The 144,179-nt window shown below is 44.9% G+C and overlaps 2 protein-coding genes across 3 annotated transcripts; both read right to left on the bottom strand.

The window, feature by feature from the left end:
* Nucleotides 1–6,802: 6,802 nt before the first annotated feature.
* Nucleotides 6,803–93,911, bottom strand: nlgn3a (neuroligin 3a). 2 transcript variants are annotated; one of them, XM_084009478.1, is made up of 7 exons: nt 93,359–93,911; nt 92,215–92,274; nt 83,897–83,956; nt 76,171–76,320; nt 45,350–45,535; nt 16,961–17,750; nt 6,803–7,739 (listed from the first exon to the last, which is right to left on the bottom strand). In XM_084009478.1, exons 1-7 carry the CDS (start codon nt 93,828–93,830, stop codon nt 6,905–6,907), a joined length of 2,553 nt encoding a protein of 850 aa, XP_083865604.1. In that variant the 5' UTR covers nt 93,831–93,911; the 3' UTR covers nt 6,803–6,904. The 2 variants fall into 2 exon arrangements, with proteins under 2 accessions (XP_083865604.1, XP_083865605.1); XM_084009479.1 differs by lacking the exons at nt 83,897–83,956; nt 92,215–92,274 and having other exon boundaries at nt 93,359–93,910.
* Nucleotides 93,912–132,188: 38,277 nt separating this feature from the next.
* On the bottom strand, nt 132,189–133,707 carry LOC311013748 (uncharacterized protein; the record flags this gene model as incomplete). Its single annotated transcript, XM_084009924.1, has 2 exons — nt 132,189–132,433; nt 132,990–133,707. The coding sequence occupies 2 exons, from the start codon at nt 133,705–133,707 to the stop codon at nt 132,189–132,191; spliced, it is 963 nt and encodes a 320-aa protein (XP_083866050.1).
* Nucleotides 133,708–144,179: the final 10,472 nt, after the last annotated feature.

The raw sequence follows: 144,179 nt of genomic DNA on the forward strand, positions 1-144,179 counted from the left end.
GATTCGTTTTTTTTTTAATTACTATGTAATCATCTCTTCAATTTGTCATAAAAAAGAAGAAGAATTCACTTCACAGGACTAACATTTAGGCATCACTGACGAATAAATGTCTGCCTCTTGGGGCAAAAAAAAATGGGCTTAACTTCAAAGGATGTTTCCAGTAGTTTTCACAGAAAAAAAAAAAACAGTGCAGATTTTTTTTAAAGCAGTAAGCCCAGATATTGAAGAGCAACTCACAGTGGATTTCATCTGAAAGATCTGTGGAAAAGCCTCATAGCCTGGATTAGCACTTAGGATCAAATTGGTGCCACTGAAAGTCATTGTAATGTGATCGAAGCGATAAGATACTTATTTGGGAAAGTCCTCTGGGAGTCCTGTGTAGTCTGCTGGAGCAGCAAAGGCCGGGCGAGTTCAGACACCAAAGGTCCACTGATGCAACCTTCCCCTGCCACCAGTAACCCACATCTGAGGAAAAGGCATTAGTGGACTGCCATCTGATGGTGAACTCCAGCTGATGCAACGGAGAGATAGCGGCCTGGGCATGCGAGGAAAAGACTTTGCAAAAAAAATAATCTGATGTTGGATAATGCTGTGAATAATGAGGGTAGTTAGTAGAAGGGATGAAACTGTTGAGAAGTTGTCGATCTAGCCCATGAAGCTAATGTTAGCCATCAAACAGCGTCGCCTGGGAAACAGGACAGATCCCAATGTAGAGGTTTAAAACGTACTTGTTGCCTGCCGTTGTTACCTCTCTCTCTGAGAGCGTGCAGGCTCTCCTCTCAGCAGCCTCAGTGGTATCTCCGGGCCATCCATCTTACAGAGGGCAGATCATTACGTAGTCGACAGGCAGCTTTAGGCCGGGGGCAGGTGGGACTGCTTGTACCAGATGAACTATGGGCTGCTGCTGTTCTTTACTGGACCTCCATAAAAAGCAAACGAGCCCCTTTTACTGTTGAATAGTACATTACACTTGAGCTTGTTCCATTCTTGCAATGCTGCTACAGTTTGTTGCACCCCAAAGCTGCATTAAAGGACCATGTTTTTTTTTTTTTCCATTATTTTTTTACCAACAAATCCCATCCAAAGACCAAAACAATGCAGCAATGAATTTATGCTGCTAACAAGAGCCGCCACAGCTTGTACTTCACTGTATGACTCTGTGCCACAGATCTCCATCACCATCCCAAACCCATTAAAAACGTATAAAACAGCCACGCTGGTGGGCTATACTCTAGTTTATTTTGACACTATTTTTTTGGACAGTGGCTGCATGTTGGGCAGACGTCAATGAGCACGCTGGTGGATGTGGCTCCTTGCTTTGCCAGTTTGACGAGCCGTGAGGAAAGGAACTCCGCCGCCTGTGTCCGTTGTAATTAAAGAATATGTCAGCAAATGCACCAGTCGGGCTCTTTTCTCTGTCGTTTTAATGGTTTTTGGACAGCAACGAGTTCAATGGCACAGAGGCATACATTACATCTGGCTGTGAAGCCAGTGCTTGTTAGAGGGACAAATTCCTCGTTGGTTTAGATCCGTTGATCAAATATGCCGACCTTATCCATTAAATGCAAAAGCTGTGCTATTTATTGTTTTTAGAAGGAACCCAAGTACAACACTTACAGAGATGCTCTCTGGGATCGCTCCTTTCATTTTATAGGATGAAAAATATACAAAAACAGTATTATCAGCACCAAAACTTTCCGGTCTCACATCCCGTGGAAACAAATGCCATGTTCTATATTCATGAGAACCCACAATGAGATACAGAAAGAATAGATATTTTATTTTGATTACTCCAGTATGCGAGATTATAAATACATTCTATGGACATAAACATAGAAGTAACAGGGCATCTTTAGTAATCTGTACAATGACACCGAGATAACAGAGATTTATCATGATGCGTCCGTTGTTTTTTCTTGTATCGGTCCGAGTGAAAAATGCGTTACAGTATCGGAGTTTGATGCCGAAAACTCCGGTGCATGATGGCTGTTGTTAGGAAAACCTGGAAATATGCCAGTGATTTGTCTATGCTCAGTAGGTACAAAGTAAAATTGTGTAGAGTGTGTTTCTCACATGGAAATAACAGCTAATTGATATTTCGACAGAAAGCAGAGTGATTTCCCTTTGGAGAAAAACAGGCTATTTACATTTAAACTGGAAGAGTTTTGGTTCTACTCCGCTTCCCAATAAGTAATCTCAATTAAGCGTCTAAGTCAGCAGAGAATCAGAGTAACTCGACAAAATTAGGACCTTAAATGATGGGAAATGAGCAAGGATTCCAGATTATGGCACTTACAGAGCAGAGGGAAGAGGAGACAGGCAGGCAGTGTTCATGTGAGTCGGAGGTACAGCTGCTCAGAATGCATTTCGCGTGAGGAGAGATAAAAGAAAACGCCGTGAAAGAGGAAGGAGAGAGCAAAGACGAATGAGACACAGGAAGAGAGAGAAAGATAAAGGGTGAGGGTTAGAGGAAATATAGGTAACAACACGTCTAACGTGGTAGAAATAAAATTCTCAATTTCTGCACTCACTCACTAACACACACACACACACACACACACACACACACACACACACACACACACACACACACACACACACACACACACACACACACACACACACACACACACACACACACACACACACACACACACACACACAGCTCTCTCCCAGCGGGTGGCACTGTGTAATTTGGCACATCCATTTCCTCTGCTGGGTTTGTCTTCCATCAAGGCGGGAGGCAGTCACAAAACCCCCATCGGGGTATTCCAGCCCAATCCTTGAATGATGTCACTTTCTAAAGACGCTCACTGAAGTGCAAACAAATCTCAACTGTAGAAAGAAGCGCCTCGCTCACAACCGTCCCATTTCTCTACTCTCGTCATCGGCGGTTTCGCTCTAATTCCGTCCAGCCTTCAGGTGTCCGATCGCTGAAGGGGTTTGACCCCATTTTTCTCCCGACGCACCACCGCTGCACTTTCCACGGTCTTCCCCTTCTCGTCCGGCACTTAAAGCGGCTCTTCACGGGGGCCATGTATCCCAAACCGCGTCCCCACGGCCACCAGGTCTACCCCTGCCAGTATACTCGGTGACATCTGCTCCGCTTTAACAGCATATGGGAAAATTACATGGCAAAAAAACAAGTTGCCCTCCCATGACATTTCTTTGCTTTGATACTTCACTCTCAATTTCTCCACTCAATTTTAGCCCGGCGCCACCGCATGCGTGTGTGTGTTGAAGCCAATGGAAACTGACCTCCCGCCACTGCAGACGGATCAGACGAAGGGACCACTTTGATGCCTATCCTGTCTTAAAGGTTTGGGTCACCCAAATAGCAAGAGAAACAAACAAACAAGGGAAAAAAACATACTTTGACCACAAAAATATTGGGAGGTTTCAACCACATCTCATCTTTATCTTATAAATAAAGTGATGCAAACAGCATTAAAATATTTATTTAAGCCAAAACAACGTCCTTCCACATAACACTGACATTCTATACTACCTTTGAGGTTGATATTGTGAACTTTCACTCCGCTCTGTTTTTCTCTCTACCATCTCCTGAGGGAAATAAGTAGCTTTTAGCCGTTAAATGCTCCACTATGTGGCACCAGGTGGTTGCTATTTTTTGTTTGTCTGCTGTTTGGTTTTGGCAGGTGGTGTACAGTGGATTAGAGGCTTTGTTGTTTGTTTTTGTTTTTTTGCAGCATCTTGAAATAAAACTAGAAGAGCAGTGAAAATAACCGAAAGGTTAAAGTTAAGTTTTGGGCCATTAAACTAAAACAATGAGCTAAAAGATGCTAAAATGCTCCGTAGAACAAACTATGTGCAGGTAAGAAACACACGAGTCATTTGAACCATCGTTTGTTAAAAAATATTGAATTCTACAGCAACACTGCCTGAATAATCCACAGACCTCGCTGTGAACTGTTTTTATTGGAAATAAAAGTTGTAAAAAAAAAACAGGAATGAGGAATGTGTTTTAGAAAAGATAGCCTCCTTTTTTTGTGGAATTACATGGCACATATTTTTTCAGAAATGTCCTATTTTAATGCTGTGAGCACCACAAACAAATAAACTCAACGAAATAAAACCACCACTTTCTGCACATATATATAAATATACACACACACATACCTCTGATATTATTGCTACCAACTCTATTTGCATAGCCTCCTCCTTACATAAGCACAAGCACAGAGACATTATTAAATGTTTCTGTAGAAGCGAGATATAGCTCCAGGTAGAAACCCACCGCCTGTTTCTCTCTCTGTGGCTCGGTGGAAGATGGTGGCTGATTAGGAGGTGAAGCCCCATATAAAGCAGGATGAGCAAAAACAAGATGATTCATGTAGATCAGTCTCCAAGCAATTTCCCTCACGTAACCCCTTCTCTCTTCCTGCTGCTGGCAGGATCGGTGATGAGCTGACCAGACTGTGCTTCTCGCTCTGCTGCATCTCCGATCATTAAATACCACAGGAAGTTGGAATGGAATACTTCATAAAAAAAATGTGGAGGTCTCTGCGTGTCAACTATCTAAGAATTGCAACACTGATCCAGGACGGCCGGTCAGGTCGCGTCGCCGCGCTTCGCTGTAGGACAGGAGACGACCTGCGTTACGCCGAGACACTTAATGAAAATTGTCAGTTTTACTCGCAGAATCAATAACTCCGGTCTTCTCCCCGAGAATAACACATAATAGGATGCAATATGAGTACATCAAGGCAATCTTTTCACAATCTCCCATTGCTGCAGCACTACTTTGCATGAATTACAGCGAAATCTGGAGTTATGCACGCAGATAGGCCCCAAGCTGTTAGCCTGTTTTTCTCAAAGGTTTCAGCGAGAGACAAGGAGAGAGGGAGGGGGAGGAGGGGGGAGAGAGGAAGAGGGAGGTAGAGAGGAAGTCCTGGGGGGAGACTTGCACTTGCTGCAAGAATGTTTCTTTTTTAACTCATTCAAAATGGAAATAATAAAAAGTCATAAAAGCGGGGAAAAGAACTTTGATCAAGAGAGAAAAAAAAGTTTTGTGAAACTTTATATTCTTCATTTTTTACAGTTTTAATTTGGCACATGGCACAATCAGCATGTATGCATCTGGTATACATAAATAAATATTAAATATTTTATACATAAATATACATATAGAGCTCTTACAAAGACACCTAGAGAAGTCTTGACTTAGGATGTTTTCAAATGACGACAACAATACATAGAAATTATTTGCGTTAGTGCTTTGCACTGTGAACAGTGTTTGAATTGTTTTTGTAAGTGGGAGCCCTATACATATATGTATGTATGCCCATATTTATATATATATTCAAAGAAATACAGGTGTGCACTGATGGAGGTTTATTCAGTGCAAACAGGCCACTGTCTGCTTTTGAAGAGGAACTCTTACAAAGTCAATGGAATCATGTCAGTTAGTTCAGTTGAATCTTTAGCTATTTTTTTTTCTCTTACACGTAAAATAATAGATTTATTTTTGTAATCTTTAAGCAAAATTAGACATATATAACTTTGAAAAATAACAAAAGTGCTATTTTCGCAAAGACAGACACCCAGAGACGCAGCAGAAACACTACTGGTGGTGAACCGAAATCAACGACATGAGAAAGTACTCCCCCCCCGCCCCGCCCCTCCCCCGAAAACAAACCCACATTATACAACCTACAAACAAAAAAACAGGTGCACGGACACACACACACACACACACACACACACACACACACACACACACACACACTCTCTCTCTCTCTCACACACACACACACACACGCTCGCCACACTTGCATTTGCAAGTTTCCGACAATGTGTCTCTTCCTTTATCTCGGCCTCTTAACCGCGTTCGCACGCGAGAAACGAGAAATCATTTCCACATGCACACAAACACACCGGTGCTCTAAGCAGCATGTGTACGTGCACACTTTGTGGAGATATCAGATAGCTTAACAGATAAATTGGCTGTAAAAGATGCACTTTTTTTTTTCTTCTTAACAAAACAATCACAGTAACATAGTATTAATCTCTGCCTGCCTTCTCATCTCCCGGCGAGAGCTGTCCCAGACAAATAATTTCTATACGAGATAAAAAAAAAAAAAAAGAAGATAACACCATTTGTGTTGCTGTTGTGTTGGTACGCAACCCAAAGAAAAATAAAAATGAGTCGCCCCAAAATGGGTTTAAAATCTCTACATCTGCATTTCCTCTCGTTTCCCATCCTGGATTCAGTCTCTCATCTTTTGAGTCACGTCGGTTTGTAACACACTCCACTCGGAATAGTCTCAGGGAATAGAAATAAAGAAAAAAAAAAAAAAAAAAAAAGAACAAGCTTTTGTAAGGCATCGAAACGTAAAACAAAACAAAGAAGCAATTAAAAACATTTTGCGAAATATCGACGTAGAGGCCATTGTTCGAGATGTGTCTCCCGCAGGAGGAAGGGATGGGAAATAAAAAGCACTTTTCTTTGTTTTTGTTATGAATTCAAGATACGTGTTGATATCTCCTTAAGTCTGCTTAAAAAGGCTTTTAAAATGATTATTTTAGAAAAAAAACACTGCAGAAAGACCCCCTCCCCCGATCAAGAGAAGGGAAGCAGTTTGATTTTGGCAGCTCTGCACAACTTGACATCCATAGAGAGCTCTCAGCAACTCTCCTCGTAGTAAAAGTCTAGTTAAATCTCTTCACGTTTTAATCCGACTCATGCCCTTGCCCTCCCCTCCCCGTCGCAGCCCTCCCCCTCCCTGTGATATTTATAAAACACAATCCTCTCCCCCCACGTCCCCCTCCCCTCCGTCCGTTCATCTTGCTTCTCCTCCTTCACTACCACCACCGTCGCCTCCTCCTCCTCCTCCTCCTCCTCCTCCCGCGCCTGCACCGGCTGCCTCTGGCCTCCTTAAAGCTATACGCGGGTGGTTGAGTGGGAGTGCGGCAGGCCGGTGGAGTTGAAGCCGGTCGTGAAGGTGTTGTAGGGGTGCAGGTTGGGCATGCCCACCAGGGAGTTGGGGATCATGGTGATGGTGTTGGGGGTCATGAGCGGGATGTCGTCCGGGGAGCGCCGCAGAGTGAGCGTGTAGTCGGGCAGGGAGGCCAAGCGCAGTGCCCCCTCGTTGCTGTTCCCCGCCTCGCACTCGTGGTGCGTCTGGTTCATCTGCAGCGACATGATCTCCTCCTCGGGGGCGTGGTGGCCAATGTCGTTGGAGGTGGTCTGGCGTTGTGGGCTGGGCTGCCCGTGGCCGGAGTCCTGCCGCCGCTTGTCCTTGCGATAGTAGAGGGCCGCGAACGCCAGCACGTTGAGGAACAGCAGCGAGGCGCCCACGGCGATGGTGACGCTGAGCTCCGTGGAGTAATCCCGCGGGTTCTCCACCACCAGGGGCCCCGTCTCCTCGTCGTCGTTCCACGAGTCTTTCTCGTTGCTGTTGTAGGCCGGGGACATCGGAGGCCGCTTGGTGTTGGGCCTCTTGATGGACAAGGTGTTCTGGGTGGTCTCCGGCGGCGGCACTTTGGTGGTGGTGGAGGTGTAGTGGAACATGTCGTGGAGGTTGTACAGGTGGGGCACTAGGTGTTTCCAGAAGGCCACTTTGGTGGCGCGGTAGTGGTCGCGGACGCGCGGCTTCAGGCCGATGTGCAGGTACAGCTGGTCCTGGGGGTTGTACTTGGACCAGGCCACCTCCTCGAAGCGGTTCGCCTTGGTGTGGATGAACTTGGTGTCCTGGGGAACCGGCTTGTTGGGATCCCTGCAGAAAGAGAAGGAGACAGATGTGACAGAGTGTTAAATGAGATTCTGACAGTGCGTTTAATTATTCATGTGCCCGCGTTCATGTGGGAATATGGCGCACATAAAAAAAAAGATACTAAAAACAAAACATAACAGTATCCATCACAGCTTATATTTTTGGTGTGAGAGGGGTTCAGCCACCACTGGAGAATTTATTGATCTTGCTCGGTGAAAGTACAAACCCACAACAGCAACTAATGCAGTTAATAATTGATCAAGGTGCGTATGGTTGGGTATCTATTACACTTTCTGTAGCCGCATCAACCGACACTGATTCCTCCAATCAATCTCTTTCCCCAATCCACTAACATTTTCATTTGCAACTCAACATCTGCCTTCAACACGACCCCGTGCCTCTCCGCGTTCAGCCGCCTCTCTGCGGACGTAACGTCTGTCTGTCTCTCCCCCCCTCCCCAATCCTCTCACCCCAGATGTTGTTTCTAAATTCAGTTCTGATGCAGCCCACCCACAAAAACCAGGGCAAAGGCTTTTAAAGTAAACACATATGAATAAGTCAGCAGGCTTTAGGGCTCGCATCAGGAGGCATCTTGTTGTTGATAATCCAACGCTGGTGGAGCCCCTCTGCTAATTGCTCAGGGAAGGCAGCGCAGTGTGCATTGGCATCCAGTGTACTGATGTAAAGTGGACCATATTAATCAAGACACTAAGAGGGAACTGCAGAGGCGTGTGTGTGTGTGTGTGTGTGTGTGTGTGTGTGTGTGTGTGTGTGTGAGTGTGTGTGTGTGTGTGTGTGTGCTTGGCTATAAGGGCGTATGTGTGTGTGTGAGACTTAAAGCGAGAGACAAAAGGGATGTGTGTGAGTGTGAGACAGAGAGCGGGAGACAGCTTCTGGATGCAGTACCTGGTTGGATCTACAGAGGTCACTGTTTCACTTGTCAGGCCTTTGACACTTACACCGGATGGCCAGCCATTTCAATTACAGTGAAGCTATTGATTTATCGAACAAATTAACATATAGCAATCTCCCGCCATCACACGACTGCGTGTTGCCGTACCGTTTCAGGAACGCGGCGCGCTGCTAGAGCTTTTGTCCTGATGAAATTACTTTCCTTTAAAAAGAACCTGAGGAATGGCCTTGGATAACACAACAAATCATGTCGGAGCCGGAGAAGTTAAAACTGCGTGTTGTCGCACGGAGGCGAGGGTCCGCGCGACATTTTCTATAAATGTCATGAAAATGTCCCTTCGTGCGGCCTGATTGCGACGTCCGTGGCAGGCAAAGTTCAAATCTAGTGCGGGATTTAGGGGGATATGGCACCTACAGTGTTTTTTTGGCCCGGGCTGAAAAACCTCCAAACGCGGCCAAGAGAATTAAAAGCCATGCCAGAAGAATTCACCCTCCATCCTCTCTCTCTCTCTCTCTCCTGTTCGTTTCTCTGCTGTCAATTTTTCTTTTTCAGGTCAGTGCTTCTGGGAGAGGTGAGCGAGAGGGAGGGAGAGAGAGAAAGAGAGAGAGAGAGAGAGAGAGAGAGAGAGAGAGAGAGAGAGAGAGAGAGAGAGAGAGAGAGAGAAGGGGGGGGGGGAGGTAAAGCAAATTGAGATGGCTGGAGCTGCATCCCCAGACCTAGGCCGGTGTCAGCACAGCAGCCCGTAAATAACCTCTTTTATTAGGCCCGTAATGATCCCCAATGAATATTGACAGCCAGGCTATGATGACTTTGTAGCTGAATATCAGTAATTAAGTTTCAAAGGAGTGGGCGATGGAGGTAAGGTCATATTGATCGCCCCGTGTGCAACATGCCAGAGAGCAGGACGTCAATGGAGCAGCCTGAGACGTGGCTGTCTGCAGCCTGCGTGCTGCATGAATTCCCACAGCAGTCTTGTGCATGCTCTCTCTCTCACTCTCTCTCTCTCTCACACACACATACACATGCAAGCTAATTGTCTCCCCCCCCTCTCTCTTTCTCACACACACATACATACACGCACATGACAACAATGATGGAGGTCTGAGCAATCCGAGTTAATGGGATTCCGGGCATTTCCACAACAAACACTCCCTTTTTAGGAGGTTCAATTGGCTGAATTGTTACGGCAAATATTGAAAAGGTACTAGGATACATCTCACGAAACAATCGGTGTGTGTGTGTGTGTGTGTGTGTGTGTGTGTGTGTGTGTCTGTGTGTGTGTGTGTGTGTGTGTGTGTGTGTGTGTGTGCAGGGAGCAGGGGAGCGGTGGTGTGGAGGAGTTAGAAAAAGCTCTTTGGTGGCTGGCTGGTTCAGTGCAAGTGAAGATGAATAATTTAGGGAACACAAAGAAATCAATGTGGCATCTTTAGTTAATTTGATTTGCCGCATTAGAGAACAACTGGCTGCCTTATCTAATTACACACACATATGCTTGGGTAATTGTTGCAAAGTCAATAGTAAACAGTCTGCATTCCTTTGAACAATTCCTACCACCGCTGCCCAACTTTGGGCCGCGTGCCGGCTTTGAAGTCCTGCCCCCCGAGGTGTGTGGAGTCCGAGGGAGTGATCTGAGCTGGGTCTCTGCCTCCCAGTGTGGTGAGGGCTACTGGGTTCCCCTGCTCCATGTGTACGGAGCCTTACTGAGCACTGTGAGATGCACTGTAGTCAGATCCACCTTATAACGTTTCTCAAGTGACTTCCTGTGTGTTTTTCACCTGAACATAGTCCTATAGTTCTATAAGTGAACTTGATGATCTGAAAAATGTACACTTGTATGCATACAAGAGCAAAATAAACATATATAATTCAACACAGAACAACAGCAGGCCTTCCATTCGACACACAAAACATGATAAGCTTCACAAGACATTGCCGCGTTCACCCTTTGCAGATAGTGAATAAACAAAGGAGGGTTGCATTTGTTCGACCTAAACTGTGCAAATTGAGGGTCATAATCTGGAAAGTGAGCTCCACGAGTGTGTGAACAGAGGCGTTTTTTGTTTGGTGCTCTTATGACTTTAAAAGAAGGTAACGACTGTGACATCAGCTGGTCGCGGCCGAACACTCAGAGAGACAGACAGGAGCAAATAGAATTAAATCGGCTGGAAAAGAGAAGCTTGACGATGAGACGTCTGCTGATCTCGATGGGGCCAAAGACTTTCAGAAGTCGCCGCGCCATGAAACATTCTTTTGTGATAAAAAAAAATAATAAAATAAAAAATGAAAACCCTTATTGAACATTTATCTTAAGCTGCGAGCCGAAATGAAGAGGTGTGTCAAGGGCATAATTACAAAATAAAAGGCTGCATTTGCTTCGCCTGTTCATTTGATGTCTCTGAATAGCCTTAAATTAACAGCTAACACTCCAACCTGGTGGTCATTCGAGTAAGTGAGATAAAAAAAATAATAAAAACAAACGTTGTCAAAAAGCTTCCCAAGCTCGCCGTATGTGTTCAGCTCAATGGCAAACGCCTCGTTGTGACTTGTATGAACAGCTCTGGCGTGATGTGATGTTTGTGGTCCTGTTGGGCTCTCAGAGCTCCCCTGCATTAGCTGATAGCCTGCCTCCTGTCAGGCCTCCCACTTAATCCGGATGGTCATTGGAGCTATGGCTGGACTCCCAGGCAGAGGAGAGGGATTATTACACCCATAAAAGCAGGCGTTTTAATGGCCTTTCAGATTTCCTCTGATGTGTTCATATGGCTGCGGTACTATAAACCATCGCCTTCATCTCCTCCTCAGGCCCCCCCTCCCCCCCCCTTCCTCCTCTTCTTCTGATGACCTGCTGACCCCCGCTAACCTTGGCCTGCCATGCGTGTTTAAGTGCTCCCATGTGTTTGTATCAGTGATTGACTGGGAGTTTGTGTGTGTGTGTGTGTGCGTGCTTAATCTTCTGACTGTCAACTTGTGTACCTGTGTGTGTGTGAGTGTGTGTGTGTGTGTGTGTGTGTGTGTGTGTGTGTGTGTGGTTGCCTTTGTGACGCATCGTGGTGTGATGACCTGTGGGGCCACACGAACGCAAGCACCTGAACACAAGACACGTCACATTTCACAAAACAGAACACGCTGTAAGGTGATGACGACGAGGCTCTCCAGGCTGATATATATATAAATATATCTATATATATATTTATTTTTAAAGGCCTTCTGTGTTAAACCACCATCCTGTACGACGCTGCAGCACCTGGATGACAGACTCGCCTGCCAGCTCTACCTACACATGTGGCAGAATGGGGGCCCGAGCTCATTACTTATTCCGAGCCCTATCTGCACGTACCGATGTAAAAGGTAGATAAGGGGGAAGAATGAATATCATCTTCTTTCTTTTTTCATTTCCCATGTACCTCCTTCCCCTTTTCATCCTGATGTAATTTGAAGCGCTTGAATGATCATAGACCTAGCCATCACCAAATCTGAAAAGACACGTTTAGGTGCCCTAAGGCAGAAGACAAGAATCTATTTTCACTACACTCAGGGTCTCTGGATCCGAGTGCAGCTTCTCGCTATAAAACAAAGAACATGCATTAATTCAGTGGCGCCCATGCCCATTTTGCTAAGCTGCTAAAATATGCAATGTCGAGGCCTATTTTTTTCTTTTTTTACTCATTGTTGTGTAACAAATTCTTCCCCCTGCAGTTGTTTATCAACTTACCAACCAGGTAACACAAAGTAAGCAGCTAATTTTGATTTTCAACCAGAAAGTTCCCCCCAACTCCTCTCCCTGTGCATTCCGTGTAATTTTTTAATAAATACGCTCGGTGTTATTCCCTTTGTGGACTTTGTCTGGCTCGGCGTAGGGGGGCAACTTCGGCGCTGAGCGGGCAAATTATCAGGCTGTGCTCTTTTACCCTTCATGTGGTTGCACGCTGGGGCAGAGGCCTGAGTGATGCGTGGTTCATATTTAATGGCAGCCTCCGGTCCAGCAGGCTAAGTGATGCAGGGGCGAGGCGCTGTGACTTTGGGGCGTGCAGAAGTGTTGGAGGACACGGCCCTCGGACCGCTCCTTAGCGTGGACGCTATCGATTCGTTTGATTGCATGAGTGGCAGCAAACAAAACAGCTCCCGCCCCGATACCCTCCCCTGCAGCGCCCTTTCTCCCCGTCTTAACCAATTAGCAGCTTTTCCCACCACTATCGTCGAAATCGCAAGGTTTTTTTAGAATTTAACACAAGTTTAGTGTTTATCCCCATTTTAATCTGACAACCACTTACACATGCTGATCTACTTACCCCCCCTCCCCCCCCTCATTACATTCAGCACACAGCAACGACAGCGATCAATGGCAACCAGGCCCCTTAACAAGCCACACCACTTCCTTACCTTCTCTAATGCAAATCAGGATATTGGCTACAAATCTCCTATCAAGTGAGTGCCAATTTAATGGAGTAGCTATGTGGCGGTTTGGGGCTGTGCTGTCCCACAATGCCGAGCATTCACAGCCTCCCGCCACAGGTTGAGTTGGTATTAACAAAAGGAAGCTGGAGGGAGCGGAGGGGGGGGGACAATCTGGAGAGAGGACGAGGAGGGGCATCGGGGATGAGTGATGTAACTACTTGACAGCTGGGGTAAAAAAAAATAAAAAAAAGGCTGAAGGAGTGCGTGAATGAGGTCAGATGGGAGAAACATGTATATGCATTGTTAACCCTACGGAGGAGGGTTTCTGATTGACAAGCGGGAGGAGGGAAAAAATCAACGAGCACGGTTGTTTAACTGCACTACTGACACACAGCAGTTACTTCAATCTAGATTTGTTTGGTCGGCAGCCGTCGTCACTGAAGGCAAAGCAATCAGTGCTGCATATTTAACTCATTTCGCGAAAGTAAAACATGAGTAGACTTTCCATTTTTTTTAATGAGAGAGAGAGAGAGAGGTGGATGCAGCAGAATGAGAGGACTTTATTCCACGGCGCTCTGCTCTTTAACTACCTAGCAAGGCCCTGCACAGCATGAGGCTCAGCTCACACACAGCACAGAGGAAGTGAACAGCAGCCAGCCGCCAAGAAACACAAGAAGGACCAACATATTTATAGCACTAATGATATATAATGATTGATCTTTTCCCCCGGAGCCTTTCATCACGTCTTTTCTGAGGTGTTTTGCCGACAGGTTTTTTTTTTTTTTTGTGTATAATCGCGCTGCAGAAAGTGTGCAAGTGCACAACATGTGGACTTGTTGCGAAACTTTCAGAGAAACTGTTCAGAAAGAAATTGCTGTGGAAATAAAGCGAGAGCAATTTTTTTTTGCCTGTCAATAGTAAAACAAATGTTACAGCCAGAAAAAATAACTCTGAGCTGAGTAAATCCCCGGCTTCAAAAACATCCCGAACTCTCAGGGAAAAAAAATAAAAAATAACGGTCCGCATAGTGTAAACACACACACACACACACACACACTAAGAAGATTTGACAGTGTGCACTCTCTGTATGCTTTTATGCTTCACTGTCACCGATGGAGGAGGGAGAAAGAGAGAAAAAAAAGCGCATGGGCAGGGATTTGCCCTGTAAAGATGACACATGAGTGCCAGGGACAGGAAGAGCTTTGGGGGCGAACGCTGCTATGATACACACTGTTGACATGCAGCCCAAGTGTCTCAACATCATGTCACACATGTTTCTACAGCCGATTTAGAGACGGGGGCAGGAAGTGCAATCTGGGTCAGTTCATTAAGAACATCTGGAAGGGGAGCGAGAGCTGCTTTACCGACACGGGGAAGATGGTTGTTGGACGGTCCATGAAGGCAAATTCAACTGTGTCGTAATTAAAAAAAAAAGGACGTCCTCTTGAGCCAGATCGGGTTGGATGGTGTTGGAGATCTTTATCCCCCTAGTGGGGTCTAAATGAGGAGGATGCAATTCAGAATCTAGAAGAAATATCTCACATCCTCAACACCCCTCCCTGAGGGGTTGATGGTTGAGTCCTTCACTTGGGCTGATGGTGAAATTACCCTTTGGAGCAGCACGGCTGAGTTTTCTATTATCCTGGCATCTAATCCCAGGCTTTTTACCATCTGAGTGCCTAATTGTGGTGCGCATGTAATCCCTCAGTCTGGTGTGACGCCAAGGCGACACGCCACAGGATCGCTACGACCCGTAACGTGGCGAGCACGGATCCAGAACCGGTTCACTTTCCCCACCGCTCCTCTGGACTCCATCAGCGACACGGCAATCTACACGAAATTACCACGAGGTCAGGAGTAAAAATGCAATTTGTTTTTTTCGACTTTCGCTCGGCCGGGTTGAAGGCCAGGTCGGGGGTTACGGCGGCTTCCTGCCCAGGGCGTTGTGTTGGGTGGCTGTGAGTAAGATGGGCAGGCTGTCTGTCACTACCCATTAGAATTAATTTCACTGACGTCGCAAGATCCAAGTTCAGAGCGATTCAGCACACAAGCACCTCGCATTGTTACCTGGAGGCGTACGATGTTTCTCACTCAAATTAAACACGCTCGCTATTATTTTAACAGCACATAATATGCTTGAAAAGGACAAGTAAGAAACTCCATCTGCGTCTGCAAATTGCAGCCTTGTATGCGTTGACATAAGACGGTTGCCTGGCAGGCAGAGGAGACAGCTGTTTAGTCCAGGCATCACTGATGGACCTCAGTGCTTTCCTTGAGGAGCCGACATCAGTCCATCTGCAGCAGTCTGCCATTAGCAGTTCAAGGATCCAGCAGAGCCGGCGGCACGGGGCTCAGCCTATCAGACAGATGTAAATGCCACCTGATTGGACAGCTGGATGATATACAGAGAGATAAAAAAAAAAAAAAAAACAGAACAAGATTTCAGACTGCTTCCCATTCAGGATGGGATCAATACCTCTCTGGTAACGGGGATTGTCAACTTAAATTTCCGTTGTTGGAAATGATTACTAGTAGTCATACAAAAAGCCTAGGCTTTGTGATGGGTGGGGGGGATCTGAGCATTGTGGGGAGCGGGACTCACCCAGGGCACGGGTGATCGACTGGGTCCACGCTGAGGGAATCGATACCACCGAGGGCAAGAGTTTGATATGTCTCCCTGATAAGTCTCTGTGTCTTTTGGGCCTCAGTGTAATAGAGCATAGATAGTATTTCCAGCCAAACACACACACACACACACACACACACACACACACACACACACACACACACACACACACACACACACACACACACACACACACACACACACACACACACACACACACACACACAAACACAGGAGTATACAGAAAGGCATGCAGCCATGCACACATACTCAACCCAAACAGGCAGCCAAGCACAAATAGCACAGCACACATTCTGCGGGAACATTTAATCTTCCTCGGATTCAATATGTCTCAGGTTTTCAGACTAGGACCCAGGAAGTCTACACCAAAAAAATCTAAAAAAAAATATGTGTTGAAAAATGCCTTCTCTGTCCTAGACTATCCATTGTATCATTGTAGAGCTTCCTTTCCCCCACAGCGTCTTTTCTGCAGCACAGACGACCTTCTATGAACCGAGATAGGATTTCTCTCTGCAGCTTCCTATTTATTACACGTTTTTAATTGTGTGATCACTGGTTTTTGCAAATATACCTAAGTGCTGTTGTCATTTAAAAACAAACTAATCATTTGTGTCTATATGTTTTGTTGCTACCATTACTAGCCTCTAGTCGTCTGATCTAAAGTGGGATGAGAGATGAGCACTGAGGTCGGGCCCTAAATTGGCACCGATTGGTTCCTGATTGCTCAGATTCATAACGCTGCAACGGTCCAGCAGCAGCCAGTCGGCCTATGGCTATCATATTTGAACGTCACTCGCTCATTGCACATTTTCAATTAGCCGGCCTGTTAAATGACTTTTTCCTGACATACAGCCGTCCCCTAATGATGATGTTCTTTTGCGTCGCGCAGACTCCATCATGGTTGTGTTTACATTATGGGCTGTATGGCAGCCAGATTAAAGAGTGGGCTAAAACGAGTGGAGGAGTGGACTGGCTGCCGCTCCTCCTGGTTGGAGTTAGCAACCGATTTCAGTGCCAAGAAGAATGCAATCAGTGGACCTCAAGTCAAGGTCACGCTCATTATCCGGTGACAACACAAGCATTAACTACAGATGTCTTTAAATAAAACTTGAGCTAGAATGATTAAAATAAAGCAACTCCCTGCTCTTAAATGGAAGCATCCTTGCATCTGATGTGTCATAAACAAATGTCAAGGTTTCAAGGTTTTGATATTGATACGCATATTGGTATCAATACCAGTTGAGATAACGAATGAAACGAACGACTCACCCAGTCTTGGCAAAGTTGGTCCAGTAGGTCATGACCACAGCACTGAGCATGACATCATTCTTTGAGAAGTTACAGGGGAAAAGATCGGTGGGGCCGATCATAGGAATCCCAAAAACATAGGGCACCTCGTCGCCGTGGGCGGCGTCTGACCAGGCCGGCTTCATCAGGCTCTGGCAGTGGTGGTAAAAGGCGTAGAAGTAGGTGGGCGAGCCGTAGCGGGCGTGGAGATCCGCCGTCACCACCGACGGCTCCACCCACTGGTGGTCGGTGAACAGAGCCACCAGCGTTTTGCGCCTGGTCTCCGGGTTGTCCCTGTCCGCCCAGTCCGTGTACATGAACTTAATGGTCTCCCTCAGCGTGTCCTTGCCTTCCGGGTAGCCGTACAGACTGTCCACAAAGTCCGACACGGAGAAGTCGAAGTCGTTCCCGGACACGCCGTCCTCCGAGTCCACCACGTTCTCCACGAAGCGCAGCCCCTCGCCCTGGTTGACCCCCAGCATGATGTCGTAGTTGAGGAACTCGCCCTGCTCCATCAGGATCTCGGGGTCGTCGGGGATGACGTCCCCGTCGATCACGGGTCCGAAGGCCACGTGGTACCTCGCCGGCTGTATGTCCTGCTCCACCAGCTCCCTGGAGCTCTTCTTCCTCAGACAGTCCACCATGTCCAAGGTGTCCAGGACGTTGCAGCCCACCTTCTCCGACAGCAGGCGCGTGTACTTGACCGGCTGGTAGTTGACGGCCCAGCTGGAGAGGGCCGAGCCGCTCTGGATGATGGCTCTGTGGAACAGACCTGCACGGGGACACAAGGAGAGACAGGGTGGACGGTTAGAGTGTCACTATTCCGGGGGATAATTCAGTTATGTGCTATACTACATGATTGTTAATTTTGTTGCTGTCATGATCAAAAGGGGTCTGTCAGCTACACAGTTGATAAGAATAACAAAGGCCAGACAAGAACGAGTCCTTGTTGCTCACAGAACAATAATGGAATCATGGCTGTGATAATCAATGTGCAGATGGCCTGGTCTCTCAGACAGCCATCAGACAGAGGGGGGAATCAGTGCTCTGTCTGTCATCTTCTCTGCTTCCATCCATCTCTATATGCTCCATTGATAATAATCTCTGTATGTTTCGGCAAAAGCAGCCAACGGGGTACGTTCTGTTGCAAATAAAGATGGACTACAAGAAGTCCTCTCCTCGTATGAAATGTAAAAAACGCAGTTAGAGTCAGATTTAAGTGTTCTTGAATTTATAAACCGTGCACACACGCCATCCCCCCCCCCCCCCCCCCCCCCCCCCCCCTTTAAAGGTATCTTGAATTGGATGAACCTCAAACATCGCAATTATAGACACAGCTGCTCCTTTTTGCAGTCATTACACACACACACACACACACACACACACACACACACACACACACACACACACACACACACACACACACACACACACACACACACACACACACACACACACACACACACACACACAGTACCTCTGCACCGGTTATGCCTTGCGCAAGTTCAAAGTCATCTTTTTTTTTTTACCTGAAAGATCACTAAATTCAACAGTTTGTGGGTGGATTGCTATAAATATAACTCCTACTCCCTACATCTGCAGGAGGAACGGAGCTGCACACGTTCACCCGGCAACACAATGCAACACGGGTGGCACACAATGAAAGGAAGCCGAACAGAAAAACCACACTTTTCCGGCTCCTGAAACGCAGAAATAGGCAACATGTTGCAGTAAGAGTCGTGGATCATGTGAATCTACGCCTAGGGTTTCGGTGATTTTGTGAGTGGGTGGGCTTTAAAGGGGGGGGTTCAGAGACGAAGGCGAACTAATCTACTGTCTCATGGGGTGCTCTGATAAATTAAATTACATTTTAGTCGCAGTGCAGTATGAAGGAAATCTACAATGACTTTTTCACCACAAGGAACAGAGCACCAAACAACAAACATCATTTCCTCAGAAATAATTGAATTGCTTCCCCCTTTGAAATATTCCTCCTTCCTCCTCGCAGGCATTAGAGTGAAGGTGACATGACATCCTCTCCATCTCGGGGAGGTCTCCCTCACATCGTCGCCGATGCCTCGCAGTCTCTGTCTTGACAGTGCCACTCATCCGTTCCTCCTGATAGGGTTTCCTTTTTTTTTCTTTTTTCCCTGAAATCACGAGTGCTGATTTATCAATCTGGGAGAAAATCAGAGACCACTTCACCACGCCGCTTTATTGCTTGTGGCGGTTTCACTGCCGGAGTCACGGAACACCAGTGAACTCTAGATATTGAAAGCCACAGCAGATAAAAATGAAATGACATGCATTAAAAAACAAAAAAAAGTCATGAGACGATTCCACATTCAAGACACAAAGAGTAGCAGAGACATATCCGGACTAAGTTTGTGATATTTCAGCGTCAGTGTGGGTGGCTGTGTTGAAGTCTTTGTGTTTATGAGGTAAACAGCAGACTTAAGTGCCAGATATATCACTTTGGTAGTCTTAATCAGAGGCGGCGGGGGGCTTATTTCTTCTAGGAGAAGATGAAGCGTTTATTTACAGAGCTATTTACATTTATTTGTTCGCAAGTAGTAAGTAGAATTAATGCGTCTGGGTGAGTGAACTGTGAAATGTTTCCGTGGTGAGTGTATATTTACTAGTTTAAGCAACAACTTGTGTATTTGAACAATGAGTTTGGGATCCGAGTGCAGCAGCTGTCGGCAGCCAAGATTTAACAACAACGTCTGAAGAGAAGCCTTTTGATTCAACCAACGGTGGGAGACGGCGGTTGTTTTTCCTGCTCCGGCGTCGTTCTACGTGGATGAGCCCATCAGCTCTCAGTGGCCTCGCCAGGACGCCGTCCTTCAAGCTGTCCTGTGGATGTGCGTCTCCGCAGGACAGTCCGCCTGCGCCGTGTCCCAGGGAGCGGAAGCAGATGTCGAGGGTTTCACCCACTTGAAAGCATTAGAGGGGCAGCCACAAGATGAAAGATGGCCGCTCGGAGGCAGAGAGGGAGGGGGGGGGGGGGGGGGGGGTGCTTAATCCTGCAATCCCTCCCCTCTCCTCCTCCTCTCCCCTCCCCGGCGCTCTTTAGTGGTATTGCCTCTCTTCACATCTCAACTCCAGATTGCGCTTTGCAAACAGAGCCAGTCATGGTGCAGGGAGTCTGTCCTGAATCCCAACGCTGACAGACAGGCCCCAGCCACTTTCTAAATGTCTTTGATGAAAAATAAAAAAATAAAAAAGTTGCTGAAGGAAAGCCAGCAGAGCAGCTCCTGCCATTTTTTGGACGGACACTTATATCAAATCCGTTTTGCCGCGATTGAGGAGAGCGGCTTTGAAAGCGGCCCCGGCTTTTGGTTCCTGCGTCTACCTGAACCCACAGATGGCCAACCGCTGGTGGGTGGGGGGGGGCAGGTTGACGTCACCAGATTTATCTCCCGCTTTGGTTGATGAAAGCGAGGAAGAGTGACCGGGGCTTTACCATTGTTTGTGGAGAAAAACATAAATCCAGAGCACACGAGCTGTCACTGGACCGATAAATATGCATTAGAGCCGTGTGTGATGAGCCCCGCTGTGGTAGGAAGCTCACTGGGGAAGGTCAGGGAGAGAGAGAGAGAGGAGGGGAGAGCGGAGCACGGGGCTCGATCGCCCACTGAGGGAATCCGCTAATTATCCACACTGGGAGGCGTCGGCGTGCGTCTGCGTGCGTGCACGTGTATTTATGCAGACTTTGATTGATCAGACCCCGGGATGATGAATCGACCGACAGACATCATCGTGATGGGGGTTAACCATTCGCGACACTGTTTTCTCTCCGATATCCACTCGCATCCCGAAAAAATGAAGTGGGAAAGGGCATGACGCGACACCAATCAACATGTCTGTCACATTCATATCTCGCATGTTTTTAAAAAAAGCAACAGATAGCCCTATTATTATCCGCCTGTGTTTGACACGCGAGAATCCGACACCCCCGAACTGTGAGCAGATCCATCAAACCATAGTGTTGCTGGCAGATTGAGGTCACGCTGAATTATGACTGGAGCTCCGAGGTAATCACTCATTGGGTCGCCGCTAAAACGCCGCCGCGTCGCTCGGCGGCTGCAGAGGCGGCCGCCGAGCGACCTCGACCGCGCTGCCCTCTCGCCAGACACCCGTTAAATGGGCATGCGGTTCAGGCCCCCGGATTGGCTGAGTTGCCTGCGGAGATAATTCACCGCTGACTGAGGGGGGGTGGGGGGGGGAAGAAGCTTGACCTTGGAGAACGAACGCCCACTGCTATAGGTTAGAGAGCCACAGTCCACATAACCCACGGGCTCAAACAAACACACACAAGTGGAGGGCCGTGTTGTGACAACGGCAATATGGCTGAAATGCTAATATTAACAAGCCAATGTCGCACTGCCGGAGAGAGAGAGAGAGAGAGAGCAACATGACGTGGCTGGATCATTGCTAATGTCTTACGTGGCAACTACAGGCATGTGTGAGTATTCAGTCGCCGTTAATGGACAAGGATGTTCTGTTGGCGATGATGCCCCTAAGCACCACAAATGACTGTACTTTATAATCTGGAACAGCTGGCAAAAACCACTGAGGCATCAGTGGTGAGTTTTATCAGTCTGGCCCGCCGGAAATAAACGCCACTGTAAAATTCTTCCCACTAAAAAAAAAAAAACATGTTCAACCTCAACAGCATCATCATGCATATTACAGCGAGAGAGGAAAACTACTTAAAGACATCAGATGACCTTGAAAGTTTGGATTGGCTCATTTTATAGGTCAGTGATTCATTTTCTTAACAGCATTCAGAATGACTCTCCGAGCTAATAAGGGAGGAAATATGTAAAGCATTAAAAATGGTATCGAACTTCTTTTCATACACATAAAAGCCATTGTGAGGGAGGAATAACGTGGCCACGGGGACATGTCTCTCCTACCAGATCTCGTAGATGCTTTTTTACCTCGCCTTTCAATCCTTCCTCTGCTCTGTTTTTCTCCGGTTCTCTCCAACACTCCCTCTCCCCCGTCTCCTTTTCTGAGGGACCACGCTGAGTCCCTCCCTGCTGATTATTAGACATAAGCCTGCGTTCAGCAGAGCCTGAATCCTCTGAGCCATCTTACCTCCGCCATCACTTCACTGTTAGCAAATCTCCACAGACCCGTGGACTACGCAGAGCTCCCCGTGTTGCAAACATTTCTCCCCGTCTACAGACAAACTAGGCTAGCGCTCAGTTGGACACACTCAATAAATGTGGCTCTGTCTCCGTTTGCTGCATTTCACTCTTCTAGACTCTTCTTCTCGTTCTCGGTGCTGCCTCCATTTCCCCCTTTCCTGAATCCTTATTGTTTTGCCAAATGATACAGATATACCCGTATGAAATACGTAAAGCCAGCTGGGGGATGAACACTTAAACATGTTGCCTTATTATACATCCTTGGCCACTCGCAGTCTCATAACACAGGGTTAAAGCTGCTGTCTCCATGGCTACAGCCTACAGTACCACAGGCTGCATCCACTTAAACACAAGTGCCTCTGGTGTGATCATGCATTAGTCCATGGATAATTTCACATTGGTCTGGCAGCCCCGAAACAACACCTACATTGTTTTTCTGTTTCATTAAAATTTACGCCCCAACGTCGAACTCGTCGACTTCAAAAAACGAAACGAAAGAGCTGATGGAATCAGGAAAAGGGCAACGCGCTGCTTTCTGAGACAGCAGTGTCTTTGAATACACTTCCTGGATTCCCTCGGGCTGCAGGGATATACTGTGAGTTAAAGCACAAAAGTATCTCGACTGTGTGTGTGTGTGTGTGTGTGAGAGAGGGAGCTTTAATCCAAGCAAGGCTGTTATTTGCTGTACTTGTTTGCCTAAACATTAAAAATGAAACATGACATAAAAACGTCCCAAATACGACTCACTACTTATGATTCATCGCCCGCACGATTCGCTTTTCCTGCTCTTTTACGGCTGCAACTATTCTCTTTTACCTGGCTTCACATCGTTTCCTCTAAACCAGATTTACCCTGGACTGATTTCACAACGAGCGATCCAAAAGGATAGCTGCCAAGGAAAAGGCATCTTCCTCCCAGAAACGGACTGTTTTGTTTTGCATGGATCGGAACACAAAAAGCGAACTGTTGCCTAATTCCTACAAAAACTTGAGTCCGTCTTACACCCCGGGAGGTGTTGCAGCAAACAACACAGTGAAGAGCAGTGGGCTTTGAAACAGAAGGACTGCCCAGCTCATGTTTCATCATGTCCATATAGAAACAGTGTCTGAGGGGCCGGTGTTTTCATCCATCAATGTGAGACATGCTTCATGCCAGCCCTATATAATGTCGTTTGAAGCTGTTGGTCTTCTGCTCCAGCCTCTGTAGAGACTGCCTGCTTGCCTGCAGGCTGTGGCTTAGGCCAGATAAAGAGTTTGATCCATGGGGGTGGATGGAGGGAAGAGGGAGGGAACGGGAACGCACAACAGAGGAGAGACAGAAGAGGAGGATAAAAGACCCCAAAAAAAGAGGATGGGATGAGGGAGGGAGACAGAGAAGAGATGCTTGTATAAGTATAGGAGAGGAGAGGAAATGGGAAATAGCAGGAGGCTAAGGGGAAGGAGAGGGGAGGGGAGGAGAAGAGCAGAGAAAAGGAGAGCAGAAGGGAGGAGAAGGAAGGAGAAAAGAGGAGAGGAGCAGAGCAGAGAGCAGAGGAGAGGGGAGGGGAGGAGAAGAGAAGAGAAAAGGAGAGCAGAATAGAGGAGAAAAGAGGAGAGGAGAGGAGAGGAGAGGAGAGGGGAGGAGAAGAGCAGAGAAAAGGAGAGCAGAAGGGAGGAGAAGGAAGGAGAAAAGAGGAGAGGAGCAGAGCAGAGAGCAGAGGAGAGGGGAGGGGAGGAGAAGAGCAGAGTAAAGGAGAGCAGAATAGAGGAGAAGGGAGGAGAAAGGAGGAGAGGAGCAGAGCAGAGAGCAGAGGAGAGGGGAGGAGAAGAGCAGAGAAAAGGAGAGCAGAATAGAGGAGAAGGGAGGAGAGGAGAGGAGCAGAGCAGAGAGCAGAGGAGAGGAGGAGAACAATGACCCCATTGACAGGCTGTACCCAGGTTTCCAGGATCGATGTGCATCTGAGCCCGGCGAGTGTGATATCTCCTACTAATCACGACGTGACATCCACTGGTCAATACCACACACTCCAGGCGTCAGCGTCACGTGCACGCCGGCCTCCCTCCGCCTGCACGCAGAGCGCCACGGGGCCACTGCTCCTCCTTGAACTCATCAATCCGGCTGCTAATCACCGGCATGCACACCACACCTGGGTCGAACAGCATTCGTAGACTGATTCCCAAAATGTATCGGAGGCTACAAATTGGCGTGGGCGGGACGTTTTTCGGATTAGTGTTGTCGCCCGCTGCAAAGCAGATTACATTTCAAATACTTCTCTGTGATTGTTTAAACTTTTTGCTGCTGTTGTGTTCTCCAAAACGGCAAATTTGATCTACTCTTAGTAGGATAACCATGCTTATTTATTTGAAAATCCCATGTGATCCACTTATGGTGCCCACAGACAGAGGCGCAAGCATAAATAGGCATAAACCCACTCACTTACTAGTGTCTAAAACGCCGTCTTATGACACTTAAATGAAGGTTATAGCAGCTTTTCCTGTAAGTACTTTGCTGTTAAATGTGTGTTTGATGGAAAATAAGTAAGCTTTCCCTTCCTCGCTGACATCTGGTGCCTAACGAAGTCATGCAGTACGTTCAGTATATTTTTCCTACAACTCATGCCAAATCTATGAATAGAGCCATTATAATCAAGCAAAGATTCGTGTCCAAGATTAAAGAAAAGTATCAATAAAGGAAGGAGGAGATCACTCAATTTTCTATCATTAATGACGCGCTGAAATCACAAGAACGAAAAAAATGCCTTTTAATGCATCTGCTGTTCCTTCCGCTGTATTTTTGGGGGATGTTATCTGTGCATTCTCATGACTACGACACAAATTGATTTCCGTCCTCCTCTCCCTTCGTGGCCTCCCTGCCAAACCAAGAGAAACAGAGAGACTGCACGGTGATTTTTATTTTATTTTTTTCTCTCCATTTGCACTCATGCATGTGTCACTAATGCTGCAGCCTCTGAAAAGCAGAGAATGCTATCTCCGTGTCCTTCCACTGCTACAGCTCTCTTTGTGCCGTGGCATGCGGAGCAGCATTCACCGAGCTCACATTGCTGCAGTGCCTAGATCGGCCCGATAGCTGCGCACGCACAACAACACGCGCTGTCAGCCAGCCTTGACTGGGCGTTGATGTGGAAATAGGGAGAATAATGAGTTATTACAGGGTTATCTGTGTGTATCTCCATGTCATGACTGTTTAAGCGGCTCTGCTAATCTCATTAGATGGGACAAGTTGTTAAAGATGTTTTTCTGATTTCCCCTCTCTTCTCCTGCTGCGTCCACAAATAGATTTCAGATCAGCGTGTTGAGAGGAAGTGCCTTTAGCTCGCAGAGAAAAGGCTTTTCTTAGGAGAATTGTGGCTGCTGTGTAGTAACAGTGCAAACATCTGACTCCTGTTGTTTCTAAATATATGCACCGTGTTCAACACCCCGTCTGCATTCTACGGCAACCCCAAAGCTTGGTTCACTTTGGAACATGCAGCAAGCGGGGACAGAAGAAGACAAAGAGTGCTCACCACTCCCATGAAGCGGGGCCTCCATAAGTACAAATCAGATGTGAAATATGTCTAGCACGGTCAGGTCAAAGATATAAGTCACACACAAATATGACAATTCAGCCATGAAATGTGGAAGGATGGGAAGCGTCTATTCTTAGCGACATCTTGCCTGTTCCAGCCAGATGGGATGGCTGGAACTCATTTTCGTGGCCAAGCAAAGCCAAGGAGAGGGTGCAGTTGCATTTGCGATATCGCAAAGGGGGTGTACGCCCCCCCTGGGGGGGGAATCAGAGGGATTCAGAGCAAGGGAGGAAAAAAGAGTGACAGAGAGTGATAGAGAGAGGGAGGGGAGAGTCTGGGTCTAAGTGCCTAAGTCTTGCAGAAACAGATTAGTTGTGTGCTGTAGGGGTACAGGAGGTGAAAGTGAGATGGATACGCACAATCCAGCCAAAAGCAGGAGGTGGGTGGAGGCTTACTGCTTACCCCGGCCCTTTTCACAGCCTTCCAATACAGAAGATCACTGGCTTACAAGCCTTTGAGTCTGGTTCAGAAAAAGGATATGTCCCGATTACGTCTGATTGTAGCTCCCATACAAACAAACAAACAATTAACGACGTGCATGGTGTCGGTGCACACGCGGAGCATGAACACGTTGGCTTAGCTGCAGATGTGCCTCCTCTAGACGGCAGACGTTTCCACGGGGAAGTCCGATCGCACTGCAGAAATACATACAGGCAACATGCAATAGTAGATGTGCTCCACGATACGTTGATGGTGGTGAATTTAATATCATCACGAGTGGCTGCAGCTGATATCAAGGGAGACGAATGAACAATAGAACCTGATTTTAAAAATACAGGATGCAAAAATATACTTTTAAATGTATATATTCTTTATTTTTAAAGGGAGACCTTATGATTCATGATCATCTTATTTTTTTAAAAAATCACAAAAAAGGATCTTCACTATAAAAAGATCTGTGACCCAATAAAAACATGTTTCTTAACAAAATATAAAGACATACCAGCATGTCATTTTAACAGTTTTAAGCAGATTTTTAATGATTATCAGGATAATATCGTGATTCGTAATTATTTTGAGGATAATGGTGACCTCAGCCATGCCTGCTCTCTACTATACAAACCCACGCAGCCATCCGTGCACACAAACACCTGTGCAGACAGGCATGCACATGCTCATATAATTCAGGAAGCTCATTAGGCACCACACACAGCGCGCCTAGTCGGCAGCAACATTTTTTTTTCTCTGACCGAGAACATCAGAAACTCTTTTAATCTAAACCACCATTAATGAAGCAGAACCAAAGGAGACATTAGAAGGGAAAAAAAATACTCTGGATGTGCTGTAATCCCTGCGCCCCAACTCGAAATAATAGTGCCCTTCCTATTAGAGACAGTCCCCCCTGTTACCAATGCCTTTTAGGGTCAGTGGTCACACCAGCAGCAGCGTCTGAGCTGATTAACTATTGTGCAAAGCATGAACGTGCCGGGCCGGGCGCGGGCTCCGACAGTGTAAACATATTCTTCTAGCTGTGCCGATGACACTCTGTGTGTTCCTCTCTCGCGGCGCTCGACACCACTGTTCTCCGCTCAGCCCATTGTGCCAGCAGCCCCTGCAGCCAGGAGCCACAGAAGCTCCGTCTAATTCAAGGCGGCACACCGTGCAAGCGGCGCACCGAAAATAGGACGGATACGCGTCGCCCCTCGCCCTCATTTCTCGGGCCCCGCATTAAAGATTGAGAGCGAGACTCGGGGCCCGGGATGGGATGGGACGGGGCTCTCCGAATGCGATCCCGGGCACCTGACGGGAATTTTTTCGCTGCTGTGTTTTGTTGAGTGTGTGTGTGTGTGTGTACTGTGTGCTGAGAGAAACACAGCTGAGGGATAGCAGCACTGTCACAACAGCCCATCCCTGGAGAGCACTATGTGTGCCTTCCCTGCCTCATGCTTCATACTGTAAACTCCCGTTGAGTCAATTACTGTGACTGACTCTTTAGCCACTTACTATAACTGGACATTGAGACAATTGGGTTATGACATGTCCTGCTGTTTGTCCATCCACGATGAACAAATCAGGTCATCCGGAAATCTCAAAAACAATTAAGAGCCGCTCGTGCATCTGAAATCAGCATCCGGACACCGAGCATCGATCGGCTGCAACAACGGATCTAAATGAATCCATTCAAATTGTTTGGATTTCGATTAGGAAATGCACCGGCTTGCTGAGGTGTTGACTTTAGCAATAGACTTAAAAAATGTGTTGACCTAAGTGTTCATCGGTCCGAGATCATTCATTTCCGTCTCCTCTGAACAAGACTCGCACATTCATCAGAAAAACACATCTCAGCGAGACACGCAGACAGACATATGGAAGAACTAAGCTGTCGACATCCATTCTCATTGTGTCACAGATGGAGAGAGAGAGGAGTGGATGGGAAAAAAGAGGGGGAGGTCATGGAAGGATAAGAGAGGAGGGGAAAGTTAGGGAAAAAAAGCGAGAAGACTCAAAATTCCTCAGTGGGTGCTTTTGTCCCTGGAGAGTATTCAAAGTAGGCAAAGTCTCTCTGCATAAGAAAATGGCACCGCTAACTGTGACTTTGCATTCATTGTGAGGGAGACACACAGGCATTTCAATGCATTGGGTGACTCATGCAAGCATTTCATCTGCAATCTGGGCTGTTCTCGAGCTCAGTACAAAGGCTCTGAAATGATTTCAGAGTGTAATTCCGTTGACTTAAAATTCTTAACACCGAGGACGTGTCTATACGTGTTAGAAACCACAGATTCATCACTGGAACTGATGCATTTCCCCCCCCCCCCCCCCCCCCTCCAGAAGTAGATTTGTCATATTTATTCAACAACAATTTGATTTCTATGTAATCCAAGATAATGATGAAAAACAAAAATTGTATTCTATTTATTTACCAAAAGGGCTTTTGGCAGTTTTATTCTTTATCACAGTTTAAGTTGATGCAGTGAAGAAACAACCACATTCTGACCTCGTCCGCGGCGCTGAAAGCTTCGTTGGCTTTCGGAACGGTTTGCTCAAAGCATTTTCATTTAACTGTATTTTGTGCAGCGCTGTCACCCTTCTATAGGGTCATATTGGCTTATGATGCTCTGCAACTGTGAGTAAATATAAGCCTGTGTATTAGATCTGGGGCCTGAGATGAAATCTAATTTCTGCGAGCTCAGAGAGAGAGATTGCTTGCTGATACGGATCCACATATCCAAGGCCACATCTGGCAGACCCTATCAAATATACATGGACCTCAGGAAATCACGATATGACTGCACTCCCATTATTTCCTCAAGTTCACAACACGTTCGTGTTCCTCGTAAGGGCGTCCCATTCCATGACATTTACTTTGATATTTACCAACTGTGTGCAGCTAAATGTGCCGCAGCATCCATCTTCGGTATCAGCCAACGTCTTTGGGGGCGCCGTCCGATCTCACGAGGATACCATTTAAGAAATGAACATTGTAATGAAGGCAATAAAGCACGGAGATGACTTGGGCTAATATTGAGAAGTGACAGTTAATTTCAGTCATTGGAGAAGCCAGCTGATAACAGATTGATGGTGTCACAAACTGTAATGGACTAGTAATTAATATCTATTGCACAGACTCATTTGGGACACTAATGTATCATATTGAATTCCAGATTACACCAAAAAAAAAAAAACCCCCCCAAAAAACCCAGAGTGACAGAAAACATCTCAATGTCTGGCGCTGTGTCAACCTCATTTCAGACCAGCCGGCCTAATAACAAGGACTATATACATTCTCACAGCACCACTCCAGCCATTTTCAATTTCTGGCAGGCCAGAATGCAGTGTATTTTTACCTACGGGCCTCGCTGTCAAGCTCTGAAAAGGCCAAATGGGTAGTGGTGGACAGTTTCTTCACCACCTCAATATCCAAAATTATGTTGGCTGCTTACATCGGAGTGATGGCGCATGGGAAGGAAACGCAGAGTGACAGGCCGAGGTCCCCGGCGCAAGGGCAGAGAGCTGTGAGCGCCACCATGGTGAGGGCCAGTGTGTCCCCGGCCCCCCGGTAACCCCATTTAATTAATTATTTGTGTGTCTCTACAGAGCACACTGCCGATGTTTGCTTTGAGTCTTTGTGCATTCACACCCGTCTGCATTCTGCCGAACTCTCCACGCCGCTCGTGGAGCGCTGCGACTTCCTCGCCGAGCTCAGAAAGGCATTCAATAGTTGCCTTTCCGCCTCAGCGGTCACACTTCAGATTATCAGACTTTTACATTCAAACCAGGCTGTAGGCATGGAGCATGGAGGGGAGGAGGGGATCACAAGAAACATGTATCACATCGTGTGAGAGAGCACACGCGTTCCTTTCTAATGTTTTTTGTCCTCTTTTTCCATGGCAACATGCCTCTCACTCCAATCTGTCGGTTTCCATATCTCCCTCTTTATTCTCTTTTCACTGTTGTGTCTCTTGCTGCCAGCGCCAGTAGGCACACAGCTGTAGCCACATGAACTCCCCTGGGGTGGCAGGGTATGTGGACTTACATGTACACATGGACTCTGTGTGTGTGTGTGTGTGTGTGTGTGTGTGTGTGTGTGTGTGTGTGTGTGTGTGTGTGTGTGTGTGTGTGTGTGTGTGTGTGTGTGTGTGTGTGCACGTGTGCAGAGCTGGGCCAGTTCAGAATGTGTATAGCAGTGTTTGTGCAACATGTTTGTGCAGTATCGATGGGAGTCTGCAAACATGAGTTGTGTGTTTGTGTTTGTGTGTGTTTGTGTGTGTGTGTGACGGAGTGTGCTCGTCTATCAGTTTGGCTGCATGCTGGCACGCTCCACTTTCTCAATGTCAAGCTAACACATATTCAACAGCAACTAACGTCACAACACTTGACACATATCTCACCCACAGACATTCTTCCCCAGAACACATTCAGAGTGGCATCAGTAAGCCTATTGCCATTACTATAGAATGTGTCACTGTCAGCTTCCATCACCGCACACGGGAATGACACGCAGGTCTGGACTGTAGCACACGGAGGAGAACATGTGGGGAATAATAATCGACATATCAAACAGCTTCCACTCACTTTGAGTTTTAAAGGTAAAGTAATACTCTTTATTTCATGATTAATTGCATTCATTTATATTAATGTGGATTTAAACAATGTAGTACTTCTGGTAATATAGGAAATGTGGGCCTGACATGAGTCTGAAAATGTATCGCATGGGATTTTTTCATAGGAGGACACTTTGACATGAAACAGGAGGGAAAACACAGGTGTAAATAATAAAATTAATGGGGACTAAATTGCACTTAGCAGCTTCGCTTTCAGGGTCTGTTTTGTCATGACGGCTCGTTGTTTTACGACTTAATGGGACACTTAAATAGAACTGAGCCGTCCTTAATGTTATTAGAAACATCTGGGATTTTCCAACTATGACAAGGCAAAATGTCCACCGTGAGAGAGAGAGAAAAAAAAAAAGAGTATTGTAGGTTGTTTATTTTCATTTAACGAGGATGTAGAAGGGAGATGTTTTCACATTTTATTCCCGTTGTAATGAAATGGTACGCAGCTATATGATTACAGCGTGAACACTATGTCTCCATTATTTTATATCTCCCCCAATGTAATAAAAAACATGATATAAAACCAACTGAATGATATACTGTACAGTCAACTGGAACTGTAGCTGCATCATGCTGCCTTTACCGTATTGGCCTATATATAGGACTTTATTTACTTCAGTCATTCGTTCTCTGTCTCCCTCTCTCATAAGACCAGCAGTAGTCAGGAGGGAACACATCTGAATAAACTCCATAAGCTGCTTTTTTCAGAGTGCTGAAAACGATTATTACACACATAATTAAGGTCCACTAAGTTGCTTTTTTTTTCTGGAGCTTTCAACCAAATTACAGGGTCTTCATTCACCCATGGACGAGGATTCTATGGAGAACATTTGAAGTAACCTTCTCGGGGTCCACTTTAAAAACAATTTAGCATTAAATTATTTATATACAATTTCGACACATAACTGTTGACACACACACACACACACACACACACACACACACACACACACACACACACACACACACACACACACACACACACACACACACACACACACACACACACTTTAATAGGTTTGACATTTGAATGCTGCTCAGTTGGCACGTCTATTCATTGCAATATTCCATCTGAAATTCCCCACATACTTTTTACCTGATGAAATATTGCACTTCAATCAACAAAGAATCTCGTTGTCCCTTTTTCCATTTCTGTGCAAAAGTGCATTTTGCATTGACTTGAAAATGGAACCAGTGTGCACAAACGGCTTTTAAGCTCCAGGAAAACTAGTAAGGGGCCCTTGAGTTGGTTGGTTCTGTCTTTTTTATTTCCATATTTGTGGCATTTCATTTAAACATCTATTTTAATGTATTTAATTGGTATATTCAAATGTGAAAATACATTTAAAATAGTGTGTGGACCATATGGATACAATCCAATATAACAGTTAATGTCAGTTTATTCTGTCGTATTGATATTTAATATGATGTAGTACATAAACAGTATGTCTGTTTTTGACAACCGTAGCGAATTTAATATTTGACAAGCCAAGAAACTTCATCACATTGATAAAAAAAAAAAAAAAAATCCAATTTGACAGAAAGCATTACTGCCGATTGATTTGCAACATTAAAACATTTAACACACAGCTCAGCCCACCTCGTCTCATTCAGAGTGCTTCTCATCAACAAACAGTCAAAAGGGGGCTTCGTCTCATTATCGCGCTCGTCTTATATCTGGCTAATATGCTATTATTATTCACAGGTAGGAATATTCCGTGTGCTCTATTCCCCCGAGCACACTTCCACATGACAGCAGAATCTACAGTTGCTGTCATTGAGTGTAAATAGCTGGGAGGGTATTAGTTCTACCTCGCATCGTCTCCCCCCCCCCCATGTCGCCGTGCACTTTGTTTGCCTGCGTTTCTGCATGTGGAATGTTAGCAACTGGCCCGTGTTTATTCAACGAGGCACCTCGATGGCAACATGTTTCCCTCTTTGAATTTTAATCAAACACGGGCCACCCTCTTTCAGCCAGGGATGCGTTCTGGTGGCGGCATGGGGGGGGGGAGGCAGAGTTTTTGTTGGCTCTGATCTGTAGCTGTTCCCATGAACACCATCAGATATTCACAGTGCCATCTCTGATGTCGCAGCTCTCCCTCCTCCTCGCCAGCTTCATCGGTTTTGACACGGAGAAATAGACTGGTGCTTTTGGGTTACTGACAAATTACAGCAGCACAATATATACAGTGTTTGAATAATTTAACAATGTGCCGCTCGGTGGGGGAGGAGAGAAGAAAACCTACACACCAAACTAGCCCCTGCTGTCTTCAGGGTTTTGCAGCAGGAAGCATCGTCTGTCTGTCTGTCTGTCTCTTTCCTGCCTTCCTCTGGGATTTTGTAATCTTGTATCTTTTGTTATCTCTGAGTGTTCTGATACCAAAGATGCTGGTGGCTCCCCCCCCTCCCCCATGTGAATCCCAGGAGCTCCAGGTGAGAGGTCAAGGTGTGCTTGATAGGTAGCGTACCCACAGAGGGAAGGTTTGTTCCACACAGCGCTTTAATAGAGGCCAGAGGGAGAGGAGGAGCAGTGGAAGCTGGTCGGGGCTGTAGCCGAGTGGCGCTGTTTCCCATCAAATCTCCCTCCCCTCTCCTAATGAGCATTCTATTAGCAGCTAGGGGACGGATTTAGGCAGTTAGGCATACGGAGAAGGCTGGCTAACAATGCAAGTGGTTAGCTAAACAGCTGTTCCCTCTCTCCGCTGCCACCTCCCATCCCCAACTAATGAAGCCCTCACCGATGAGCAGGAGTCCCGGGACATGCCTGAGAACACCCAGACAGGGAGTCTCAGTCACGCCGAGGCCCCGCCGCAAGAAAAAAAAATGTATGTGTTGAGGATAGCTTCACCGACAGGACAAGCGAGGCTCCAATTAGATAGTGGCTCTGAGGGGAACCCTAAGAATAGCACGTTGGGCGAGCAAAGACATTTTTATGAGCACTCTGCAAGGCTCCGTGCTCGGAGAGCGAGCGTCTCCTTTACGTTGTTTTTTTTTCTCCCCCCAGAGTGGAAGGCAGCAGAAGCCACGGTGCCTTTCATAATGGATAATAAACAGATCACTGTGATGATTTTTGTGAAATGTTGCAGTGCTACATTTCATTATCCTCCACAGTGCGAGTGGTGTTCGCGGCGGTGGGCATCGATCAAGATTAGTGGCATGCCATATGGGTATGTCAACAACTGAAATACTGCGGAGGACGCGCGCTCTCCAAACAGCCTTCACTTAAACAAGGAGAAATGTTTCAAGAGCGATGCCGATTTTTCATGAAAAAAAACCACAACTTGATAAAGCATCATGTTCGGCGAGCATTCGTCTCGGTTAAACGGCGAGTCTGTCAAAGACGTGATTGTCTGACGGTTGCCCAGGTCACCTTCAAATGATACATGTTTCCTTTGCAGGTATTTTCATTTCGCCTTTTTCAAGCAGTCACTTTAGCCATCAAAGCTGCTGCTGAATCCGAGTCTACACTTCTATGATTTCAGCAATTAGCCTTAAGTGTGGAAATAGGCAATGTTTGGAGTCCTCGTTTTCTTTTTTGTTGTTGTTCATTCTTCACACAGCTACTGTGTCACTGTGCTGAATTATAAACCGCTCATCAAGAATATCTGTGGAGGAAAAGCTCTGCTTTTAGTGTTTGCTTTAATCTGCATTTGTTAGCTCATGGATATCGTGAGAGTCTCAATGGGAGTTCTGTTTCACACCTACATTCCTGCTCGTACCTTTCATCTGACAGATAGAAGCCTCACCGCTTCCTGATTCACGTCGTGGCTGCACTTTTTGTCAGCAGACACTTCCTCAGCACTTCCTGCAGCTGCTTCACAATAAAAGCCTTCAGGCGGCATAATCAATTTTGTAGCAAACACTGCGTTTCTTGTTGCTTTATTGTATGCCTGCCAATCTGTTTCTATGCAATCATATGGGGCCATTACAGCATCATCAACATGTATTTTGATTGTGTATGTTTTTGTTTGTTGAGAAATGAAACAAAAATGGTAAAAAAAAACTAAAGGAATGTTGCATTTCTTAGAAGGGAATTACCCTGTAAATCAACATCTGCTTATAAACTCAACTCACGAAACTCTAACTGCCTAAAATATCGTTCTCTATCTTCCCTATAATTAGCTCCAAATTACATAATTCTTTCGAGGAAACTGCTTTGGAAATGACGGACCCGATGACTTAAGTGTTGCTGTTTTATCTGCCGACATGAAGGTCGTGATGCAGTTTCACAACTCTCTCCACACTGCAAGAACTCTGGCGGAGACATAATGAATTATTTAGATATTATACATAATTAGAATACGCTTATGAAATCATGTGTGTATCATGTATACATTTGACTGTATAATGAACCCCACCAGGACATGGAAATCCCTAAATTTCAGTGTTGCATTGTGCAATTAGACAAAATCATTGGACATTTTCTCATCCTGCAGTTACGTTTTAATATAGTTAATGCTGTAGCCGCTTGGCATTGTTTTGTGGGGAGAAGATTTCTATCTGACTAGGAAAAGCACACCGATCTGTAAAAGGAACCCCAGAGCTGCACACATTCATTACTTTTCTTGTTTATAATCCAACGCCTCTCTATGTCAGACAGCTTCCCACCCAAACCTTTCGAGTTAGTTCGTTTGGAAATGGTGTGAAAGATTCGCTGGCACACACGGTCGGATGATGTGTTGTGTAAGCTAGTTTGCTGAAAGCATAAAAAAAAAAAAAGAAGACTTTAACACTTGAGATGATGCTTAATCTGTAAAATGTAATATTTTCAATTTGTCAAACTGCATTTGTGTGTTTTCATTCTTCGGTCTGCAGCAGCGAGTCGCCTCTTTGTCCAGTTATGCACCAAATAACAGTAACTCAATGTAGAGTTCCTTATCCGGGAGAAAGAAAATTGTCTTCAAGTAGTGAAATAGCACTTTTGCAATATTGTTCTCTGACAGTTGCTTTGGCATTAGAGAGTAGTTCTCTTTTAGCACTGAAAGGGATCTATAGTGTATGTTACCTCTCTAAGCTAAAAATCTATTACAGCCTTGCGGGCCTGAAAGCTAAAGATTTAGTCTTTTTGTCAGGTTACACAATGTCGGCCCTTTATAGTAGAGGTTTCTGCTCGTCAGCATGTTTGCCGAAGTTCCACTCATTGGGGATTTCGTTGTGCTCAGACTATGCAAATTCCACAGCTAAGGCTAATGCATTTGCATTGCCCAGAATTGAGCGTCTTGGAAGGCAGGCTGCACACACACACACACACACACACACACACACACACACACACACACACACACACACACACACACACACACACACACACACAGACGACGGTTAAAGTGTGCACTTAGAGCACATTATGCCCGTGATCGGGATCCAGATGACATACATGAGTTCCGTTCTCTATATCACATTGTTATAGGCTCTCACCGAGCATATCACACCAGCTTAGTCTATAACAAAGTAATTGGATTGATGTTTCTCCTATGCGACACTTCTTATCACACATTGCAAAAAAAACAAACAATTTTCCTTCCAAATCATTCCTGTCTGTAAGCACACAGGCTATAGCAGGCAGACTGTGTAAACACAATGATATATTCCTGGATGCCTGTAATCATGCAGTGTTTTTTCCCCTCTCTGTGCAGATGAAGAGGTTATGCCAGAATTAAGTGAGCACAAACTCATACTTTTTCTATTTTAAAAATAAAAAAAAAACATCGTCCCGAAACATTTTTGAAACACCTGGCGACCTACCGTTCCCTTCCCGCCGCAGAAGACGTATATAGATCACATGTTATGCAAACTCTGGGAAAAACTGATGAAGAATGAGACGTGTGTGTGTGCAGCTCCACCACCTTGTGTTATTTATGCTGAAGCATTGAGCTTCTCTCTCCCAGCAGGGATAAAACAGATGTACAGAAACTGAGCGACTGATCCGGCTCGCCGCAGAGGTGAGCTGTCAGCAGCAACAAACAAACAGTGTGCTCGTGGTCATCGCTGAAGGGCAAAGTTCAGCTAATTACACCGTAGTGGTTCGTCTGGCAGACAAACAGGGAAACAACAATCTTAACAACACATCTAGCCGGCCGCGACGCCTGGTGCAGAATCCCTAATGAAAAAAATACATCCACACGTACAAAACTAAAATAAAAATGTGCAGCGAAGAAGATGGTGCAAAAGAAAAGGTGGCTAGACGTGAAGTAATGTGAAAATAGCGAGTGGTGGCAGAAATTGGGCCCATATGTGTGGAACAACGGGGAATATAGGGAGGGTGAGAGAGAGAGGGAGATGGAGAAGGTGTGAGAGGAGGAGGGAGGTCAGTGGAGAGGAGGGAGGAGGAGGGAGGAGGGGGGGAGGGGGATGAACCCCCAGTGCTCAGCTGTCAGTGCTTCCTCTGCAGGTGGGGCAGGAGGAGTGCCAAGTCCCTCTCTCCCACTCAAACAGACACCCATGCATCACTCTATAATGGATGCTTTACACTGGTGCCAGGGAGAGAAAGACTGAGGCAGAGAGAGAGAGAGAGGGGGAGAGGGGGGGAGACATAGTGAGAAGACGAAAGAGAGACACGGGGGAGGACGGGTAGTAGAGAAAAAAGAAAGGAACTGCTATGGGGAACAGGGAAGAAGGCGCCGAAGAAAACGCCTCCGAGAGTAAGCGGCGGAGTCGGGAACGTATCGACAGTCAGACAGACAGACAGGCAGACAGACAGGCAGACGGAAACCTCCATCAAGTCATTAGACCAATCAAGGGAGGAAACAGACGAGACAGTCTGGGAGCAATATGATGTAGCTATTGGTTTAATTGATCTAAAAGCTAACAGGATCAAACAACGCCACCCAGCCAGTAGCTGCAGCCACTGCCCCCCCCCCCCCCCCCCCCGAACATTCCATTGTCACTGTCCATTAGGAGGCGTATGAATGCACCCCCGACAATGATTTATCAAGAATGATTCATAGGCGGCATCTACCTGAACTAATGACTTGCCAGCGTCTTCACTGGGGGATTGCGGGTCATCAACAGATGACATATTCTGCAGCCGCCTCGTTCATCAGCCGCGATTAGATTCCAAAAGCAATCTCGCCGATACATCACCAGATGGGTCTCACTGTATTGTCTTGGACAATATTGCTGAGGCGGCCCGTGCGTGCCACATGTCGCTCAAGCCGGGGCGAAGGGGGCCCATTCCTATACGGTTACGGATCTACAGATATATACGCAACGCTGCGAGATATCACCTCGGCTGATGGAGACGCGGATTTACGAAGGTACTCAATTATCCCCCCCCCCCCCTCTGCTTCTTTCTCTGACCCGGCGCTCAGCTCTTTAACACCTATAACTCCATGCTTTATAGGCTCAACTACCTGCTGCAAGCAGAGACAGACTGATGGCTGGACTACCTGAATGAACTGCCGTCACCGTTTTCAGGCCATTTGTCAATTCTTCATTCCTCTGCTCTCTTCGGGCTAGGGATAGGTAAAGCTGCCTCACTCTGATGGACAGCCCAACTGGATATTATTTTCTGGAGTGTTACCGCAAACTGGCTATCTGACCTCAGTGGAGTCAGCCCCCCCCCCCCCGTAACACCCCTCCCACCTCACATTACTGCGCAGGACCTCCTTTTTTTTTCTCCTTCTCCCTTCTGCTCAATACAACTTTGGCTCCATTTTCTCTTCGCAACGGTGAGTAGTGATGAGAAAAAAAAACCCTATTTGCCGCCTGAATTAGGCCGTTTACACTTTCTTTCGGGTCCAAATGAGGGTAATACCTTTTAGTTGGTGAGTAATTCCCCCATCTTTAATACAAGGCAATCTTTCTCATCTATACAGAGTGAAAGACGCCGCCGTTCAAAGAGGCCACATAGGCCAGCTGTTAAAAGCAGGTTGATTCCTCCGCCCCGATGGCGGCCGCACAACAAAGACAAAATAGTCAGCGTAAATAAATACAAGAATCACTGCTCCGCAGAGACGGCATCCCCCTGGTTTAATTATCGCTCTTGTCAATCGAGGTGGAAGAATACGGCACCTGACAAGAGCGCGTCCCCATTCTCTCATCTCGCGTCGGCCCTTTTCACACCCTGAGATGCACAGACACCCTTCAGCAAGCAGCCAAATCAACCCTCGAGATGGAGGCATTCTGTTGCCCCAAACACCCAGGTAACTTTACAGTGTCGAGTCGTTGAATGCCTTTGACATCTCAGAAATAGGGTCTATTCAACTTCGACAATTGTCCCTGTTTTTTGTTTTTTTTTCTCAAGCGCGATGCATTTGCACAACAATGGCAGCTGAATCGTGTATAAATAACATCCCAGGGATGTGGTTATGCAGCTATCTTTTCCCTGTGACTCCAATTCACATTCCGGCGCTTGCGAGGTGCCTTTTATTTGATGCTTAAACTCCACGGTAGATGGATGGCTGCTACAGGATGCCTGAGCCTACAGAAATGGAGTCAGACCTCCAGATCTGTACGGTGAGGGCTCGGCAAAGGGGCATTATGGAGCATGTGGTGGGGTGGAGGGGGGGGGTGTGTGGAGCCCTGTGAGCCATTCCACAAGCTGAACCTCCCATGGGTCTCATTTCAAAGAGGAAACCCACACGTGTTATTTTCAAAAGGTCACTGCCAGATGTAACATTACAGTTAAAGCAGTGATGTAGAGTAACACTGAGGCACTCTTCATCTATATGGCCTGTTGGCTCCCCCCTCCCCTCCCCCACCCTGTAAGATAGGGTAATTTGGAGCCGCATTTTACATTAGCCTTAGATTACCTGTCGATATCTCAGGACGCAGCAATGAATGAGTACACAAGTTCTCAAAGCTCAGCACATCCTCACAATTCCCAGCAGCCCCACTACGCCGGCGTTGTAGCCGTTCCCTCCGAGGACAACCGGCAGCCTGCATGTACGTGGTAAGTGATTGTCAGAGCAGAGGTTAGGTGCTTATGGCAATGCGGGCTTTGGATTCCGACGCGGCAGCACTGTATCAGCGAGATGGACAGAGGCCGATTGATTGGAGGTCCAATAAACATCGGGGACACTCTTATTTACTTCCTCCGTAGCTTCACGAGGTAAATACATGCCAGAAAGAGTGCAGAAGTCATTTTCACTTATTTATAGGAAAAAATAAATTAACTTAAAAAAGGGGCCCGGACATCCACGTCTTCTGGGTGTTGTCTTATTGTTACGGTTACTTACAATCCTCCAGATATCAAGCGATGCAAATATAATTATTTAAATTGTTAATATTAATGCACTCCTCTATGTCAGATGTAGTGTATAAAAAGTGCAACACATGATTTAGGGCTGCAACAAACATTTATTTTAATCTTTGATCCATTTGCGAGATGTAAAAATTAATAATTTTATCTAAAAAAAAAAACCAGACAATTTCCCGAAGCCCAGGTTGACATATTAACCGTTTTGTCCGACCAACAGACAATATATTAGATTTATCATCGAAGCCCTCCAGATAAGATAACATTCATATTTGTTGCTCTGGAAGCGGATCATATTTTGACATTTCCAAATTGCTTCAATGATTTATCGATGATCAATTCCAGTTAATTTTCTGTCAACCGGCTAATCAATTAAAGGACTAATCGTGTCATCTCTACACACGTCAGCACTGCGACTACTGTACATGCTCAACATCATAGCTGCTGTCAACATGCATTGAAATGATGTTTGTATAAAACACTATGTCTATTTATGAAACTATGGAGGAAAGGGAAAATAAAAATAGACGGAAGTAAATGAAAATGTCAAATTAAATACACTTTTACCTTCTCCAGGAATGGAGGTATGACGCACGGAAGAGAGAGAGAGAGAGACAGAGACAGAGAGAGAGAGAGAGAGAGACAGAGAGAGAGAGAACAGAATTAAGCCCCGCAGCCCGCCTTCAGTCGTCGCCTCCTGAATCAGCTCCATCAGACTTAGCTGCATCTGAATACTGTTTGTCTGGCATTTTTACACAAATGTGTAAAGCCAGTCAATGTGAGAGTGAAGCACCTTTAGGATTACTGAATCAATTCATATGATTAGCGTGAGAGAAAAAAAAAAAGCTTTTATTTTGAAAACATGATTTTATTTGGGGGTCCAGTCCATGTCCATGTCATGAAATATTCACATTTCACTTTTTTTATTTACCTCTACTCTGTTTTGTTTGTCCTACAGAGGAAAGTTGTATGATTTGGGTTTTAAATTAAATAACAGAACTCAGTGATGAACTGGTGAGGAATAACCTTTTTTTTTAAGATTTATTAAATTTGGTCAATTAACTGCAAAGACACGATCAAAGATCAAAGATCGACTAATCCTTTAACAGCTCTGTTTTATGATTTAACCAACTAATCCTCTAATGAGTGCCGTTCTAAATTCCCGGGGTGCCGCGGGTCATTTCAGTTTAGGCTTTTAAAGCTTTTCTTCTCCGGCCATTTTGCCTTCAGATTCGCCGTCTACACATCCAGCACTCGGCCATACTTGATCATAAAAGACACGGCAGCTTGTCCCTCGCTAGTAATCACAACATCACACTCAAGTCACTCTGACAGAAGCTTTAGTCTCTCGCCCAATCAGTTGAAGGCAACTGTACAGTAATAACCCTACGACATCAAAGACACCTACATCCACGACTGTGTGAATCGTCGGAAATAAAAAAACACAGCAAGTAGTTCACGGCCATCAATAAAGTTAATATTTCAGATTTTATTTGAGAAAAATGTCCTGCCACCCCATTTAATTTTTTCCAATCTCTCTCATCCTCGATTTCTACACATGGCACGGCGCCTTCCCTCGCTTAATCACCGTCGACGCGATCCTTCACTCTAAATGGAATCACAAACTTGTTACCCTTAGCTGAAAACAGAGTACCTGTCACGCTGCCCTCTTAATGCCCCTGGTTCAAGGGGTTTCAGTGTTTGCTAGGTGGTGGTCTTGCATTAAAAAGCCTCGGTGCTCATTGCACCGCCGTAATAAAAGCCAAGCATTTAACATGAACATTTACGGTCCTCAATAACCCAGAAGTCTTAATAAAAATGAAAGCTGACATTGGCATGAGGGATCCTCCACACTAGCTGTCTTTAATGTCCAAGACGTTCCATTAAAAGGGGAGCACTTCCTCAGAAGCGGAGCTTTTATCCTGATTGCTTACAGGAAGAGAAGAAGAAAAAAAAAGAAAACCAAACGACCTTCAGCGGCTCCACAACTAGCCCTTCCCTTGTGTGTGTGCTCGGCGACATGCCGGCATGCACATATGTATCTGGACGGCCGGGAAACGCACACACTTGACATGAGCGTATAGATAAACAGTATGTTTTGTGTCTGTCGCCGAGGCAGAAACAGATACGCATCGACTGCACTAAGAGATTTATATGTACAAATATAGGATGGAGTCATTGGTATTCTCTTCGTGTGCCGATAAGGAGAAGAAAAAAAAAATCTGCATGTTCAATTAGTGCCTGCGCGATGCCAGATAGATAATACATGGAACTGGCTAATGTCCTTGCTTCTGAACTTCTTCAGCTGTTTTCTGTTTGAAGCTCGCAGAAAGAAAAAAGATGTGGACTGAGATTCCCCCCCTCTGTGATGAACACAACTGTTGAGCTACATTTAATAAGCTGGTCAAAAACACTCTCCTGCCGAGAGGGACTGTGCTTTTAATGACCATTCTGCTTCCAAAGTCTCAGATGTGCGGCTAGATTGCTCGCCACGCAGCAGACAAGGCGGCCATCTTATTAATAGCAACACACCACACATGCGGCAGACTAGGGAGCAGAAATCCAGAGAGAGAGAGAGAGAGAGGGGAGGAAGACACATGGAGAGAAAGTGCGTGTGTGTCCCGACTCCCTTGCATGCTTTTGCTGTCTGCGAATGCAGGGAGACAGATGGGTGCAGCGAGGAGGAGATTAGATGGAGGAGGCAGGGCGGACGGACTGGAGGTCTAAAAAATCCAGCCCTCACGAGAGCGCGTCCAGGCCAGCCTCCACTCAGGCCAGCAGGAGGAGGGGGGGGGGTGATGGATGTACACTGTGACCGGAGCCCTCGGCACGCCCACATGAAGACGCCACCAAGGCCAGACCAGAGGAGCAGGCAATCAAAGAGAGAGGCCGGAGGGCTCGGATGATATAGGAGGATCCAGCTTATTAAATAGGCTTCAGGAGGAGCACGGAGCATCTGAAGTAAGTTGTCACTCTGCCACCAACAGGCATAAAAGGGAGTCTCTCCTCCATGGAAAGTCTATGCACTGTAGGCAGTAATGACAGACTGTGTACAGTAAGAGCAGGAATACTGTCATTAAATACGCCGACACGCCGGGGAGCTCCGGGAACAGTGTGTCATCGCTGATTTACTTTTCCCTCTTTTACCTGGGCCTCGTTATCCCGCGTCTGAGCAGCAGGTGAAGGGAAATGTTTGTGTGTGAATCCCACGCTGCGTTATCGTGCCCGACCGCGCGCCGCTGCTGAATTCAAACACGCCGCCGCCTCTATTTCCAGGCGGTGTGGAGAGTGACATTTTTTATTTATTTTATTTTTTATTTTTTTTATTCACGAGCGAGTCGAAATGAAAAAGCGGAATCAGGAGATGAACAATCTTGTTTTTCACCGACTTAATTTCCATTCAGACGGGCAGAGCAGGAAACTCAATGTAAGAATGCTCCTCCTGGATCCGCTAACATGGAGAGGAAATGATTACACAAATCCATTACTAGGGGCCACCTGAAACCAGGTGGGCTCATGCCACAGTGTATAATTCATCTGATTATAGATTTTGACATCAATGTTCACCGGCATGCAGATCCAGACACTTTGATTTCCTTTTCCTTGTTTATGGCGTTGTCTTGGCAACAAGAATATCCAGGAGGAGGAGGAGGAGGAGGAGGAGGAGGAGGAGTGAAGTACAGCAGAGGTTGTGGAAGCAGGTGCAAAAAGACTTTTCCTCCCTTGAATTTCCTGTCACATCCTACAGCCCACTCCAGTCCTAAACTTTATATAATTACAACAATCTGCGCTCCAAGAGACTGTGTGAAATCTGATTGCCATTGGTAACATTCGCAGCAAGAGTCCTGGCATGATAGAAGGCTTCCTGTTTCAATTTCCTAGGATCCCTCAAGTTTTAGTGGCTTTTTTTTTCTTCATATATCCCATCAGCGGGGCATACATTTCCATTCAGGGGAAAAAACAGACCCGGTAATATCCAATTTACTGTGAGGCAGAGGAGATGGTTTCACTGGCAGTATAATAACATGCCACATGGAGCGTAACATTATGGAGTATGAATAAAAAAAAAAAGGCATTTATGGTAAAAATTCAATCCAAAAGCAGTCATCATTCATCGGAGGAAATCAAGGCAATTAGTAACACTTTAATGCAAATTGGAGAACGCAAGACACATCGCAAATCCCCGGCACTTTAATCGGTTCCCAAAGAAGAGCAGCTCAAATGACCTCTTTCAAAATTCCTGTTGGCCTACTAATCAAAAAAATCTGGAAAGTGAGACTCTGCCTAGTGACAAGAAACATAAATGTGTGTGTTAGTGTGTGGCGGTTGGAAGTGAATGTCACTTAATAGCTTTCCTGACCACAGTGGTGCCTTAGACCGGTGCTGTATCTCACGCAAGAGTGATTTCTTTAATGTAATTCACTCGCATGTAATGTACAGTAAAAACCCCCCCGTGTTACTTTCCCAACCGTTCATGACCAACGCAGCATGTTTGCGGCTTGTTAACATGTTCACAAGCAGGCAGCCTTGAGCATAATGTAAAGATATATATATATAAACAAGCACCACATCAACAATGTAGAGAACACACACATTGCTTTACACACCAGCACCTCAGCATCCTAATAGCCTGTCATGCCAAAGTACACATTCAATTAAATGCACAAACAAACAGCTTTTTAAACGGATGCCCTGATACAAGACTGACTGTGATGATGCCGTCGTGCGGTTGGAAGCCCAAAAAAGCACCAGCTCATTCAGATAAAGCCAAACCTGCAGGAATTTACCCCTAAGCAGGGCAGGCTCCATCCTTATTCAATGACTCCTTAGGAGGAGCACGAGGGATGTTTATCACGTGTCCAGGGTTCGGCGCGCTTGCCGCATCCACTATTAAAGACACGGCCAACGTGAGCAGTAAATCATCATGAAGTAGCACTAAGGTAGCCAGCAGATAAACACCATTGTTTACAAGAGGACAGTGTGTGTGTGTGTGTGTGTGTCATTTAGCATGTGAGTAAAAAGCTCCCCCCAGTACACCGTGTCCCTGCTTTATCTTGCTTCCAAAGACACATTATACCTACATGTTTATTCCGACATGGAGAAGGGATACTTGTGAGGCAGCGGAGTACATCAAGACCCGCACATGTGATTTGAAATCTGCCGTGCGGTTTCAATCTCCCCGACGGTAATGAACATCACAATCATTTAAATGCAAACACCTGCTTCTTAAAGCATTCGTTATGCCGCGCCGTACAGTAGAATACATTACTCAATAACTCTCGAGCTGCATCGCCGGTTTCTAATACCAAGCAGCTTACACACCAGCAGGCATGAGCTTCCACAGCTGTATCACCCCTCCTCCCCCTCCCCTTCGCCTCTGCTCTACTGTACCTTCGGAGTGGTGGGAGAGGGTGAGCAGGCTGACGCAGGAAGCCCCGATGCCAGAACCGAACACAGTGATGCGGTTGGAGTCTCCGCCGAAGAAGCCGATGTTCTCGCTGATCCATCTTAAAGCCTGGATCTGGTCCAGGAGCCCGTAGTTCCCTTTTGCAGCCTGGTCACCAGTGCTGAGGAAGCCTGCAACACACACACGCAGATATTAAGAGATTAAAAAGTCTCCCGGTGACAGCTAATTAAATAAATCACATTGTTATACATACTGAAATTTTGCACTTCGGGGAAAAAAAAAAGTGGGTAGTATGCAACTTGCACAGGCAATATGCCACGGATATTTATGTTCCACGTGTAGCATGAGAGGTTATCTGCAGTGAGTAACACTCAACAATCAAACCGGGTCGCAGCAGCGCTGCAATCATGACTTATTGGACGACACGGCTGTTGGTAAAATAGAAGCGCGTGTGACCACATGTCATCTGCACCTTATGGGAAATCAATGGCACGTCTGCCCGGGTGAGCACCCATCATCGGATATATTGAGCAGCCCTGATGAAAACCGTAGGAATGTATGAAAACCACGGGTGGAGGAGAGAGAGAGGGAGGGGGAAACGTGCTAATAAGATTGACGATCGTTTTGATGCTGCACAACTCTCCATATGGACTGCAACCTCACCCTCACGTCCTATCGGCGTCGCCGCCTTCCTCTGACATGTTTCCATTCACACTGAAGTCCCACACACTTTCAGCCCAAACGTTCACAACGGGGCGCTTGCCGCTCACATTCTCCTCCGTGTCTGTGTAATCTACTATACCCCGCCGCGAGTCGGACATCGAGTCTCTCCTGGGTACGTCGGAGCTCATGTTCAACACGCCACCCTCTTCCCAGCTGCTCTCCAGGGCCTAAGCCCCGCTGAATGATGGGTAATCGAGAGTCGTGGGAGAAGATCAAAGGCAAGCAATCCTGGAAAGTCCCCACGGTGGACTCGGTGTCCATAAAACCCCTGAACATGCATGCGAGGTGACAGCTAGGAGACTTGCATGAAAACCAAGACCCCTCCCCCCCCACCCTCTCACTCTTTAGAGGCAACACTTCACAAGCAATAAATGTGTTGGTGGTGAATGCTCACAAGCCTCCAGTGACGGTCCTTCATTGTTTCTAACATCTATTTCATGGTCTATGCCTCCATATAATGATGAGCTCTCTGTGTTTAAGTCCCTAGGGGGCCAAGAGGAAAATAAATTATAAATAAATCCAGATTTTTTTTGGGAGGGCAGCACATTGATGCTCACTTTAGATAAGCCTGATTAGAAAGCAGCGGCTCTGGGCTCATGTATGTACATATAAAAGAAAAAAATAGGATTCGTGTCAGCCAATCCCGATTTTCTTTCTATGTGTAAATCAAGAGACCACAGAGGGCACAGCCTCCTGGCCCACCCCGACGGCGAACCCCCGCCTCGCCCCTGAGTGCCTGTTGGCAGTGACCTGGAGGGTGGGCAGGGGAAAGGCCAGGCCTGATCATCGATAGCAGAGAGGCGGTGGCACAGGAAGCAAAGCAGGAGACAAATGGATCAACAGATGGTCTCCTTCAGACGCATCCCTGAGGATGACAGATCAGCAGGGCGCATGCAGAGAGAGAGAGAGAGAGAGAGAGAGAGAGAGAGAGAGAGGAACAGAGACGCAGTCAGAGAGAGAGAGAGAGAGACAGAGGAGAAGGAGGACTTCAATTGAAGAGCTTTTCCTTTTTCGTTTCCTCTTGCCGCTCCTCCTCCTCCTCCTCCTCCTCCTCCTCCTCGAGCTTCGTCACAACTAAAGGACAACAGCTTTTACAAATCTCTCCTGGGTGCCATGGGGGAGAGAGAGAGAGAAAGAGAGAGAGAGTGAGAGAGAGAGAGAGGGAGAGAGAGAGAGAGAGAGACGTGACTCTCCCAGAATAACCCTCATTTGCGAAATTGTGCACACTTCACCAAGTGTGTGTCAGATGGGTTAAGAAATGTCAGGAGAGCAGCGTGTAAAAATGGGATTCTGTTCACCTAATTGAAAATATATAGCAAACAGTATCCATTTGGCATTGTAATACGAGGCATTACTAAATGACAAAAAAATGGAAATCCTTAGAGTTGGTCCCCCCAGCTGGCAGCATACAACGCTCCAGCCTTCTTTCTTTTTTTATTTTATTTTTTCAGATTTTTTGTTTTTGTTTTAGCAGTGTTGATTTCTCTGGTTACTGGTCATTAAAAAGAAGAGGTGGAATCCAATATCTTAGACAACAAGACGTGCTGCAGGCGCCATTTTAAAATACATCTCGCATAGCTGCTGGTTATGTTTTAATTGGAAAGGTGACAGAAAGTATTTTCTTTGGAAAGCAATTAAGATAGCAAAGTAATTGTTTTTTTATGCATGGCTATTTCTATTTTTTTTTAACATTTATAGCAGACCGCTGACTTTATCGCGTGCTCCGGAGGTGTTTTGGTCTTTTTCAGTCGCCTGCATGACCCTGCGGACTTTTTGTCAACTTTACTGGACTAAAGTACAGGAACCGACTATTTAAATAATGTCACAGAATGCACCACGCATGCCCTTCGTCTATCGTTGGAGCTATCTACATTTCCGAACATCCTCACTCGCCGGCGGTTGTAGATCGTACAGATCTAGCCGAGGATCCCCCCCGTCTCATCAGCACTGTGTGGGCTTCGGCTGCACATGAACCCTGATGCGTGGTGCACTTTTCCGTTCACGGCTCCCTCCTACACAGGACCTTGGGATCGTGCTGCAACTCGGAGCTCCTGAACCGCTTGGTCAGGCTGGTTATGTGCTTGACTGCGCCACTCAACCCGACACTCCACTGAGATTTTTTAATGACACACTAGGTGCCGCTTTACAATAAGCATTTAATTAGGAACTGCAATCAAGTTATGTTCATCTTTGTTAGTGGCCTGAATTTCAAATCGATATGCAAATTCTCTTTTAAGTGACCCGACCAATTAACACAAGCGGTATAAACAATTACAGCGTCTCAGTCACGTTGGTTCGACCAACATAAAACAATCATTAAATAGGAAATAGTTCTAGTTGATCCGATACTTTGGAAGTAAAGTGCATGCAAACCCATTTGTGCTAATTTTCACTTTCTCTGTGACATTATGAATCCTGCCTGTTGCGAGTTCTGCAACAAACTTCACATTAAATGTTGGGATGTTTTGTTTCAATTTAGCCTCGACTGCCGAGGCGAAGCCCGAGCCTCACACCTTCAGGCTGATCACCGATGTCGCATTACAACGTCTTTTTTCTCTTAACGAAATAAGACATTGTTTCGTGTATCAGGGTAAAACATTTCATTTAGCGGAAGGGAAACAGGCATATTAAGAAAACAGAGAATAAAGGCCCTGAGGTTGAACTACGCCGGAGAAAAGAAGAAGTCTCACAACTGATCTTTGTTAAAGTGACGTATCTCAAATCCAAAGTGCATTTAAGAAGTAAAAACAATGAGTTGCAAAAAGTCACTGCAAAGAATAACATGGAAACTCTTCTTTAAGCAAGACACGTACAAATGGAATCCATCCGACCTGTCTAAACACGTCAGCCGGATTTGACGTGAAATTTGCATTAGAGTTCCTTATTCATCGCAAACAAAAGTTAGGAGTTAATCACAGGGATTCTGTGCTCGTTCTCCACACGTTCCAACTGTAATTTGCCCTGACTGACTACATGATGTGTTTTTGTATCGTGTCTCAGAGCCTCCGCTCTTCCATGACAGTGATGCGGCCGCACTTCCCGCTGTATGAAGACCCGCTATGTTCTCCTCGTGGCAGCCGCCGAGTCAGAGATTCAGTCTTGATCTCAGTCGGAGTGGCAGCAGGGGGGGGGGGGACCGCGGTCCAGGTCGAGTCCAGGTCGGGTCACACCTGTCACCTTGCATCGTCCTTGCCAGACCACGAAATATTGTTGTGGATGCAGAGCGGAGACCATAATATCACCACCACACATTTTCACACACCACCCAAAATCATTGCATCATCTTTATGCCAACAAAACAGTTTCTTTCGCAAAAAAAAAAAAAAAAAAAGACAGCGAGGGCTGAGCGTGATACCACATAATGCATTTTGCGGCTTGATTGTATTTTATCAATAAGCGAGCACCACTATCTCGGTCTAAACCGAGCGTCTCCGTTTCCTCCCTGAGCTGCGGCAGTGATTTCCTTTAGCCGTGCCTCTCAGCATTGATATTGCTCTATTGATTATGATTTAAATGTCTGTTTCCCATACGGTGGGCTATAACTCAAGAGTGTAGCGGAAAGAGGTGATGATAATGATCGCTCCGACCCCAGACATCTCTCTTAGCCTGGTCTCCCAGATAATGGAATGTGTGTAAAGTAATGGCGGAGGGTGAGACGAGGGCGATGAAGGGGTGAGGGGGAGGGCAGAAGCTTGTTATTGAGCTGAGGAGTAAGCTTACATAGGGACAGATGGAGGGGACGGATAGGGAGGAGTAGAGGAAAAGAGGAGGAGGAGGATGGGAATAACAGCGGTGACGTAACTGAGGGAAAGTTTTTTGGCTTTCATTCATTCTCGTTTTTTTTTTTTCACTTTGCCTTCTCCCTGTTTCTTTCTCCCTCACATCCTCTCCCTCTTTGGGGGTGCCTATTAACAAGGCCGTCTGTGTCCAAACTCTCCTTTGGTACTCCCTCCTCCCCTCCCCGTCTCCGTCTTTCGTTTCTCCCCCCCCTTTCTCCCTTCTCTGGGGAAATAAAGGCCCACACAGTCGCAGCCTTGACAGCCTCCCCTAAGAATCCCCCACTACAAAAGAGCTCCAACTTCCCCCCAGCCAGGCCCGGGCTGAATGGGAGCCTCTGGGGGTGTGGATGAGAAGCAGAGGAGGGAAGGGGGCCACCCTCCACACAGCCACATAAAGGGCCTGTGTGTCATGCTCACGATGAGCGAGGGACATACCCGGCGATCAGGGAGTCATTCCCACAAGATTTTTCATCCTTTTTTTGGGGGGGATTTCAAGACACCGGCAAAGCTTGGAAGGGGGGTGCAGGTGATTGCCACTTGGATCAGTGTACAGCGCCTGTTTACAGCTCGCTGCCCAATAGCATGGCTGGAACAGAGTCTGATCTGAGGGCAAGAGAGCGAGAGAGATAGAGAAACAGACAGAGAGAGAGACAGAGAGAGAAGGGCAGGCAAGCACAAGAAAGCCTCTTTATGGTAGCCTGAACACTGGAGGCCATTTACCCGAAACCGCATCCTCGTTTCCGGTGGAAGAGGAAAATAAACATAGAATGAAAGAAAACATACAACGTATTCTTTTTGTTATTGTCATCTCTACATATTTCCAACAGTGTGATAGAGAAATCAAACTATAAGATTTGAATTTATGTATGAGCCCCCTGATTCCTGTCGGCCTAACCACGAATCAATAATTCAAGAAAATATCAGACCGCCTTGAATGGCGACAAAGACCTCCGATGTGTCAGGGTCCTGGCCCCTCGACACCGGGGCGACTTCAAACTGAATGGTAGCACGCTCGCCACATTGCAGGTCTCAAAGAGGAACGGATATTCAATAGATGAGGCGTGCGAAGCATGAACACTGTGGCGTGCATCTGAAAGGCGGTCGTATAGTCTGACGCGTGATGCCGAGGACCGAGCATCATGCTGGCGTGCTGCTGTATACAGACCGAGCCACTCACATGGAAAATGTGGTGCGTGTGCAGCAAAAAAAAAAAAACAACAATAAAAATGACAGGAGGGGAAATCTGCAGTGCAAAAAAAACAAAAAAGAAAAACACCAAAGCTCATCTGACACATCGCCGAGCTGAGCCCCTAAACCCCAGATCTCTTCCAGACAGACAGCGGCCTGTTAAAGCAGACAGGGATGAGAAACAGATACTGTAAGTGGTGCACATGGCAGCTGTTGGTCGTCCTTGCATGTGACTCCGGGGTTGCCTTAATCTGATTGTGTGATGTGTCCCGGTGGTCAGGCGACACCATTCAAGGGCTCTGGTGAACAGCAGCCCTGGCAGCAACTACAAATGAGCAGTTTGCATATGTATGACCCCTGGCACCTGAACGCCACTCAATCAATCACACATGGGCTATAGCGGCTGTCGGCTTTCAGGGTTTTTTTTATTTTTTTTTATCTCCTCTTTGCTTTCCTCCCACCCTCCCTTTCACCACCTTTTCCCTTTGCTCCAGCTCCCTGTCATGTTTCCTGTCTGCTTCCGCTCCCTCTCTCTGCCTCCATCTTTTTTTTTCTTCCCCCATTCCCCCTCCACTACTTATCACCTTCTCTCTTCTCCATATCTCTCAACATCCTTCGTCTCAGTGAATAGCGCAGACAGTGGATTCTCAAAGACAGCGAAATGCTTTTACACCGAGGGGAAGCTTTGCATCTCACAGCTGGTGCGGAGGCGGGCCTCGCTCGCTCCCACGGAGGGAGAGGGAGACGCCGCCGCGGCAGAGTCACAACTGCGAGGTTAAGCGGCGCTTTGGTTCCACTCGGAGGAACACGCATCGTGGGGAGATATCTCATAAACACCAATTTGCCGTCATTTAAGACCGATATTTAAAGATATATACGCTTGATGGTATAAACCCTCCATCTTTTTTTTTCCAAGGGAGTATGCAAGGTGTTCTTGTCTCCCTTCTTTCTTTTCGCCCGTGGCTACACAAGTTCAAAGGCATGGTGGGAAACATGACAGCGAGCTGAGGTGATGTAATTTGAGGGGGTGGTGGGAAAGTTTAGCACCATCCGGCTCGGGGAAGAACGGAGCCGGTTCGTGTGGTGATGCGGCGTGATCGGAGGAGATCAGAGGCCAGCGTATCAACGCACATCAGTGGAGCGGAGGAGGCCAGAAAGGTCATCTTTAAAGCCCAACTCCACCGTGACCCATCCTTGACTAGAACTTTTGACGTAAACATAGGCATCTTTTTTTATTCCCGCTACTGTAAATCCCGTCTTCTCGTTTTGGCTCTTTCCTAAAAACGCTGCCAACATCAGTTGTAAATCAACGACGGCAATTTAAATGAACATCTGTTTTCCTGAGGTTCAGCACAGTGGCGTGTACCGCATGAGTGATGTTTTATTTGTCTTCGGAAGGGTATATAATATTTTTGGCTACAAAAATTGCCGCGGCTGCCAGTGGGGTTGTGTTCTGATTTAGAACTGTCTACTCATTTAAGAAGCAAGGACTTTTTTTTGGAGACGTGCTCTTTGTTTCTGCTTATCATATACTGACGAAGGTTTTCTCCGGTGACGCATATGTGAACGTTTGTCAACGTGTGTTTTTAAAGGTCTGGCCATATTCTATAGTTTTCCCTTTTGTCATGACAAGACCAAAAATCAAGCTGAAGTATTGTCTGTCTAGTCATATCGTATTCCTATGTGACATAAAGCACCATTATTGTTTAGAAACCATTAAAACCACATAAATCAGACACAGCTTTCCAGTGTTCCTTTATTGAGATGAAAACTGACAGTCATCTATGTTGCGTCAATCTGTCCCGCCGCCTTAAATACCAGCAGACCAAATCTTTGGCTGTAAGAAAAAAAAGTCCCCAATACAGTTTTTCCTCCCGTGTAACATTTACTAAAAAAAACTACAGTGCCGGATGTTTTGAGGTATTATTTGAAGTTTTAAAAATAATCTTAAGGTACTTATTCGTGACCCATTTTAAGAGATTAGGATCATAAGCAGTAAAAAATGGGCTTGGTGTTGCAGCTCTAAATCATTGCATGAATATGATTACACAAGGAAAGTCCATCTGACATTACAAAGGTACATTCCAGAGTACATTAAATAAAATATCAGCAATTGCCTAATATTTACCTTTCTGTTAATTAGATAACTACTAAGTTATGACATATGACTATTTATGGCTGCCTAAATATGAAATAACCTAAAAAAAAAAAAAATCTTATTTCAATGTCAATCAATAACATGTTATGCCACATGGACGGTTTGTGTTTGGCACGATTAGCAGGTCAAGGCGCGTGATTGGCCGTGCACTCGGCTGCAGCCGCGTGTGCGCGAGAGAGGAAATGGGAGCGCCGCGGCAACAAGCGTGGGCGAGTAGGCAGCCACAGTGTGCATAAGTGAAGAGGAGGGCTTCCAACGGCGTGTTTGTTTGTGGGCGTGTGTGTGTGTGTGTGTGTGTGTGTGTGTGTGTGTGCGAGCACTCAGGAGGAGTGTATGCAGTGCAGTGAGGGAGGTATGGATATTAATCACCGGGAGGAGCATGGTTCTGTGGCGCCGGGCGGAGATGGATGGGGTGTGAGTGCAGTGATGTCACCCTGACAAATGGACCGACCGCGTTGGCTGCGACTCGCACATCGCCTCTCATTTCAATTAGTTCCTCACACAACAACCCACCTAACCCACGATTCGCAGGTTACACAGGCGCACAAACACGTAGGCGTTGGCCGCCGTCACGCCCCCCCGCCGCCGGTGCCCCAATCCGGTGCACAGCCCTCTAACAAGGACGCGCTGATCTGTAAGAATACAGTGGAGCGACGTTAATTAATCCAACTCAATTATGACGGCAGTCTTGCACTCGATCCCAGCAGCCGGTTCGTCAGCCAAGCACACTGACTCGGTCTCCGGCCAGCACGCTAGCCACTGGGAGCTGGCAGAGGGTCTGGGCGTGTTTACGGACTAAAGATTGGGCACTGCCCGTGTGTTTTCCCGTAATATCAATTTGATGAAGTGCCTGAGCGATGGCAACGGGAGCAGTCACTTGGGCCATTGGTAATGGTGCGCGTTTGTTCTCCGATGTGGAAAGAGTGTATAAGATGTGAAGCAGCCGTCGCAGTGAGCAGCGGTGCCGACAAACGTATGAGGTATGAAAAAGGACTCACCTCCTCAGGAGCTGTTTATAGTTTGGTTCTTAAAAGCCCGACAGCAACAAGGAAGGAGCAGCGGGCTGATTTTCAAGTGTCTGTCACATACACAAGAAGTATTAAGCCCCGTTTTTCAAAGGTCCGACGCCACTAACAGGATGAAGCCTCCTTTCAAACTCCTTCCCGTCAACTTTGACATCGGAAGACTTCACTATACTGTGGACTCTCCTCCTGGACCTCCATGCTATACTTGCCTCTCAATCGGCATCTAACTTCTCCCACACCTTCTCTGATCCTGCTCCTCTTCACAGCAGGAGGATGGTGCAAGAGGATCACTTTGGTGTAAGCGGGGGCAGACTGGGCCATGCGAGGCTGAACTGGGTTACGCCGGTGCACACTGGAGCACTAAGTTAGGGGATTTGATCAGAGCGTCTGGGGGGCTCCAGCTCTATTTCCAGCTTAACATCAGTGGAGGGTATCTCTTCATCTGCCTGTGAAAGCGTCAGGAGGTTAACACCAAGCCTTCAGAGAGGACTGAGAGGGGGGAGAAGGAGGAACTTCCATTGTGCCACAGATATAAATGGACCCCTACACATCTGCATTTAGCACATTAGAGGTTCCTATAAAATCTGAAGCTGGAGGAAGAAAAAAAGCATGTTTAGGAGCTCCATAATTGCAGATGTTCTTGTGCTGCAGCTCTTCTTTAAACAGCGACGAAAAGCACATGATTTCATCATACATGCCGAAGAAGATATATAGAGCCACCAAGAAAAGTGGGTGACTCGGGAATATGAATGTGTGCTTTGTTAACAATGCTCACCAACACTGAACATATTCGATACACGGAGACTTCGGTGGAGGGATGTCTTCCCGTTTCACGGAAGCTGAAACCACTAGGTTTGTATATATGCAGAATTTATTACCCTCTACCTTGAGAGGGTGCTTGGCTTCACATATTCCTTTGTTGATGAAACATGCCTGTTCTCTCACCCCGAGAACAGTGGGAAATGAAAAATGGATGAAAAGCTTTTGAAATAGTGCCTATGATTACCATAACACTCCTACAATAGCGGGAGTGGGCCTGTCATGTATTGTTGCATGTAACACAAGGGGCATGCACCATACAAAAGACACTTGTACCCGTGTCCTACAAAAGATGACAATATTTGCTGTTTTTCCTCCTCCCTTCCAATTTGATATTGAAGCCACGTTCTCCAGCGAGGGTCTCCACATTCGGGTCATTTTTTTTCATTCCACTTGGCTGTTCTTGCTTTTAATCTAGCGGCACTAAAGAACTAGGTTCCAGCAACAACAAAAAGGTTAGATCTCACTTTCCGTTTCATCTCGGCCTCCCGCGATCCCCAGAGACGTCTCTCTGTGCTCGTCTGCACTGCTGGGTGATGGGAGATTTTTTTTTTTTGCCAGGGCTCTTGTTTGTTTGGTTTGAAATCTGCCTGACAGTTTCGGCAGCATGGCTCAGGCCCCACAGGAGCTAACGTCAGATAAAATGTCACCGTGGCTTTGTTCCACGCTGCCCTATGGGCTGGCCACATGCAGCGTACACCTGAGAGCCCGAAGGCCAACGCAAGCAGCGAGCGGACGGGTTGAAAGGGAACAGCATCCAGTCTTGTCCATTTCACAGCGTGTGACACCGAGTTTGTTAACGGCTTGCGTTTTATCCCCATTGACAAAAAGATGGACAATTAGGTTAGAGGTTTTAACCTTAGAGCAATATGTTTATAGCAGAGATAAATCATCAATGACAGCATCCCTCTAGTCTGCAGGGACACGTGATGGGATCGTCGCTTAAAGGGATCGTTTGGATGTTTTTGAAGTGAGGTTGTATGAGGCCATAGTCGGTGTAATACCTACGATAGACGGTGGTTGGCAAAACATGCTATATTTAGATTATTTTCTCTGCTTTTCTCTGCTGTCAGAGAGCCCTTTCCGACAGGGAACAGAAGCCGTTATCTATGCTCTCTGAAAAAGTCAGTAGTTTTGAGTTACTGGTCTAAAGCTGCCTCGATCGGTTTGTTTGTTTGTGTTTTTGTCTGACTTTAAAGCCTTACTTCGGACTCACCAAAGGCACATGTGTAATTTTTGTCAAAGGATTCCGGTGGCTTTGAAGAGAGCTTCAGTTCCCCATCGGAAAGGGCTCTCAAAGAGCAATGTAAAGTAGAGGAAATATTCTAAATATGGCGCACACGTTTTTTGGTGGGTCTTTTTTTTTCGGTGGCTACAATATGTTTCGCTGCTGCCCCCCCATCCCAAGGTGCAAACTGGTGGGCGTGCCGACCCCCATCTACTGTAGGTAAGACGCTGACTATGGATGAGTACCTCGGCTCCTGTCTCCGAGCCCTCGGATGAGCCTTCTCACTGTTTCCCTAACGAGGCTGGAGCGAAAAGCCGACTGGTGCTCTCACAGTGGAGCACTAGGGCGGTTGCCGCTGTCAGCTCCTGTTAGCTCAGCCCTCTCTGGTACACGTTTCAGAGAGCGCAAACACACTCATCCCAAAGGAGCTCAGCCGCGCTCCTTCACCTACCCCCCCACCCCACCCCGACTCCCCCCTCACCCCGCCTCAATAAATTAATAAAAGGAAGGAGCAGCACTCGCAGGTAATTTGATTAAATACGACATCCCTGCTTTAAAGAGCGCGCTGACGAAGCAAAAAGAAGACGGAACGCTGTCGAAAGAAATTGTCGCCGTGCTCGTACATGACCCCTGCCCCCCCGACAGCGATGCCCTCCTCCCCTCTCTATCAGCCGAGCATCGCTTTCCAAGGACACCACTGAGTGTTATTATATGAAAAATGCGATATGCTCCAGATTACAGAGCTTGTCAGTCACTCTAAATTTGACGCAATCCCCACCAGATCTCTCCCCTTAATTGAGTTTACTTTGCTTTATGTGACAGCCGCCTTTCTAAGTTCATATGTGTGAGCCGTGGCTGCATGCTGCATAAGCCTGCGGGCTTATCGAGGGCACATGCTCACACTTTTCCGAACAGACAGTGTAAACAACACCAGGATCTCAGACATTTGTTAGACGCCGAGGACACATAAGTGTAACCGATTTCTGCCAAATGTGCTGAGGGAGTTGTGTTTCCTTTTAGAAGAAGAAAAAACTTAATTCAAACGCTAAATCCTCATATTCTAGTTAACATGGTTACTCTGTAATTGCGAATATTATTATCAAAGCAACTGAATCAATGTGATAATTTATGTCATGGAGATACAGCGCGTGTTGCGTATTCCCCCGGTGAACGCGTCATCTCTCTCTCTGTGTTTATGTCATCCCCACTATCTTGTCCTCTCCCCTCGGGCTCCAGGAGGCTGACTGGGAAGGATGTATCGAGCCACGACGTATGAATGGAATGACAAGCCGTGTCAGTCGGAGCGGGAGCCACTCATTATACAGATTGCTTCGTGGTGTTTCTGGGTCGTCGAGGCCAATGTCACCTCTCCTCGGCCTGGCCACGGGCCTGAACGAGCACCGCCGGCCCACGCTCGCCATCTCCCGAGCCCACGCCTTTTACCGTCACTTTGCATTTGAGTTTACGAGGGGCGGGTTACTGACCCAACAACAACGCCATTAACGGGAGGAAAACAGACATGTTTTAATCGAAGGAAGGACTGTGAATCTTATTAGCGGGATATCTTGTTTCAGTCAATGCTCCAGCTGCCCCTCCGGCTCCATGATAGCATCAGCAGCAAACAGTTAGCAGGTGCAGAGCAGAAATAAAGCCAATTGTCTTGATCGAATCACTCCCCCCATTCTGCCACCCCACATCTTTTCCCTCACTTCAGTGTCCGCTGACTGGCTGCGCTATGGATAATGCTCTATAATGTCTATTAACGCTCTCTGTGGTGCTATCAAGACATATGCTGATGACAATGCTTTCCTCTGGATTTGATAGGTTAACTACGCGGCAACAGCTCGCTTGTTAGGAGACAGGTGGTTAACTGCTCTTTCCTGTCTGTGACTCGTGGCTCACCGTCAGTAACGTCCCTACCTGTGGTTGAAAAATGCTGCAGCCCTGCTAGGTGCAATGGAGGCGTGTTGTTTTTTTTTTTCCCATCCCGAGCTCCTGAGTCGAGCCTTATCTCCCCCAGCCGGACAATCCACCTCTCTGTCCTCGGTATTGGCGTGAGGAAGAGCCTTGAGTGGCAGGCTCCCGACTCTAATTAAAGCAGCCGAAGCATTAGTCCCGCTTGTGAGCAGTGTGAGAGTTTTCATAATTACCCGTGCAATTCATTCATTATTTAACTTAACAAGGTGACTCAGTGGCCAAACATACAGCGGATCGGAAGCCTAATTTGGGGAAAAGAGCCACGGCGATATTGAATAGCTGAGTTTTTTGTTTGTTGCCGCAGCCACCTGTAAAGCTGCTGGATGATAAGGGATCTGGAATAATGACTGAATATTTGGTCTTATTAACGAGCGTCTGCTGCTGGTGTACGCAAACACAGAAAAGCTCTCTTATTGCAATGTCTATTAAGTTCAAATGAAATGTAAGTCTAACCTTTCTAAGCTCCTAAATTCAGCTAAATTGGCTCCAGAGGAGGCTAATTCAGCCCTTTACAACATGGGAGGAAATGGGCATTAGAGCCGTGGTGCCACCAGCAAATAGCACTGGACCCTGACTTGTTTGCACAGAGAAAAATGTGTTAGCTTTTCCTTTAAAAAAAAAGGGGGGGGCTTTCATTGTTCTTAAAAGCCTTAAAGCCATTTTTTCCCCTTTCAAACTGTTTATTCTAACCCAAGTGCCGGCATTACCATTATAATTTTGGCCGCCGTGGTTTTGTTAGTGAATGTAAATGGGGCTTTACATGCAGCACGTAAAAGCACACCGTCAGCATTTCATAACCCTGCATGAAAAATGTTACCTTGGGAAGGGAACGCATTTAGATGCCAGAACTATGATACCAAATCATACCGGGCTGCACAGAGAACTCAGTCTGCCTCAGCTGGGGAGATAATTGATACACAATTCATGTCTAAAAAGGGGGGGGGGGGGGGATGATGGAGTTAGACTGGTGTTTTGATGCAGCCCTTATAACACTTATGATAATTCAAAGCATAACAGCTGGATCCACTGATCGCAGGCACAGCGTGACTCATCCTGCCTATGCCCTTTCATATTTCACAAAGAAAAATATATAAAAAAAGGTGGATAATCGTCCATATATCACTGTTGCCGGGTAGAAAAAGCCTTCTAAATCCAGCTGTGGTGAGCTCGTCGTTCCAAGAGGGGAAGAGTTACTCGGTTGGCCCGTACGAGTCGGTGACACGCGACTTAACGGTGACACTTTTAACAGTTCAACTAATATGATCTGTGTCATTGAATCTCTGCCACTCAGGAATCCATATCCAGTTTAATCCCTGTCAAGCATTGTTAACTTGTTTACTGCTATATTAAGCACCAGATATGCTGCTTCAGAGAGAGGGAGGTATATAGCCCGTGGCAATTTGCTTCCAATGAAGGCATTAGACTCACGGCAGCGTTACAGCAACGATGGATTCGATTACACGTGTGTTCTTGTGTAGTGTAATCTCCAGACCTCGTATTTTTTATTTTTATTTCATTAAATATTTATGGAAAACCGAGGTCTACAGGTACACAGTTCACTATGGCAAGGCAAGGCAGTTTGATTTGTATAGCGCCTTTCAACAACGTGCTGTGCATGTGTGAAATGATGGGGTTTACATTCGGCTTCCTTATAGCTCTCATGCATTTGTATTGTCACTGCTGTGTTTGCAGCCCAGATTTAGGGACTGCTGTGATGGGGAGAGCCAGATTAGGTTATAGAGTCTAAAGTAAAAGCCTGGAAATCTACGGCGTTGTTGCAAACCGGTTCAAACAAAGCGCCATGCGTGGTGTTTTCCAGCACGGGGATATTGCATCACATATCAGACAGTAGCCACTTCCTCTGCCTCCACTGTCAAGAAAATAGAATAGCATTACCAGACTTGTAACTGTGCTCCAGTAACCCAGAAACACATATTTCTAATTGTTCTAGCTGGCCTCTGGGGCCCCCTTTCACAGAGCTGTGACCTCTTTACAATCGGACCACGGCTCTCCGGGACCCAAAGGAGAGGGCTGACTGAGTGCGACCCCCTCCGGCACGGGAGCTCTCTCCTGAGACGGCGACTCCAAATGCCACCTCCGTATCTGTCTGCGAGTCGTGTTTTCGTGTCGCGGTTGCACACATTTGTACTCGTACGCGCTCAAAACGTCTAATACACAAACACACACTTTGCACCCATGCTCACAAAAAGTCAAACACCCTCAGACAGCTCTATTTGTTCTCCCCGTCCCCTTGAAAGTGCACCGGCGAGATGGACCGCCTGTGCTTTTTTCAACCTTTCTCCCTTCCCGGACAATTTAATAACATCGGACTGCGGCGCTGCAGCAAGGTCGACCCCGGTCCAAGGTCACGCTGCTGGGTCCACGGTTGAGGAGGTGTACTCCCAGGAGGAGGAGGGGAGGGGGCTGTGAACCCAGATCCCTTCTGATTACAGTACAATACATTTTTAATTGAGAGTGATAAGGTCTGGGCCTTTTCAAAGTGTTCCTGTTGATAATTAGTGACCCTGGAAAACAGCCGGCTTTTCTTCTCTTCACGGTAGAGCGAGAAAGCGCTCGGCGCCCGTGATGAGATCCGTGCTGATGCCGACAAAATAAAAGCCACCTAAACAGCTAAGCGATGAAGGATTACACACGTATCAACCGCGATCTTATCGGTGGGCAAGTATGATTTGGAAACAGAGCCACGACTTATTTTGCGAAGCTGTTTGGGGCTTTGAAACAATAATCTCTATACTTGCTCTCTATCTGGAGCCACTAGAGTCCTCTCTATCTGTTTTCTGGGGGACATGTCAGGGGCTAATTGTTAAGAATTGAGTTATTGAGCTGTATGCCCTTCTCTAGCCCCTGAAGGACTAACACCAATACAAATAGCTTCCAAACACAATTGGAATTCCAGTGGAGTGCTCCTGACTTACCCCAGCCATAATATTGTTCTAATAATTGGAGCTCACAGGCCATCAAATATCATGCTGGTTTGTTCAATTGATTCAGACAGGCTCAAGCAGGGGAAAAAACATGCATTTGCAATTTTTCCATTTGCAATCCGAATAGCATTCCCCCCGCTCTGTTTTTTAATGACGGGCAATTCTGCGAGGCGAAAAAGCATTTTGTAATTTGTCCTTTGGCCAACTTTTATGTAATAAGGTACGCGGGGGCTGCTATGACAGGACTACAAACAAGAACACATGCAAACATGCACAAGTAAGCTGTATCGCTTGGCTACAAGTACAAAGTAGATATTCCACACCTTCAAACGGAAAAACGCCTCGACGACAGTAACACCATAACGCTGTAATTGGATGTGCAATAATCAAGTAATTCACCAGGATCCGTGTTGGCCGCGTTCCGTTCGACAAAGCGGAGGCGGGGTGTCAAGCGGCTGTTTTTGTCACAATCCCGCGGCCGTCGCTGCTGCACTGAAACGATGAGAGCTGTATCGCAGCCCATCAGTAAAAGCGGTGGATTACTTTTTTTTTTTGTGAGACTGCTGACTTGGCACGCGGCAGAAAGAGGTTGAGTGAAGGCGAGTGGCGGAGTCGGGTGATAATGAAAATAGTTCCGATAAAGATGTAATGGATGTGAGATGGGGTACAAAAAAAAAAAACATTCATGCATATTATCAAAGGGGAAAGTGTGTGACGCGGATTGACTGCGGCTTGATAACACGCAGACAATCTGCACTTTAAAATACGTCCCTGCCGACTGCTTCTCCGACATGCCGCTCTTATCACCTGCGAGCAGGACAGAGGCGGCCATGTTTCCTATCGAGCAGTTGTCGTTCAGAAGTGTTTGAACATGTTTTAAAGCATTTCGAGTGCAAACGGAGTTTAATTAGAGCGGCTGCTGATTAACGCCGCCGCGGATAAAGACGAGTGTCCAAAGAATATCAACAGTGCCTCAGCCGCAGTGTCTGGGCTCCAAACATCAAAGTCAAGAAATGGAACAAATTCTGCTGCATGAAAGGGACTGTGACTATAATGAAGGAAAGAGACTAATCAATACTATTAAAAAAATGAACAGTTGCATTTTCATATTCTTTGCAGAGCGTGGTACATTATTGTATATGGTAGGAAAAAAAGAGTATATACTGTAGTGCTTGTAAGATAAAGTAAAGGGAGCGTGGTCTTCTGCTGCATGGTTGAGAGATGGTTGTAACCGGGTGAAAGAACTCATCATTTCTGTATTTCACGTCCTCGTGTGCTTGAAAACATCTCTCAGCGGCGGCTAAGTGCCGTGATTGCCGAGTGCAAATGTTTAAACCAGCTCTGCAGCACTCCTCCGCGCCTCCCCCCGGCATACGATGCACCCAAAGGGAAGCGTGAATAATAAAGCCTTCAAATGACAAGCACGCAGCGGGGTTAATGATAAAGGTCAACCTGCCAGCATGCAGCCAGTGAGTGTAAAGGACAAGTGGCATGGGGGTCACAACGCACATCGGCTCCTGGCCAATATATGGGAGCGGGACCCACAAGGCTCCAGAACCAGATGAGAGCTGCTTCTCGGCGGCGACCGTTCCCCGAGCGCTGCACACTTCACTGACGCTTTTATTAGCCTGCTACGTCGTGTTAGCGATGATGGAAACTAATACAGTTTGATATGGGAAAACACAGCAAGGCTCATACCTTTGTAAACAAAAACAGGACAGACGAGACCGCGGAATAGACGGTGGGGCGGGGGGACGGGGGTTCTGGGTACGGCGTGCTGGTGAGGTTGTGGATTTTCGGTATTACCACTCATATTGCTGGACAGAAGCAGGATATCCAAGTGCAGCTATTGGAAAATATCAGGGTAAGAGACAGTGATGCCCAGCATCCGTTTGACAGGCAGCTCCATGGAGAGAATGTCAGACAACACCTGAAGCCATGCAACGCCAACAAGACATTCAGGATATATCAACACGTTCCGCCGCTATTATTCATGAGAAAACTGGCATTCACTCACATCAGTCCGGCATGATATTTACAAGAATCCCTTGAACTTATTTAGCCTGCGAGGAACAAAGCCTCTTCCTGTTCTATAGACTAATCTCAATTAAGCCCTGCTGTTGATTAGACACCCTTTGCACAGTTGATGAAAATCAGTATAGCATGGACACTATAAAAAAAAGGCAAATTAAACAGCATTGGTTTGAATGGAAATTCCTTTTCCCCCTCTTTCTTGCTTGAATATATAATATGGAATAATAATTCAATATGTTAGAATTCATTTCTATTTGCATTTTGTTGATCTAAATCTCATTTAAAAGTCTTTTATTAGGATATTTGCGATTTACACAACGAGAAGTTTAATTTGCGGTGTACAACCCTTTAAGCTTTTTTTTTTTCAGCTGGGGAAACCGTACCCTTAAAACATATTTAATCCTCTTATAAACATAACAAATCAAACTAAAGTGATAAGAGCTTAAAAAGTAGAACTGTGTGCTATACGAACCGTTAATTTTGAGCGGAATATTTCCATTTCATAAAAGGAATGACTCAAATTGCCCTGCATGCCTTACACACATACACAAGCTTCCATACTTCAACCCCGATTCCCTTCGCATGTCATGATGGCATTTTAATGTGTTTTGCATAATTGTTTTTCCTCCCAGTTCATCTACAGGCATGTCAGACTTACTCTGCAAATATGTATTTTTCAAATGAATAGTGAAATACTACCCTTCCGTTGTGCTGCTTTGTCATGCAGTGATTTCATTTCCCCTCCTCGGGCTGCTGTTGATACATAACTTTATTTTTTTCCCATTGTTGTTGTCTTACATTGGAATGACAACAAATCAATCCTCAGCAATAGGAGGCATTTTGAATTCGGGTCATGAAGCAGCAAAGGCAGGTCAGTCTGTCGGGATGTGATTCCGGTGTTAAGGATTTTTCTTCTTGTGCTGAAAATGTTTTTCATTTTTTTGTTGCTGTTGTTTTGACATTAAATAAATAAACACAAATATTTCACAATTAAACCTAAACATTAAACACCGAAAGCATCAAATGCATGTATATATTCTGTCCGTTTGTCTTATTCTGCATGAATCTATATTCATACAAAAGTGAAGCCACCACCACTTATAGGAGTGAATGTCAGGGTGCTGTCCAGGGTGCTGAATCGGTGGATGTCCTAAGTGTTCAACCGACATACGCTCCGGTGGGCAGGAATCCCGTTGGCGGGGACCGGCGCTTAATAGTTCGCTTTACTCGATCAGCCTCATCACTTGCTTCACCTGCCAAGTTAATTATATAAACCTTGCTATTCCAGATCCTAGTTGCTGAGTCTTAGAAACGCCAACGCCAAGGAAGTTCTGCCTCATTAACGGAGGATATTTTAAAAGTTATTTTAGCCGCTTTTGTCTGTGGCCACTTCAGTTAGTTTGTCCTACCAATAGGGGTGCCAGATCATGAAAATACTCATACATTTTGTACTTTAGATGACTTAATCTGAAGCCAGACTGTTTTCATACACATTTCCACTAATCAGGCTCATACAGTATAATGATTCCCACAGACGAGCATAGGGTGAAGATAAAGCCCCCCCACCCAAAATGTTACATAAGCAGGAAGCACCCAGGCGAAGGCAGTGCCTTCAAAATTCCTTGTACGCTGGCTTACTACAACAAAGCCCTTCCAGTGTGTTCTAATTCTCTACATTTCCCTCCAGAGGAGCTCATCGTTCACGGGGTTGAAGAGAATGGAGATGGTGGGAAAATCCCACTTGGATCAATTTCATACTAATCAAGGCTCCTGAACAGCCAGGCAGATGAAGTCGGACGAAGTTGGACGCGTCATTGCCCTTCGGATTCACACCAACGAGGAAATTGTTGTTTTCTTCATAGCGGTCGAGTGGAAATGGCAGAAACCATAGATATTAACTCATGATAAGATGCTAAGATGCTACTATGCTGACGTGCGATATTACCTGTGATGCATATTTCCATCTATTTACTCCGTTCCTTCTGTGCATACTTGGTTTTTAGTATGCACGACACTGGATATGGCTCCGTGTTCTGCTGCATTAGCAGCATCTTTATAATCCGGCATCTTTCACAAAGCTCCCGAGTAGTCACGATTCTCCCTAAATGGGCATTAATTCTCACCTCTGTCCCACTCTTAATAATACAAAAACTCCTACTCGAGAGGTGTGATTAAAAGCATTGCAGCCAGACCTCGTTCACACGTTGTCCCTCTCAACCTTCCTCCCTCTCATTGGTGCAGCTCCACCATCACACACTGTAATTCTGCACCCCCCCCTCCCCAGCTGTGCTGCACACTTTAATCCATTATCCCAAAATGTCCACCTACCTTTGCTTAGCAATCTCCTTCACTATCACCTCAAGTGGCACTCTTAACCAACCACGCCCCCCCTCCCCCCTTCCCCCCGGGTCTTCACTAATCCAACCTTGTTCTCCTTCCCCCGTGCTTCCCCTCCTACTTTCACCTTGTCAATTCAACACCCAGCTCCTCACCCTCTTCAGATTCCTGCCTCCCGCCTGTTCTCGCCCCTCTGCAGCAGTGCTTTGTGGTGGCAGCTGCCTCCCACACATGCGAAGGACTGCTGACCTTGGTGGTTAGGCTCGGCCGCTGCTATGATTAATGCCTCTACAAGACAAGAAGCAAGTACCTCTACCTGCCTGGCCAATATATATCTTCTACCACACATCATTCCTGTCTCAGGACACATCTGATGATGGACAAATCTTAACCTCCATCCTTCCCCCTGCTGTACCCGCTCTCTAATCTCCCACCTGCCTACCAGTCACAATGCTGCCGAGGACGAGTAAGAAGCTGAAAAGGAGGGAGTTTTAGATTCACACACTCTTTTTTTCTTCCTCCCCCTCCTCTGAATGATCAAACATGCTGCACTGGGCTCATCTGGAAGGTATACATGCTGGCTTGCGTTCGATAAGGCTGTTACCTGTACGTTTTTTTTGCCCTGAGGAAGAAGAAGCTGTGTGTGTGTGTGTACGTGTGTGTGTTTTTAGTTGTAAAGTTAAAAATCCCTCAAGGACAAATGCGGTAAGAAGAAAAGCAGCTCTGCCATTGGAAGCCCCCATACTCCATCCTAGAGCAGAGTAGAAAGCAAAACAAAGCGTTGGAGCAATGAATCACCACAGATAGATCTTTCAGGCGCCATAAACAAGGAGCCCAATACAAGATGGGAATAGACTAGTTTGAAAGGCTCAGAAATACAAATATTCACCTTCGGGTATACGATACATCATTCTTGTGCCATCCTGTGACAGAGTGATATTTGTCCAAAGCCTTTGCACGATGATATGTACCGTATTCATTTAATTGATTTTCAGTCCCGGAGTCGATATCTCAGTGGAAGAAACAAAACAGTAATTTGCAGTTCCCATTACGCAGCCTGCAATGTTGTTTCTGTAGCGCTTTGTGCCCCTCAATGTACTTCAGTAATGGTGTTGCATTATTTAGCGGTACAATCTGATCCATTTACCGTTTTATTTAGTGTCTAGAACTGTTCAGATATGTTCAGAACCCGGAGGATTACGATAACGCATCAATTACAAACACATTCCACCGTTGTGATGTTATATATATCCGCCTTCGACACATTAAAAGGTGGAAGGGACCTTCAATTGCAAACTGAGGTTATTTTTGCAATTTCTGGGTGATAAAGCAGTCGAAAACACGACAAAGTAGAGCCGCTCACACAAAAGCCCCTGTTGGTGTGAATATATTTTGGGATTTAGTGGCTCGGCTATTAAAAGGGCATCTGGCTCTGAGAGCAAAAGGCGAAGGCCGGCCGGGGATTCACAAAACTTTGAAACGTCTATTTGTGTAAGTTAATAGCCTCTGTTACAAAAAGTAAAGGTGAAAGGATAGCCTAATCGCTGCGAGGCAACACCTCCACTATGCACGCATCGCATCATGAATCGCCTATCGGGTACTTTATTTGAGGCTCAAATACACTCAATTTAAGGACCACTCGAAAAATATGAAAAAAAAACAAGTGGCACACCTGGAAATTGCAGCACTGCCTCCGAATCAGTGTGAGGTCAGACGGTGCTGAGGTGGAAATAGAAATGCCACCCCTCGTTACTCGGCGCAATCTCTAAACTCCTGCCCGCCACGAGAGCGAACGAGAATCATATTTACCAATGTTTAGGATGCAGATGAAATGCTTCAACAAGGAAGCACATCTTCCATCCCCGGTAAAAGGTCAAACATCCATCAATAAAGCATCTCAAACCACAAACAACTGACACGAGGTTGACATTTTCCTGCCAGTGAACCGCCGTTTCCATCCGTGCACTTCACATCGCCGTCTCCAGGGCGAAGCGTCCCAGTTTTACACGAGACGCCGCCGAGGACCCCTTGACCAGATGAAAGCAAATTGCGGGGTTAGCTCTTTGATGTCTTTGTTATGCATATTTACTGTTTTGGGCTTGGAAGCGCTGCAGTACTCTAAAAGATGTTTTCATCTCAGGGCAGTGCTACAGCATAAGCTTGTTTGTTTTTTTGCATAGTGAAAATCACTACTGTACCGTAGAAATTGATTTCTTAATGTCACAGTTTTTCTGAAATGTCATGCTTATGAAATATAATGAGCTTTGTTCCTGTTTCCATTTGTCGTGAGATGAAATAGAAGGACACGTTCTCATTAAAAATACATCAGCAATATGAGTTTGAGACACAAACAGTGAGGAGGGGGGGTGTATTGTTCAGTCAGTGTAAAACATCTTTACACATTGTCTCTGTGATGATTGGGAGCAGGTGGTTAGATTTAAAGAAACAGTACATCAAAACATCCCAGAGGCATTTTCATATGCCAGCCAGTCGGGGTATCACAACTGGTTATGCCTCACAGCATGGCAAATTGAAAAATGTATTAAGCATTGTGTCTGTCAGCAGCGGGGGCTGAGCTGACCATGTCATAGTTGGAATTGAGTCAATAGCCATTAAATCAGCCCCAATACGTGTTTCTGAGCAATCAAAAGGTGAAAAAAAAGGACGTTAACGACTAGACTGTTTTATTGTGCTGCTTCTCCGTGTCCATATTTCACTTTCTAATTAAGTAACTATGATTTCCTTTCACAGATGTAGCCAACGTGACGAAATTTATTCTCCACAGGTAAATCAATCAGGTGGTAATTCTTCTTCTTCTTCTTTTTTTTTTTAGGGGGGCAATTTGCTTATTTGCATTCGTTGGAGAAGAAGCTTTTTGGTCATTTACATCCAGCCAAGTTTCACGTGCTACTTCATTAAGTACTAGTGAGTTAGCTGTCTGGAAGAAATATTACGTCGTAGTTATAGTACTGGTACTAGCAGTATGAAGAGTACCTTGAACCCTTGAATCCTTACCTATAGCACTCTGATCATAGCAATGTTGCTCTTAAGGTACTACTTTACTCAGACGAGGATCCAACACTTGTTCTATTTTTAGCTCTTACTTTATCGGCAATGATATGTTGTGGTTTCTTTGTTTCCTTCTTTTGACAAATGTACTTATTGTAAGTCGCTTTTGACAAAAGCGTCTGCTAAATGACCTAAATGTAAATGTAAGAGTAACAAAGTTTGTTCGTTTTTTTCATTCGCAGGAACTTAATATATCTTTGATATGACTGCAGGAGAGTGAATGTTGACGCTTCGTTGCATTCATGCATCATTTCCTTTGAATCTTGTGTGGGAGGGTAATCTGAATGGCAGACCTCGCCAGCAACAATCAAAGCTACTAATAGAAACGCATATATATATATATAAAGTGTTATGTCTGGGTATTAAAATACCGCGTGAAGGCAACAACACTGTCAAAAACCCAGTTGGAGGATCAACATTGTGAATGTTAACATCAGTGAAACACAATTAGTCTTGATTGGTCCCCCCCTTCCTCGAAACTGACTAAAATCTGTTCAATCAGGGATCGCTCGCTGGATGTGGCGCAGACCGCGCCGCGAGCCAATCAAAGCACAATGTCACAACAGCAACTGAGAAGTTCACTTCGCGCGGGATTTATGTCGGGAATAATTATTCTGAAGTGGGTTTCTCGGAAACAACATAATCAAAAACGATTTCATGAAGAGTAAAGCCGGCTAGAAATGTTTGAACGGCGGCGCATTTCAAATTCATCCTACACCGAGAAGACTCTGGCTCCTGCTGCGTAAATGCTGTTTGACATCAGCTGCAAAGGAGCCGAGTCCCACACAGCGGTATTCCCCTCCAATTTCAATCAATACTTTTTCACTTTTTAGGCCAGAAAGCAAACATCTTCTTCGGGGGTGTGTGCGGGGGGCTGAAAAGCCGAGCACCGGGGAAACAATGGGCCCCATCTGGGCCCCGTCTTGCAGAGCCAAAACATTTGTTGCAGTCTGTCTGGCGAGAGCGGCGTAAGAGTTAATTTCCTGGCAGTGATTTCGTAGAAGAGCAGCATCAACAAGCAGCTGCAGACTGGAGCATGAAAACCATTACTTCAATCCCTCACTCCCTGACATTAATAGGATGAATAAATGTTTTTGTTCCCCGCTTAATTTGGATGAATTCATCCAAATGGCAATGAAAACAAGTAAATATCCATCTCAGCTCTCTTCCTGGTACTAGAAGACAAAGAGAACTCACTCTGCCTTCACTTTTTCTTCTACCTACCGTTTGAGAATCCCACCGCTCGGCGCCAAGCTCATATATCAGATGATAACCGGAATGACTGAGACTGGGAACGCTTACCGAGGGAGGCTCTTTATTTTAAGACGATTCGCCTCTCGCCACACAGGAAGTTGTCGTGGCGAATTTTACTCCGTCGTAACCGCGATGTGACAAATGAGATGCACCTCGACTTGCAGTAAAACAAACACCAACAATAAAAACACTCCAATGATCCAATATAATCATAGAAGCAGGAGTATTTAACACTGAAGCAAGAAATCTCTGTCTGTCTGTGTGTTCTTCACATATCTGGAGAACCAGTGATCCACAGGGAACACATGGAGTGCTTTGATGAATTTGGTGCAATTTTGAACACAGGACACGTTCAATATAATAAACTTTAAATAAACAAGTACACAGACGCTCTGTGCAGCAACGTCGGGGTTCTGCAGACTGCATCCTGCATGCTTGTTAGACTCGTTGGCTACTGTTCACTTTTGCTGCTGGATCCTGCATGTAGATTACATGATCGCTGGATGACGTTCCAAGCAAACCTCTCTGGAGTCAACGTCCACCAGCAGGAACAAAAATAAAACTCATCCACTCATTTAAAACATGCTCTTAATTATAACCATGTGGTTATGTCAAAGCATTTGACTATCGACATCAATACCTCTGCAAAATATTTCTCCCTGGGTGGGTTTTTCAGGGGCAGATTTACTCATTTAAGGGCAAACGCCATCTTGTTTTGTTTTCTCTACCTGGGATTGTTGGTATTCAAAGTGGTAGAAGAAGTACTTTTCCCGAATTGGAACTATTAATTGTAAAACAATTAATACCACATAGTAAACATAGTTCTAATACATAATTCATACCTAAACATCATAATGATTCTATGACTTTTTGGGGCTCTTTTGTGGGCGGCAGGCCGTTACGTACCTTGCCGGTAGAGTCCAGTAAATCTGCCCCGGGTGCTTTTCCCGTGAACCAGAGTCTATTTCACTGCTGTTCCTGACCGTGACTTGGACTTGGATGTGTGATGCAACCGCGCAGCAACTCAGGGCAGGTGTGCGGCTCAGGACTAAAGAAAGTGCAGTGTCGGGTGTGAAGTTGATTGTATGAGCGAGGGAAGGCGGGATTAACCCATTTTGCCATAACCCCGGCAACATAACGCCACAGTTTCATAACCTTAAGAACTGTAGAAGCTACCAGTAACCAATAACCTGCAGCTACTGTAGAAAAGTCAGAGGAAACTGACATTCTAGCCTTATGTCCGTCTAAAAAAGAGCCTGCAATGCGGAAGAATCTGGGATATCTACCAAATTATAAAGAAGTTGTTTAACAAGATATCATCCTGTTGTATTAAGTCAATGTAAAACACATAACTAGCTAGTGTACTAACCTCTCATATAACCATTATAATATTTAACTATATTCAACTGGATATAGTTGATGATGACAATAACTAGTTTGGTTCTTTAGTCATATGAGTAATATTTTGACTAATAATAGCATAACTGTGATATTGACAATGATATATGACAATAATAATATATAATATGACAATAATGGCTTTGGGAAAATATCATATCATGGGTGTAAATCCAATCCAATGCATCTGAGTGGGAGTAGCCTGAGCTGTTACAGTGCACACATTATTCTTTTCCTGCTATTTTTGGCGAACAGCTTCAGGTGGATCGCTGCTTCCTCTGGATCGGAGGAGGAGCCGCCCCGTGATTCGCCTGTAAACCAGGATTGCAATGAGATCCGGCCAACACGTATGTGCACAATGACGTGCGTTAAATCACATCTGCACTTAATCAGACAGTTAAAACGACGAGTGTTAATAGGGCCAACGGTTCTCAACCTCGGACAGGAAGTATCCGGATGACGCATAGAGCATTACTACTTAACCAACATCCAGCAGACTGCAGCGTCGGGGTCAGGAGGCCGTGAGCATGCTGCGATGCTCAGCTCTCAGCGGAGCTCCGCGGCGGCTCTTCAGCGAGTGAAAAACAAACTCTACCAACTAGTGCCACAGACTAGATCTTCCACATAGTTCACAGACAGCCACACGGACCCCAGCTCCCCAAATCCCTGGCTGAATTACCAACAGTCGGCACCTTGACGTTCAGGAGGGGGGAGGGTTGGCAGTAGAGGGAACGGCAGAGTCACTCACCACACACAGAATATCTCAGGCGACTGAACAAATCAATGCTGCGACGGCCGCACCGCCGCTTCAGCGCCGCCTTCACGTACGCCTCATACAGGGTTCAGCTTGCTTCTGATTGGATCTGAAAGCGCTGCTCTGAAGGCCTGAATAACTCGGGGGGGGGGGGGGGGGGGGGGCGAGGTGACCGTCTATAGCTGTGTGACGGAAAATGGCTGCGATCAAAGCGATACGGGAGATAAGCATCGAAGGTCATCAATAAACCCCGTTTGAAGGTGAAAACTCTCCACAAGTACAGACTGGACTTGACCATCCTCCCCTTTTTTTTTTAAAGAGAAGAATCTCACCTTGACTTTTTTGGCAAAAACAGTCAGCCGTTGTTCATTTTTAATGCATTTGGAAACTAGTAATTAAGCCCCCCCCCCATGGACGGGGAAATTGGCATGCTCTGGAGAGCCAGTGAGTAATTATATTTGTAAAGACCAGTGATACAAGATACTCCCCTCTGACTGGGACTCATTACACATCATTATAACCAGTCATGTGCACGAGCACCACGTGCACACACCTCACACGCACGCATCCAAACACCGTTTCCCTTTCGGGCAAAAACAAAACTCTCTTCGGGGTCACCTGACCTGAGCCGACAGCGAGAAAGTCCTTACCGGACGGTCCCGCCAGTCATAAAACTCTCCGCGTGTCATCCAGTGATAATCGCACGGCGGAGGGTCAATAAGTAATTAAAGATACTACTTTAAATGAATTCTCATTCATCTAAATTGTGAAAGGTTCAGATATGAAAGTTTGCAAATGGGGCCTCGGGAGAATTGTGGTCCACCCTTTGAAGCAATAATTACCATTACAGGAGCGTCGGGCTAGGAGCTGCAGGGGGATGATAGAACAGCACTGGGAACTCAGTGGACTCCTCTTTAATTGGAACTGGAGTGGCCGAGGGTCTCCGAATAGAATTTGTACAACTCTCCTCTGTGTTAACTCTCCTTTCTACACTATTTCTCCTCCCTCTCTCTCTCTCTGCAAGTCATTTGTGTTTCACTGCAGAATCCGAAGCCACACATGCTATAAAACCATCCCAGAATACAGACTTAATCCACTGCAACTCCAAACAAATGCTGAATCTCTATTACGTAACGCGTCTCTCAATGACTTCCGTTTGAGTGACTCGCTGAATAGCCTCGAAAGCTGGAAACAAAAAAAAAGCGTTGCTACGAAAATGTCCAATTGAAAGGGAAATTAATGCGATGGATGAATAAAATATTCATCTCTGATATTTACCAAGGTTCCACTGCTTCCAATTTATTTGCTGAGTAAAAATGTTTTCCTTCTTCGTAATAAAAAAATGCTTTGGGTGCAGATTTGTTAGTGAGGCCTGTAGTCGAGCCCATTGTTCCTGTGAAATGAGTTACTATTCAGATTGCTGTGTGTATTTCAAACTAAAGGTATTTACTGCATTATTAATGCCATATTCAGATTGCCCAGGGACGGCGGGAGAGCTATATTAGTGTCGTAAAGCGTAGTTTGTTGCCTTGTCTGCTTTCACTTTAAACTCATTATCTTGTCTAATTCTCTCTGCCTCCATTATTCCCTCATCCCTTTAAGCAGCCTAATTAAAAGAGCTTTCATTTTTTTCCATTAATATTTATTTATTTATTCCGCATTTCTTCATGAAACTGCGTCACCCAGCGTGGAATCTAAATTACTGATTTTTTTCCCTCCTTCTTCAATTATTCAAATGAAGGGAGTCCTGCTGCACAGTACTTGACTTGGAGCCACAGTGGAAGTACAAACTGGAGTATTTGCTCTCAACTAGCTGTTGGATGCCCTGATGTTACACTGTGTGTGTGTGTGTGTGTGTGGTAGCTAATGTACAGCGTCCAATACCGCTAATCTACTCCACTTAATGCAGCTCGACTAGATTAACGCCGTTAAACTGTTAGTATTCAATAAAAGAGAAACGGCAAACAAAAATAAAAAGACGACATGTAATTAGGCTTTCCCGTGTTGCGAGCAGTAGAACTCACACTTTATGACTGAGAATCTTCAGACAGCTTAGCGTTAATTGGCCCATCATGGTCTGATTTCTCTGTGGCCTGGGTTTTTATTTGGTTTATACGAGTGTGTCTGTAATAACAGTTTAAAGCTGTACCATGGGGAGATTATCAGCCCATGCTTCAGCGATGGACATTATCGCTCAACTACATGCATCACTTCTTCTGCGCTCATTCCTCAGAATGGCTGCTGGGGAGCTTTTTATCAGGAGAGCCGCTTTGTGAACTGTACACACACACACACACACACACACGTTTATGTCCACGCATGTGTCTTCAGTGTGTGTGTTTGTGCATCTCTGCATGTGTTGTTTTCTCGCTTTTGTCTCACTGCTCGCCGTGTGCTTGTGTGTGTGTGTGTGTGTGTGTGTGTGTGAGCATGCTCAGAGTCCTCCGACGTGGTGTTTCGAGGGTGTGTGTGCATGCATGTAGAATGACATTTAGCGAAATGTGGCAGCGAGAGAAGAAACATCTGACTCATAATTGAAGTGCCATGAAAGAAATATGATCATGAATCTGTATGAGGCTTACGTGCTCAGCCACTGCTCTGACTACCTTACCACCCTGAAGGCTGAGCACAAGGCTCAAAAAATGATACTCCACGGAAAAATGTCATGAGAGGAGGAAAGCGCCGGGCGATCAAGGGGGGCAATCCAAAAAAAAAAGAAATCGATCGGCCGCAGCGCCGTCGTCTCCATCAGAAAAGAGAGTGTCGGGATGAATGGAGTTGTGCCTGCGCGCGTCAACCACACCAGTCATCGCTGTGTCCTGGAGGGTGGGGAGGCAGCGCTCCTCCGTCACCCTCACGCTCTTGACATGTGGAGCTCTCCGAGCGGCGAGGTGAGGCGGCCCGCTCCTCTACGGACAAGGCTGGTCGCACGGGAGGGTTTTTTTTCTCTTCTTGTTGTCAACAAATGGAAGAAGCCACAACGTCAACAACGAGCTGATCCTACTAACGAGCACGTGCGGCCCGATATAGCTCAGTGTCCCCAAAGCTTTTTGGCTTTTGACCCTTTAAAACCAAGCGATGTCTTGTTATGACACCTTGTCACAGATTGTATGTTTCATACGTTTTAGTGGCCTGAAAAGGTAAAACTAGCCAAATAAAATCATGATAAAACGATAAAAATGTGTAAGTCGTAGGTATTTACACAGTCCTGCTACTAAAGCAATACAATATAACTGCTAAACAAGGAATGATACATCTGTGACTTGAGGAAGATTTAAAGATTTAGTCACAACAAGAGAGCCACGGCACTGAGAGACGTATGAACTGTTGGTTTGAGGGTTTTCGTGGGATTTGTTGACCGGAGGAAACATGCAGACGTCGCTGTAGCGACACTCCAGATCTGAGGCGATATCCTTAACAAATGCAAACAACATCATCGGGAAAATTTGATTGCGTATCCAAAGTGTTTGTAGTCGGCACACAACCGCTCTGAATGGGGGAGGAAAAAAAACAAAACGTGTGAGGAGGAGGGAAATGTCGGAGAGAGAAAAGCTACAAAGCTTGAGTAGAGTGCTAACAAACTCCATTTTGTGTTGCTGCAGCTGTTTCCATGGAGCTCTCTCTCTCCCTCTCTTTTGCTCTCTCTCTCTCTCTCACACACACACACACACACACACACACACAGGAAAGAAGGATTCAGCTGTGTGAGTCAATCTGCAACCAACTGCAACTCGGAGAGAGAACCCCTCGTTGCCTCTAACCGACTCCTCTCCTCTCCTCCCTCATCTCTCCAGCATCACGCCCATCTCGTCTCTCTCTTTTTCCCTCTTTACAATAATTTCTTAATCTATTCTAAACCCCAGTCAAAACAACAAACCCACATTCAGCGCACTCAATTACTGTGATTTTGATACACGAGCACCGCATCGTCAACAAGGAGCCCGGGAACCAGTGTGCGCTGTGTGTTTTCCCTTTGGCCTTATATGGAGTGTATGTGGGCAATCAGCAGCGCTCATTACACCTCGCTGCCCTATAAAGATGGCCTAGAAAAAATGTCCTTGAAGGAGGAGGTGAAGTGAAAAAAAAAGATAAAAGAGAGAGAGGAGAAGATGCTTACCGAGGACGCCGACGCGGTAGTTGAGAGTGATAACGATGACATTTCCGTAGCTGGCCAGGACGCTCCCATCGATCATGTTGCCCGTCCCCTCCATGTAGGACCCTCCGTGGATGTAGACCATCACAGGCTTGGCCCCGGTGTCTCGTATGTCTGCAAGAGCGGCCATCATTAACACATTCACATTGTCGTCCAGCCACGTCCGATTTTATCGGCGTCGGCTCAGATTCAGATACAGCAGAGACGGCGCATGGTGGCCACACACAGACAAGCGGACGGTCACCTCTCAGATACCAGCCGGAAGGACGGAAATAGAGGCAATACACTCCCGTACCTGCTCTATGAGAAACAAATTAACGTCCGCTCATTACGTCGACTCAACTCTATTACTGTAATTGGCCATCTCAGCTGAAATATGTGGCTTTGCCATTTACAAGCTAAAATATTTATCATAAGCCAAACTATTAGGGCTGCGTTCGGTTTTTTGTATTGCCTTGCAGGAAGCAGGACGCACTTTCCAATATAGACATGCTGGAAGCCATTAGGGAGAATAAAGAGAGAGGTACTCTGACACATCTTCTAACCAGGGAGAAGGCTAATCTGGCTTGACAGTGATAGGGAAACCGCACCGACTAATTGCACATTGCTACCGTGCGCCTCCTTTTTTTTTTACACAGTCCTATCTCTGTGCAACAATTTATTTGCACGGTCTTGCTCGGCATCGCCTGCAGTTAAATCTGTGCTTGAGTTTTGGTTAAAATGCTGTTTATTCTATTCCCGAACCAGGCTTGATACCCAGCTGGAGCGACACTCCAGCCAGATAAAGCACATCCAGAGGTAGAGGGAAGAAAAAAGCCTCTGTTTGAGGAATAGACTGAATTACTGGCTGGCTAGCGAGAGCTGGGAGACAAGACAAGAAACTCTCTCTCATTTTCACTCCTGCTCCCCCCCGTGTTCTGTGTAGCTTCTCGCCTTCCCCTCCCTCACTTTGTATTGCTTTCACTCACAGACTCTCCCCTGTCTCTCCCCGTTTCTCTCCTACTTTCCCTCTATCTCTGTCCAACTCCCTGCCTGCCTCCCCCCACCCCTCTAAGCCCTGAGAGTGGTGAGAATGATAGGGGGAGGGAAGGCAAAGAGTGAGGAAGAAGGAGAGAGAAAGAGAAAGAGAGACACAAAGACGGACCGGAAGGAAGGAAGATAGAAAGAAAGAAACATGAAAAGGAAGGACAGGAATAAAGATATAAAATATACAGAAAAATGAAAAATAAAAGGAAGAAAGCAATGGGCTCGGATTTTTAAAAGGGTTGTATTGTATTCTGGTTGCTATGGTGACTGAGAGTCAAAATTCAAAATCCTCAAAAACAGCTAATCGCAGACCACATCCTGCACAGCCCGATCTGCATCCATCTGCAGGCAGCGCTCGTCGTTATGCGCCCCGTCACATTAGCATGCCTAACGCCGAGGACAACTACTTAAATGCATTTTGTAGAGACACAGTTTGTCTGTAACCTCTATAGCAGAGCTCAGCCTTGATTCACAGGTTGTTGTGTGTTGTTTTTTTTCTTTTTCCTTATTCCCTCGGTTATTCATGGCCCCGTTACGTTTAAAAGCAAAGCAATAACTTGTACATGATGCGGCTTTATTTATGGCTTTCTTTATCTTGCTGGTATCTGAGAAGGCTGCACAGTGAAATGTGATTTATAGCTGACACTTCTCTATGCACACACTTATCTCAGACAAGAGGAGGAGGGGATGCATGGGGTGAGAAAGCATGAGAGGTACAGTCAGAGGGGGGGAGGGAGGAAAGGGGAGGGGGGGAGAAAGGGAGAAAAACAGCATATCCTACACAAACTACTCAAACAAATGGGCCACAGATACAAAGAGGATGGCGTAGAGGAAGAGGGGGCAGAAATAAGAGAAAGAGATTAGTCATGTCAATGTTATCAGTCACCTCTTTTGTTGATTCACATCAGGTCTCCATGACAACAGTTAAATCCCGTTGGGAGAGCGATACGAGACATTGAAGCTTCAATTTCTCTCTAATCTGTTTCTTGACTTGATCTGACGTGTGAGGTGTCACACGGATGCGATGTATATTTCCCTCCGACGCCGACTTGTGTCAGAGGGAAATATACATATCTCAATTGGACTTCAGATAAAAGTGGATCAAAAAAAAATTCATCATCCTTTCGAGATACACCCACAGGTGGGTGCAGCACAGCATGACGTGGCGGTAATGAGGTAAGTAGCTTCGCCAAACCAATCAGATGGGAGCTTTATTGGTCGCCGCGGACGACTTAATCAGGTGCAACAGGTGACCCAGTGGGCAAAAAGTTGCCTCCTGATTCACTAATTTCTCCGAGGCGAACACATCATCACATCAACACACACGTATTCACAGCATCAACACGTAGCACAGAGCTCTGTGCTGCAAAAGTAACAGATAGGTTCATTAATGCACAGACTGGTACATTTGCAATAAAACTGACATGCACAAGTTGAAATAAAAAAAAAGGATAAATGAACTCATGTTGTTTTGATGAACAAAGAAATCTGTGTGTGATAGAAATGCAGATGTAAGCTGACGTGCAATGAAAAGTGAAAATCACTTCTATTCTCTGAGTCAGACGGTGATACCACTCACACTTCCAGCACACATCACAGCATTAGCAAATACTTGTATCACAGTAAGGAAAAAAAATAATACAAATCTTCAGTTTGCTGAAGCGGCTAGAAGAGCTGGGGACGGTCACACCTACAAATACGTCCCGGGGCATGAATCTACCTCCTAGGTGCATCACGGTGGCTCTGGACTGATTGGAGTGTCAGTGGGAGGCATAACTCAGGCCTGAGCCCCTAAGTGTTGCCGCAGCGAGCCAAACCCACCAGGAGGGCTGGGAGCCCCCTCGTCCCCTTTCTCCTCTATCTTATTTCCTCTCCTCCACTGTGCCTCCACCCTTCTGTCCTTTGCCTCTCGCTAATGTCAGTCATACATCTGACATTAAGCGTCCCCCAGAAGCGGCCTTGACACTCCGGAGCGGGACAGGACAAAAGGCGAGTGTGGAGATAAGTGTCGGTGGCATTCACTGTGTCAACACTCGGTGAAACATGGTGGCTGTCAGTGGCTATCAGTGAGGTCTGGGGTGGCGGCAGCAGCAGGGGGGGGGGGGGGGGGGGCAACGTCCTGATGTGGCAGGACATGACATGCACCCTACTGTAGTGCTATTGTCAGGCCAGGCTCCACGCTTCACTCATGACAAGTCCATTACTGACCATGTTCACATTTAAGAAGTGCGTTTGGTTTAACCGGGGAGCTCCTTGCAAAATAGGCAGCGTAATTACACCACATTATACAGCAGCTTGGGCCGTCGTACAAGTCACTGACAGTATTCTGAATGTCTGCTTAATATTCCCTTTTCTGCTGGATCAAATGAGCTGTGCACTGTGTGACCGGGCCTTGGATCGGAGGGGAAATAAAAAGGCTGAAGTGGGGGAACACACAGGAATGCATTTTTTTTTCTATTTCGGATCCACAGAAGAGACTGTGGAGGAAACCGTGAAAAAAAAAATGCTGTTGCTTTTGCTATTTTAAGCCTGCGGACTTGAAGACTGCACATCATCAGAGGTCATGGGATGGGCAAAAAGAAAAGAAGAGCACCTCATATTATGTCAGACTCCACGTTGTCAGAATTGACATTTCTGAGAGCGACTGAGGTACGTAAAGAAAATCTGAACATGGCATTGGGTATGTGAGGAGGAGACGTGTGTGAGAGCGGGAATCTTGACATCGCTACAGAAAAATGGTGGGAGGCGTGACCTTTGTGTGAAGGTTACTTCCTGCTTCCTCACCGTTGTGTTAAATATGATGTAGGCAACAGGGCAGACAGGGAGCAGTGTGTATGTGGACAGAGACCAACTGAGTCAAATAAAGGGGAAGACGCGGTGAGAAGCCTACAAGGCTATTAGCCAAAGCCCCCTACAGCTGGCCTGGATCTAGATCAGAGGAGGCTGTAGAGTCGCTGTCACCTCTAAGACTCACAGACAGCTGTTTACTCCTTGAGCGAGTGAAGACTAACCCTTTAGTCCTTCAAGGAAGCCCGTTGTCCTCGGAGCGAGCCACAAAAGCTGACATTATACTGTACAAACCCACTGAAGGGTTGAGGACAGCGCACCAATAAAGGCATTATGAAAGTGCACTCTGCACAACCCCCCCCTTCGGTGGCCGTGCACGCGCAGTGCCTCAGTGAACTAATTCAAAGCCTATCTCCAGATTTCTCAAAAACACCACGTTTTTACATGTTTTTTTGCCTTGCCAATTATTTCGTGCCACTGAAGAGTAAGGGACAAGTGTTTAAAAAAAAAAAAAAAAAGATGACAGTCTGGGTCTCCCATCCTTTGAAAAGGCTCAGATGATGCCCTGGTGGATCAGCCATTAGCAGCAATGCTCATCTTGGAAAGAAGCTAAGCAGCAGTATTCCAAATATCTCTGCATAAATGGGCTTCAAAGAAGCATGATTCCTCAACCCTGCCACATCACAGAGAATAGGAGAGTGGCAGAATGGAGAGAATGGTGTGTGAATTGCCCCCCGACTGCCTGGTTCACCAGTCTCCAGCCGGCCTGAGCTGAGGGCTTTGCTGGATGGGGATCCAGTCGGGCCTGTGCAGTGGAATTAATGGTGAAACCCGGGCAGGTGGAGCTCAGCTCTGCTCCCTGGCACAGCAGCGACGGAGAGCTTCTCTGGGGGTGTGGGGTATACATGTGTGTGTGTGTGCATTCACTGCTTGCTTCTAGAGCTTGGAAGCAAGCATTGTTTATGTGTACGAGTGTGCGCGCGTGTGTGTGTGCACGCTTCACTGGTTTAATGGATGCGGGTGTACATGTCTGGGTGTGTGCACACACGCTGGGGCTGGAAGCATTCCTCTTGATTAGAGCTAGAGTCACAAAAGTGCCAAATGACAGACAGACATACACATACATCCATTTTTCATCAGTGGGAGAGCAGCCGAGGCAGCAGCGATGCGAGACACTCTAGAGGTGGAGTGGGGACGGCTGCCTCTCTCTGCCGAACACTGGGCACGGCACGGCGGCGCCGCTGCCATGTTCCACCTGGGAGATTTAGCTCCTACACAGCCGACTTCCTCTATTTACATGCCCACCTTTATCTAACGACAGCAGGTAGGTGATTGAAAGCCCCCCCCCTCCCTTTTTTTTTACAGTGCAATAACAGCCCCAGTAAAATTGAGTCTTGATTTTGGGCCGATGTAAATCACAGCAACTTGGCCCACACGCCTCGCGTTGCTGGAAGGAGTGTGGTGCAGAATTTGAATGCACTTTGGGGGGGTTGACTGTTGCTGGCGGACAGACAAAGGGGACGGATAGAAAGACGCAGGAAGAGACAGACAGGCACAATGGGAGAGCCAGCAGACACAGACAGATATACAGGATTAAATAGAAATCCATTCTGCTCCTCACCACAATGAATATTTTTTATTGGCTCATCCACTGCTTTTTTTATTGTTAAAATGTATATATTACTATTCCATTACATATGTTACTTAAATTTCTTTGGCGGTGTGAGGAATCCTTTATTGTTCCAATAAAACTTATTTGAATTTAAGAGCGTGTCTGGAGGGTTATAACAGGCGGGAGGGTGGCTCAAATGTGGAGGGAGGGAGGGAGGGAATTAGCCCAGGATAGACAGACTGCCAACTAAGACAGCATGGTAATGTTTGGATGAACAGACTGAGAGATGGAGGGGGTTAGACAGAGAAAAGCAGACAAGCTATCTGGACAGAATGAAAATATGTGAATAAAAGGTGCATCAGCCGAAGGGCGAGAGATTGAGGGGGAGTTCTTCTTGCATTCTGATCCTACTTGGCCTTTAACTTGGATAGAAATGCTTGATTTTTATTGGCAATCTGTGCCGTACGTTCGCCGTATATGCAGAGTTTGCTACTACCCGCAATAATAGCGCAGCCACTTGTGAGAGCGCTTGTGTGTAAAACAGCTTACAAGGGCTTTGTGTGGAGTGAGGTGAAGGTAACCGCTCTCTTTACGGGAGGTATTAGGAGGGAGCCGCTGAACTCATGCGACGGGGCCGTGTCACTTCAAAACACACTTATTCGCCAGAACAATTGAAATCTTCCGGATCATGTTTAGGGATTGATGGCCAACTCCGTCACACTGGCATTAGTTACAGCGCCGTGGCGGAGATTCTGCTGGGACTGTATTGTGCTTCTACGGTGATGCTCCGTAAATAGCATTAGTTGCGCTCAGTAAAGAATAGACTTGTCACATTTTCGGCGAGGCTAGTCTTGCACAGCAGCTCGGGGACCAAGCCGCTGTGAGCACATGCAAAGACTTGCCAGACAAAGGGATCGGCACTTGTCAGCGATTTTGAACGGACTTAGGGGCTACATACAGCGATGTGTGAGGGGCTTGCTTGAGGGAGGACAAACATACACATGCAAGTATACACACACACGCACACACAGCCGAGATGAAAAACCCCCCCAACGCAATTTGGCTTCGGTTGCAACAGCTCGCCCCTGGGCTTGAATGGAGAAACACCTGTGTGTCAAAGTGGTGCCATGGCAACACTTCCTGTTCTGTGATCAAGGCCAGTGTGAGGCTTCTTTCTGAGAGGAGAGCCCACTGGCAAAGAGGAAGGAGCTTCGCTGCAAACCCTTAAACATCTGGAAAGAAGCCGGGGCCAGCTGCCCTCCGGCGGGTTTCAAAACCCAACGCGGGACCTGCACCAAAGGCCGGCGTTAATGGAGCCAACGTTCGCGAGCGAAAGGATGCGGCAGCTTGCTGTGACGCACCACTTCTTCCTGCCAAATCTCAGAGTCCATATGGCCAAAACATGCGCGGAGGTCCCAAACAGCTTCACTCCAGACGCCGATCGCACACATAACGTGCAAACATCCAAATCTGCCCGTTACATACAGAGCATACATGCGAGGGCTTAACCCCGGTACCCGTCATCACGCTTGCATCACCTGCGCTGCCGCGGCGACGCAGACGCGGGCGGGGCTACATCAAGGGTGCGACTTAAGATTCAGAGACTTAAGCCGTTTCTGTTGCAGCACAAGAAGCGTCTCTCATTCTAATCTCGGCAGAGATCCACCCTGAGCCAGGAATATCCCAAGATAAATATGGAAAGTGAACAATGCGATTGCTGAGCAGCAACTTCCCATTTTCAACACCTCTCGCCTCTAATCCTCTCCAGCAGCACTCCTGAACTGCCGCTCCTCATCTAAATCTGCCGGCAGACCCGGTGAACAGTGTGATATTACACCGCCGCCTCACTTTCCCTCCACCATTATCGCCGTGAAGACATCTGCCGGCCACACCTTAAGAAGGGGACTCTCGCCACTCTTGTAATAACAGTTGTTCCAGCCACTGTGGGATATTAAAATGACTCAATCTGCGGGCTTTGTTATCTCGACAGCGGCTAGATACCATCTGACTCTGGAGCTAAACACTCTGCTCATCGGCTGAATGTTGATGCTGAGGAACAGGAGAGCTCAGACACTCACTCACACTCACGCCGACATTTGATCAAAGACATTGTTCTACAGACCGTAATGTGACGGGGGTGCTTGATGATTCTCATTTACAATAAAAGAAACAAATGAAACCATAAATGATCAGAAAATAGTGACATCTTTAGGGGAGGGTAAAATAAATTAATCATGCACCATCTTTGATCACCATGGAAAATACCTTCATCTTCATCACCGTCGTTATCCGACAAATCCTCGCCCTGTTTTTTTGCATGGGCCCCTGTTAGTGAAGCAGGGAGAGACATAGAGAGGTACAGGGAAATTCAAAATAGCATGTTTGACAACACAGAGATGGGAGGGAAAAAAAGTCATTCAATACAAATCTATATTTGAACCACATTTGAATAATAACATAACATTAATTATTTAAATACACATCATTTGTCGAGGGCATTTCTTGTTAACACTCACAGCATATATACTACTAAATAAATTAACACATGTCGTAGTATTCAGATAAAACAAATCAAAACAGAGGAAATCTAAAAAAATCATAACTGTAGTAATAGCATAGTTGGAGCAGAGTCATACAGCACTGGCAGTTTCAGGAAAAACACATAAAACGTTTGAGATTTATCAGGAAAACCCTCTGAAATTAATCATATAAGTGCAGGGTACAGTACTATTAGTGTATTATTATTGCTGAAATAATGAACAGCCACAATGTATAACTGATTATTTTTAATTGCGTTTTGGAAATGGCTTTTTGAGCGGGTTACTGGGTGACTTTCTGGTGACTTTCCCTCTGGAATATGCACATCAATTTGGGCATACAGTTAAGAGAGAGGCATAAACAGGGCAAATAAAAATAACATTAACGGAGAAAAAATGGTGATGACTGGAAAGTTAAAGAATACTTAAATCAGGACTGTAGAGAACTGATGAAAGAACAGCGTTTTTCCAACTACAAGCAAAAGAACATTGCAACTCCCCTGGAGGTGGGAGAGATTTGAATAAATCACAACACTGTGTGTATAATGTATACTCAGTGATGTGTGCAGCTACTTCAGCTCGTCTCTTCACCCTAAGCAGTAGGTAATATGCTCTTGTCCTTGTGCTGCATGTTAGGATGAAAATCTAGAACCCTAGGGCGCCTGCAAAGCCGTGTACAAATACGGCGAACAAGCCCGGTCCTGACCTACCGCACAGTGGTATTCTAAACTGGATTCATATCCATGTATAATCATTTATTAATGCCGACAAGTAGCCGGGCCTAAGGGTATCGATGCTGACTAGTCAAGTTGGTCAATCCCAACAGTGCATGCATTCCACAATCCGTCATCTTCTGACAATGATTTAAAGAAATGTGTTGGTTTTTTTAAAGACTATTTTACAGTTTGTGGCGATAACCTCGCTTTACATCCAGCACCGCTGTCACTTCAGATTTTCCTCCAGAGCAAATTGCGAAAAACCAAATGTTTTTCGTGACCTTGGACTTTTTTTTTTTCCCCCTCCGGTGCAATCACTAGGCCGCTGTGAATACAAATTAATATCAAAAAAATGTAATGGGCTGACTGCCACGGAGTTTACTGAATCATTCATGATGCTCAGAAGAAAGGCTGGCGTTTCCCATAGCGGTGAAACAAACCTCGTCTAACATTGTTTGGCTGCTGTTTAAGTCGTCGCCTACTAACTATGTGGCTCAATTCAATATTGTTTATGGTGTCATATCACAACAGAAGTCATCTCAGGACCCTCAACACACTGAGCAGGACTGGAATACCCTCATGAGACCTCAGGTTGAACTATTCCCCGTCTCTCACCACCTTTAGATCAATGTATCTGCTTTTTCTTCGACGCAACCAATAGCCTTAAATCAAATAAAATTCCTGTCATTCATGGATGTCAGTCGGTTGGAGTCGATAAAAGGGGATATAAAGCCGTTTGGCATAAGCGGTAGTTAAACAGCTTTTATTTGAATGAACACACCGTTGTGTTTGAACACTTGAGCCACGGCTAATTGATGGATGCATTATATTGCATAAAGCAGCCGGCTGAGTGTCATGACATTTACTGAATACATTCGAGCTCTTAAAGAAGCAAAAGCCCTTTTGGATTTGTTGACTCCGCAGTCGGAGCGGTGACCTCATTCAGTGTAATAAATGGGCATAATGAATCAGGCGGCAGGCACGGCTTCTATACGAGCTCCAGACGAGCCGACGTAAGTGTCTGAATACGACTACTTCCAGATCATATACATATAAACACCGTGTCGCCCTGCAGTAACACAGTAACACGGCATTGGACTGATAATGCTAAAGCAAGGTTGTGTGGAAGCAGGTTTTAATTTGCATTAGCTACTGGAAAGGGTGAAGAGAATGGTTTGCCAAGTGTGGTAATATAATCAAAATGTGTAATCCATTAACAACATACAATGCAAACAATGTAATTTGCATGTGTTTCCACTTGAATGGCAATCAGGTAAAAAAAAAATGGCAGAAATCCATCACATGGATGTTAATATATAGTATAATAGAATGCAACGGACGTGTTTCAGCCACTGGATCTGACTCTCTCACTCCAATAATCTAAATCTTTTTGTTGCAGCTAAATTCCAGCCAGACTAAACTTTTTCACGCCCATTCGTACACTTCTTTCTCCCTTTGCGTTGGCAGCCGGCCTACGCCAATATACAATATACAGTGATCCCACTGAAGTGAGTAAAGCGGCTGCATTGTTTCACAAAGTGCTAATGTCAGACTAAAAATGTCTTTAGTCTCAGAGTTTGGCAGGTGCAGCACTTTAAATCTGAACAAATTTCACAGCGGCACCGGGTCAGTGAGGAAAATCGTCTATTAAAGGAGAATTTCATTTAAAAAAAAGCCAACGTATAGACTCCCTTTATGACGAGGAGCGTGTGGCCAAGTGTGTCAACCTACCAACATGATTTGGCAGAATACCTGCGAGCACCCAAACAAAGCCGAAACAGCCTCCTTCATGGCTCGTTAGCGATTACAGTTATTCCGCCGTTCGCCGCGCCGCCGTTACGGCAAACCGGTGGCGTCACTGAGTGCTGTAGACAGGACTTAGATTGGATGGCAGGTGTCGACAGGGACGCTCTGTCACTTTGAATTGTTTTGTCTGCTCGTGTGTGTGTGTGTGTGTGTGTGTGTGTGTGTGTGTGTGTGTGTGTGTGGGTGGGTGGGTGGGTGTGAAATGCTGGATCTATAATAGGAGCCTCAAAGGTGACATCCTCGGTGACTCAGCAGGCGAGCCTACGTTTGACCTTGAATCACTTTTTAAAGCGGCGCCGCGGCGAAGGAGTGCCACGTAAAAATAAAACAGCGATGAACCGACGTGTTTCTCGGAGTAGCCGGCCTCCAGGAGTTGACATTTGCATCTCTTCAAAACAGGCGGCATCTAGAACAACGGCGTCTATCTAGTTCCTTGACAAGCAAAACAGAAACCTGTCGCATTTATCAAATCGGGTTCAGAGAAACCACGTTTGATGGGCTTTACTCGTTACATAAAGGCTATTGAAATTCAATATTTCAGCAGGATGGGATTGCAAACAAAAGACAGTAGTTGGCTGTAGTGTTCTACATGAACACACACACACACACAGATATAGAGTGCCCAGAGACTCTGGAGACTTCTCGACTGAATCTAGAATTCACTCGATACATCGTGGAAGGGCTGAATGTTAACTGCCTTCCCATTGCTGGAAAAAGGTTTGCTGACAATAGATGGGCCTTAGAGTTAAATATCAGAAAGGTCAGAATGCGGAAAGGGACTTAGTGAAATGTTGCAGCCTTGACAATTTAGAGCAGTTATATTCAGTCTCTAATCCTCAGGTGGCCATTTTTCCTCTTTCAGAGTGCCCGGATCCGTCTCGCCTGCTGTCTCTCTGCTCTCCGTGTCTCTCTCTCTGTCTGTCTGTCTCCATCTCTCTCAATCCGTCTCCCAGTGTAGAGGTTAAGGAACAGCTTGGGAGGGACACATAAGAGAGAATGATGAAGAATGCAGCTAAAAGGTTAAGGAGGCTGTAATCCTGCAGTAAAGGACAGCCAAAACTCACACTGCGCTTCAGCTGTTCCCAAAATACAAAAAGAAAAAAAGAAAAAAAAAGAAAGGCAGCCAAGATGTCTTTCTGCCTGTCTACAGCCCGATAATGGAAAGAGACGTGTTAAACAGAGACAACGGGCTTCTGAGTACGGTGGCAGCCAAACACACTGGAGCCTCTTACCTCCGTTCTTGATCCCTAATGAGCCATTTATTCCCCATATTAGGTTAAAAAAAAAACTAAAAAAGACTACACTGCACATATTTTTAAAAACAATCAAGACTCGCCATGCTTTAGGCTTCTTAATCTTCTGTGAGACACAGCAGCCGCGGAAGTGACTGCTGCACCACAGTTGAATACTGTATGCGTCATTACTGAATTCAGATGCATTCAGAGCCTTTTGAAAGCCAGAACAATGGCTTCCACACAGTCGGTGGCAGAAACACGGCGAGAAATGTGGCAAAACACCACCGAAGAAGGCATCGGAGAATAATATATACCGTAATAAGCTAACATGGATGTTGACTAATTGAAATAACTTAGTTGGCCACAACCCCAAAGATAATCCTGAATTGCAAGATACTGCGTATAGCATGATGCATGTTATAGCACAGCCATAGGAAGACAGGCTTTAAAGGAGAAATTAAAGGGGAAATCAGGGGCTAAGCTAACAGAGATACCAGAAGGACACATAAATAGCATTTTCCCCTTTAAAGGGGCTTTAAGGCTCCACAGGCTGTGTCCTCCATCCCTTTTTACTTTGGGATAAACAAAGAACAGAACAGAGATCTGAGCCTCCGAGTGACTGGGGAAGCTGGACAGCACAGCAGCAGGAGGCCTCTGAATAGGGACTTCCTGCTTAGGTCGCGCTCTGCATCTCAAGTCAGTGCGACTGGCAGCCCGCCTCGCTCACTGGGGGTCATAAAAGTGTCCGAGATAGATGATCACAGAAGATGGTGGAAGTAATCTTCCCCGTCAAAGAAAAGCAGACATCTGCTCTGTTTTCCAAATCACAAAAGCCAATATTTGTTCTCGTCTTCCTGGAAAGTTTTTTTTTTTGTGTGCGCCGCCTGCTTGGCGTGCAGATTTTTTCCTCGGCAGCGCTCTGGGAGCGGCCCCTCCTTCCCCGAGGCAGGGTTGAGTCAGCCAACCAACGGGATTAGCATGGTGTGTTACTGTCTGCCATGGCCCAGACGCAGCCTAACCCCTTCCGTAGCTTTCACGGCTCTCTAGCATCTGGAGGTCATCTGGTGAGAGGAGAAAAAAATAACGTCCAGCTTTTTCTGCTCCGGGATACTTAATCTACAGGTTTTGGCAAGTGATGGTGGCTGTTGAGCGCTGGCACCGGCCTCGGGAACACATGGCATCCTGCTGCCTGTGAGGGCTGTATAAGAATGATAGCTGAGTGGTCCAAATCAATTCCAAACATACAACAGATTTTACCGCACTTATCTCAAATAGCCTCATGATGAGGGATGAATACAGGAGTCAGGGAAGGTTGATCCCAAGAGTGTCTCTGAGAAGTGTTATTGAGAGAGACCAGCGTGAAGGACTTTTTGGGTTTTTTTTTTTTACAGGCGAGGGGAAGAAAAGCACCATTAAAGCCCTTTGAAAATAATGTGCACATTGTATAAACAGGCCTCACGCATGAACGAGTGCCCCTCAATGAGGATCTCATCAAAAAAAAAGCTGGTGAATTTACGGATCTCTTTTAAAACTCCGTCAATCAATTTAACAGCGTAAATCTCTTTAAAAAGATAAAGATTGACCTCATCAGGGTTTCGTCCTCGCAAAAAAATTGACCAGCCACTAGCCAATCTAGCGCTCTGATGCCGAATAGTGCTCAGCTGTGTCCTCGCACATCATTACCCCTCTCTTCACTCCATTCACTCTGACTCAGAGAAGGGAAAATGACCAGAGTGATAAAAGCGGGGGTCTCCAACGTCTGCCGCTCTGTGCCGGGGCTGCCCGCACTAAAGGCCACTTCAGAGAGAGCGGCGGGCCGCGGCGTCGATATCATGGGACACACGGCGACGCCCCCGAGTCTGGCTGGAGGAAGGGACGGCCGTTCTCTCGATTGGATTTTAAGTCGGCGTCAACATCGATTCGTTTCTGAACAACGCTCGGTTGATTTTTGCACAGCCGGAATTAGCCGCACAATAAGCTCTGAATACCGACCGACCGCACTGAAAAAATAGGTACGTCTGCTATAATCCTGTCCCGAGCCTTCCATTATATTTTTTGAATGAGTCCGTCTTTGATGTTTTGTCAGAGCACCACTGTGCAGTTTAAGGGCCTCCCCTCCTGTTTAATGGAGGAAAATGATCCACATCTTTGATATCAGCACATTAAGTGATTTCACATTGCCCAGTAGGATGCTAATAGCACAAGATCTATACGGCCGGCTCTCTATAATTCTCAATCCCTTAGTATGAATTATTTCTTCAAACCCAAATTCAACATAAATATTCCCACCACTCGTTCTGAAGACGGCGTTCCAGATTTACACGAGCCGCCTCTTGTCTCGTAAAAAGCGGAGTTATCTAACGAAGATCATGCGTGATGCGTTTCCTCAAGGGTCACGGGTGACGTATGGTGCTTTTCTTTCCCTCACTTCACACACATCACCATTGTTACAAAGGTGTTTGGCGCCAGGTAAGAAGGTCCATTTACTCTGTTATAGTCGCAATGCCATACTGTTGCTTGGCAACAATTACAAAACATTTTCATCAGGTGTCAAATGCTACACTTCTTTGTGGAAATCAAATCATTCTTTCCTCCAGAGGAAGCACATTCATGGAGACACAGCTTGTAGAATTGTGAGTGGAGGTGTTATTGTTCCTGAATATGCACAGTGTGTGTATGACTCTGCTGCGTTATACAGATCTCTACTCAAAGCATTGCAAACATATACCCCCTATTATTATTATTATTATTATGATTATCGCCAATTTGATGGAACACATCCAACAATTGGCACCAATTTACTGATTTATTTCCCAAATTCACTCCGTCAAACAAGACTTTAACCTCCTTGTTGGAGACATATCACCAAAAGCAAAGCATGAGTCAGAGCTCGCCTCCTGCATTGCCTAAGAAGGATAAATTATGCTTCAATTGCACAGCTAATTCAACATAAGCCAAAGATTAGTAAAAGCAGTTTAAAAAAAAAAAAAAAAATGGTGCAATTGAAATAAAGAGAAAGAGAGAGAGTTTCCAGCAACCTGTGCAGCTAAGCAACAATCATCTCTCTGCACGACAATGTGTCACAAAACCAACACATGAAACTTGTGATAAACCATTTTCTCATTACAACACATGGGAAGGATAATTGAAAAAAATCCAAGTAGAAAGGGGAATATTAAAGAGATATGTCTGTGTGTATTCCACAACTGGGACTAATTCGGAAGCCGGAGTGCCTGGAGGGCCAGTCTGTCTCTAACAAAATTGGTTTACCAACGGAGAATGTATGAGTGCACGGAGTGAGGCCAATAGCTGCCTCCTGCCTCCATGGAAATCAACAGCAGAGGTCTCGCAGCTGAAACTGAATCTTTACTGCGGGGCGAGATATATACGCTCAGGATCACGGCCTTTAAGGCTACTGGTGAGGTCCTCTATCGCCTTCAGGCAGGCTCTGTTGTTTCCCACGGTGAGATTTTAGCTGCTAATGAAATTGGAGTGTGTTTTTCCCCTCCTGCTTGTGAGCGTTTGCCACACGGATAGATGAAAGCTGTCACGCCAATAAAATACCCCACCACCCTCTATTTGAACAATTGTGAATCATAAATTTAAGAGAGAGGTGGCCCTCCGCTTTTTTTTTCTTTTTTTTTTCGTGTAAATTTAATCAACGGCTGAGGCTCCGACGCTTTCAGGTGTCATGTTTGACAAATACTCCCAATAAGCCGCCGTCTTAAGTGCTGTCAGAGCCGTCTGAAACACGACTCGGGTTCTTTGCATATCGAGTCAAATTTTTATCTATCTAGGATTTCAAAGCGGCACTCGTGCGTCTGATTTAATCAACAGTTGTATTCGAGTTAAAGAGTATTGCACTTTAAATGGGAACGAGACACACAATCATGTAAGGAAAAAAAAAGAAAAGAAATAAAACACATGTTATTCTTAGACATCATGATCTATTGCTTGACAACGCTACATTATTTATTTAGGGACCTGCATCATCACCTCGACACACACACACGCACACACACACACACACACACACACACACACACACACACACACACTCACTCATCTCTCACACGTGTGTCAAGGTTGATCTGAGTCACAAGTCCCACGTTCATCCCAATTAGCACTTTGATTTGGGAGTTGATAGGTGGTGATATTGGCGGCTTTGGAAGATTGCACCCATCACTCTCCTCTCTCTTTCACTCTCTCAATTCCTCTCTTTCGTTCCGTGTTGGCTTTTCTTTTTCTCTTGTTCGTTCGTTCGTTCTTTTTTTTTTTTTTTTACATACCTCCTTTTCTACACATTTTCTTGTTGGGTTTCCTGGCACATTCCTTGGATATTCTTTTGACTGTAAAATGAATGGAAAAACTACAAAATAACAGAGAGCTCTGGAAAAGATTGCACGTGACATGCAACAACTCAGACTGAGTCAGACCCCCCCTTTCTTCACCCTCCTCCTCCTCCCACCCTCCCAGTCATCATCAACAACAAGAACAAGGACCTGTTGAGAAAGTAACTGGGGTGTTTGCTGCAGAAATATTCCAAAATGGTGGAATGAATTTGCTGCATCCTGGGACACAGGAAGCCCATATTCACATGCACTTCTATTTAAGACCCATTACAGCCACACAGCAGGCAGAGAGGCTGGATTTCAAATGCTTTTTTTGCAGTTCACATTGTAATCTGATCAGTGAAAGTGTTTGACATTGCCCATTTAAATCTCAGAGCACTTAAAATTTCAAGCCCATTATTAGTTTTTCCTGGTTGGGTGTCCTTCAAATGGTCAAATAATTGTTGGGTGAGTCCACATCTAGAAATCTGAAACCTCGTGAGACTTTCAGTCACAACGGAGCCCAATCTATGTTCGGCTTTTTGCACAAACCTGCTCTTGCTTTTTAGCTTTGTGCTAAAGGACAAACTGGATGAAGCAAGGAGAGTAAAGGGTCTTACATAGGTCAGGCTGATGCCACAGGCCTCTCGTGTACCAGACAGAATATTTCACCAACCCTACAGTAGTAGATCATTCACTTATGAGGCAGGCTCACTAATGACTAAAATCCCCAGAACAGTCAAGAAAAGTGAGGGTAGGAAGGTGCACCAAGTATTTCCAATCTGGTCCTACTATGATTAAATTTCTTTCTTTTTTTATTCAGTCGTATTAATAAGTCACTTAGTCATCAAAAGAGGAACCTCTAACAGTGGCATGGAAGGGGGAGAGTTGATGAAAAGACTAAATGAAAGATCAAGTCAAGATGGGAGGTTGAGGTGATGGACACGGACACAGCATGCGCCGGACAACAGGTCATGCTCCTCGCAAAAAATACAGAGGTGACGCAAGATTTAGGGAGGAGAGACAGAGCGAGAAGAAGGCAGAGACAGAAAAGGAGGAGAGGTTTTTTTTGGTTTCATCCTGTTTTACTCGACGCACTCACCATCCTCAGTCGGAACATAGATGTTTAAGTAAAGACAATCCTCGTGTTGATCCTGTATGTACGTGGTTACTATATCCAGGTTGAAGGTGAACCATATAGGCATCATGATCTCTGGCACGGCGTTGTGAATATTTTGGGGGCACACGGGCGCAAAGTGGGTGGCGTTCTTGATCCCCGACCAGGAGGAAGGAGGCTCCGGGGGCATGAAGCGTTTCTCTCCCACCGGGGAGGCGGCGTACGGGACCCCCAGGTACTGGTCCACGGGCCCCAGAATCTCACTGGGAAGGGGCACCCTCACCCCTCGGAGTTTCCCATACTGCGTGTTCACAGTGGGGTGGTAGTTCTGACCTCTCACGGCCGCAAAGCACCAACAGAAGCTCAACACCCACAAGGACACGTTGAAATCGGTGCAACTGTGGGCGCTGTGCCAGTTCTGCGAGGGGAGACGACTTCTCCTTGGAGAAAACCACATGGTCCTTGTCAGCGAGTGCAACTGCAAGTGACCAACATACACGCAGGGGCACACCTCCTCCCCCCCCACGCCGCCTCCGCCCCTCAGCAAAACAACGTCCCGGCTCAGCCCTGCAGTCCAGCCACCGGAGGGACAGTCATCAGCTGGGATCCCGGAGCCCCGACGGCGTTCAGACGAGGAGAAACGGTGGCGGTCACGCAGCTCCTCTCTGCAGCGAGGTCCTTATCCGCCGTCCTCTCGCTCTCCGCTCCTCAGCTCTTCTATCCCGTGCTGCAAAGAGAACGGGACAGGAAAATTAATGACATTTCCCTGACAAGCCCACAGGTTTGCAGCTACCATTTTTATTGACTTGTGGAGCTTTTTTTTTTTTCCTTTCTGGTGTGACATAAAATGGTTCACATCAACACGACGGAGCTCTCAGTCCTGTCGTCAATACACATAATCAAGAGCTGCCTTTGCCTTGGATATTGCAATTAACTGCTGGGCACCTTGTCAAGCTGTGTCTAGTAACGCTGATAGGATAGTGAAATGTGGAAGGCATCAATTGTCGGTAAGTAGTTTTTCCTCTACTTCAAAGGCCAACGTTTACAGTAATAGTTACAGGATGGTTTAAAGATCTTTTCTGCCCGTCATAAAACACCTCCCCTGTAACAAAGGGAACTTTATTGAATGTGCAGCATTAGAGGTGTTCTAATAACAGGCCTCCAATACAACCTAAAGGGCTGGACGGACTATAGATGTATGCTAGTTTATGCACCGTTCTGATATCACATTTTATAATTTCTCACTTAATTCATGCTAAGCAGGAGCAACATCAGCTGCCACTCACTGCCTGGTCGGTACTGCCCATGTGCAGCTCTTTAGATGAGCAAAAAAGCAAGATGGCTCACTCATAATGACTTCAATCATCCAAAAGCAGCAACATTTCTTTCTCATCTCTTGTATTTTACCCAAGAAAATCTGTCAAACTAGATAATGAAAGAAAATGGTCTACATAAAAAATGATATAACAAGCACACATGGTTAGTGAGAATACATGAAATACTATTGAAAACGTGGCTATTATGTGAACATGTGTGCAAACAACAACAAGCATCCCGATCCCCGGCGTCACGTCTCGCCCATGTTTTCTTGATCAAGCCTATTTTGGAGACCAGACACTGGAGATGCAGTGTGATCCCATGTTGCTGGTGAGCCGCCTAGTGTAACAACCCCGGCAACGTAAAGACTCCTGATTAAAAGCCAGCAAGTCGTGTAGTGTGACAAATATATTTAAACCTTCATCTGACACTAATATGAGACTTCTGCAGTCTGAATGAGTCAAATCAATTGGGTTATCGTCCAAATTTACAGCATTTTAGTTTCATTTTAAAACAGGCGGTGTTGGATTTTTCCTTGATTTCACTGTAGTGGAAGAATAGCGACAAAAAGATTGGATTGTATACTAAAAGAGGCACCTACTTGATTCAACTAACTCAGAGTGCAGAAGCCTCATAATAACTGAATGTATATTTGCAGCGAACTGTGGATTTTATTCCCCATCACTTCCATTGAAAATACGATAATATGAGTTCTTGTTATTAGGCCAGTATGAACGGGAGGACTGATTCCAGCAAGCAAAACCAGATTCAGTGCACATATGGACACCTGACTTCCACAGATGTGTGAGCTAAATCCTATGAGAGTTGTCATATGTACAGAAAGCCCTGCTGAAACCCAACAGAAGGAGTCCTACACTGGTGAATAATAACATCAGAATAAATGACATGTCCTGCTTAATGTCATCCAGCAGTTTAAGCTACTTCTCCCTTCGCCGCAGACATGAACAAGGTCGAATTTGAATTCCATCTCCCTTGTTTGCTCTAACAAGACATGTCTTTTTGGGATCAACAGGAGAAGGGAGGATGTAGCTCCAGGCAGTGCGGGTTCCTCCAGCGAAAGCCCTGTAAATGCTAATCAACAGTCCCACGGTGAACCAGTGGTGCCAGTGACAACACCTTTCCCACACTGCCTGATCAATTTTCAATTTCTGTGGCGGAGGGTCCCCACCCCCCTCCCTCCCTCAGCTGTGTGCGTCTGCTACAGTATTCGCTCTAATAACAATGGAGAAGAAAAGCCAGCATTTAGAGGAGGATATTGCATTCCAAAATGACTGTGTAAATGATTTATAATGTATCAGCAGCCGTTGGAGGGCCACTAACCACTGAGAGAAAGCAATCCTGACGTTCCTGGAGGTGCTGTTATTGCTAGGCAGCTTTCCCATCCGCTGCAGACGCGGATCAACAGAAAGCCTGCCGGTGGAAGTTGGAGATGGAAGGAACCACACACGGTGCATTCTGTAAATACCGCAGATGAACCCGCCTTCCGCTGATACTTGTGCAAATGAAACGTCGGCGGTGGACAATTCTGCTTCAGAGTCTCAGGGAACACGGAGCACCTGCTAAGTGGTGATACATGAAAAGCCATCCATTTCCAATCTGGGGGACTAAAAGGCATGCGTTGCTGGGGGCCATGAGGCTTCGCAATGCAGGAAAAGTCACGGTGACAAAGTCCCATCCACCTTCCCTAGGACCCCTGCAGCAGGAGCCAAAAGACCTTGCAAACGTTACAGCCATATCCCAGACTATATGAAATGTATTGTTAAAAGGGTTTCATTCCTCTTTAGGTTTTATACGAGACATACAGCATCGACCAGTGTACCACAGCGTTTATAGCCTCAGCTAGAGGCTCCAGCAAGAAAACACCAACAAACACCGCAAAACACAACCGGGAAATACAACAATATAACACACTCAGCCGCCCGTTTATTGGCTTCACTTAGCTAAAACTATTCCTGTTTGATACAACAAACCCTGCAATAATTCCAACCAAATGGTCACAACTTTATGGGCATTTTAGAGGCTGTTGAATTATATTGCCTCATACAGAGGGATATTTTTGTCCAAACCATTTACATCATAAAAACCTATTTTCAGTATATCAGGGACCAAATATTGGAAACGCATTTCAGTAAAATGCTGCACAGTTCAACAGAACCGTAAACTACAGCCTACAAAACCAGCAAGAAGCCGCTTCCACCAGTTCATTTTACTAATAGACAATATTAGGTTTCGGTCAGTATGAAATATTCCAGTTTAAATCACCATTAAAAGGAGATTTAAAACATATTTGTATCTTTGATAAAGCATGTTGGTACTGTGTGCATATAAACTACAACTCCCAAGGTGCATTTCAGCAAGAAACATCCAATCCCTAAGCTTAATGTTCTGTGGAAGCTAAATTATGACAGTTACGAAAAATTCCAACACAAACATTCACACCTTCCAGATATTGATTTCCCAAACAGACCGTCTGGCCACGTTATTATTCCCCGTAGATGCACTATGAGGCCATTTCTGTTCAGATCATGCAGCAGCAGTATGTGCAGATAACAGTAATTCTTGTTGCAGTAAAATACATCCGGTCAAACTTTTTTAATCAGGACATAGCAAGGACATAGGACAGCGTGATGGAGTGTGTGTGTTTAGAGGACACACAGCACAGAGGACTTCATCAGTCTCCCCCTCCAACAGCATCTCACAGGTCCTCTCGTCTTTGATCTCTCTACCTGCTGAAGCACTGCCAAGGGAGGAACAGAGGGAGAGATTGCATGAGTTCTCCCTCATCATCCCAGAAATATTGATCGTCTCATCACCGTGGCCTTGCAGCCCATAATAAATACAACTGGGGTGATGGAGGCGAGGAGGCGGGGTTCTGTGCTGAGTCTAAGGGAGGTTATTAGCCCTTAATACCAGACGGCACTCCAGCAAGTACAAGCAGTTAAACACAATCCTCCCCAATCCTCCGGTCCCTCGATTAACGCGACATGTTAAATTCTGCCGGTCCAGATCCCTCTTCATCAATATTGTAAAAGCACCTCCTCGACGCTACAGCGCAGGAGTTGTCCCCACACTGATCCCGTATTTAGAAGGAAATACATGGACCTTATACTTATTTATTGTGCTCCGAGCACACTCGCCTATTGTAGGAGACCCTTTGTTCTCCTGCAGCGGCGAGATCTCTGCATCGCAAATAAAAGTCTGAGCACAGAGCCAAATGTACTCCTACGCCCTGACATCCCTTAGAGAGAGGCTGAATGGACTCTGTTAAAAAAAGGGGAACCAATGAGAGTTCTGAGTAGATGGAGACTCTGACTCGCCCCACTCCGTTATTATAGTAGCTACGCTCGCAACAAAGGCATTCACAGAAGCTGCATTAGTCCTCTGGAACATCTAACTTCAAATGAAGTGAGCCGCCGTGACCTGTGAGAGTGTAATCACTGATTACAAATGCTTCTGGTGCTGTTACATTATAAGGAAAGGCTAGAAAGTACCATTAAAGAAACGATAAGAGACAGGCAACAAGACAGGAAGCGGACGGCGGGGAACCAATGTACCCAGGCAGAAAAAAACTTCATTTGGTGTCTTCACCTCCCAATTGTGCTCCGGGAAGACACAAATCTACACCGGTGCGAAGGCTTCATTTTGAGCTCGGGATTGCTCTCCGGCCTCCGCGTGTCAATAACGCTGGGAATACATCTGTAAATTGTCTGCTTACTTATTTCAAATAGGCAAACATGGATTTCGACGCGGCAAAATCAATAAAGAATGTGCACACACACATATACCGCACGTCTGTGAGCTCCCGGGCTTGATGAACAACAGGCCGCCATATCGAATCAAGGAGATTGGCATGTTTCAGAAACAACATTCGCAAAATGTCAAACAGAGCTGCGGCTTCATAAGGCTCCTGCTGGGAACCGGTGCCACTGTAAGAACGAGGGGGATGAGGGGCCCGCTCTGCCTTCCCTTTACTTTCCCCCCTTCCCGTCAGACACAGAGCCTGCACTCATTATTACTTAGGAGATTTGGCATTAAATCAAGGACAAAGACGCAGCACATTCTGACTGCTAATCACCGCGGTGATGCTGACACATTTCTAAGGAAGCAAAAAAGGGAGATGATAAGGAATGACGGCCCGCCGCCACCGCCGCTGTTGGCCGCCCGCTAAGCCGCGTGTCTCCACCCCCTTTCTCCTAGCTGCTGGATTAACGCCACCGCCAGTATCATTACCAGCCAAACGGCCTGGGAAACACGGAGAGGTGAGCACGCCGGGCCAAATAAAGACAGATTCCAGGTGTTGAGATGAATTCGGTGGCTGCGCAGCAAATAAATAATGGCAATTCTTTTAACTGCTGACAGTGCTTGAAACAACTGTTTGCTCTTTGTGACTAAAATAATAGGGACAGATTTGATCTCGGAGTCCCGGAGCTGAAAGTCAAGGCAGCGGGCTCTTTTCACCTACGTTGCCTCTTCTTCTCTCGGCTGGCTGCACGTGCCTTTGTGTGTCAGATACGGTTTAGGCAGTACGATATGTGAATCACTATGTGGCGGTGCAGGGATATTAATCAAAGCAAACCAACTCAATTAGATGAAAAAGGACTGGGGGAGCCTACATTTTAAAAAGAGATATATAAAGAAATTTCCCCTCCAGTTCATCATCCTAACTCTTATCGATCCACTGCAGTGTCTCGCTAGACACTCCTACTGAAAAAGAAAAAACTCAAAGTAGCTAATCACTCAAGCGGCCCACAGGGATCCTTTGAGAAACCGCAGGGGCAAGTATTGGGTCCGTCTCTAATCTAGCCATATGTAAACACATTAAGGTTTTACACATGGCACGCTCATTATCCACCCACCACAGATGCCTTTTGCTGGGTAGGGATCTGTTCTCTCCACAAAGTGTTTTATGTGCAATTTCTATCACCCTGCCAACGCAGCTCCAGAGTGCTGCTAACGAAAGACCACGAGGCGAGGACGGCCTCTGTCGTGTCTTTACAAATAACTAAATCACTGACCATAAACAAGGGAAAGTCTAATTAAAACACAGCCATGTTTGTGCATTCTGCACCTCTCGTCATCCATTACAGAACATCTCACTGTGTTGTTGCATTATAAATGGTTCTCTGCATTAGTGTTACTAGGAATTTGGATGGGTTTTTTTTTAAAGCCACACTACCAGTCTGGCTCTGTGGGTGGCAATGACCTTCATAGTCACGCTTTAATTAACTGTTTCATATTTTAGACTATAAGGAGAGACACAATTATGAAGGCCTAAATATTGAAACATAAATTGAAAAGAGCTGCAGAACATTAAGTGGTTTAAATTAAGTTGATGAACTGGTTTGTGGTCGTCATAGTAACAGCTTTCGACAGCCATGGTTTTACACTGTAAACATGAAGAGACGAGCCTTATATATATATATATATATATATATATATCTGGTCCAGGCATGGCCCTTGATACGAGTAGCTTGAGGAGGGTTTATTTGAGTGATGCTTTTTTTATTATGTTGTTTTATTTGCATTATTTTATTATATTTGACTTTGTGTCTTGAATAACTTTCTTAGCAACTGCAATAACGCACCGACATGCAGAAGTCATGTTTGCCCATCTCCAACCACCTCCATAAAGCTTCCCACCTGCTTAAACATGCAGCGCCAGCAGCTGGATCGCGGCGCCCCGGTGGCACATGTTGTAGCATTCTAAAGCACAAAGCAACCATCCTTCACGCAGACGTCCCCGTTTCTAATCGGACCGTCATTACTCTGTTTTTTCCTTTTTACTGGTATGTCCAAGGTTAAAAAAATGCCCCAAAAAAGGTATTGGCAGCAGCTGCATCAAGTTACCTAACGTTAAAAATAGGCTGAAAGGGTGGACTACATTATACATCTGTTTCATATAGCAGTTTTCTGCAGTGCAAATATTGTTTTGAAAGGCTACACGCCAACAATATGGATCAAACCTGAATATTTCTTTTGATAAAAACATGTTGAGAATTTTGGAAAACATCCATTTTAAAACGCTTTGAACCATTGGAAACGTCTGGATTACTCAATTTTGGTTCATTCTGGTTAACATTTGATAGCCATTAACCAGTTAATGGGTGTTGAGCACGAGTGTATGCAGATCATGAACCCATATAGGTAGCCACATCTTACTATCTGAATAATTCATCTTATAAATAGCAGGAAAATGGCGCAATGCCTTTCTGCTGCCTCAAGATACCATTGTGCCAGGCTTGTGCTCGGCCACACCTCATGTTAACACCATGGACCTATAGGGCACATATATGGGCACACGTAGTGGGCACTTTTTCGTGAAAATAACAACTTTGTTGCATTGTACCATAAGCCGCTTTGCTCCAGGTATAAAATAGCGCCCTTTCTTGTCCTTTGACACCACTTTCACAAGATTGTTGTTCATGAGAAGCTGGAGGAAAACACGGGTCAAAGATAAGAAGAGTAGACCAGAATTTCTATGCCTTCCGTGTCATTCATCACAACGACCGGGCAAAATCAGATATTCGATGTGCGCATTCCTAACACAGAGCGTTTCCTTATTGTTGGGCGTATCATCCCACATCTGTGGAGGGGCCAACACATGTGATTGAACTCTGGTGAGCACATGTGAAACATGATTGAATTCCTAGAGAGGATACACTCGAGCATACCAAGAAGAATTCAGCAGATATTTCAAGCCGCTCCTCTCATCTCCTCCACTGTGAAGACAGCACGTATAACATGGCAGCACTAACATCAATTTCTGGCTTTCGGTTGAAAGGAGGATGGATTTTTAGCCTTCTGGGATGCATCCCTAATAAAATTCAGGCAAGTGCAAGGAACCTGAACAGCGCTGGCATGGCACTACGTATATAAAAGCAAATCAAAGTTTATGACAATCACTTTAAAACGTAAACTGCTGTGTGTTGTTCCTGCTGTACTCGGTGATGGAGATGCTGATCGTCATGGAGGCCAGTTATCATGAGTCACCGACGGAGGGGAACCTTTACATCGATTGATTATTGTTTGTGAGTATCCTTTATGGATAAATGACCAGTTTCCGATTGAAAACTCTTCATTAAATGTTTTAAAAACGAACGTGTCTGACAACCTGCAGTGTACCAAACACTGATCCATGTGGATCGGCTGGACCAAATACCTGACAGGGATGGGAGCTATTAACACTACACAAACATATAGAGTTGAAGTGAAGGTTTGTGGTGAGTTAATTGAGGTCTGGCTGGTAATTACAGAGTTGATCTCTCTCAATCAGGGCTCCAAGTTCATCGGCACTGCACTACAAAAGCTTGGATCAACTTCTGTGGCTAGCATTGAACCGCCTCTGGGTTAAAGGAGACCACGCGGTTGTCCTTGGCCCGAATTATCATTCACAGAGACAATATCTAATGCAGATATGCAACTAAGAGTAACTCACGTCGGTGAGCAATTATTTAAGCAGAACAGAACAGCCAGAAGACTGGTTGTCACGATAACGTGATTTAGACCGTCCTTGCGGTGATGCGTGCAGTATACACGATTTACGACGCAGTGATGTCGACAATTTGGTGGACGTCCCCCGCTAGGAATCGAGAAAATGAATTCTTGCGACCCCCATTACTGAAAAACACAAAGCTGCTAAATACTAAAACACAAACCGTATCGGCATGAAAGTATCACAAAAAGTATCCTCATAAACCACACAAAGCCAGGCCTTTGAAGAGCCGATCATCCCGAGGACAACACTTAGCTATGCACCATTTCAAAAAGCAGTGAAGCCGTGCACTGAGTGCATGTAATTCACCACTTTCATCCGCTGCATTTTGAATTATGTTTTTCCACAGAAAAAATATTAAAAATTCAGATCGACCTGTCCAGGAGAAATTCATTTCTTTCTTTCTTTCTTTTTTTTTACAATAAAGTGAAAGCTGTGAATTGTGTGAGAGTAATGTGCAACATGTGCTATAAGTAAGGTGAGAAAATGAATCTCTCCATGCCCTAATAAGCTAAATAACAGCTTAAACTCAAGGTAAGTCTGCAGCACTTCTCAGTGAAAATAGAAAGATCAGCTTTATCGTTTGGTGTGAAAGGGGCTGCACAGAATAATACATATACCAAGCAGAGACATGACCCAGATGCTGCCTGTAAAACTAATGAGGTAATAATGCATTAGGTGCCTTAGCGTTTGCTGCAGTTACAGTAATGTGCAAACACAGATATATTCCACATTTAGGTAAAATATGGTGCTGCGACGGCTAGAACAGGAATTAATCAATTTGATCTAAAAGCATCCCGGCGTGTTGCATCATATGCAGCGGTCTGGAAGCCTTCGCCGTTTCCCATGAGGACTGTACTTTAAAACGCTAACTGTCCTGATTCGTACGTCTCCGAGTGCTTAATTGTGATTGATGATCCAATGAGCCGAGACGGATTTTTGAGAAAGCGGCCGCGTTAATGAAGACAGCGACGCCCAACGCGTTATTTTGATGTTTCTTTTCAGGGACCCTCCGCTACACTACCTGGCTCCCTTTCAGACGACTCACAAATGCCAAAAGCACAGTGGTAGACTGACGCCATTGACATGCAAATGCCTGCAGTTGCAGAGAAGTGAGAGGTGCCAAAGTGTATTGTTGTGTGACAAGCAGGATTTCTGAATACGTCGCTGAAAACAGAGTTGTACACGAGTGCACTTGACACAGCGAAAAACCCTCAGCATCTATTTTTTTTGTTTTTTTTTTACATATAAAAAGGCATAATGGTTTCACGTTATGGCGAGGAGGCCCTATTTAAAGAGGGGCCACGAGGTTACTGCGGCCTAATGACAACACATTAAATGAGGTCTGTCAACTGTACATGATGCTTGGACTTTTATGGGAACATAATTAAGTTTGGAGCCCGACGGTGATGTGCTTTTAAGTAAAAGGTCAACAGTAAACAGCGATGTGAGCCACACTTGATTACTATGTATAGCACAACATCAAAAAAGATGCTGCCGCGCTAATGAGGGGGTGACCTTCATCTTCGGCGTAAACAAAAACCAAACAAACACAGGCCACACCGCACGGTCTCCATCAGCCGTTAATAAGAGGTGTGCGAGAAATGAAGAGCGTTTAATATCTATAAAGGATATGTGGCAGACCATCTTTATTTATAGGAAAGGTTTACTGTGAAATGCAATCTGATTCCAAACACAAGATTAAGGTACTTCGTTTATAGTATCAGGAAAGCTGAAGTACTGATCTATAAACGTAAAGAAAAAGCTACACGGTATAATAAAAATATAATCCTGGCTGCTTTCATTAGAGTAATAAATGATCGACGTTTATAAAATACGACAATCGGAAATGGAAATGCCGTTTAAGCATTTACATCTTAATTCATCACATTACAGGCTCATTGGAGCTACAGCCAGGTGGATTTAGAGCAGATGTGGAGGGATTAGTGAGGTGATATATCAATCATCACGTATGAACCTCTCCTGTATCCAGCAGCATTACAGCCCCGCGCCCCCCCCCAAGCTTTGGAAAACAGATCAATTCATTGGAGGATGGAGTCAGAATGCATCATAATAATTGGACTTAAATTCCAGATATGTGAGTGTAAGAAAAGCAGGTTAGATAAACAGGCTCCATTGGTGTCGCTAGGTAAAAAAAAACAATATCCTGGAGGCAAAGAAAGCAGCTGCTTTCCTCCAGCGACTCCCCCAGCTGTCTGTTTAGCAAAGCAGCCGTCCTCTGCTCGCTGCATGTTGGTCACATTGATATTCTGGATATTATTAGTACGGCGGGAGACTCCGGTTGGTGATGAGCTCCGAGGGACATTTTAAATGACAGCGCCCTTTTCTTGGAGGGAGAGAGTAAACAACAGAGGCGACCAACGCTGTCTTGTTACTGAAACGCATTCGTGTAACTGAGGGGGGGCAAGGCCAGGAAGACAGGATGTGACTTTTCAGATATACAGGGTGGGAGGGGGGGTAGTGTGAAGGGAGACATGCCTCAATATCACACGCAAAGGAGGGAACACTGTCCCCTGACAACAGTCTTTTCGGCTCGCCCTGGCAGATACGTCTACTCTCCATTCACTATTTCTAATCCTGTCTGAAAGCCTATCTTGAATGTCAGGCTTCTTCCTAAATTGGCTCGTGTTCTCAGTGATTGATTAAAGTACTGTAACCCAGCTCTATCAGACTGCCCTGAACTCTGCATTTCAGCCAAATCTATTAGGTAATGCATCTTTTGTTATTGCAGCCCCCCCCACCCTGCCTACTACCCCCCAAAAAACCATCCATTTACTACGATACAGAAATACAGAGTCGTACCTGGCACTGCGTGAGCTCGGCACACTTCAGATCAGGCAGGGGAGCCGCCTTAAGCTCACAACTGTTTCTGACAAATGTGGCATCCTCATTCATGTTCCATTATTCAGCGGAATTGGCTTAAAATTCTCACTTGAGTCCAAAAACAGTGTGCACAGTGATATACTTAGGCACATTTTATAATCCCCCGTTTCTCGCTTTCTAGCTTTTTTTTGACTGATGCCATGCTGGTACCAGAAACTCGTATGTGTCCCATGACATTGAGCTAACAATAAGGCTATAATTCATGAGTTCTAATGCTGTAATATCCCCCCCCATGCCATTGCAAGAGAGGAGAGAGAGGAGAGGTTGCCCTGATATTACTGCTGACGCCTGAGTCCTAGACGTTGCACTTAGAGTGTCTCCTGCAGGACATCATTCAAACGCACCCTGGCACTAGGAAGTCCATGAGAGAAGAGGAGGCCACCGCCGTACCAAACGCACACATGCTCAGACACTGCGGCTTACCGAGGGTACTCAAGGTCACACGGCGAGGCGCCACACGTTAAAGGGTATCGCCGCTTTGCAAAAGAAATCCCAGGGTATTTTAACCCGCATCATGCATGAATGCAATCTGGATTTAGTGGGAGAAAAATACCCGGCACAGACGCTCTGTACACGGAACTCTGGCTATGAATTAAAATCCCATTTGTGTACTTTAAACAGAGTGGAAGACCACGTTAATGGCTGCACGCGTAAAAGTAGGCCACGTCCAAACACTGCAGGCGAATTTGGCCCCGGGTTGTCTGCACATCCTCAACAGAAAAAAAAAAAAACTGCACACAGCACGCACTGCGACTTACTACTGTATCTCGCTTCCTGCTCGGTGGCGACTTTGCAGCGAAGGGAGCCCAGAGCGATGACAACGCATACTGTAGAGTCTGTACACATCCTCGTACCGACCGCGATCACGCATCCAGACTTTAACGCACGATTTGACATTTCCCATTCTATTTTGCTCTCGCGAAATAACTTCTCTCGTCTGCCTCTTTTCCAACATCCCTCCCAATGTTTTTGTTGGTGGGACGTCTATAAACATCCTCCCTCCTCCATGTTTCATTAGCAACCTGCGGGGGTGAAAAAAAAAGGGCTTTTCCCTAACATCTGGATGTTAGCTACCTTGAGTGGGAGTCATATCACATCAGATCCCACTACATCAAATGCGACTTGAGGGCACATTATTTATTCATTTAGCAGCTGACATCCAAACCATGCCCTAAACGGTGACACTTTGAAATGCTATTCCTCTGTGCCTGAACCGTGCCGATACGGGTGCAAACCAGTGGGATCTGGCAGGGGGAAGAGTTTTTATGTTCCTTTTAGCAGGCATGAACGCAGATGAGACGGAACAACGAGGCCATTGTTGTTCTCTAGCTGAAGAGGCCTTGGAGCTTCTGTGAGGAGCAAACACAACAAGGGGAAGTGCCTCCATGCTCCTGCTGTAAAATTTCATGTGACTACAAAGACACGCCACAGTTTTCATAACCACCAAAAGCAAAGCCCCGCGAGCCACAACTGCACGTCACTATTTTCAATATTTACCTCTGTGGTGAGCAGAAACCCTGGCTAGCGTAAAAAAACTGGCCTGTGTAGACCTCAGTTTGTGTTTATGTGGGCGATTTTTATTATCCTTTTTCATGTTTTATGAGTTGGCAGTGAAAAAAACAGCACGATAAATCAGGAGAAATTTTTTTCCCATTTGGCTTTTTTATTCAAAGACCGCTTGTTTGTTTGACGGAAAGTGCAAAGCTTTCGAGAACATAAATGTGTGTTAATACAACAAATCAGCACTCTGCTTCTATTCCCTTTTTAAAAGAAAAAAAAAAAATCTTTGAATAATATGTATGTGCACCTTTGATCTGAAGAGGGGGTCCCCTAGCAGAGGTTAGCGTTAGCAACTTGGCATGCAGACAAACTCCATGAAGGAAATCCATAAGTGATGGATATAAGAGAAAAGGTTTTCAGTGGAAGAGGAGAGCTGCAGGATTAAGTGCTTTAGATCTAATGATGAGAAGGGGTCCCGTTTTTTATTTGTTTTCAAACAAGCATCTTCTTCTTGATGGAATAGTGGCTGTGATCCGTCTCCGTAGGGTACATGGCTCATCAAAGACCTGGCTTTGTCAAACAATCCATAAACTCTTAATGCCACATAACACAAGATGGTTGCCGGACAAGTTCAGGGAACGAAGAAAAAAAATCAATGACAGACAATTTCTCCCAATTTACAATGTGATTATGGTCCGTACTGTTTTTATATCGCACACATTTAGTGTCTGACTCCGCACCATTCAGGGACAGCTCATGTTTTGGGAAGTTCGACCCTCCAGCTCAGAATTCCTCGGTGGGATTCTCGCTCTTCCTATCAATATCTGCGGTGGCGGCTGCCAGAAGATTTGGTAGCGCTGGATGCCCGGGGCTGTAAATCTGGGCCAGGGGTTGTGTGGGATGCTCAGATAAATGGGTTGGGCTTTGTTTTATTGCAGCGCTGCTTGTCTTAACTTTCTGTGTCTACCGGGGATTTAGAAAATTTGCTACTGTCCTTGGGCCTCTCTCTGCTACAGCGGCTCTGAGTCGGGTTTGAGTCGGCCCTGGTGCCCCGAGATTACATAAATATCCTCCATGAGCCATTCACCACTGTATCCATGCTCTACTGTTTTGGTCCCGTTTTTTATCTTCAGCAGTTTTTTTGTTTTTTTTTGCGCGAGTGTGGGGTGCAAGTCTCAGATTAAAAGGGAAACTGAGGATCTTCATTTAACCCAAATTGACAAGTTCCTTTCACACTGTGCTGAACAACTAAACGCAAAGAGTAAACATTCCTTCAACGGGGGGATATTCGGCTCTCAAGGCCTCCGCTCTGAACCTTCGCTAATGGATTTGACTAAAAAAGGACCTTTACATGTGAAGCAGCTGTTTGTCATTCGTGTGCAGCAAAGCATCAATGTTCAGGAAAAGTGGGCCACCGAGACACAAAGCACAATTATCCCCGAGGAAATATGTCACATTCACGACGTCTTATGTGATCAGGTTTTCCTCTTTCATGCTTTCCAAATGTCTTATTTTAAAAAAGAAAAGCACACTGGGAAACAAAAGGCAAAGATATGGCTTATTGGGTCATTCTGGATTCATTTTTACACACGGATCATGGATCTGCTGTATAAATCACATGGGTATCATTAGCATCAACCCCTGAGGAGTCTCCGGCTGCAGTGTGTAAGTGTATGTGCACGCTGCTTAATGACTTTCCTTTAGGTCATTTTCAATAGCCAATCAAGTAAAATGATGTGTAGCAGTTCCAGGAGAATATTATACAGTTTGGAGGCCTTTTTTCACTGTAAAATACAAAACCCTTCCTACCTGCTACCTTTCAATAATTTAGTTCAGATGTAAGCTTGGGAGATATCTTGGTCATACAAATCAAGAAAGAATCTAAATTCCATATCCCAGGTATATTGTTATTCTTCAGCAGCAATGGCAAATAACTCCATTCGACGTCCCATTAGTTAACATATAACTGGGTTCCAGGCTGCTAAAAAAAAAGAAAAAAAGAAAAAGCTTCGACAATAAATGCTTATTGTCGGGTTTTTCTTTCCTTTGGAGTCGGGGCATCTGTAGAATTTTAAATGCATGAAATGTGTGGAGCAGGTTTGGATGGAAAGAGGATGTGATTAAAGGGAATACGAGATGGGAATGCCAGTAGATTCTGGGGGTGTCAGAAAATCTTGAATCATTTAGTCATTTTCAACATGGCCGGGAGATCTGCCTCAATCAAAAACTCTTCACATAAAAGAGGGAAGCGAGGAACACAATTCGGTAGCATTTGTATTCTGCTTGTTGTTCTGTGTATGGCTGTAAAAAATAGATGGCGAAGCCGTAGTTGTCCACAGCATGAATAAAACAAACTTTTCTTTTTTTGTTGTTGTTTGACTGGCTTTCTCCAGCCCAGAGCTCACTTGTCAAAAGGCTTATCCGGGCTTACCTTTCTCCAACCTAACCATTTTCCTCTTGTTTCCTTTCAATCTCGACTCTTCCTCCCGTCCTTGCTCTTATCCTCGCTGATCCCCCGCTCCATTCCTGCTGCTCTCAGAGAACCATTTCTATCCAACAGTATCATTTCACTCTTCAGCTTCAGGACCCAACTGCCCACCATTATTATGTCATTCAGCACCTGCACTTAAACCCCGGCTGAAATTCACAATGGGCGTGGGGCTGAAAGGACCCGTGAGAGAAACTCGGCAGTCTCTCGTCCCAAATCTGCCTTCCTTGTTGTAGTGGACTTGAGAAACGAGAACGCGGGTCAAAAAATGTCACACGAGTGCTTTTAGCCCATGGAACTACAGTATATTAATAATCACAGTTCAAATCGCATCCCACATTTAGTACAGCATTCTACAAATATGAGATTATGGATTTTTGAGCACATAACTTTTAGCAAAAACCCTCAAATCTGTGCTACTTAAAGGATCAGTAAAGCGCCTCGAGGATCCCTCTAGTCTTATGTGTTCGCCCACATCACCAAACTCCTCAGAAGCAAAACTTTGTTTTTCTAGATTAAAAAACAACAACAAGAAATACATCAAAATCTCAAGCTCCGGCTCTCATCCTCGCTTTTTCACGCACACCATTGTCATAGTGACCGACGGCCACCGATTCATCAGAGCTGCCTTTCTTGGGAGAGCAAGCCACGGGGCTATTTCGGTAGTGACCCAGATTGTCAGGTAAATCTGGATCTGTATCAATATAACGAGCCACAGCGAGTCAAGGAGACTATTAGCATGGATTTTTAGAAAGCTCACAGAATATTTGAAATAATCAATAAGCTAAATGTTCTATTATTTAAGCTCCAAGAGCCTTGCAAAGTGTGTGCCTTTAAAGCACAACAAAACGCCAGAGAAAAGTCCCCAGTCTAATTTCCTTCCACGGTAATTTTGTCAGATTAATATCAACTCAATTTCCTGGAGTCTGTTCTTACACAAAGTGATGTCATGATGACGGTGTCGTTTGGAAGAACGCAGTAATTGCGGAGGACGGCTGTGTTCTGGAGGAATAAGGGCACAGATGGGCCCCCGAGTTTGATGGAGGTATTTTCTCTGTCCTCAAAGGCTATCAGGAAGCATTGCCAAGCTGGCAAGAGATATAAATAGACTACAGTCACGAACAGGTCTCCGTGTAAGCACCAAAATACACCGATCCCCCAGCAGCCACTAGACTGTTAAGATAAAAGGATTACGATGCCATTCAGAAAGATTAAACAGACTGATTACATATGGTTGCTTTATTTACTAAACCATGTATTGTTTTACTCACGTATCCCCTTTAAGGTTACTGGAGAGTACAACAAGGACACAGTGGACATCCATCAAAGGGCTAACACACACACACACACACACACACATATATACACGTCCATCCATCCACACTCACAATTCATACCTGCAGGCAAGTCAGTCAGAGTCTCCAGTCAAGCTGATTTGCATGTATTTGGGATGTAGGAGGAAATGTGAGCATCGGTAAAAACAGGGATGTAGACAGCAAGGACATGTCCTCACCGCTGTTTTGGGGAATCTGGGAGTTTTAATGACCCCCTCCTCGGGTCATTAAAACCTAATTTGACATTCAACCGTTTTAAAGGCTGATTCAACCTTTTTTTTAAAGTTGATATTCTAGAAATTGACTGTTCCAAGGCCAACAAAATGAAAGGGATTCAGTATTTCTCCTGCAGACTTTCATACTTTCATAAAGGAGACGGTTTAGAAACATTGAAAAGATAACATTTATAAAAAGAGAAAATGCAGCAGAGAATAATATGCTTTTTAAGGGGGCTAGTTAGACATTTCTGTGGAGGTTGGAGAATTCGAGCTCTGGCTCGGATGAAAGAAAACCCAACATAGTCCACAGAGAGATGAACCAAAGGCCCTTTGGTTGACTGAGCCATCGCAATCCTGTGCTTTCCATTTATGATACACATTATATTTTTATTTGCTCCCCAGGATCCTCCATAGCTAAAAAAAAAAGCTAAATAGTCAGCCGGAACTTTGAACAAGTCACATCTGTGCCTAATGCTTTCTCCGTGTACCGTCATAAATACAGGTGAAAAGAGCAGAGAGGCTTCCTCTAAAGGATATAAATAAACACACGCGCACACACAACCCTACATTATTTACGACTTGCCTTGAGAAATGAAAAAAAAGAAGAAGATAATGCAGCATGATCAGACGCTGGACTCAATGTCGGCAGGGATTTGGTTAAATTTCATATCTAATCACAAATCGCCAATAATAATGGTGTGTGTGTGTGTGTGTGTGTGTGTGTGTGTGTGAAAGTAGAACCACGGAAGCGGAAAGAGAAAAGTAACGATACAACAGAATAAAAACTGTAATTAAAGAGTCTACTCGTGGTGCTGCAGTCTGTCAGCGTCCTGATGACCAACCAGTTTCAGAAGGGAGTTTGAGTGTGTTTTGACTGTGTGTGTGTGTGTGTGTGTGTGTGCGTGTGTGTGTGTGTGTGAGAGATATAGTGAAAAGGCTCTCTATTAATCTCTTGCATTACTGCAGTTATTTCCACCCTCTTCATCACCAGCAGCATGTGCTCTGCCAGATTTTAAATATTTAAATCTCTAATCTGTCAGCATTATGAAGTTAACGTGCACACCCACAGACTGCTGGGTCTCCTATCAGTCACCGCCCCCTTCCACTTCACGTGAACCCCCCCTCCTCCCTCCCTCACGGGACCCCGATGCGGCCTTTTTCCGCGGCTCTGACCGACCGCCGTGTGCAATCTCTCGACGGCGGCGCAGACATGCTGCTGGACCCCTTGAGAAAAATTTCAGCTGGAAAGAAGACGAAGAAGAAAAAAACAAGCTGCGGCACCACGAAGCGCGAGGAAGCCTCTAATTGTTTCCCCAGTGTATGTGACCCAGTGACTCTGGAGGAGTTCTGCCTTGTTCTTTTACTACGGATAAACCAGCATTCATTATTGATTTGGTGGCACAGACTCTTACACAATATGGTCTCATGAGTGGGCCTAAGTGTTTTGTTGGTTTAGTGCGCAGTTGCATTAGAGTCTCACTAATACACCCTCTTTCACCTTTCTTACAAGCCCAGTCTTACTTTTTTTTTTTTTCACAAACTCTGAATTAATAAGCAAGAATGAATAAATTGAATGGGATTAAAGCTTGAACGACAGTGACCCATATATGAATATTAGGTTGATGGAAGACACTCCAACGTAACCCATTTAGCCAGCTCCATGTCATGTCTTCATACGACAGGCTTTTACTAAGCTCCTTAAGAGCCTGCCCCAGGGGGATCTATGGTAGGCTGGAGGTACTGACTCAGGCCTTATCTTCACTAATTTACCCCATGAATTAGACGGGCCCTCGCTTCTGTGTCCTGCCAGACCCACACAATGCTCACTCCCTGTTAAGAAAATAAGGAGAGAATGGCGGCTTAGCGATCGTGTAGTTGGATAAGAAGCTGAGGAATTGACGTGGGGGAGGGAGGGGGATCACTCCGCCACATCAACTTTTACCTGGACAGTAACGTTCATCCGCGGGATTTAAAAAGTGTTGATTCTCTGTCACTTGTCTGTCTATTCTCAGGATGGATTAAAGCGGAATAAAATTGCAATTTGAATCACAGGGATTAAGGTGAACCTTTTTCGCAAACAAACAGGCAGGGCTTCAACCTTGTCAGCGGCGAACGCAGCGGCGGAATGACTGTTTCTTTGTTCCTCCTCAGACTTACCTTAAATTCTTTCTGACAGACCGTTTCAAATTCAAATGAGGCGGCGAGCCGCCGGATGTGGACTTTTTTAGAGGACAGGAAAGTGGAGGGAATCTGGAAAAAATCTATACGTATATATGAAAGTTGTGCAGAATCGTAGTCGTAGCAAATAAGTGTGCAAAATACAAAATCGATGGGATGTAAACAAACTTGCCCTGGTGGATTGATGCAGCTAAAAAGGTCACGTGTGCCGTTTGCATGTTCCACATGAATGAAATGAACTGAGCTTCAGCCCAATCTAAGCTTATGTAAGTCTAAGTACATCATCTTTGCATCCGAGAGCTTCCCTCCCTACGATGGCAGTCTCCCTCTCTCTCTCTCTGTGTGTGTGATGCATTTTTTAAAAGTCTCCTTTAAAAAAGGGAAAACAATTGGAAATAGCTCCTCACCGCTGTCGCATATTTTGGTCGTGTCCCTGATTTTGACCCAGCAGGCCCTTCATCTGCATGTTATCGAGTGTCGATTTTATAATTAATAAATAAATAATGAATAGATAACTTCTGGCAGACAGTGAGTGGAGACATACTGTGTGACATCTGCTTTGTAGTTAGAACGGCGATGTCCAAAAGAATCTTGTTTACTAAGCAGACATTGGTCTTTGGCAGGGAAACCTGTTAGTCAGGGGAGATGTTTTTGGGCAGTCAACAACGTAAAATCTCCGTTAAATATGTTATGTGCAGTCGACTTGAGGCGTATCTTTGTGCCTCAGGCCAAAACCGTTTTGTTAGTCAAACAAAGGACTCTTTCATCTTTCACAGATTTAACAAAATACATCTTGTTCATTATTAAAATCAAAGTGACACAAGTGTATCTAGTGAAATGACGAGTAATACATATAAAAAAAAAAAACAATCAGGGTGTTTTTTCCGGCACAAATCTGTCACAAAAGGTGCGATTTAACGTTGTTGAAAGCGCATCCTCCTGAGCAAAATATGAGGAGACAAGTTTGTCCTGCGTCATTAGTCACTTTGCATCCGCGTCTGCAGCCAGATTATGAAAGAGCCGCCGCTGACACATCATGACACACAGGTTGGGGTTTGGAATACGCTATTGTTGGGGCCAATTACAAACCTGAAGGACTTTGTGGTGATGAGGTAAAAAAAACTAAAAGAATCCCGTCTCTCGCACCAACAGACGAGAAGCCTATACATCTGCTTTATGAGACATTTCTACACACTTTGTCTTCAACGCCAAAACGATCCCGTTTTCTCGTCGGCTCTGAAAATCAACATGCGTTAAATGTAATCCTCTCGTTCCCTCATTGTGTGTACGACATTGAGAAGTAGTGGGGAAAACGGTGCTGGAGCAATGACAGGCTTTTCTTCAGGTGTGGGATAGGCAGTGATGGGACATTATTTCAGAAGGTCAGAGGTATCCATTTGGGAAATTATTCAGCTCCTAGCTCCTGCTGCTCCGAGACAACACGTCAAACACGAGGAAGGATATTAGAAAACACAAATAACCTTCCGCAGCCGCTCCCGTACGTGCAACAACGCGCCTCGCCATATACACGGAGGACCCGCACACCTTTTGGGTTTTTTTTCCTCCGGATGTGAGAGGGCGATAATGAGAGCGCGCGGGGAGGAGAAACTGAAGGCTAAAGACCACGAGGGGCTCTCAGGCCGATGAGAGGATCGTCCACGCCGGAGCCAGGCCAAGACGTATCGGGGTGTTTTCACTTCAGGTCAGCAAGAAAGCCTCGCTGACCTTTGCAGACAGCAGACGGGGAGTCTCATGGAGCTTTGCTTGAGCAGCCCTTTGACTCACAAAGTAAACAACAGACTCAAATGCTGCACTTTGAAACGCTGCATGTTAGTGTGTGCCAGTGTGTGTGTGTGTGATCACTTGTTGACCACTTCTACATGGCCCTGAGGCTCCAAGACCAATATGTCCTGCTAATGAACACATTCAGCAAAGCAGCATCCTTGCAATTATTCTCCAACAGCTGAAACAAAAAGCTCTGTTTTTTGTGGGTTTTTTTTTTTTTTTAATAGCTGCCATGCACAGCTCAAACACTGGCCTCAGAAAATTTAGAAGAAAAGGAGAGAGAACGAGAGTGAAGAATGGATATTAAAACAGCAGGGAACTTGAAAAATAGCACTTTGCTGGACTGGAATACAAACTCTGGAGGGCCTGAGAGAGAATTCACAAACAGCAGGAGCGGCGGCAGCATGCATAATCCTTCACATGATACCGAAGACACACATACAATATAAATGAACGCAATTTGCAGACGAATCAAAAATCCCAAAGAGTGCTAATCAAATTTCATAGGGTGGGTTTTTGTTTTTTTTTAATGCACGCAACAACAAAAAAAACATCTAATGCATCCGCGTTATTATCAGCCATTAAGAGCTTCTTTCATCAATAGTGTGTCGTGCGTGCCAAATAAATGGCTGGATCGTTTCCTAAACGCTTCGGTTTCAGGGACACGTTGCTTATTCAACCAATCACCATGACAACTCTTGCTTGACATTTTCACTCCATCTTCCCTTTTTTGGGATGCAACCCTCACAGTTAATTATGCTTTCTCTACACATTGACCACAATGAGACCATTTATCCTGAAGCTTCTACCGTGTGTCTAGATGGTAAGAAAGTGGACACACACACACACACACACACACACACACACACACACACACACACACACACACACACACACACACACACACACACACACACACACACACACACACACACACACACACACACAGAGGGTGCCTGCAGGATCATGACAGTGCCTTGAATTTATAGCCAAATTTATAGTTTGGGCATGTGGTTTCGACAGCTGTCACGGGAATTACAAAGATGGGGAAGTAGGGTCGTTTAGGAGAGTGAATTAAGCGGAGTCATGGAGGAAGTCAAAGCAGCAATGATGAATCTGAACGCTACATCCGAATGATTCCACTGATGCAAACAACAACAACAACTGTAAGCAGCAAATCCAAACAAGATCATTGGAGCTCTTTTTTTATTTTATTTTTATTGTTGTCACTCTGGAATACTAACAAATAACCTTAATTACCACAAACTCCAGCTGAACCCTGATGCGTTGTCATTAAGCCCTGCAGCTATCTGCTCACCCGCTAAACCTCCAACATAATCAATTTATGTGGGAAAACCTTAGAAAAAGAAGAAAAGAATAGGAAAACGGGGATGCCCACGTATGCTTGTGGCAGATCATGCTGCTCCTCAAGCACAACAGATGGAGGTAGTCTGCTGCAAACTGGTGCCAGAACCCACTCTCATTATATAAATATATACACATATATATATATTAACAATCTTATCTTTCCTGGGCGATATGATTCAGGAATTCTTCTGTTTAATTTCCGTTCAACTTTAGAGCTGGCATTTTCATTTGCCTAAAGCAAGTCACAGGGCTATTTCATTTGCGTTAAAGGGAGAGAGAGAGAGAGAGAGAGAGAGAGAGAGAGAGAGAGAGAGAGAGAGAGAGAGAGAGACTGCGCGTCACCGCTCCATCACGCACACAACATTGTCTTTATGCCCAAGTAACAAGTGCTCCGAGCAATTATCGCGTTATTTATTCTCTGCATTAACGTTTCGCGTTGCAACACGTTACAGATGGCAGTGTGGGTAAACCAAGCACGCACGCACGGCGCGCGCGCGCACACACACACACCCGCACGCGCACAGTTCTCCATCCTCCTCTAGTGAGACTCGGGCTAGTCCGTCCAAGTCACAGAGAATAAAAATCCAACTGCGTTTTTGGAAGTGGAGGGCTATACGTGCTCCGCGCCGGTGGACCGCGCCGCGTCGACGGAGCGCCGCAGAAACAGCCGCTCTTTGGATGTTTGCGGGGAAGGAGAATACAATACAAGTGGTCTAATTTGAGTCCAAGTAACCAGATGTGCCCGCTTCTCCTGTATAAGTCACCACGCACACATCCTCTCCCCCTCCTCCCCCCCAGCCGCTCATCAAGTATCATAAAATGACTCACCTGCACTGTCGAGATGTAAATCCCCCCATGCCTCGCTTTTCTTTTCTGGGAATAAAAACGCCGGGGCAACGTCTCACTGTTCCGGGCTCTTCACTCGCAGTCGGGTATATACTCCAAATATCCGTATAGTCTGCGCGCTGCTTATGTTTTTCGGGAATGACCTTCCTGTGAAGCGGCTGCGTCTCTCATCATCCTCCTCTCGTTTGAATAGATTTCTTCCACCTTGGTGTTTCTTCTTCCTCCTCTCTTTTTCTCCTCAGCGGGAAGCTCTCCCCGTAGTCCTGGTGCGTCCCGATGCTTTCGCCTGGACTCTTCGGGGCTCAACACGAGCTTAGCGGGAGCGCGCGGCGCGACCCCGGCTGCGTATTCGGGAGCGCCGATTGGAGGTGGAGAGGAGAGTTACTAGGTAACCAAGGGCACACGCATCATACATGAGAAGGAGCAGAGGGACATACCGTCCGGACCGCCGTCTTTGACTGGTCATGTTACACTGAGGGGCCAAACACCAAAACCCTCCAATTAAAAGGCATCCTTCTTTCTAGGGCAGCGTGGTCCTATAGGGAATTTAGTTTCTAGGATTCCCCCTTTAATGATTTAAATATAACATTCTACCAAAGATGAGCTATATTTGCACTGATGCACTGTAAAGAGCAGGGAGGAGGACTAATGAGCTGGGAGATCTGAACGGATGAGGCGATGCAGAAGTTCCTTAAATGCTGAATAAGGTAGAAAATAGAGAATACAAGACGTGGCGAGGCATTTCTCCGACTCTCAGCTCTTCTCTAAAGACGATTATACAGGTGAGAGAAAATATGAATTTCTTTTTAAATGATCTTATATCATAAAAGATCATTTATTCTGCGAAGGATAAAGCTTTTGCTGTTTGTTTGCAAACCAATCTCAAACATTTGCACCAGTGGATTTACGGTGCGCTCAGTGAAATGCTTTGGGGAGTTAGCCATCTCGATGACATAACTCTATGTGATTTTAGACGTGCATGATAGGAACAGTTTATCCCCTCACATAAGTCTGCTCAACACTGCTGACATTTTTTTAATCTTGCTTGAAAAGCCCATCCCCTCTCCTTGGCCTTTAAATCCAATTGAGATCAATACTGCATCATCGGTGCTTTGTCTTTCTGCCTTGTTCCTGTACCGCCCTTGCGTGTCTGCCGCTGCCGTCGTGCCGTCCTGTGTGTGTTTATCCGCTTACTGAAGTTGTGCAGCACTCTGGGTTCAACATTATCGGTATTTAAACGCCCTCTATAAATAAAGTTGACGTTACTTTTTGCTGTGAATCTGAAAAGCGGCCTTTAAAATGTCCCGTAGGTGTTCTTTATCAAGATCAAGTTAAATAAAGCTCTTAATGCATTACAATAAAGTTAGTGCATTTAAGGAGTTTAAATGCAAATAAACATTGTTTTAAGGTCTGAGCACAACTCAAACACTTACATTTACATATAAGTAAATGTGTATTAATGACAAGTTCAGCTCTAAATAGAGATAAAGTATTGCAACTAGTGCCGATCCAACAGCAGCCGGCCGTTCCTCTTTTATGTATGTTATATGACTGCGTACACTCTGTGTAAAGAGCACTTAATTGTACATAAAGTCACAGCTGAAGAGCAACAAGAGGTTAGGCTTGATAGAGGCCGGGGTCTACCCCACCAGACTGGACCCCAGGTGGAGGCTGTGCAAAGATGCCCCCGAAAGAGGAGCTAGAAAGTAAAGCCATCAGTGCCGGTGGTAATCGGAGCACTCGGGGCTGTAACCCCCAAACTGGGACTGAGGCTCCAGCAGAGTCCTGGATCAACATCTGAGATCTCAATCAAGAACAGCTAAGATACCAAAGAACCTCTAGGCTCCCGGGACCCGAGCTTGAAGGAGGAAACACAAGACAGAGGCAGACTGATAGATAGATATGAAGAAAAAAAAAACACACCAAACTGTGCCTGAAAGCAAGACAGCAGTAGCATCACAAACAAACCAACAAATCCTTGGACCTAAAAGCGGTATTTCCCTTTCATGCCTAATGTTGGGGGGCAAAGACGTATCACATCACGTGCTGCAGGTTTCAGGTACAGGCGAGTCATTCATACTCACAAGGACACGTTTTCTCTCAAGGAGGGTGTCAGCTCAGTGGCAAACGGATGAATGTTGTGCCTGCCCCGAGGCTGCTGGATGGGTTAGTTCAAAAGCATGCCGGAGAATAATATTTATGCCCGAGGTGCGAGTGTGAGGGTTTCCAATGTCACATGAAAACACCGAATTGCGTCTACATGCATAAGTTTAAATGTGCCGCATGTGTTGAATCCAAAATGCCAGCAACCATAGCATTTATTAAGGAAACAGTCACATATGAGGATCAGCCAAGTGGAAAGCAAGAACAGCGATCCATGAGTGCCAAGAAAATACCCTGATCGTGTTCAACCAAGCATTATAACTGCAGGAGGGCATGCAGATATAAAAACAGGTGGAAATTACGACGCAGAATACTTTTTTTGGGGCGCAGCACTGGTGTGAAATCACTCTTACTTTGAAGTATTTTTATCCCACCAAACAAGGAGACACTGCCAGGAAAAAAATGATTTGGTTTGCCAAAGAAGAAATTCAATGTTTGGATACAATTTATTAGCTTGCTAATTAGGGACAACAACAATTAGCGGATGATAAAACATGTTAATGAGTTGGAGTTATCTAGAAACCTGGATGGAAAATCTTTTCAGTCGTCTCTGGCCAGACGCTAAGAAGTACACACTAGCTGTGAAACATAAAGGTGCAGTAGAAAAAGCAGAATCGCAAGAAGAAAAAGGGGAAAAAAAACACCACAACAATGCTTCGATCTGTCAAATACTGTACAGTCAAGATTAAGGGAGAAATGTCAAGCAGGAGATGCAAGAAGGGGAAGATAAACAAACAAGACGGGCCAGCAGGACAAGAGAGTCAGCAGAAGAGTGAGGAAGATAAGCGACATTCTGATGATGTCTGTATAGCAGAATTATTTCAGCTATGCACTCTGAAGGAATGGGAACTATTAGACCTTGATAGCGTCCTCTAAAGGGGACCATTCTTTCGCATTGTCCTCGGGAAGAAAATAGGTATAAAATACACATTTCCCTGCTCTGCAATAGCTCTCTCCACTAACACCCTTCTTCTGCATCGGCGGCGCTATTAATTTTAACTATTATTGTCGCTCCATTTTAACGTGCTCATCTTTTACCCAAGCTGATTCCTGTTATTTCTCCAGCTGCTGAAACAACAATCGTTTGCACAAGAGGATCAATAATTCAATCCGTTAATGCTGCATGCGATTGTAAGACTCGCAGATCCCTTTTTTTTCTTCTTCTTCTTCTGTGCTTTAGAGACGTCTGTGAGGATCGCAACCCCGGGTTTAATGAAGCCAGATAATAGAAAGAAAAAAACTAAAAACTCTTGCGAAGTTCAACTCTGAGAGAAAACAGCACTGAAGTAGACATCTAGTGGGGAAACGGGGAGAGAAAAAACAAAAGAACGCTGCTATTTTAATCAATAACAACATGTTTTACTCTTTAATACTGCCCAGCATGCAGGCACAGGCCATAATGCAATAATCTGCTGCCTCTTCAGTTACCCAATCACCAGAGAGAAAACTATGAAAACCCTGAGTATAATTATCACAGGCTGTGGTCAAGTACCTGCTATTTGTTAGAAGCATGTTTTATAGTAAGAGTGGGCCGTTCATCTGACGTTTATTACACCCCTGATGAATTATCATGGAAAGCAAAGTGATTTCCGTGCTATATTTTACAATCCCCAGTGCTCTGGGCTGCTTGTCACTTTAATGCAAATGCAGTGTCTTCATCCATATAAACCTCCGAAGGGAATTATGAAGTTTGTTTTTTTTTATCGTTGAAAGAACTGATGTTCTACCTCACCTGACTGCAAGCAGGTGAGCACAAGTTACCATGGCGATCAACCCTTTTTTTTAAAGAGACTGTCCACAGGTTGATCCGCTTGACTTTAGTGGTTATTTCTGCTTGATTTTAACCACACCATTTATCCGGTCGTGTATTTGCTGTATTGTATTCACTTTAAAAGGCCTGGAGGGCGTATTTGCTGAGTTTAGCCCACTAATCGAGCAACAGAGTTGTTTGTTCCCAGCTCTGCCTTGTGCCTGGGTCTTGTGACGCCCGTGGCTCCAAGTGACCCTTTTACTTTAAACATGCATCTGCCTCAAGGTCTCGCTGTGCTGCTGTCCTCACACCACATCCCTCGCATTAATTAGAATAGTTACGAGATCCGTCGTATCAATTTCCGTTGCGCAACAATTCAAATGTGGCTTTTACGGTGTGGAAAACGCTAAGTGAATAAATGGCAACAAATAGATGTCAGCCTCTAGTGTGGTTTTTCATTCAGTGGAACTTGTTTTCATCATCAGGAGCTCATTTTTTATTTCAGCTCATAAAAAAAAGAATAATGCGTTAGATATTGGGCTGTCCTCGACGGATGATTAGTAGTTAAATAGACAGTTCTGTAAAACTCGATTTCTGGAGCTCCACTTTAAATATTGTGTTTATCAGAGATGTGCTCATTAGTTTCTTTTAAATAAGTCATCCAGCAAGCTAAGTTCAAAATGTCCAAAACTCCGCTAATGGGCAAATATCTTTGAAGACGAGCGTGACCGTGACCTGACGGGGGGTCACCGCACCGCCGCCTGAAATGTCCATGTGTTGCCGCTTTTGTATCCTGTAGTTTATGAGTAAAATGGATCACAGCGCCAAAACAAGAGTAGCAGCCAAACGTAATGAGATAACAGCCGAGCAGGACCAGTGCAAGACCACATTCAGAGCCTGCAGGGCACATTGTCAGAAACAGAAATCTCAGACCAGACTTTGTCCATTAATGACTCTCGACTCTGTTTTCATGAATTTTGAGAATATACAGAAATATATTTTTTTTATTTGATTTTTGAGCATTTTTCCTTCAAATCTTTCAAAACAAGTCCTATTTGTACAATATAGTTGATTTATTTAACAAAAAAAATTATAATCGATTATATACTTTAGTGCATCGATGCATAATCATTCAACAAAGCATTGCGAAGCATCATAGAATCGATTATTTCTCCCATCTCTACACGCAGCTAGCGTCTGCTGCTATGCTGTTACACATACACACACACACACACACACACACACACACATACACATACACATACACATACACATACACATACACATACACACACACACACACACACAGTTACAACTGTAATCAGTATTATCTCCTGATCTGTGGTGCTTCTGCCAGTTATGTGTACCAGCTGTCCAGCGCCGGGCATTACACAGTTCCTACATGGGCACTATGAAACACTTCCTGCTTTATTTTCAGTCATTTGCAGCTTGTTTATTTTCCCGTATTGTAGCACTTCACTTCAAAGATCAACACTGTAATCTCTGTCAGAGCTCGACCAATTTACTCCACACCTTTCAACCTTTTGGTTTGCAGATTGAATATTAAAATATAGAAAGCGAGGAGTGGGCAGATGTACCCGTGATCTGAATTTCCCATAGAACTCCATTTATATTACATCCTCATCTCGCTGTGAAATTATGCCGGACAACTATTAAAATAAGATTTCCACTTCCTCGCAGTGTGGCAAAAAAAATGCCACCGGATCATGACCTTGTAATTCACCACTTTCCCATTTAGTTTGTGTTTTTGTCTGTTTATCTCAGTGGCTGTCAAACAGCTCGGAGACATGCAGGCATAGAAAAAACACACTAAAAATATATAAAGGGTCATATTCAGGTTCTTGTATTTGGGTTTTTTTCATACAGTCTGTATTTAAATGTATAACGCTGCCTGCCTTTTAGCGCCTGTCTCTTTAAGACTCTCTCACAATAAAAAAAGCACAGTCTGGTCAGCATTTTCCGGTCTTCTGCATCTGCCCTGTCCTCGTCTTCATGGCACTTCCCTGCAGTCAGGGACTCGATGTGTGTGTGTGTTGGACTTAGCTGGAGTTGTGACATCACAACCTTAGAAGTCCTGACTACAATATTAGGTCACAAGGTGACATAGGGCTTAAATTACCTTATGATAGGGAGGTCAAAAAGAAGAAGAAACTAATACAAATGTAAATTTGTTTGTCCAAATTGCATAAAAAGGCTGTTTTGCAAGTCAGAAAATTCAGCATTTCAGGGAAAATGGCCCTGGAATAAATCATGGTTTCACTCATGTCCACAGTGAACTCCCACTTTATATTGTATAACATTTCATCATTTATCCTCATGAACATGGATTTTCAGCTTGGTCGAACTGCTATTTGTGCTTTCAGAACACACGTGTGGTATTTTGAGACGGCAGTGATTCGGTCTCAGGCAGAGGCTGATTACAGCGCACCGTATCAGGCTCTTTCCCAGGTAGCCTCGGAAATCAGGAGATCTCCCCAGGACCCCCATGGTAGAGGAAACAGAGTTTTAATCAAGCAGTGGATGCATTCTTTCAATACTAATGTCTTCATCAGACACACTTTTCACTGGTTGAATGTTTACCACCACACTGTATTTATTTATTAGGACACGCTCTTCTGTATAATAATCTTAACGCCATTATAATGAAAAAGGGTTAGTCACAGCATGTGTCAGCGCCCAGGGGTGGGATGGGGGGATTTAGGGATATTTTTGTGCCAGGCGCCATGGGCTGTGCTGGTCTTTAAAAAAAAAAAAAAAAAAAAAAAAAGCTAAATCTAACATACAAAATCTACTGTGCTCAGATTATTTCACTTTTTTGTGTTTAATTCCTGAAAAAGTAGGGTAACCGGGACAGTGAAAATCAGAAATGTTTAATTTTGATGTGTGAAAATGTTCTCAGAGTGATCATGTTGAAGTAAATAGTTGCCAGTTGAGAAAGCTCCAATCTCACTGTTTGCTATCAGTCTGTTTATGCTGAAGTGATACTTGACTAAACTGTGCAATAGGCAAAAAGCAGCTAGACAAGAGCTTGGCTCTCATGCTCAGATTTCCATATTTATTGCCTGAAATCCTGCAGGGAGTTCAACTGAATGCCAATCGTAGAGCTGACTCACTGAAACAAATATGCATCTGCAGCCTGCACACTACAATGCAGACCCCTACTGTACACCTCCTGATTGATTAAAATCTCAATTTGAGAGCTAAACGTTATAGTGTTTGTTGCTCCTTTAATGGTGATAAAGCGAACTGGCTGCCGTTCATTCTTATAACAAGACAGCAGCAATAATCTCTATTCATAGGGAACCATTCAAATACGATGCTTTACACAAGGCGGCAAATTAAAATTACTTTTGTAAAACCATTAGATTTTATAATAAAACAGATTAAAGCAGTGTCAGTAATCTAAGACAAAACAATCTAGTTAAATAAGGATAAACTCTCGGATACAAGTGTGTTTTAAGGAGACATTAAAAAACGATAGTACTTAACCAGATGTCCATATGAGATGAATGTGTGTGGTCAAGACGTGGCTTAATCAGAGTAGAAGACACATTTCAGAGGTCGCAAGATAATTAACAGTAGACTCGAGCAGAGAAAGTAGCCTAACATATTGTAAATCACTGTGTAATTTTATTTCTAGCCTCAGATCGTGTGAAACTAATGACAAGGCAGCACAATTAGTTTCATGGCATCACAAGCCAAAAAAGGCACCAAGATATCGACCAGGAGTGCCTCCACTTTTCTGCGTTCAATTTCACGTCATACCTAGAACGTCATCTCACCACAAAAACAAAGAAAGGAGCAGAAAGAAAAGGGGGGAAACCAGCAGCATGTGTAGTAAAAAACCCACCTAAATCCCAGTAGATCCTTAAAACAATAATTCCAACCTCAACGACTTAGGATGCATCGAGCCCCTCGTTTGTCTCCGTACCTGCAGACATAACTCGGAGCACAAGGAGTTTTTCCATTCCATCTGATGTGAATATATGCATCGCCATTGTGAACTACGAGTCAATTATAGCGCCGCGGTTATTCTGAGAGGGCTAAAGGTGCACACACCTGAAGACATTAGTATGCCAACGCGTTTAAAGGCCAATTTCACCCTGCGTGCCTCTGGAACAAAACCCTCAACGAATTTGCATTTCAACAGAATATCACTTTTCACCGCCTGTTTATGAATCTGTGTCCCGTCGGCGCTCCTATTTCACATCACCCAGCCTGGATGCATAATCACTTTTGTGTCAAATTGTCTTCACTGGGTTGTGAGAAGCCGAAAAAAGAGATGCCAAAACTGCTCTTAGGTTATACCTCCTCAAATGTAGGGAGTTAACATTCTTGTTTCTGGGATTTCCTCAAGTGTACAATGTTTTATATTCCTCATTAAACACAAGATAACGGGAATGAATAACGGTATCCGTCGCTCTCTGGACTTAAATGCAGTTCTGCTCCTTCTGTACGAGGAATAATTGTGAAACTCAATCATCTGCTTCACGCCGTTCAAAATGGATTCTCAACTCGCCGCATACAAAAGGACAAATTAGAGCATCGTATCCCCTGTGCCGCCCTCCATCCCCCCTTTATCATTGGTAGTAATGACAGCGTTACGGAGGAAACTAATTAGCAGGTTTCCTCCTGTCAGCGCTGCCAGATGAGCGTAAGCAAGGCCTCACAGGTGGAGACGAAAGCTTGGTCTCTCACACTTTTGCTTTCTCGACTACTTTGGTTATTTCAATTGTCTGCCTACCATACAGTTGAATGCAATTACGGCTAAATAAGCATGTAGAAATATACTAACGGCAGAACAGCTGGATCCACAGTGCAATACTGAATGTGTGGTTAGATAATTATCGAATAGTAAACTCTCCCCCAGACTTTAAAGTGATTTTAAAATGAGAAAATTGAAAGATTTCAAAAGGAGGCACTCAAACCGTTTTGAGTGTATGCAGAGTGTACCGTATGTCAAGCGATTCTATTAAAAATACAGCACTTGCCATAGAGCAAAAAAAAAACATTCTCAAAGACAATTTCTCACTTTGAAATATTTTCTTTGCCTGGAGCATACAATAAATGAGGCTGCGGTGAGCAGGCAATAACTTTAGTCAACAATACACTAAATATTATGGGCTATAGATGTGCAGTATGTAGTTTCATCCAACAAGCACATAAAACGCAGACAATAATGCAAAGTAACATGCACAAAAAGAAGCTAAGAGAAAAGCTCTTCTTTTGTAGATTAGCGATGCTCGTGTCACACCAGGCACACAATTTGTGTTTTCGGGGTTGATCTTTTTTTTTTTTTTTTTCTTTTTCAGATAATGAAAAATTGATTGAACTATATGCGAATATTAAATTAAAGAGGCTGTCACCATGAAATCAGTGACTGTGCTGAGGTGCACTCTAAACCCAGCAGGAAAGGAGCACTATGAGTGCAGAGTAGGTTGGCGAAAAAAAAAAAAAAGAGAAAAAAAAGCATTAAAAGTACATATCAAAGGAGAAGAGCGCGTCAATTATTTATCAAAGTGAGGAAAACCCACAAGGCAGATGCGTAAACAAAAGGTGAGCTTCTACGGGACGGAGCTGGAAACGGAAAAAGACGGGCCAAATGAGGGTCGGCACAAAAGTCTGACAATCAGACTGTAAAAAAATTAAATAAAAATACAAAATCTAACTTGAAGCTACCCTACCAAAGAGTTAATATTATTCATATCTATTTTATTTGTTTAACAACACGGCGGCCAAAAGCATTAAGGTTTCCACATGTGTGTAGAGATTTGAGTGTTCTTTGTGACCCATAAAAGCAGCAGGTTGTAGGGAACCCTGCAGCATCCTTCTTTGTGGGGAAAGGTCAGAGTCTTTACAATGTCTCTGGTTACCTCCATTTGCAAACATGTAAGCGCGTTTGCACGAGCAGTCAAACTGAAGTGCCTTTACTGTAATGCGTTATAAACATACAGTATATACGGCCTTTTGTTTGCATACATCACGTGGAATTTACATTAGATTCACGCGGTGAAGAAGAACATGTTGACATGTGTGAGCTCCGGTTTTGATGAGGATTGCTATGAGGATTTGTATATATTCTGTTTAAATTTGTACAAGAGGGAGAAGAGAAACAAAGTGACCGAATCATTGAACCGGGAACTTGGTTAGTGTCACATTTGCAGGTCCATTTATCACCCTCAATGCTGCGATATTAGGAACCCTGGAGGGGCTGGATATAAGCAGCAGACATGCAGCTCCTCCTCTCGCTGCTTCTACTGAGAACAGAAGCCCGATTCTCCCACCTGCACAGACTCCATCTGCTCCTGCTGCACAACACGACAACAAAAAGCATCACAATCCAATACACCGTCAAGTCAACCTTGACTATAATACCCCGTGACAGTTTATTTTGACACAGGCATATCCTCTTGCTACGTTGCAGTTATTTTCAGCGGCTGCAATTGTCTACAGAATAAATGCGATCGATGGCGCACTGAAATATATATATTTATTTTTGCCGTCTTTCCAAATTACATTCTGCTCGTGTTTTCATTGTATCTCCACTCTTCCAGCTGCAGGTCTGCAGTGTATCAGCGAGAGATGGTGCAGGAGAGAAGGTGAGTGTGGGTTTTTTGGTACGGTATCCGTTATTCATGTGTGTCTGCCCTAAAGAGCCAAAAAAAGAACAATCCACAATCCACACAATAAAGAAAATGTGTAGAAAAAAAAAAGAAGAAGCAACATGGACCCCAACAACCTCTGGACAGGAGATTTATGGGACTTCCATGAAGTGAATCTTCCATAGGTGATGGAGGAATGAGGGCACTTTAAATCCCATTACTATGTGATCAAAAGTCGTTTCTCACTCTAGATTATCCAGCGGAGGCACAGAGGGATCCTGTAAAGATGAACCTGAAACCCTGAGAGGTGAAGTATTGGCGGGTAACAATGGCGGGAGCGTGAGGGCCACATATTTCTCTTCATTAAGCCATAAATAATGCAGGGGGAATCATATGAATAATTTTCTCCCTAATGGATATTGCATGCTGAGAAAGGATTTCCAGTTCCACTTTTTAAAAATTTAGCATGTGAAATGATGCGTCGCTATGTGACAAAGTGATTTTTCGGGGCAAGGAGAGAGTAGCGCAAATGCATCAGAAAGCTGTAGGAGTAAAAAAAAAAGAGAGAGACAGAGTGAGAAAAGAGAGATGCTGGGACTTTCCCATTTAGTCCGACAGCATCAAATTACTTATCCTGTCAGGCCTCACCTCAGATATGCCGGTAAACACCAATTTATTTTATCTAATTGTTAAACATCCAGGGCGCTATAAATCATTTCTTTGCTGCTCTACTTTTTCTTCACACAGGAAGTCTAAAGCTGTGCACAACTCACACCTTCATAGAGCTCTCTGTGTGCTTTTATTTTGGAATTAATTTTGTGTCATTGATGTAAATCAGCTGTAACTTTGTTTAAAAAAAGCCAAATCTGTTATAGTGGGCGAGCATGAAGGAAATTACATTCTGAACTCCTCCAACTATCCTTAAAATTATCTGGGAGGCGCAACCGCCTCCTGAAAAATCCAGTTGAGCCTTTTGATTAGAAATCAATATAGAAAAATGCTGGACATATGGTTGTCAAGTGTGGAGATTGCATTTCCCCATCTGTCTGAATATGGGATTCCTCATATTTTATTCTCTTCATCAAAACTCTGAGATGCTCCATCACAGATTGCATATATACGTTGGAAAATGCAGCCTGTCATCACCAGATAGGAAGGGAAAAGCACGGCAACCTACGGAAACTCAAATAGCATATCCAATAACGGACGCCGGCTCTTTCATAACAGTTGATCGGTCGGATGGATGAGTTTTTTAAAAAGCACAATAAAACGTATTTTCTTGCTGTCAAAGTGTGTCACAACTTGCGGTGACACATCTGTAAAGATTTGAAGGGAAACGGCGGAAGCATGTGACAGATTACAAAGCCCGGGCACAAAGAACGTGGACATGTTTCACACTCTTTCAGCCCCTGTGATGCTACCTGCATTCAGCAGCATGACATACAATATGCATATGTTATCAAAGTGAAAAAAAAAATGCATGAAACTTTAATGAACAGCGGAAGCGGTGAGAAGCTGATTTGCTGAAGGCAATGTGGAATTGTTTTAGTGAAGCGTAACGGACGAGACGCAGGGAACCTGGGAGAGGAAGAACAGTAGCTATAGGCATTTGCATTTCACATGTGAGCGTAAGAGCCACCTTCCTTGCAATTATACATACCACTGGGTAAGGACATGGCTGCAATCCACAAAGCAAATCCCCGTGCTTTGAACAGAGCCACATCTCGCCCGGGGACTTTGGCGACTCAGGTGGCAAGCATGGTTAATTTCACCATTTGGGAGAACTTGTAAGCCGAAGTTTACACGGTCAGCAGCTAAACGTTACTCTCCTAACAACAGATACTAAATCTGATTCGCTGTCCTCGTCTTTTTAATCTCATTTTAATTGCAGCACACGTCCCCCTAGTCAGCCAGCATCCCCCCCCCCACTTTAAGACAAACAAAACAAGACTCCAGCACCGATTGGGAGAGCTGTCCTCGAGCATCAGCAATGTTTGACCCCCGCCTACATGCAACCTATTTTGAAATCAGATTGCCCCCCGATTTACCTCCACGCACCAGACAGCATTAGTCCGCACCAGGGCTGGAGTTGCTAGGCAACTGAAGACACTTGCTGCAGACTGAAATGATTCTTTGATTCAAGGAAAGATCTTATATAATGCCTTACTGGGGAGAATTTTTTATATAATTGCATAAAACAAATTGTTGCGTTATTAAATGTAATATGCTTGATGGGACAACATACTATTACAGCACTCGCCATATAAAACAGTCTTCGCTGGAATTTACAATATTTCCCTTTAAAGTTTACAAGTTGACAAAAAGTAGTTTTACAAATGTGAAGTCAAAAACGTACACATTTCATGCATAATGATTTACTGGATTACATGTTAACTGTAAGATCAATTAAATATAATTAATGCGTGGACGGAGCGTTCATGTATGTACGGAAAAAATAAAATCATTATAAGGGAGGACGTGACCCAAGTGATGTCATTAAAACGTGCATTTGTAATTATCCCCCCCCCCATACTTCAACACATTGACATTTACATGCAGTAAAAATGTTCTGGTACATGAGCCACCGTTCTTTGTCATATTAGTTTGCTTGTGTTTAAAAAAAAAAAAAAATGCTGCAATGCTGCACTGCACCAGCTATCCACTGTGCAGAACATGAGACTATTTCAGTAATATGTTAATTGCGGTTCAGCTAGTTAACATAATATGTGGGTAGTCTGAGACACCAGTAATTACCATTTTTCTATATGCTTCTCTGTGCTGCAGAGACTCCTGGGAAATTACCGGGGTTAAAGGTCGAGTGGTGGGAGCTCCATGCTGTGGGTGACCTAGAGGAGCTTCCTGGAAATGAGGGGAAAGTGGCTGCAGGGAAATATATAACTTGTATGTGCTTGGATTATCTAAATCATGGGTGAGGAAGCTCATAAATATGCATATTCATTATCTAGTGCTGCATCCTTCTCACTGGATCTATCATGAAGATTAATGAATACTATTCAGTCACTCATGACATACTGTAAGCAGCATTTCAAACGTGAGCAGACAGCGTCACCTACTGACGATAAGCTGTATTCAACAGCAGAGCAGCGCCTGCTTATGGGAGGAATGACATGTTCTACTCCAACAGCATTGGTTCAGCATATAGGCATGTAGTAAAACCTACTTTTATTGTTGCTATAATACTAGTTTCAGCTGCAATTTCTGTACGTCTCATTGCCTTAAAGTCATAAAATAAATTCTGATCTGAGGCTGAAAGACCATTCAAATGTATGTTGCTGCAACTGCTGTAGATAGTACAGAAGAGCCACTGGACAGCCACATGTGAATTTTGTTTTTGAGTTCTGACTTTAAAGTCAGAATTCTGAGAATAAAGTCAGAATTCTGAGATTAAAGTCAGAATTCTGAGAATAAAGTCAGAATTCTGAATTCTGAGATTTAAAGTCAGAATTCTCAGAATTCTGATTTTATAGTCCGAACTAAAAAAAAATTCACATGTGGCCCTAATCCTCTTCCGTAAAATAGAAATTAATATCAGTGAAAAAAACAAAAAAAGATAGTCATACAAATAATTAGTCAATCTTTTTAGAATTGTTAAACATAGTAAGTCAAATCTCAATGACCCCCCTGAAGCCTTAACCACTAAACCATCAGTGACTTAACTCTGTATCAAAATGAAAGGGACAACAATGGGGCGGCTGGAGAGGTAGAGCGAGTCGTCCTCTAATTGGAAGTCTGCATGCTGAAGTGTCCTTGGGCAAAATACTGAACCCCAAACTGCCCCCTGCATCAGCGTGTGAATGAGTTAGATTAGACCCTGATAGCAGGCAGTTCCTCTGTGACCACTGTATGAATGTGTATGAATGGTTGAATGTAGACATGGAGTGTAAAATCCTTAAAGCACTATAGAAATGCAGGTGACATATCACATAATCACACCAAAACATGTAGAAATGTGGGTTTTGAGTTTAACATTTGATAAATAATCTATTTACTTGTTTTACCTTCAATAATTAACTAAATTAAAAGAAATGGTTGATGAATAAACAGCTGTGTAATTTAGCCCGTGCTTGCCTTCCACTGATTTCATGCATTTTTCCTGAATGTCCTGTTTGTTTAACTTTTTGTTTAATGCCTCCGGACTTCCCCTGGTAACTCCATGTTTAATGTCACAATGCTATGAATTGTGGGTACTTCCCTCAGGCAAAGTCTGCAGAAATGTGGTCGTACGGAAAGTGTGCACAAAAAGGACTCAAAGGAGGAGCCTGAGGTAGTCCGTGATTTGACAGTGGAAGAGCCCTAAACCCCCACGGACTTTGAGGGAACACGCCTCAATGTCCATAAGTGTGGAGAATGAGATTGGACCATACAGTATTTATGATCCAAAACCTCCAGTGTTGAATTAAATGCAGTCTAACATACGACCACTAGATGCCACTGCGTCTCCACTGGTCGGGGAGGAGTTGCAGCTGTATGACCACAAAAGCCAATGGGTGTAAATCATGAATGAATAAAGCTCAGACATATTGATTCCAGACATGTGGGCTGCAACACTGGTCTCACTGAGACTTGAAATGAGGTGAATTCACAGTCAAACACACACACATGCATGTAATTGCATGAAAAATGTGACAAAACAAAACCTTGTGTTTACGTTCTCTTTGATATATTTATTTGCTCTTGGTTTGTCTTTTCTACTTATACAAATTGGAAAGCAAATTAACAGGGAACAATAAAATACATTTTTGTTGTTGTTGTTGTCGAAGCATTACATGAAAAGTTTGCCTTTGTAACCGTAGAAACCATGACTGAATCAGGCTTGATTCATGTCGACTTCTATGGTAGTGACGTTCTTGTGCTGCTCCGTCTTGCTGAGGGATTTTTTGCCCGTATCGCGGCTGGTGGGGCGGCGCTGCAGCAGTCGGAGACACTGGTTCCTCAGCTCCTTGTTCATACAGAGCAGGATTATGGGGCTGGAGAGTAAAGGCAGGTCCAGCAGAAAATCTCTGACCATCTCCTGGCACACAGAGAGGTGGGCCATCAGGGCAAACACAGCACCTAGAGCACATACGGCATAAGAATGGTTGGGGATTACTGCAATTCAATTTATTTGCAATGCCTCAAACTCACATTTTTTGATAGTCTTTTAAAACAATTGTATATGTATATCAATGAAGCAAGAAGATAAACATGTAAAGGTCAAGTAATGTGTTTTAGTTCAATTTAGCTTTACCTAGTGAGCAAAATGAGGTAGAACTGTATGTATTTAAAATCATGAATATGTACTTTTGTCATCAATTTTAATGTTTTGAATGAGACATTCCTAATTAGAACAAATGCCTGCGAGTATAACTCACCTTTGTAGTATTACAGGTAGACTTTGTAAGTAGTATAATGAGTAACTATAAGTAGTAAAATTTCATAAAACAAAATCTCAACTGTCTCACATTGCAGTCATGAGTCCAAGGTAATTTTCCCCCAAAAATGTCTTTATGCTTTTGAAATGCTAATACAATGTAAACAAAAAACACTGAATCTACTATGAGGCAGACCTTAAAATGTGAACCCGCCCTATAAGTCAAAAAACGAAACCTCTGAAGTAGCATTTACTTACCAGGTACATGTGCTGTGAAGGTGATGAGAGATATCAGGCTGAACACCTTGGCCAGGTGCACGTTGGCTCTCTGGCTTCTGTGCATCATCTTGGCGCTCTGGACGATGGTGTGCAGAATGTGGGTGTAAAAATACAGGCTCAACGGCAGGAACACGACAGTCTTCACCAGCATGATGACCCTCATGATTTCATCGTTGATGAAGGAGAAGCAGGTGAGGTTGACGGGATCCAGGTGGTCCACGTGGCTGCCCAGGAGCCACAGGGTCAGCTCCTTCAGCCCCACGGGAAGGAGCGGGAACAGGAGCTGCAGGGCCAGGAAGACCCTGCTGTTCACCAGGTGCCTGCAGCCACCCACCACTGTCAGGTAAATGGAGAAGGTGATGAAGGAGACGTAGTGGAAGGAAGCGGAGCTGGTCAGATGTTTGGCGCTCACCATGACGTCACACGCGCGACCGCCGAGCAGCCAGCGGCCGTGCTGCTTCCAGTGGATGGTCATGGGCCACAGGCTCAGGTTGATGAGGTTGCAGCCGGTGCTCCCGAGGATGAACACCATCACGTTGGCCCTGATCTTGCGTTGCTGGCTGCAAAGATAGGACAACAGCGACGCCAGGATGAAGATGTTCAAGCAGAAGCCCGGGACCAGGAGCAGGACTTTAGAGGAGGCGCAAATGTTCAGGTAATCGGACACGGCACACAGGGAGGAGGTGGAGGCATTCATGGCAGACAGGTGATGAAGACAACGGTGTCCACGAAGGTAGGAGGACTGACTTTTCTCCAGTTACAAAAAACAATCAACGATGAGCATGATGTACTCTTTAATAAGAAGGACAGATATGCAACATGTGAGATGCAGACTCCTCCCCCCCATCATGTAAACATGTTTTCTTCCTCCGTCTTAACTCAAAGTCCAATCATCTCCACTGTTGCTCCTTCTGAAGCTTTTTGTTTGCTATCTCCCAGTGGACCCAATTACAAAGGATTCAGTTCATAATCCTCTTCCTCCAGTAATAAGCCTCTAATAAAACTGAAAATCTTTAACGACTGCGCGCCGACCTGACAAATGGGTGGGATGCGACCTCAGACGTTTCATCCTCGTTCCCAGAGATTTTAAAAATCGCTTCCCTCTCTATGTATCCGACGTCTCTGACAACCACAAAAAACACCTTTTATTTGTGTGCTTTATTTATAGTTTCTTCAGCTTCAGAGGGCATTTATGTTTATTGTGATTACTCATCTGTTATACCCACCGCCCATCACATCTTCCCTGTTCAAACCGGGATGTGCATTCACCCTTCAGTTGTAATAAGCTGTCCATGAAATATTGCGGTTTGTTAATTCTAGGTTGTGTCTAATTTATTACCTTGCGGTGCACACGTCATTACCCAGCAGCTTCCGCCCGCTCTATCAGTGCGGATATAGTCCTAATGAGAGTGGAAAACGTATTTGTTTACTTCTCTAGGGGCATTATTAATGTGACACAGAGTCTGGTTGATTAAGTAGCCAACTACTCTGACATTACCTAAAAGCAACATGTAAAATGGCCTCCATTACATGAGCACAGTGACGTATAAACCTGCGATTCTGTGTTGGATTTAAAATATCCAGCGTATCCCTGTGCACGCTCTCACACACATAGGTGGAGAGGATAATCCATAATGGAAATTACAGCAGCCTGCTCGGATTCTGTTTAAAATCTAGTATCTGGATGTTGGATTGGGATCTATTAGCCACGTTACCCTGTGGGTCAGTTAGACGACTTTGATCCAGAATGAAAAACGGTATCTAAGCTAGGGATGCACGATATCATCGGCAAGGTATCGTTATCGGCCGACATTGACATTAAAATGTTTTATCAGATATCATGCCGATATATTAAACCGATAAATAAAAACTGCTGCTTTCTTGATTAAATCAGATTAAATGCCTGAAGGTGCGAGGATTGCGTGCGCAACACTTCAACTTGTAGCAGAGCGAAGGAGACGTTCAAAATGTCAGGTGTGGACGTTTTTTAAGGTGTTGGAAACGGATAGCAAAGTTTGTATTTGCAACGATTGTTCAGCGTCGGTGATGCGAGGAGGAGCCAAGATGCATTCTTTTAACACCACAAACTTAATTGTCCATTTACTGGCATCCAGAATGTTACAACGAGTTTGTATATATTTATATATATCGTTATCGATATCGGTTATCGGCCAAATGAGTTGTAAAATATCGGAATATCGGATATCGGCAAAATATCCAATATCGTGCATCCCCAATCTAAGCAACTGGATGTTCATTCGTACAGACATCCATGGTCACCGCAGGATGAATCCCCTTGATCACCACCAGCAGATCAAAATAAAAATGTAGACACGGAGAATGTTACATCAATCACGGCTGAAATGTGTGTATTCCAGTCTTTGCAATGCCTTTATATGCAATAGTGCCGCATGAAAAATTTGCCTTTGTTCAGAACATGCCTTTAGTCGTTTCATGATGTGCACAAGCTCAAAATTAATACAATTAATACGGTAGAAGTGATCCTACATTTTTTAATTCAAACAGATAATTTAAGAGAACTGAATTTTTGCACACTAATCCTGAGGATTAGTGTGCAAAAATTCAGTTCTTAAATTATATGCATGGCCAATTTAGGAACCTGCTCATTACAAAGTGTTTTCTGTTTTAAATTCCCAATGCTTTTCAGGTCTCATCAGGGTTTGTTTGCTGATTCCAGCAGGTGATTTGGTATAATTGGTCAGCAGGATCAGGCCTGTCTAAAGCATCATGAGCCACTGTGCTCTTCACATGGCATCTAATCAGGCTGCAGGAGAGACGCGATCATTTAGCGGACGCCGCTGCAACTTCACGTCACATGCAGTGAGACGTGACTCGGATATTACAGGCATTGCTTTTTGGTTGTTGTTGTTTTTTTTCAACAAAGTTAGATCCATATACTTAAAATAGGATTGAGGGGGAGGAGGGATGGCAGTGTTCCTGGACTCTTATTATTCAGACCTGTATGTAAATGGTGAATGCTATCAGTTTGTGTCCCTGATGGATTCGGCTTCCACTCCTTCCAGCTTCAGTTGCACTGAAGACTGACACACACAGGCAGACAACAGTGAGAAGCACCGCTCCTGAGATTGATTGAAACTCAGAAATGCTTGCAGGAGAATGGTTTGATCTAAACAGACTGCAGAGCAAAAAGGGTTGGAGTGATAGAAAGGGGAGATAGAGGAAGAGAGACAAACGGAGAGAGAGGGAGGAGGGCGAGAGGGAGCGCTGTCAGTCAGTCGTGAGCACAGATCGGCCTCAAGGTGACAACTCCTTCCATGAGATGGTTTTCCACCGAGGGTAATGGAGCTTGGGTCTTGTCTCACAAAAAGCAATTTATAGCTAAGCCAACTGCGCTCTGATAGAAACAGAGTCTCGCTCAGTGTCAAATATTTTCGGCAACAGATTGTGCTGTGTAAGGCCTGCAGATTTCTACCTGAGGCCCAGAACAGCCTCTGCTGAGAACACGCCGCTAACATAAGAAGTCCAGGTTGAAAGAATCTCAGGCGGTAAACAAATGCTCAAAGACTAAGCTATTCCTCTCATAGCAAATATACCCACAAGCTCAATCACTCACTCTTCTCCGGGAAAATCATTTTAAATACCACAAGTTCATTAATCACAGGCCGAGAGGCTGCTATCATACAGTATCACTGCTGGGCTCTTCAGCTGAAGTTAACTTATCATGGAAGTTAATCCAACCGAAAAGCCCCAAAAGACTCCACAAGGCAAAACAGGCTGTAGGGGGGAAGCACTATGCATTTCTAACGTAGGCATTTAGTGCCATCTGTGGTGGCTGGAAAGATGAATCCAATTTCACAGGGAAGATTATCATCGAGCACCTTAAAACTGACTTGGCAGTGAGCCAATAAATCCTGATGAGGGGTTACAACTGGGCTCTCTCCAAATTATTGTTTGGACAAAAATCCCCCCCAAAAAAATATGGCTGGCCTGGGCTGAGCAGGATTTAATGTTGCTTCTTGGGAAATAAAGGGACTCGTGGAAATCTCTCAAGCTTACACACCACTTTCCGAATCACAGACTTCTTTCTTTGATCTCCTTGCCAATTTCCTAAGCTTTTGTTTTTGCAAACAGACAACGTCGTGCGAAATCTCACTCGAGCAGAAGATGGTAGTGAACTCAACAAAGCCGAGATAAACAAGAAAGTTAACTGCATCAAACAGATGTCGATTTCCGTTTAAGCGAGTGGCCCACATGATACGGCCCTCTTCGTGAAGCCAAAAGGGAAGGCACGCACGCGCCAAAAGGGAACGCACGCACGCACGCACGCGCCAAAAGGGAATACTCTCTCTCTCTCTCTCTCTCTCTCTCTCTCTCTCTCTCTCTCTCTCTCTCTCTCTCTCTCTCTCTCTCTCTCTCTCTCTCTCTCTCTCTCTCTCTCTCTCTCACTCTCTCACTCTCTCACTCTCTCACTCTCTCACACACACACACACACACACACACACACACACACACACACACACACACACACACACACACACACACACACACACACACACACACACACACACACACACACACACACACACACACACACACACACACACACACACACACACACACACACACACACACACACACACACACACACACACACACACACACACACACACACACACACCTCCCGCATAATTATCAGACAGAAGAGTGCATATTCAATATCAATTACCCAACTCCATAATGTGTATTGGTCCCGCTGCTAACTGGTTTCACTGTTGGTTGAACTGTTCAGAACTATCCGGTAACTCTGTTTCGCTGCGACGCAGTTCCCATTCGACCTTCAGTCTCCTTCCATCACCGTCTCCACAGCCGCCTCAGCCTGCCATGTAAATTCTTATGGATCCAGGCTCTGAGGTGTCTGCTGTGTGGGCTGGCCTGTGGAAAAAAAACAACAACTCCAAGGACAAAAAGGCAAGTAGAAGAAACCCAGACCTCTCACACATTCTATAATCATTTCTCGAGTGTACCGAGTGCGTGCAGCGGGTTTGTGTGCCGTGACGATCAGGTCGAAGACAAACTGGAAGCAGCAGGGTAAACTCGCCTTTGATTAAACCATCATCTCTGATTTGAGATGCCCCCCCGGCAATTGTCATGGTTACTGTATACTGTGAGAGTAGAAAGCTGTGTGGTTAATGACACTTAATGCCGCCGTAATAGAAAAACGATCACATCGGGCTTCTTGTGGCGTTAAGCCTCCTTTCAAGCAATGATCTGACAAGCGCTGTGTTAGTATGTCCAAGGCTTTGTCTTCTTTCATGAGAGCTGTACAATCGTAAGAGTCTGAACAGTCATCTCTGTTATTTGAATTTTGTGACCTCGTACTTTAACGATAAAGACAATTTTAGATTGTAAATTAATTATTTTCAGTTGTGGTTGATCTTTGGAGTCAGCCAATGTGGCCACTTTTCTTCTTGACCAGTAAGATATCGTTAAAGCTAGCTAGCTAGTTGTGCAACAAACTGGCAACCCATTGAGGGTGCATGCATCTCAAGCAACAGCTGTGTTGTGACTTGAATGCAATGGAGGGGGGGAGTGCGAGCGCTCAATAGCAAGAGTGCAAGAGTGCTCAATGAATGTTATCAATAGCACCTTTAATTTTATCACGTAGTAACAAACGAATGCATAACTGATGAAGTGTCGTCGTGAAATAACAGTATGACACGGACAGACGAAGAGGAGCAGAAAGTTATTTACACCTTCAGGGTGAAAGTGAGAAATATACACAAATCAAGTATATACAGTACACATGCAAAATATAGTTGAGTAGCCCTGACCCACAACGTGGCTGTTCCAAAAATGAGTCATAGAAAAAGAAAGATATCTGATCAGTTAACGCAATGATTAAGTTCATAGAGAGGTTAGGAAAATATCCTCCGTTATATCCTGGCTCAAATAACCCGTTGATGTTTTGTTGTTGGTAGGAAATGGGATGAAGGTACGGTCTAACCTTATTCTCACGGACCGTTAACCACACCATCAGCCTTAATCTCCTCCCTAACAGTGTTCATTTTGTTAATATGTTCATCAATTAGTTTTTTTCTTTCTTCTAGATGAGAAAAAAAAATCTGCACCAGGACCAATCACAACCGTGTTACGCATGTTAAGCGTGGGTTAAGTTGTGGTGGTAGTACTTATTTCCGGGTAGAACAGACATCATCTGGTGAAGGTAACTTTGCAGGAAAATGCAAAGTCATGGTTTTACAGCTTGTGTCTCTTAAAAGACCATCTGAACACACCCTGAAGATGTTGTTTTTGCTGACCTCTAGCGGTAGCTGAAAAGATGTACAGACGTATTCCAAGGCCATGTGACATCACTGTTGGATGTGATTAGGGATGTACAAAGGCACACTGCTGACCAAGCTGGGTGTTGTCAGAGGTGAATGCAGCGCAACACACGTCGAATATCAATGAGCCACCTGCTCACCTCGATGGTCCTGTGTGTTGAACAGTATTTGCTCAACAGCGTCTACTACCCTGTTCAAACTCTTGTGAGAAGTGAAAAGAGGCTTATGTATTATTACTTTAAATAATAAAACAACACTTAAAATTACCTCAGAGTTGTACGCCGTTTCTGTCTGTTGGAGAAACAGTTGACCAATCACAGCGTTGGCGGTTGTACACCTCCGCCATCCATCCATGTCTGTCACAACATCATTCTATCCAATTAGACGTTTGCATGAAATTGTCACAACTAGCACATGATTTCTTGAGTTATGGCCAAAAGTGTGTTCTGTGAGGTCACAGTGACCTTTGAGCACACAAATCTAATAAATTTATCCTCGAGTCCAATTGTTGGTGTCAAATTTAAAGAAATTAGCTCCAGGAATACAGCTAGTTTTGCAAGTTGACTTTTACTGAGAATCCACATCAATAGTGAGATGTGAGCTGCACGTATGTTATTTAAGTTCTCCTTACAATCAATCCATGTCGACTCGCATTAAGGGAAACACCAGTATATCAAACATTACCACTAGGTGTCCTCCCGAGGGGAACTCGATCAGACTGAGAGAGCCCACCAATGAGAACGTAGCGACTCCTGGAGGGTTTGCACGTTGCCTCGTCTATATTGTTCGGATCATCTTTTTCCATCGGCTTCATTTGCAAAATGTTGCTATTTTGGTGCAGTTTTAGTTCTCTTCCTCCTTATCTAGTCTCGAAAACCCCTGAAAAACACAACTTTCTAGTAAATGCAACATGCCTTCATATACACTGTTGCCCATAAAGTTGGAATATTTTGTTTTCAGACACAATCCTCTGTTTATTCCTATTCAAATCAGTTATCACTTTTGACGAGGTGCAATGATTACATTATGTGTCATAATAACCCAGGTGAAGATTTATTCATGCAGAACATTTGTTTGGCGCCATAAAAGACCAGACATTTGCAAATTATTCAAACTTTATGGGCGACCCTATATGTGCTTTATATTACTCTGTAGCACTTTTCCAATTTGTAACAAATGAAAAGTGCATTATAAGTAAAAATGTATTTCTTCTGCATATTATATAATGTGTTGGTAAAACCCCTGATTTCCTGAACACATCCATCACAACACATCAACAAACAGTCCCTTAGACATTCTTTAAGCCATCGACTCCACAGGTCTGGTCCATGTTGCTCATATCCGATAACTGTGATAGTAAATGATTCACATATTTTTCACTCTCAAACCAGTCAGTGACCTCTTGTGCCCTGCTTTGACGTATCGATCTGAGTTATGCTGCTGCACTCATTCATCTGGCCTCTTCCTTTAATTTGTCTCTCGTCTGTATGCAAATTAAGAACATGTCACATTTAATGGATCCCCTCCGGGATGAAATGCATCCATCTCTCAAAACTTCCTGTTCCCCATATTTTAGACGCTAACGTGCAAAGAACGTATGCATTTAACCACAACGCTAAGATGAGCAGCACACACGAGGAGCTCTCAGTAATTCTACTCAGTGGTGATAATTGATATTTTGAATCTATCTCGACTACCATCTGACAGATTTGTTTTTCAGTATATACACAACACAGGCGATGATAAATTGTAACTATAACAAAGCAATTTTTCAAGTGGATCCAACTGCCGCGATGTGCGTCTCATGTAAACAGCTTTGATAAATGCACTCCGCTGTGTTTGTCATCCTTTTTGCTCAATCATTTTCATGCTTAAATGAAGCAATTTGTTTCTCGGCACGCAATCTGTTGGAGTTGATTATCCAAGATGGTGATGTCCACCTCGATAAAAATAGAAACCCGTTGCAGCCACCCACTTCCAACGGCAGGAGAACTACAGCGGGGCAGTGTTTTCTCCTGAGAGTCTGGAATGAGTGCGAGGAGTGACTTCTGTGGAAAAATGTGAGAAACAGAACTTTAATTGCTGTAATGAATCTTTCTGGAGAGGTATTGAAAGTGTGGCGTTCGTGTGGTCTCGGCGAGAGCTCATTTTGGCTTCCAGCGCCGTGGTCATTCATCATCAGCTGAACAATAAAGTGCGTGGTGGAGAGTAGGATAAGAAACATGGAAAGAGAGAGGAGTCGGGGCATTTCTGTCACTAAGGAATCTCAGATGTTTGTAAAAATCTGTTGTCATCCCATTAATAACAAAAAAAATACAATTTACTCCAATAACTCCAGTATCAAATATAATGGTCACCCCAAAGTTGTTTTGGAGACTCCGAAAGCCAAAGGTAATGCCAGAAAGGGTCTAAGGGTCTTTTTGTAGCCACTCAGAAACACATTTCAATCTCTAATTTATTTGAAAATAACTGATGGATTCAATTAGTACGTAATTCAATCTTGTAGCTACGCTGCTTTGAATTCTGCCCGAGCTACTTATATCTTGAAGCTTTTGTAATATATATGCAAATCTGTTTTCTGACACATTTCTACAAGCAAATTAAGAGTGCTAGTTTCTCATAATGACCAATCAATTCCTCATTTAGAATATTAATTTTGACAACAGTCATAAGCCTCACCCTCGCTCACAGGAGAAACTCCTGTTTTCACCTTTCATTTTTCAATAAGAGATCACGCGCGGCGCCGGTTTTAGTTTCTAATCCGCTGCTTCCGTTTATGAAGCTTTTTTGCTGACAAATATTTTTCTTGCGTTATTGAGCGATTGCACTTCTCTGTTCTACAGCTGGAAATGTAATCATCAGATTTGCACTTGGAGACAATTTGTAGTTGAGAGCTGAAGCCTTTTTTTGTTACCAGCCACTGAACCAACTCATTGCTACTGTACATTGTGAAGAGTCAACACAGTATTTAAAATAAAAGGGGAAATAACCTGTCATGTATAATTTATGAGTCGTGTCTTTGAAAATTCCTATTGCTTGTCGTTTCTTTGAGTGCCAGTGTGTGAAAGGACTTCCATGTGTTTTGGCATTGGCATGCTTGTGTGTGCGTTTATAGTTTTTAGAAACTTTAATATTATTGAATGCATTTGTCAATTTACTGCAAGCAGCACCTTCTTCAAATTTAAACTTTCACCTTACATTTCTGCATACTTTATTTGTCTCGGTCACATTTCTATACAGTGAAGAATGAGGATCAAGCTATTTTAAAAGCTACTATGAGAAATTGTAGATGGACGTGTATTTCTATAGCATTTTTCTAGCTTTTTTCACGAGGCTCAAGGCGCTTTACACTACGTGTCATCCATTCACACACATTCATACACTGATGGCATAGGATCAGCCTTCCCATCAGGATTTAAACTAATCAAACTTATTCACACGCCGATGGTTCAGCCTTCAGGGGCGATATGGGGTTTGGTATCTTGCTACAAGGACACTTCGGTATGTGGACTGGATGAGCCGCAGCTGCAAAAGCGGAAGTGTTTCCGTCTCGAGTCCCTCTAGAATGCGTCTCTTTTCTCGAGCACAGTTTTGGTTCTTCACTGTCCCACCAGCGGGCCCAGCAACAGGGCCTGGGCCTCAACCAGTGTGGTGTTGGCTCCTGGTGGGGACCGGCAGAGCAGTGAGGTGGAGCTCTGCTCCTGGCCGGCGGAGGAGCTGCTGTTGCCGGGCTCAGAGCTGTCCATCTCCAGCCAGAGCCCCGACTGCAGGATTGAGCAACGCCTGATCTGGGTCTGTCCACAGTGGGCTGGTCACTGCCGGTGCACCCGCCTGGAGCCTGAGCTTCAGGAGTTTCTAGTGAACTTTGTACCGAATCTGACCCGGTGGCAGAAAGCATTAAGTATATGCTATACATAAATAGCCAATCTTTTCTCTAAACTTCTTAACTTTTAGTTTGCTAATTGTTTTACACTTTGTCTGACCTGACAACGTTTGGATGGAGCGCAGATGTGCACACGTCTGTTTTGCGTGAGCCTATGTGCCTGAATTTTGCAACAACACATGCAGCTGTTCTTTTGTGAGTCACTTCTGTGGGCACAACAAAACATAATTACTCTGATGAACACTGAATGGCTGAGTGGTTTCCTGAGTTCACAAATGTGCAGAACCAACGCCCAAGCTATTTATTTCACTTAGAGATAAAAGGCAGGAGGGGTGAGAGACTTGAAGCACTGACCCCAATCATTACAACTGTTCAATCCCGTGTTATGAAATGGTAATATCCCTAGAGTACCAAGGCATCGGCATAATATTATAAGTGTTTGGCACATCCTTGAGGGATTATAGTGCTCTTTATTGTACTATGGATTAACAGAAACACAGCAGATCGTTTTAAATGACTACATCTACTACTACACTCTGCTGTAGATGAAAAACACTGTGTTAAACTAATACAAAACCTAGTTTTAAATCGACTTTAACAATGTGAAAATGATGCATCAACTGAGCTTTAATCAACTGAACCAGTCATGCTGCAAAAACAGAGTTGGAGTGTCGCTCCAAATCACAACACTAGGTGGCACTGGTCTTCTAATCTGGAGTGTGTGCCGCTTGCAGAGAGGGCGGAAAAAGCATAACCACCTACCTGCAATTTACATATACATGGCTAATAGCACAGGGGTGCTTTTTTTCTCAAAGTGAAACTGCTTGAAAGCGGAGAAGAGCAATTCCCACCCACATAGCTGGAATACCAGTGAGTGTGCCCAATATGCATCTACTCTTCAGCAAAATGATGGAATATAGGTTTAGCGTTACCACAGCCTCCATGTGCCTGTAGAATACATTA

This window comes from Eutrigla gurnardus, assembly GCF_963514095.1.
Source record: "Eutrigla gurnardus genome assembly, chromosome: 5".
In the NCBI taxonomy this organism is placed as follows: Eukaryota; Metazoa; Chordata; class Actinopteri; order Perciformes; family Triglidae; genus Eutrigla; species Eutrigla gurnardus.

Excerpts from the sequence above, each read along its gene's own strand:
- nlgn3a (XM_084009478.1), bottom strand. The coding sequence starts at position 93,830 with ATGTGGTTTTCTCCAAGGAGAAGTCGTCTCCCCTCGCAGAACTGGCAC. Across the intron at positions 92,275-93,358 it reads CTATGTTCCGACTGAGGATG|TCAAAAGAATATCCAAGGAA; the intron begins GTGAGTGCGTCG and ends TTCATTTTACAG. Across the intron at positions 45,536-76,170 it reads CTACCGCGTCGGCGTCCTCG|GCTTCCTCAGCACTGGTGAC; the intron begins GTAAGCATCTTC and ends TGTGTGTTGCAG.